Source organism: Thrips palmi, unplaced genomic scaffold, assembly GCF_012932325.1.
Source record: "Thrips palmi isolate BJ-2018 unplaced genomic scaffold, TpBJ-2018v1 HiC_scaffold_4, whole genome shotgun sequence".
NCBI lineage: Eukaryota > Metazoa > Arthropoda > Insecta > Thysanoptera > Thripidae > Thrips > Thrips palmi.
Genome location: NW_023144631.1, coordinates 2,523,947 through 2,661,188, shown reverse-complemented (window position 1 = coordinate 2,661,188; position 137,242 = coordinate 2,523,947). Strand labels below are relative to the sequence as shown.

At 57.2% G+C, this 137,242-nt stretch overlaps 8 protein-coding genes across 13 annotated transcripts; 4 read left to right on the top strand and 4 right to left on the bottom strand.

The window, feature by feature from the left end:
- Positions 1-22,615: 22,615 nt before the first annotated feature.
- LOC117649562 (5-hydroxytryptamine receptor 2A) lies at positions 22,616-85,119 on the top strand. The gene is made up of 4 exons (XM_034392448.1): positions 22,616-22,770; positions 78,589-78,806; positions 80,875-81,916; positions 81,989-85,119. Exons 1-4 carry the CDS (start codon positions 22,670-22,672, stop codon positions 83,445-83,447), a joined length of 2,820 nt encoding a protein of 939 aa, XP_034248339.1. The 5' UTR covers positions 22,616-22,669; the 3' UTR covers positions 83,448-85,119.
- Positions 85,120-98,212: 13,093 nt separating this feature from the next.
- Positions 98,213-99,456, bottom strand: LOC117649847 (nucleolar protein 12). Its single transcript, XM_034393003.1, has 4 exons — positions 99,244-99,456; positions 99,045-99,150; positions 98,797-98,958; positions 98,213-98,721 (listed from the first exon to the last, which is right to left on the bottom strand). The coding sequence occupies exons 1-4, from the start codon at positions 99,321-99,323 to the stop codon at positions 98,326-98,328; spliced, it is 744 nt and encodes a 247-aa protein (XP_034248894.1). The 5' UTR covers positions 99,324-99,456; the 3' UTR covers positions 98,213-98,325.
- A 265-nt stretch (positions 99,457-99,721) lies between these two features.
- Positions 99,722-111,421, top strand: LOC117649842 (TATA-binding protein-associated factor 172). Of its 5 annotated transcripts, none has more exons than XM_034392998.1 (30): positions 99,722-99,848; positions 101,211-101,328; positions 101,487-101,725; positions 101,798-101,941; positions 102,026-102,183; positions 102,262-102,507; positions 102,593-102,751; positions 102,833-102,968; positions 103,053-103,189; positions 103,265-103,533; positions 103,633-103,846; positions 103,934-104,074; positions 104,160-104,325; positions 104,414-104,802; positions 104,894-105,060; positions 105,149-105,786; positions 105,867-105,970; positions 106,059-106,326; positions 106,414-106,649; positions 106,727-106,864; positions 106,937-107,088; positions 107,171-107,312; positions 107,390-107,629; positions 107,710-107,922; positions 108,032-108,180; positions 108,254-108,400; positions 108,489-108,651; positions 108,734-108,870; positions 108,964-109,045; positions 109,128-111,421. In XM_034392998.1, the coding sequence occupies exons 2-30, from the start codon at positions 101,318-101,320 to the stop codon at positions 109,320-109,322; spliced, it is 5,580 nt and encodes a 1,859-aa protein (XP_034248889.1). In that variant the 5' UTR covers positions 99,722-99,848; positions 101,211-101,317; the 3' UTR covers positions 109,323-111,421. The 5 variants fall into 5 exon arrangements, with proteins under 5 accessions (XP_034248889.1, XP_034248888.1, XP_034248884.1 ...); XM_034392997.1 differs by lacking the exon at positions 99,722-99,848 and adding an exon at positions 99,968-100,074; XM_034392993.1 differs by lacking the exon at positions 99,722-99,848 and adding an exon at positions 100,203-100,387.
- Positions 111,422-111,581: 160 nt separating this feature from the next.
- On the top strand, positions 111,582-112,870 carry LOC117649848. The gene is made up of 2 exons (XM_034393004.1): positions 111,582-111,785; positions 111,876-112,870. Exons 1-2 carry the CDS (start codon positions 111,744-111,746, stop codon positions 112,314-112,316), a joined length of 483 nt encoding a protein of 160 aa, XP_034248895.1. The 5' UTR covers positions 111,582-111,743; the 3' UTR covers positions 112,317-112,870.
- Positions 112,778-115,325, bottom strand: LOC117649844 (galactokinase-like). The gene is made up of 8 exons (XM_034393001.1): positions 115,001-115,325; positions 114,448-114,637; positions 114,182-114,311; positions 113,984-114,109; positions 113,710-113,891; positions 113,329-113,479; positions 113,104-113,224; positions 112,778-113,024 (listed from the first exon to the last, which is right to left on the bottom strand). The coding sequence occupies exons 1-8, from the start codon at positions 115,172-115,174 to the stop codon at positions 112,890-112,892; spliced, it is 1,209 nt and encodes a 402-aa protein (XP_034248892.1). The 5' UTR covers positions 115,175-115,325; the 3' UTR covers positions 112,778-112,889.
- Positions 115,326-116,140: 815 nt separating this feature from the next.
- On the bottom strand, positions 116,141-118,023 carry LOC117649845 (translation initiation factor eIF-2B subunit alpha). The gene is made up of 8 exons (XM_034393002.1): positions 117,859-118,023; positions 117,547-117,645; positions 117,325-117,461; positions 117,127-117,243; positions 116,922-117,034; positions 116,677-116,821; positions 116,473-116,598; positions 116,141-116,387 (listed from the first exon to the last, which is right to left on the bottom strand). Exons 1-8 carry the CDS (start codon positions 117,875-117,877, stop codon positions 116,238-116,240), a joined length of 906 nt encoding a protein of 301 aa, XP_034248893.1. The 5' UTR covers positions 117,878-118,023; the 3' UTR covers positions 116,141-116,237.
- A 91-nt stretch (positions 118,024-118,114) lies between these two features.
- LOC117649843 (DNA excision repair protein ERCC-6-like) lies at positions 118,115-125,254 on the top strand. 2 transcript variants are annotated; one of them, XM_034392999.1, is made up of 18 exons: positions 118,115-118,272; positions 118,409-119,249; positions 119,334-119,677; positions 119,758-120,021; positions 120,096-120,255; positions 120,330-120,482; positions 120,557-120,684; positions 120,773-120,930; positions 121,011-121,208; positions 121,288-121,581; positions 121,681-121,818; positions 121,906-122,016; positions 122,096-122,299; positions 122,395-122,562; positions 122,648-123,752; positions 123,857-124,079; positions 124,160-124,320; positions 124,399-125,254. In XM_034392999.1, exons 2-18 carry the CDS (start codon positions 118,414-118,416, stop codon positions 124,638-124,640), a joined length of 4,887 nt encoding a protein of 1,628 aa, XP_034248890.1. In that variant the 5' UTR covers positions 118,115-118,272; positions 118,409-118,413; the 3' UTR covers positions 124,641-125,254. The 2 variants fall into 2 exon arrangements, with proteins under 2 accessions (XP_034248890.1, XP_034248891.1); XM_034393000.1 differs by having other exon boundaries at positions 118,130-118,326.
- Positions 125,255-125,367: 113 nt separating this feature from the next.
- On the bottom strand, positions 125,368-129,130 carry LOC117649471 (uncharacterized protein DDB_G0271670-like). The gene is made up of 4 exons (XM_034392311.1): positions 128,930-129,130; positions 128,262-128,845; positions 127,666-128,168; positions 125,368-127,566 (listed from the first exon to the last, which is right to left on the bottom strand). The coding sequence occupies exons 1-4, from the start codon at positions 129,057-129,059 to the stop codon at positions 127,059-127,061; spliced, it is 1,725 nt and encodes a 574-aa protein (XP_034248202.1). The 5' UTR covers positions 129,060-129,130; the 3' UTR covers positions 125,368-127,058.
- Positions 129,131-137,242: the final 8,112 nt, after the last annotated feature.

Below are 137,242 nucleotides of genomic sequence, written 5' to 3'. Positions count from 1 at the left end.
ACGACCTTCCCGGCGGAGGCCAGCGGCAGGCCGCTTCGCTCTGTCTCCCCCACCCCCCGCAGGACGCGCCATGAGTGCGAGAGGGACAGAGCGGGACGCTCCTGGGAGTCATCGCCAGGCCTGCCCGTCCAGCCGCCTCATTCCGAAGGGGTCGCTCCGTCTCTCTCGCGCTCCTGCGGCCTGCCGGCACGCCCCATGGGTGCGACAGAGACAGAGGCAGCGCGACGAAGCGATCCTTTGGAACGGAGCGCGGAGCGGAGCGCGGAGCGGAGCGCCCCATCGCCGATTACGCCAACTTCATCAAGAGCAGCGCGTCGCACCCAGGCGGGCATTGTTGCCGCCTTTGTTGTTGTTGAGGAGGGCATCTGTCAGCGGCAGCCTGGCCCAGGCCCGGCCGCCGCAGTGGAGGTGTACTCCAGTGTACGCCGGGCGGGCCGGGCGGCCGAGGCGGAACGGCTGCAAGTTGAAGTACAGGGAGGGGGTTTCCGATACATCAAGGGCCGGGTTCGCCTTGCTTCGCCCTGCCTCCCCTCCCCCCTTTCCCCCATTCCGGAGTCCGCTCGACACCAACTTGTTTTGTGAGAGGAAAGTTTAGCTGAATAAATTGGAAAGTATCACCTGGAGGAAAAGTAAAGGTTGTCCCCCGCGAGAGGGAACCGAACCGGTTCAGTGGCGCGCGGAGGCGGGGCGGTGCACCGCGGGGCGGGGCTGGGTGGGGTGGGGTGGGGCGGGGTGGGGTGGGGTGGGGCGGGGTGGGGCGGGGTGGGCACGAGGCGGAGGAGGAGGAAGAGGAGCCGTGGCGTGTAGGTACACTGTACGCACGTGGCCCCCCGGGAAATAGAATGGAAGAAAGCAAATGGCTTTGCTTCCGAGTCGCTCCCCGAGGACGCCGAGGACGCCGAGGACGCCGAGGGCCGGCAGCAGACGCTCCGACCGGCCAGACAGAACGGCGCGTGCTGCGCGTGCCGCCTTCAACCTCCCAGCGGGCGGCGCCGCGGCGGGCGCAGGCGGGCGTTTTACGATGCCATGCCGGGGGGCTTTGACCTTGACCTTGACCTTCGCGGCCCCGCCAGCTGGGCCACACTCGCCACACTACACCAGACTCAACCGCGAGGAAAGCCCTGCCTTATAGGGCCACACTTTCAGGGCACACCATCGGGCACACTCTCGGGCCACACATTTGGGTCACACCTAATTTGGGCCACACCTGGGTCACACCTTCGGGTCACACATTTAAGTCACCTTTTGGTCATACCTTCGGGTCACACACACCATCGGTCGAAGGTGTGACCCGGGTCACACTTTCGGCTCACACTTTTGGGTTACACTTTTTGGTCACACCTTCGGATCACATCCCCAGGTCGTACCCCGCGCAGATTGCATCCAATAACTTCCAGAGGTGGCGCCGGGGGCAACGCGAGGGCAGAAACGTGCCGCCGAGGGGGATAAAACCACTCGACCGACGTGGCCGTGACGTTTAAGCTTCGAAACTCGGCGCGCGTAAAACACTCGACAACAGTCGTAGCCTCGCTCCAGCCCGCCGCCAGCCCGCCGCCAGCCCGCCGCCAGCCCCGCGAGCTTTGTTTTGTTTGTGTTGGGCGCGATGCTTGTTTGACCAAGTATTCCAGAGCGTTCCCGCGACCGCGGCATGGCTTTCGTCGCTCCGTCTCTCCCGAGCTCATGGCCCGTTTCGTAGGGGAGTGAGAGAGACGGAGAGACCAAGGCAAAGTCTTCGAAATGCGCCCTCTGCGGCCCTGTCGCCACCAGTGTCGCGGTCCCGGCAGCAAGTGGCGCGAACGGCGAGGAGGCGGTGCGGTACACTCGCTTCACTCCAGCCTGGCGCGACTGGAGACGCGAGTGTACTGCAGCAGCACACGGGGACGGCCGAGACGGTGGTCACGGAGGAGGGCGGACCTCGCCAAGAGCACCGAGAGCGCCGATAGCGTGCGGAGCGCGGAGCCAGCCGGGGGAAAGAGAAACCAAACTGCAAACCGAGGAGTTGTTTTCGTCTGACGACAGGGCAGACTCGGGAATATAAGACGACAGTTACTTCCCGGCTGGCGAGTCCTTTATTAAAAAGTCCTCGAGAGGAGAGGGAGGGAAGGGGGAGCGTCTCATCGGTCTAATTAGGAGCCGCATTACCTGACGAGGTCCGCCCCCTCCCCCTCCCCCCCTTCGTGACGTTTTTAGCCCCCGCCGCCTCGCGGGATGTGGCATGCGCGTCACATCCACTGACCGACGACAGCGCGCGGAATTCCTAAGGGAAGTCGCATGCAGGCCTTGCAGGCTTGGAGACGGGCGCACTGCATGGCCTCGCCGCCAAGGACGGACGGACGGACGGACGGACGGACGGACGGACAGGTGGTGTTGCCAGGCCCTTGGCCAGGCCGGGTCCGTATGGTGTAGACCGCGCTTCTTCGTCACTTCTTGGCACTATCCCGTCCGCGCGTCCGCGTCCCCGACGCGTCCAAATGCGTCCTGCGAACACTGCGAACCCCTCGCCTCGCCTCGCCGTCCCTTTGCCCGCCTGGCTGCTGGCTGCCGGGGTCTCCGAGGATTTGACCTGCATGGCAAGCGGACGTAGTGCTCACACACGCGCGCGCCCCCTCCCCCAACACACACACACACACACACACACACACACACACACACACACACACACACACACACACACACACACACACACACACGCACGCACGCACGCACGGCTAGGACCTCGCACCTACACATAGTCGCGCTGCGCGGCACGGTGAAAATGACATGCAGATTCCTCTTCTTCTCAATCTCGCTAAAGCCGCGGGAATGCGGAGGCGGTGCCGGGCCTGCCGGGCCCCGCCCTGCGTCGGGCATATTTTGAGCGGCGACCTCCCCGCCGCCGACCCGCTATACCGTTCCAGGAAAAGGAAATAATGGAAAGAAATAGGGTGGCGGTACCACGTGGATTTGCGGCTCGTTTTCTGGCGTGCGCGACGCTGGGCGGGACTTACGGAGGAAATGTGCAGAATCATATCGCGAACGTAAGGGATATTTACAGCGGCGACACGCGGACCCCGGTAGTAGTGCGTCATGTGTGTCGCCGGCGTAATTCTTGCAGTGCGGGGCCGCGGGGTGGGGCCTCCACCGTGCGCGTCTTTTCCGCCTCTTCCGGCGCGTCCACGCGTCCGCGGCGCGAGCCCAGCCTCGGACTGTTTGCAGGCCGACTTACTTCGGCAGCCCTTGACCTTCCCTCCCTTCCCCTTCCAGCGGGCCGATTCCTGCAGAGTCGCAGCGTCTCCGTCGCACTCACGTGGCGGCCCGGAAGGGGTGCGAGAGAGACGACTCCTCGCAGTCCCCGGCAGCGAGGCCCCCGCCGTGCTCGGACACCCGCGCTGGCTCCCCTCCAAACGGCACCTTTTCTTCGCGACCTCCGCCGCGCCTCGCCCCGCCACGCCCCACCACGCCGCGCCCCAGGGGAGGCCGCCGTCTTCCCGTTTGATAGGGCACCGCCCGCCGAAGTGCCCGCGGCATGGAGGCCATGGAGGCCATGGAGACTATGGAGGCCGTGGAGGCCATGGAGGCCGTGGAGGCCATGGAGGCCGTGGGGGCCATGGAGGCCGTCGAGGCCATGGAGGTCGTGGAGGCCGTGGAGGCCGTGGAGGCCGTGGAGGCCGTGGAGGCCGTGGAGACCATGGAGGCCATGGAGGCCGTGGAGGCCATGGAGGCCGTGGAGACCAAAGGCCGAATCCCGAATCCCAAGCGCCCTGATGACGCCCGTGATGAAACCGCCGCCGGAGTGTGCCTGCAGGTGTGCCCGCCCGGCTGTGTGTTCGACGGGCTGGGGGTGGCGGCGTGGCGCGGCGTGGCGCGGCGTGGCGTGGCGCAGCGGGCGTGCATCAGCAGCCCCATGTACCCCCTGCTGCTGCCTAGATATGGCCAGTAAAACCTGAGCCCGCCGTGCGCTTGCCTCGGCTTCCACTTGCTGGCTTGCTTTGCCTGCTAGAGACCCTGCCTGCCGATTCCGCGCCGAGATATGCCTCTCTCGAACGCGCTGTACATCCCCCCGCCCCCCGCCACCCCAGCGGCGCACAGCAGGTTGTCGGCACACCTGCTGTCCGGGCACGGCGTCGCGGCGGCACGGTGGATCGCAAAAGGCTTGGCTGACCCGATTTCGCGGAGGAAATCTCTGGAGGCGACGGTGCCGGGCGTTGCGGGGGGAGAGGGACGGGGAGTTGCCGCTGAGGCTCCTGTTCACTCCTGCTGGATATTCTCGCCCCCAGACGAGATCCGCGCGGCAAACACCTGAGCTGATCCAGTGTCAGCTAGAGCGAGCTAAAGCACTCCCGCTGAGATGGCTCTCCGCGACAACCAGTGCGTTGCCGAGGCGACACGACGCGGTCCATCAGTTCCAGTGTCGAAGCGGGAGGCTCAGTGCGAGGGAAAACGATGCGCAGTTCGGCGGCGGAGGGTCGAGGCGTGGCGGGGCCCGGGGCGCGCCGCCTGGGATCCATTGGGCAACCCAGCCGCCGCCACGGCAAACACGGCAAACACGGCACTCGCGGAGCGGCCGCGCTATCATCGCAGTGCCCAAAATATCGGCCTTGTTGGAGGGTCGTTCCGCGGCCAGGGCGGCCAGGGCGGCCAGGGCGGCCGCGCATCCGGATGTATCGGGGGCGGACGCGGCGAACGCGACGCCGGCAGGACGACAACTTTGCCAATTAATGGCACAGTTGTTACGTGCGTCGGCCAGCCGGCCGGTTTGACTTGGCACGTCCAAGTGGTCCTGCAAACAGCGGCCGCCCCGCCCCGCCCCGCCCCGCCCCGCCCCGCCCCGATCCCGATTTATTTGAAGTTCCGCTCCAGGGGTGTGTGCTCAGTGCTGCGGGGAAGTTGGGCGCGCGTCCTCTGCAAACCGAACGGCCGGCCCGGCAGGCCCGGCAGCCGTGGCCGCGACACTGGGGGCGGGGCGGGGCGGGGACGCCACCGCGGACGGCGCGGCACCGTGTCCGTGTTACGTCACCACAATTTGGGCTTGACCCCGCCGGGCCGGGCCGGCCTGTGTCGGCAACACCGGCTCGCGGCCGCTGGCTGCGAGTGGCAGTGTGGCAGCGCCTAGCAGCGCCCCGATGCGCACCTCGACTTTGCCGTGGTGGTCAACTTTGTTCGATAGGCACAATTCGATGAAGCTGCATCGGAAATCGTAATCCGAGCTACAAGGTTGTACATGGTACTTCTTCAATGGTGACAAAGGAGCCCTAGAGGGGTGGAGAAACTCAGCAGCCCGCCGTAACATCCTCGCCGACTGCCTGCTGCTGCTGGCCCTGCAGGCCGTGCTCGCGGTCGCGGTTGTCGCCGTAATGCGCTTACGGCTGTGTGTGGCGGTGCGGGGCGGTGCGGTCGCCAGCCTGGGCCCGCCTGGTCGGCCTGGCCGACATGCGAGTTTGGCACAACGGCGACTTGGAGCGGCATTAGCGTTGCCTAGTCTAACGCATTGTTTTTTTGGTTTGCTTGTTCCAGGTACGACACTTTCGTTGAGAGGAGAAATGGATGGTGGGAGTCCGAAGTTTCCGGAGCAGGGCAGTGCGGCGCGGCGCCAGTTCGGTGCAGCCCCAGCCCCGCCATGGGGCGCCAGAGCCCTGCGACACTCGTGATCGTCGGCAGCCGTCAACAACTTGGAGACAAAGTTTTGGAAAATCAATTAATTATTCGACTCGGCGTCATGCCGGCGGCCCGCATCGCTCCAGCTGTCAAAATCCCCTCCACGCCGGTGTTCGATCCGCGGCCCGCGGAACCCCCTGCAAGGAGCTTAGGGCCTCGCGGCTGGCGGCCGGGGCGGGTACGCATCAGTCAGGCTGCCTCACGGAGGCGCACTCCCTAAGCGCGTGGGTAGTCTTAAGACCTTTCCTTTTTGAAGCCCTGCCACGAGTAGGCGATTTCCCCCTTAGTTCGGCAGCAGTATTGCCGCGCAAAGGTGGCCAAAGCTAGGACGGCGTGCTTGTCCGGCCTCCGGCCACGACACTGGGGACGACTGCGCGGCGGACGAAAACGGTCCTGGATTTCGAATAGCGCGTGAGGGACAAATAGCCGGCAATCCATCGCACCCGTGATCGCACCCACTGGCAGCCCCCTGGCCGCATACGGTGTGGTGCCCGAGGTGGCGACCGCTTCGGTCCACGGCCGCGGTTTGTCTGCCGTCACGTTCTCCGCGGCTCCTTCCTGACCCCCAAGGTTCCGCAAGGTTCATCCTTCCCTCTTCCGTCTCCGCCCCCTCTGCCTTTTCGGTTCCCCACAATCGTCCGCCCGTTTTTCCCGCCGCCGCGGTTCGGCGGCTGCATGGCTCGGCACGGCACTGTGTGCCACGGCACGGCGGGGGTTTGACGGTGTGGCCGATCAATCTGCCATCAGTTGGGGACGGGGCGCAGGGCCGCGCAGGGCGCAGGGACTCCGGGAGCGCTTCGTCGCTTTATCAAGCCAGGTGCCGCGTGCCGCACTGATGCCTTCCCGCCGCCCCGCGCAGCCCCGCGCCTTACGGGCAGAAAGGCAGCGCGCACAGTGGGCCGGAAGACCGGTGGAGGCGACGTCGAAACTCTAGACGCGTTTTGAGCTCCAGAGTCGCTAAAATGTGACTCGTGCTGAGCGTGTGACCCCACCAATGGATTGCTCTCCGAACGAGGTGGGGTCACACGTTCGGTTTGAGTCCTGTTAAGCATGATGCAAATGGGCCAAATTGTAGCGCCGAATTGATCTTGCCGAGAATGGACGAAAGGGAATGAGCTTTCCCGCGTCTTTCTCTGCTGTCCCCGGGCGATCCGCTCCCCATTGCTTCCTGTGTGCCGCCAGGCCGTGGCCAGACCGTCAGCCCCTCCCCTTCCTCGGGCCACCGGACACCGTGAACACCCACGCACCGATGTTCATTACGGGCACAGCGCGGAGCGCAAAAATACAACAAGAACAAAACAACAAGAAGCAAAAGGGAAACAAAGTGTGTAGATCATAAAAAAAAAAAAAAGAAATTTTTTAAAAAAAATGGGGGGCAGAAAGCGTGAAAAGCGCGGATAGCAGAAAAAAATTGTCTCTCCTAGCAACACTTGAAAGCTGCGGCCTTGCGAGGACTGCCGGGGCTGGAGCGGGAAGCTGGAGCGGGCTGGAGCGGGCTGGAGTCTGCTGGAGGGAATAAAACACAGAGCGCCAACCGCTAAACAATGGCTGCATGACGTCCCAGACCGAACCCATTCAGAGGGAGGAATTTATAGCCAGCGAGGGGGAGGGGGGGGGGGAGGGGGAAGGGTGGCGGCCCTGCACGCCCTGGTCAACAGCACGTAAAATGACTCAACAAATTACATTCTGCTCAATGAAGAGCACGTGGGTAGCGACAAAAAACGCGCCGCCACCGCCTCCCCTCCCCCCTCCCCCCTCTCTCTCCACAGTGTAGGGCCAGGCAGGTCCGCGCGCGCCGTTCCGCCCGAATAAGTGTGTGTCGTGTTGTCGAGGGTTCAAATACCAGCGGCGGCGCGGCAGCCTCGAGAAAGTTTCTTTTCGGCCCTTGCTTTGAAACCGGGCCGCCGTAGGCAAGGGCTTTTAGTTAGTTCGGTGCTTATTGTGATTCCTGGCCGGGGAGGGGCAGGCGGGCGGGCGGGCGGAGGTAATGCCCTTCTTGTCGACGGCCTGGCCTGACGGCCTGGCGGGCTTCCCCGAGAGTAGTTTGGCGGGGGCGTCGTACTGAGATCCGTGTCGGTCCACCGCGCCGCTCCTCCAGTCCTTCCCCCGCGCACCCCGTGAGCCACGTGAACCACGTGAGCGGGCCGCGCCATGCCCCGGACGAGAGGAACACGAACACGTTCTTTAAAACATTCCCGGGAAACAAAAGACCGCAGCAACCGCCCTGCCGTCCTTCGCTCTTTCAGCGCCTGATGGATTCTATTATCGCGCAGTGAAAGAAACTGGTGTGGCGTAAAAGCATGTGGTGGACGGGGCGCTGCAGAGCGAGAGCGAGAGCGTGAGAGAGAGAGAGAGAGAGAGAGGAGAGAGAGAGAGAGAGAGAGAGAGAGAGAGAGAGAGAGAGAGAGAGAGAGAGAGAGAGAGAGAGAGAGAGAGAGAGAGAGAGAGAGAGAGAGAGAGAGAGAGAGAGAGAGGGCGGACAGAAGGGGACGGATTAGCGTCGTGGCTGCGCTGCAGGCTGATTCGAACAGTGTGCCGCTGTCTCTCTCGCACACATGGGGCGTCCCGGGCGGTGCGAGAGAGACAGCGAGACCAAGCCTGCGGTGCCGGGGTGGCGCAGGAGGCAGAGGCCAGGCCGGCCAGGCGGCGGTTGGGCGCGCTGCCTCAATCAGAGGCCGCCCGGTCCGTCGCCCAGCGGGGCCATGGGGGCCGCGCGGGCCCCAGTCCACCTCGTAATCGCTCTCTTTCTCCCTCTTTTATTTCGTCCTTGTCCCCCTCGGCCCCCAGGCCCCTTGTCCTCGCCCTGTCCTGCCCGCCACGGTCCAGCGACTCTTTTGCCGGGGGCCTGGTGCGCGGGGGCCTGGTGCCCCAAGACCCGCCAGCCCAGAGGTGCGACGCTCGTCTTTTAATTCCCCGATTATTTGCTCCGGGGCTCCGGAAGAAGTTAACGAAGCTTCAAGGACGCAGCCAAGGCCGCCGCCAAGCCGCCGGTGTAGGAGGCGAACTGTACCCGTCGGCGCAGAGTACCCCCGGGTGCACAACGCCTAGGGCCATATTACCCTGGGGTACATGACGACTAGGTTCAATGTACCCAGGGGTACAAAGCGCCTAGTTGCTAGGCGAATTGTACCCCGGGTACAATGCGGCTAGGCGAAATGTACCCCGGGGTACATTTTGCCTAGGCTTATTGTATCCCCCGCCGGTCGGAGGAGGATGCACGTCGCCTAGGCGCAATGCATCCCCCCCGGATACAAAGAGCCTAGGCGAGGAGTATCCCCTCGGCCGGCCGGAGGGGGATACAAAAAGCCTAGGCGCAATGCATCCCCCCCCCCGGATACAAAAATCGAAAAAAAAGAAGAAAAAAGGGGGGCCCTTCTCCCACCTCCGAGATCGGAGGGCCGCCTGCAACTTCGGTGGATCGGGGGAACCGGTGCTTTACAGGCGGCGACCCCAGGGGTTCTCGTCTGTATATGGGCCGGGCTTGAAGGGCGGGTTTGACAGTCTCTCTCTGCCTTGAGAGCCTTTGCTTTTCGCGGGGTGGTCTGTACCAAATGTACACCCGCTGTCCGGCGCTCTCTACCAAACATACAGCTTGTTTAAGGGCCAGCTTCAAAGGACTTATCATCTCCTCCCGACGAATCAGGAGGACCCACCCGCGACCAATTACGGGTGGCTGGATTGACGGATCAAATACTCCGTCGCTCCAGTGCCGAGGCCAACCCGCCGAAGCGCAGCTGCTTTTTAGACACCCCAGCGGAGTGGCCAGGTGAATGTGACTCTGACCACTACGCTATCAAGCTTGTACGTCTGGCGTCGTGTTGGACAACGGGTTTGAGTTGCAGTGGAAGGAAGCCAGTCGAAAAATGTAATGAAATGATGGGAGTCGATCCCAGGACCCTACTGCCGGGACCGCACGACTTTTGCCGCTCGCCCACCACAGCCCATGACGAATGGAGCGGCGTGAGGCGGGCTCTTGACGCGACAGGAATGGACCGACCCGGTCAAAATTTCACAAGAAGTTTGGGGAGTCGAACCGCCGACCTCAGCACGGAGAAGCGACGCCTCTACTCCCTAGACCATCAGGGCACATGGAGTTCGTTGGCTGAAGTCACGGTTTTCAACCACACTGGGCGAGGCAGTAAAATTAAATGTTAATGTTTGTTAGGAATCGAACCCCCGACGTGTGGGACTGTTCTACACGGCTCCGCTCTGGTGGCCTCGAACCGTTCCACAAAAGAAAGGAAATCGAAAAAAAATTGAGATGCCGGTATTCGAACACCGCACTGTGCAAATGCGATCGAACGTCTGTAACATTTGCACAGTGCGGTGTTCGAATACCGGCATCTCAATTTTTTTTCGATTTCCTTTCTTTTGTGGAACGGTTTGAGGCCACCAGAGCGGAGCCGTGTAGAACAGTCCCACACGTCGGGGGTTCGATTCCTAACAAACATTAACATTTAATTTTACTGCCTCGCCCAGTGTGGTTGAAAACCGTGACTTCAGCCAACGAACTGCATGTGCCCTGATGGTCTAGGGAGTAGAGGCGTCGCTTCTCCGTGCTGAGGTCGGCGGTTCGACTCCCCAAACTTCTTGTGAAATTTTGACCGGGTCGGTCCATTCCTGTCGCGTCAAGAGCCCGCCTCACGCCGCTCCATTCGTCATGGGCTGTGGTGGGCGAGCGGCAAAAGTCGTGCGGTCCCGGCAGTAGGGTCCCGGGATCGACTCCCATCATTTCATTACATTTTTCGACTGGCTTCCTTCCACTGCAACTCAAACCCGTTGTCCAACACGACGCCAGACGTACAAGCTTGATAGCGTAGTGGTCAGAGTCACATTCACCTGGCCACTCCGCTGGGGTGTCTAAAAAGCAGCTGCGCTTCGGCGGGTTGGCCTCGGCACTGGAGCGACGGAGTATTTGATCCGTCAATCCAGCCACCCGTAATTGGTCGCGGGTGGGTCCTCCTGATTCGTCGGGAGGAGATGATAAGTCCTTTGAAGCTGGCCCTTAAACAAGCTGTATGTTTGGTAGAGAGCGCCGGACAGCGGGTGTACATTTGGTACAGACCACCCCGCGAAAAGCAAAGGCTCTCAAGGCAGAGAGAGACTGTCAAACCCGCCCTTCAAGCCCGGCCCATATACAGACGAGAACCCCTGGGGTCGCCGCCTGTAAAGCACCGGTTCCCCCGATCCACCGAAGTTGCAGGCGGCCCTCCGATCTCGGAGGTGGGAGAAGGGCCCCCCTTTTTTCTTCTTTTTTTTCGATTTTTGTATCCGGGGGGGGGGGGATGCATTGCGCCTAGGCTTTTTGTATCCCCCTCCGGCCGGCCGAGGGGATACTCCTCGCCTAGGCTCTTTGTATCCGGGGGGGATGCATTGCGCCTAGGCGACGTGCATCCTCCTCCGGCCGGCGGGGGATACAATAAGCCTAGGCAAAATGTACCCCGGGGTACATTTCGCCTAGCCGCATTGTACCCGGGGTACAATTCGCCTAGCAACTAGGCGATTTGTACCCCTGGGTACATTGAACCTAGTCGTCATGTACCCCAGGGTACTTTGGCCCTAGGCGTTGTGCACCCGGGGGTACTCTGGGTCGGGGGGGTACACTTACACGCCGACGCACCTGCGTCCCGTCGCTGATTGCGGCCCGTTGGCCGGCCGGGCCGGGCTGGCGGCCATCTCGGACTCGGACCGCGACGCACGGAGCGCACGGAGACGTCCACCCCGCCCCGCCCCGCCCCGCCCCGCCCCGCCGGATGCTGACATTGTGCAGTCCGGACCGGATGTGGGTCCCTCGGGTCCCTTCCGCGGCGTCCTCGCCTTCGCCGAGCTCAAGGAAGCCCTCCCCCTCGCCGCCAGCCGCACCGCGCCTCGCCTCGGCCCTGAGGCTCGCCGCTGCACCTGCACCCCCGCCAGTCGGTCCCCGGCAGACGGATTCCGCGCACGCCGTTCATCGCTCTCTCTCGCGCGCCGCTGCGGAGCGCCCCATGAGTGTGAGAGGGAGTTCGGCATCGCTCCGCGCGGCCTCGCTAAGACCCCGACCCTCTCCGTCGCGGTCGTCGAGGACCTGGCCGCCGTGGGAAAGTTGGAACTGTTCTTGCTACTTACCGACAGCCCGGCCTGCTGACAAGGCCCGCCAGGCCCGCCCCGGGCCCTTTTGGACGGCGTGCTGACGCTGAGTCGTCAAGTCCGCCCTCCGTTGCCCCCCCCCCTCCCCCCGCCCCTCACTCGCCGCACCGCGCCGCACTCCTCGCCACCAATCGCTTTCCGTCTTGTGGTCACTCTATCTCCCCGTACCCTTGACCGAGCTGGTCTCCGCGGGGCGGGGCGGCCGGGGCGGCCGGGAGAGGCTCAGTTCCGTCAGGCGGGCAGGGCGGCCGAATGTCCATGGCAATCCGTCTGCTCGCCTGACTAGTTGAGGGCGGCCGGCGCGACAAGGTCGTATCTGCCCCGCCGTCCCCCGCAGTTGGCCGCTTGTTCGCGAGGCCGGGCCGGGCGGCAGGGCGGGGCAGGGCGAGGCATCGATTCCAACGTCTCGACCTATTTCTCGGCTCTGCCTTCCCGCCACCAATAAGGCCGTCATCTGTCTGCTCAGACTCACTTTCCCTTTCAGGCCGAGCATGATCGTCGGAGACGGCGGGGCGGGGCGGGGCGGAGCGGGGCGGGGCGGGTGTGGCGCTGCGTATAAGGGAATGCAAAGTTTGTCCGCGCCGCGCCGCCCGATTCAGAGCGATCGGGGAACAATGCCCGGAGGAAGGGGACCTAGAAAGAGGCTTCACTCGGCCGGCCCGGCTGCCCGCCGCCGCCACGCTCCAGTCGAGGCGAGCAGAGGCTCTGGGGGCGGCAAGTTTGAAAACGACCGTACGTCAAGGGAGGAATGCAGGCGGCGAGGCAGACGGTGAGGCAGGCGGTGAGGCAGGCCGTAAGGCAGGCGGTGAGGCAGGTGGTGAGGCAGGCGGTGAGGCAGGCGGTGAGGCAGGCCTTAAGGCAGGCGGTGAGGCAGGTCTTAAGGCAGGCGGTGAGGCAGGCGGCGAGGCAGGCGGTGAGGCAGGCGGTGAGGCAGGCGGTGAGGCAGGCCTTAAGGCAGGCGGTGAGGCAGGCGGCGAGGCAGGCGGTGAGGCAGGCGGTGAGGCAGGCGGTGAGGCAGGCCTTAAGGCAGGCGGCGAGGCAGGCGGTGAGGCAGGCGGTGAGGCAGGCCTTAAGGCAGGCGGTGAGGCAGGCGGTGAGGCAGGCCTTAAGGCAGGCGGTGAGGCAGGCGGTAAGGCAGGCCTTAAGGCAGGCGGTGAGGCAGGCGGTGAGGCAGGCGATGAGGCAGGCCTTAAGGCAGGAGGTGAGGCAGGAGGGCCTAGCGCTCCACTCCCTATTAGGACACGGCTTGGACTCGCTGCTGCGGTCCTTAAGTCCAAAGAGAAAACAACGAAAAAGCGGGAATAAAAACAAAATTAACGTCGTTGTCCCCTGTCTTTGGCTACCTTCATCCTTCTCCCATTCCCACCACAAACAGCCCCTCTTTTCGTTCGCAATTCCCCCCTCCCCCTCCTTTCCCTGAGAACCCACGGTGGCGGCACCGGGCCATCCATTCCTATAATCCCATCTCTCTCTCTCTCTCTCTCTCTCTCTCTCTCTCTCTCTCTCTCTCTCTCTCTCTCTCTCTCTCTCTCTCTCTCTCTCTCTCTCGCTTTCTCTCTCTCCCGTACCTCCCAGAGCCGCGTGGCAAAGATGAAAGATCTTTTTAAGAGCGGAACGCCGAGCCGAGGCCCGCCGCTCGCGCAGTGTCTCGCGCATCGAACCAGCGGTAATGCAGTTAACGCCACCATAAAGAGTACATCCCACAAAATTTCTGTCAATTACTGTGACGGGACGGCTATCGGCCTTTCTGTGTTTCACAAACTGGAGGCTGACCAAGAGGCCAACCTTTCCTCAACTCCGGGATAAGGAACGGCTGCTGCCGGAGCAAAGGATCAGTAAAAATTATCAATGAAAAAGTGATCGTTGATTTTTTTGTCAATAATATTTTTCTCTTGTGCGGGCACACGCCGATGCGACGCGCCTCTTGAATGGTGGCTCGACGGCCCGCTTGTACCGGCGGATGGCTGATGGATACAATGCCCCGTAATTTATGTTTTTCCGCCGTACTGCCGCGCCTTGCCGCGCCCCGCCGCGCCCCGCCGCGCCCCGGAGCGCGTACGCGGCGTACGCGCCGTGACGAATTCCAGAGGGCGTGCCGAGTCGTTCTCCGTCCCAGCGCACTTCAAGTCGTCCTCCAGGAAAAAAGGAGGGAAAAGATGAAACACGGCGTCGCCGCTTCGCCGACAGCAAAAGGGATACACTGCGGTAAAAAAAAATGGCGTGGGGGTAAAAAAAGGGCGAAAAGTGAAAAGAAAAAAAGAAAAGTGTAATCCTTTCGTTTCCGTTTTGTTTCTCCGCCTTTGTTGTTGTTTTTGTCCGTGCCCCGCGAACCGCCACACATCCCGGAGGAGTCGCGAGCCCCCGCAGCGCGGCCTATCGCCCCGGGCCTCCGGGCCTCCGGGCCTCCGGGTTGCCGCTCCCAGCCGCTCCAGGGCCCGGAGCTCCCTTCGTTTCCGGCGTGTGGGTCGCTACGGCGCAGATAGCGTGGGGCCGCGGCGTCGCGTGGCGTGGCGGGTGGGGTGGGGCGGGGCGGGGCGCGCCGCCATCAAAACGCCATTTTCTGACTGACAACACGCCGGGGGAAAAATAAATAGAGCCGAAAAGAAATGAGGGGATAACCTGCCGGCGATACTCCGCCTATCGGTGACGACATGCGGCGACGGTGGGGGCAGGAACGGGTTTCAGCTTGTTGTGGTTTTAGTTTGGCCGATGACGAGCCGATGCTTTTTCACGACTGGAGAGTGCGCCGTGTCATCGCGCAGCGCGCCGCGCCGCCTCGCCGCCTCGCACTATCGCGGACGTCACGAGGAATGGGCCGCGCACGGCCGAGCACGCAACTTGACGGCCTGTCCGGCCTGCCTGGCCATCCCCAATACGGAATAATTGGCCTACAAATCGACGACAGCGTACTGCCACAAACAGGGAGCAATTGGCTGGCTGGCTGGCTGGCTGGCTGGCGGGCTGGCGGGCTGGCTGGCTGGCTGGCTGGCTGGCTGGCTGGCTGGCTGCCTGGCTGGCTGGCTGGCTGGCTGGCTGGCGGCGGCGCGGCGGCGGCTCCGATCGCTCAAGGCCTCGCCGGCCTTGCTGATAGGCAGCCATCATACCGCTCAATTTTTTGGGTTATTTTCACTTGTGTTTTCAACGGGCGTATTCATGCTGCTCGAATCGGAACACGGAAAGCCTTCCAGTCCATTGCCGGCGTGCCTGGGCGAGCCGAGCCTGCCCTGCCACGGGGCCAGATGGACGATGATAGGTGGGGAGTGCCTTTCCACGTCCCTGTGTCGCACCTCACCCACACAAACACACAAAATAATAGACACGCACACTAACTCAGGCGCGCGCGGGTCGCGGGACCGTTTTGTATATGCAGACACCGCAATAACATTCCCTCGATTTGCGGTGCTTTGGGGTGCTGCCGTCGGGGGGGGGGGGGGGGGGGGGCACCACTCCACTACACTGCCACTACACCACCACTACACTGGTGGCCGGCCGGGCGCGCCGTGTCGGTGCATGTACAACTAAACGGCTACACGTTACACGAGTGCGAACCGATTTGGTGGCGGAGGTTCGTGCTGGTTCCCCGGGGACGTGGCCGATGTTGTTCGAGGAGTGCCGGCCCGCGGCGAGCCGCGCCAGGTCACGTGGTGTCGGCCAGTGTTCCCGGCCGGCCCTAGAGCACCCTGGAGGCGCCCCGCGCCCCACCAGGCCAGGCAGGCCAAGCTGGCCGAGGCGGCCGAGGCGATAGATACTTGTTGCTTGCGCGGCGCGGGGGATCGCTGCAGCCTGCTGGATTTGCGGGCCCGGCTTGTGACAGTGCCTGCTGCAGCAGCGACGGGACGGCGAGGAGGCGGAGCAGGGCGTCGAGTCGAGGGGGAGGCACAGGGGGGCAGGGAGGTGACAGGAGGTCGTCTGGAAAAGTACGGGGGGCGCGGGGTGGCAGCGGGGAGCCTGGAGGCAAGCCTGAGGGGGCTGCAGCCTGCTGGCCGCGTCCAAGTGCTTTACCGGAAACCGATATCGCTCTTCACGCCTTCGCGACTCGCTGCCGCCCGCACCGCCCGCAGCACCACACCGATTCCGAAAGTCGTCGTCCTCGCTCTGTCTCTCTCGCACCTGCTACAGGGACGCCCCACGAGTGCGAGCGAGACAGAGCGATGACTCTCGAAATCAGTCAGCAGCCACGCCGTCGAGCGCGGGGAATCCCAGAGTCCAGCGTCCGGCCGATGGCGGGCGGGAGCGAGCAGAAGGTCGCCGTCAGAGCGTCGAACTGACACTCGCCGTACTCGCCGTCTCCACTGCCCGAGCGGCTTCATGGCTGGGCAGCCCACTCATTCCGAACGGTGCTCGTCCTCTCGCTCGCTCTCACTGAGCGTCGCGCAGGGGAGAGAGAGAGGCGGAGGTTGTTTCGGGGTGGGCGGTGGCCGGCGGTGGCCCCGTATCGCGATTGGGCGCTGGCGGACTGTCGGCCGGCCGTGGTTTCTGGTTTCGGCCTTTCGGGTGTCGGTGTCATGTCGGCGTCGTCGCGTGACCGCCGCCACTCCTGCGCCAAGGCCCGGCTCGCGCCCGCCCGCGGCCGCCCAGTGCACCTGCACTACCGCGATGAGCGCTCCATCCACTCCACGCCGGCCAAGTACAAGGTCGCCCCAAGGTCACCTCAAGGCGCCTCAAGGCCACTTCGAGTCCAGCTCGGGACCCTTGCCGCCTGTAAGACTCCGCGTAGGCAATCCGCTGCACACGAGAGCAAGCGCGTTGCCTGCCTCGCAGGCTGTCGGCAGAGTGCCATCATCGTCGTCGGCTTTTAGTCCTCGCATTTCGAATAAACTGCGAACCGCAACCGCGGGCAGTGTCTTGTTCACGGCAGTCGCCCTTTACAGTGGGGCGGCGTGGAGTCAATATTTCCGCAGAGTACGAATGAACCACGCATCCGGTTTGTCGAAAGCGGAGCCAAACAAATTATCCGAAGGGTCTTTTTATTTGTGCAGCAGGTGCACGAGGAAACAGCACACCCCGCACCACCGCGCCGCGCCGCACCGCGCCCCGCCCAGTCGAGTGGGGTTCAGACACGCCGAATACCGAGTCGAGGGGGTACAAAAAAACACGCGGGAATGCGAGCGATACAATAATAATGCGATTTGAGCAGTGGCGGCGCGGAACGCAGAGCGCGCGGACCGGCTAATGACGCAGTGATTTAAAATTCCTACTGCACTGGGAAACGCAACTCAGTCCACGCCACTGCTCCCACAACGCGCATAGCTGGCTGCGTGCAGCGGAGCCGAGCGGAGCGCTACCACGGCCAAACAACGCACGCGCGCCGACTGCTTTCATTCCAATCTTAGAGAGAATGAAACAAAGAAACGCCAAAAAAAAAGGAGAGTCAGAAGGAAGCGGTGCGACAGAACACGACGGCGGCGGCGTGTATGAGCGTACAGTAATACGGTGACGCTCGAACTGTCCGGGGCGACAAGGGGGAGGAGGGGGGCGCACGGCGGCGCGGAAGTGAGATAAAACAAGGGACCGTCGGCGCCCTCCTATTGATAGAAACTTTGCGCCGCGCGCAAGGCAAGCCAGGCAAGCCAGGCAACGACGAGAGGAGAGGCAGGGCCTCATTTTGAGCGACGTTAAACACGATTACTGGCCGTGATGCGAGTGGCTTGTTTGTAGCCCTCGGCAGGGCTGGAGCGCCGCCAAGGCCCACCGAGCGCCACTGCCACGGCACGGCCACGCGCCCAGCAGCCAGCACCCCTCCACGCGCCGATGCCGGGCAGGGCGTCGTTGGAGGCGCGCGTCGACAAAGTTAAGCCGCCGCCTCCAACGCCGCCGACGGTGTGCTTCTTCTCGCCGAGAAGGAGGTTCTCTCCCTCCCACAGTGGCGTAACCGTGTCGTCCCGTGCGAGGAGAAGCAGGGTGTTGTGTTGTAAGTGGGCGCGGAGTTCTCACGATGCGTGTGTGAGTGTGTGTTGACCTGTTGGCCGATGCAGGCAATAAGCGCCCCCCCGGCACGCCCTCGCTACACGCTGCTCGAGTGTCCGTCGGCGTGCCAAGGCCGTGCTGGACGGCGGCGTGGTGTTGGCGGCGTGGTGGCGGCGTGGTGCCGCGGCACCACCATTACCGTTCCGCGCACGTGCCGCCAGCGTGCCGCATCGCCGCGTCTTGGCGCCGAACGGCAACACACCTCGCGCGGCCGCGCCATTAGCAGCAGCAGCAGGCCGTCAGGAACAACAACCTTCGTTCTGATTTAACGACGCACGCGTCCTGGCTGTGTGCCGTGGGCAGGCCGACGGCAACCTGCAGACAGGCCAGCCACGCACTTCTCTCTCGCACCTCTCCGGCACGCCCCATGAATGCGAGAGAGACAGAGCGACGATTTCGTTTTTTTTGGAATCCAAGCACCCCGAGAAGCAGGGAGCGGCCTGGACGCGCGGCCTGGAAGCACTGGAGGCGCGGCCCTTTGCGCCTATCTCTCAACGAGTTTGGGAAAGAACTGCCGTCGCCGTGCATCTTCCGCTATAATTACCTCGGCGTTCCGTTCGCACTGTAAATCTAGAGGCCGTTCAATTAACGACGGGGCGCCGTTTGCAAAGCATCGCAAAGCGTCGCGAAGCATTGCGAAGCATCAGCGATTACGACAAGGCGGTGCTATCGGGGAAGGGAGGAAATAGGCGCTGAAATGGGCCGCCACACAGTGGGCCAGAAGGCCGATGGAGGCGGTCAAAATCCCGGACACGTTTTGAGCTTCAGAGTCGCTTAATGGGACTCGAACTGAACGGGTGATCCTACCAATGGATTCCTCGTTCGGAGAGCAATCCATTGGTGGGGTCACACGCTTGGTTCCCGTCCCGAGTCGAACAGGTTTGCCGACCTCAGCTCGCCTGCCTGGCAACCCCCTGGGCTTTGCTCTCTTGCAGTCTTGTCGTCGGAGGCTGAGGTTGGCAACCCTTTCGACAATGGTGCGCACCGAGGTAATTTCAGCCTTCTTGCGTTGGCAACACCGCCTCCGCAAATGGCTCTCCACTACACTGTGGGTTCCTCGCTGGTCCGGTGCTGCCAGGCGCTGCCGAGGCTCTGCCAGGCTCTGCCTGCCGCGGTCGCCGCTCGCCGCCACCTCACTGGAATGCCTCGGCGCGGCGGCAGCGCAGCGGCAGCGCGACTTTGTGCCCCACACCGGAATCCCAACAACCCCCGCAAGAACTCGGCCCTTGTTTTTACCCCGAGACCCTACCCGCCGCTTTAAATAAGCGCCGCGCGCTCCGGGCGTGGCGTGGCATGGCATGGCGTGGCGGGGCGGGGCGGGGCGCGGCGTGGCGTGGCGTGGCGGGGCGGGGCAGGGCGGGGCGCGGCGGGGCCGGGCGGGGCGGGGCGGGGCGGGGTGGGGCGGGGCGGAGCGGGGCGGGAAGCGCCGTACCGCGCAGCACAGCGCGCGGAGGTGGGCAATAAATATGCCTTGTTCGCCTTGTTACCGCCCCTGACGGCGACGCAGCCAGCAGCGCGGCGGGCCGCGACGCCCCGCGACGCCCTTGCCGCCTCGCTATACCAGCCGAGCGAGTCGTTTCGTCGCTCTGTCTCCCTCCCTCTCGCACCCGAGAGGACGAAACGACTCAGCGGCATCGGCCAGCGAGACCCGCAGGGCGCGCTGGGTCACCGCGTCGCAGGGACAGGCCCGGGAGCGACCAGGACACTGCAGTGGCGCCAGCAGTGCCACAGTGCCACAGTGCCACAGTGCCAGCAGGGACTCGGAGATAAGAAGTCTTCATTAGGCGCCGCACGCGAGCGAGGGACTGACTCCGCCCGGGCCGTGGCCGTGCCGTGGCCGTGGCCCTGGCCAGCAGTCACCCGGCCACTTCTATTTCTTCGCCCGCCCCGCCCCTCCCCGCCCCGCCCTGCCGACCCAAACCACTCAGGACGACCGAAAGAGAAAAACACTCGTTTCATTTTGCATTGGAACGGGCACTAAAAAGCCTTATACCCGTCGTTGAGTTGTTGAGCTGGCGTCCGGACTGCGAGCGGCGACATCTTTCCTCCAGCAAAACCGGGTTTCGGGGCACCATCGATGATTTTCCCTCCCATCGTCGTGAGAAAGAATAGAAAGTGTTTATTTTTAACCGTTTCGTAATAATAAGAGGGCGTCAAACGGCTTTGCCGCGACGCGCTGCGCCGCCGCCACCGCCTTCACCGCGACCACGTCTCGAGTCGCGGCGTCGCGGCCGGAATCTCCTCCACCGCCGCCTCGTTCCTCGGTCGCCTGCAATTTCGGCGATAGCGCCGCCGCCACCGCGGACCGCACGCTGCGCCGCGCAGGGCGGCGCCGAACCGCAACGGCTGGGGCGAGGGGCCATGGGGGCGTCGTCGGCGCCTCGGCCGCACGCGCACGAGGCCAGCCGAGGCCAGCCCGGCTAGCAGCCTCAGCCAAGCTTTGCCACCACCACCGGGACCCCGCTAGGATGACGGCGGTCTGCTCCGCGACGAGTTGACCGGCCTGGACGGCACGGCACGTGGCTCTCTCCTTGTTGGCGGCAAAGAGGAAGACTATGCCTTCCGGCCGGGCCTAAAGCTGGCCGAGTCCGAGCCTACGAACAGTGGAGCGGCATGCAAACATGGGAAGGGTGGAGCCTGGCGGAACAGCGAGGAGTCTATAGACACCTGATTCCACACACTGCTTCATCGCGAACCTCCAGGCTGCATGAGTGCGAGGGCGACGGAGCGACGGGAGCGCTGTTCAGCCTGTCGGCGGGTCTTGGCCGTCAAAGCCGCTCGCCGTCACCCCGAACGTGGTCTTGCTCCCCGGACGCAGCCCCCCTCCGCCCCCCTCCCCCTGCGGCCCCGCGCCCTGACCGCAGACATCCCCATCGCCTCCATCGACGTCTTCCTCCGCGCGGTCGCGGCGGTCGCGGCAAGCCAAGCGAAACACCAAAGGCCGTCGGCCCCCTCCCCTCATTTGGCGCACCGGTGCGTCGCTTCGTTCCGTTCGCCTGGAAACGACGATGCTTCAAAACCCGTCGCTGCACCGAAAGTTTGGCCGGGAAAAGGCGGTGCGAGCTGCGAGCGATCTCTCTTGATAATGAGCGGACGAGGAAAAGGCGAAGGCACGAGGAGAAAACGGGCTCTCGTCCTAATTACACCAAACAAACAGGATAACTTTGCGGCCGCGGGCGCCACTGTCGCCAGCCTGGCCTGGGGTGGCCTGGGGTGGTACAGCTGGCACAAGCTGGCGGCACAGCGCGGTGAGCGGGTTTTGTTCCCGCCAAAACGGGCAATAAGCCCAACAAGCGCACGATTGTGTACACGTCGGGCAGGCCCAGCCCGGCCAGCCGCGGCCAGACCCGCGAGTATGGTAAGCAATGGTAAGCCCGCGACCGCGCCCACCCCGCCCCCCCGCCCCGCCCCCCCGCCCCGCCCCGCCCCGCCCCGCCACGGCGGCGTCCTGCGCCCCGCGGCCTCCGGCACATTCCTGCGAGTCCCTCACGGGGAGTGAAGGATGCGCCGAGGAGCGGCGGGAGAGACTTTTGAGAGACTTTTTGAAGAAACCGCACACACTCCGCAAGATGAAAGTTCCTCTTTTTAACGGTGTGGGACACGTGCCTTGGCACGGGGAAACAATGGCCCGCGGCCCCGCGGCGGCAAGGAAAGGCGGGAAAAGAGGCGGAAGGAAAATGATGCGTCGTCGCCTCTCTCTCTCTCCTGCCGCCGAAATGACAACTGGTAATCCCCAAACGAGCCGCGCTTCAGTGCCCCCCCCCCCCCCCCGTGTCGCGCTCCTCACGCTCCGCGCTGCCGCCTGCCCTTCTTGCTCCTCGGAAGAATTTTCAGCGCTCAGCGGAAAATGGGATGCCAGAACGAAATGAAGTGAGAAATCCGTGGCTCTTGGATGGCTGGCTGGTTCGTTGCTTTCCGAGGGGGGGTCGCCGCACTAGGAAGGGGTGGGCCCGCCCGGGTGGCGATGGCGGTGCAATAGGGTGGCCTCGCGGTCGCGGGGTGGTCCCCATGGCCTAGACAACTAACAATTTTTAAATGGAAAATTTTCGTATGTATGAGAAATGGAATCACCGAGGGAACCTCATTGCCAGGATCGATTTCGTATTTCGTATGGCCTAAGTCTGGAGTCCGGCTAACTCGAGGATTCCCCCATGGCCCCGTAGCCCCGTAGCCCCGTAGCCCTGTGGCCCTGTGGCCCCTCGGTGAACCCGTGGCCCGGGCTGGAAGGGCCAGGGCCGCACTGCCGCACACAGCGAAAAGACCCTCACCATGTGAGGTTGGCGCGACCCCTCGCACTCGCTCTCTCTCTCTCTCTCTTTTTTCTCCCTCGCCGTTCGGTCGGTCGGGCGGTCGGTCTGCCGGTCGCTTCCGCTATCAGAGAGGAGAGAGTTTATCTTTGATGTCGGGAGGTCGGCCTGCAGGAGCGTGCCTTTCCGTTCCGCGTCGTGTTCCTGGAAGCACGGTGCCCCGGCCCGGCCCGGTCTGCCCCACCCCGCCAGCCCCGCCGGGGTGCATACCGGAGGGGGAGCCTTCACTCACGAGGCAGAGGCGGGGCGAGGCGAGGCGCCCCGATGCACTTCTTCCGGCAGAGGACAGGACGCAAACTGCTCGCAACGAGAATTCCAGCAGAGTCAGGAAAAGTGTGATTTTCGTTCTTTTTCAAATGGTGTTTTGAGTGTGTGATGTGTTCTGTTGCAGGCCCGGCCATGCCGCCCGTGCGACGCCCGGGGCGGCGGTCGCCGCTCAGCGGATCGGTGCTGCTGGCGCTGCGGGACGGACTCCACGGCCTCGGCCCGGCCCGCGCGGCCCGCGCCGAGCAGGCAGCGCGAGGCAGGCGGTCGCGACGGCCCCCGCGTGAGGCGTGAGGCGAGGCATGGGCTAGGGCTGGGTCAGGGTTGGGCAGGGCCAGGGCGTGCATGGGCTGGGCGAAGGCTGGGCCGCCATGGACAGCATCGCCAACACCACCGAGTCCGGACTCAACGTCACCGACTTCAACCGCTCTTCCAGCATCTTCTCCATTGGTCCGGGCTTCCTCAGCCAATGGTAAGTCGCAAGGCCTAGGCGCCAGGGACTGCGCCGCACTCAATCGACCACCGCTAGCGCTTGCTGTTCGGTCCCGCTTTCGAGCGGGTAGAAAGAAACTAAGTCGAACCCCTTATTTGAACTGCGAGGTCCACTTTGCGTGCGCAGAGTGCGGAGCCGAAACCAACATCGGGAAACGTGCTGAACGATTGTTCGGTCTTCTCCATCCCGTTCGTAGAAGCCGCTTCTCACAGTGTTGTTGGCACCAAGCGGCGCCGTGCCGCCGTGCCGCCGTGTCAGCTGGCGCGGCACCAACACAAATAAGGCATTGATTCGCTCGGACGCGTCATGTTTGGCCAGGCCCGCCAGGCCCGCCAGGCCGGCCGGCACTGCATGCAGTCCAATGCCCATGCCGCGTGCGGGGCAGTGCGGGGCAGTGCGGGGCAGTGCGGGGCAGTGCGGGGCAGTGCGGGGCAGTGCGGGGCAGTGCGGGGCAGTGCGGGGCAGTGCGGGGCAGTGCGGGGCAGTGCGGGGCAGTGCGGGGCAGTGAGGGGCAGTGCGCGGCGGGGCACCGCCAGTCTTTCGCAACAAGCACCCCTCCCCGTCACAGAAAGAAACTAGAGCGGACACGGGGTGGGGCGGGGCGGGGCGGGGGTGGGGCGGGGCGGGGCGGGGTGCCAATTGGCGGCGAGCTCGGCGACGTCCCACAGAAACAGACAAAGAGCGTTGAGGATAATCACTGAGTCATATTGTTACTTTTATCCCGGGCGCGTTAATCGCCATTGTGGCGACTGCGGTCGCGGCGGTCGACGGCGCGGTGCGGCCCGCGGCCTCGGAACTTTCTCTCCGCCGCCGACTTGGCCGTCTTGGCCTCCACGGCACGGCACACACCACCGCATTGTCCGCGAGCGGCGCGCGACTTCTCTTATTTTACTCAATTTTGCTTGGTTTTTATTTCGTGCATTTTCCACCGCCACCGCGCGTTTCCGGCGTTCCTCGTGCGGTGCGTTCTGTCCGCGGACACCCCCGAGGGTTCCGCAGCCAGTGCCGTGCCGCGCCGTGCCGCGCCGGCAAAATAGATTATCCGTGTTGGTCGCGCCGCACTCCGCCTGCCCCGCCAGCCCCGCCAGCCCCGCCACGTCCAAATCCAAACACGGCCGGGGCTCTGTACGTGCCGCCCCGTCAATCAAATGCCCCCTTCCCCTTCCCCCTCCCTTCGCCCAACACACACACACACACACACACACACACACACACACACACACACGCACACAAACACACACACGCGCACGCACACGCACACGTGCCCGTGGGCCCCCGCTACAGCATGCCGTCCCCCAGGTGACACAAGCAGTGGAGCTCGCACGCCGCGGTCGGCGCCACCAGTCACAAATAAGAGCGTTCCCATTCCTGATTTGTTTTTCAAACGCTTGCGCGGCGACATTCACCGCCACGGTTCGCGCAATTCGAACTGCGGCTCTCTTACAAGACGCCTCCACTCTGCAGACACCGTTAGTCCACTTGAGCAAAATCAACTAAGACGGACCACTTCTTCCGGTGACCCTCTCCGATTTGCCTGATTTTTTGTAGGCTTAAGAACTAACTAAAGGAGAGTCCAAAGCCAAAATATTAGGTCCGGCAAAAATTTATTGACCGAGATATGGCCAACTTAAGTTTAACTTTTGGAGGAAAAACACAAATTTGGGTATTTTGGACTAATTTTACACTTTTCATAGTAGAGGGCTAAAATTTGGTCACCTTATGTAAAATTGACCAAGGAACAAGAATATGACCTCAGATTTGACCTCCGACGAATATCTGCAGAGTAAACCCCCCAAAACACCTTAAAAACACCTAAAAAAACAGTTTTTCTTGGGGTTTCTGGGAAAATATGTGGACAAAAACTTCTGATGTTTTATCTTGTAGAAAATGACGCGATAATCGAATGAGACCACGCGCAGATTTTTATGTCAAACCGTTTAGGAGATATAGCAGATCAAAGTATGAAAATTTTTGCCTTTTATTTTTTAAAAAAATGGGGTTTTTGAGCATAGTTTGACGTTATCTGCCTTCTTGGTGGTGGGGGTGATCCTATCTTGTAGAAAAAGACGCGCTGAATCGATTGAGACCACGCACAGAGTTGTATCTCAAACCGTTTAGGAGATATAGCGGTTCAAAGTATGGGCACGGGAGAGCTCCTGTAAACCCCCAAAAGGCAGGCCCCCCAAAACACGCCTGTTGGGCGGGCGGACTACCGTGCCCATACTTTAACCGCTATATCTCCTAAACGGTTTGAGATACAACTCTGTGCGTGGTCTAAATCGATTCAGCGCGTCTTTTTCTACAAGATAGGATCACCCACACACACCAAGAAGGCAGATAACGTCAAACTATGCTCAAAAACCCCCATTTTTTAAAAAATAAATGGCAAAATTTGCATACTTTTATCGCTATATCTCCTAAACGGTTTGACATAAAAAACTGCGCGTGGTCTCATTCGATTAAACGCGTCATTTTCTACAAGATAAGATCATCAGAAATTTTGTCCACATATTTTTCCCAGAAACCCCAAGAAAAAACTGTTTTTTTAGGTGTTTTTAAGGTGTTTTGGGGGGTTTACTCTGCAGTATTCGTCGGAGGTCAAATCTGAGGTCATATTCTTGTTTCCCTTTGGGCAATTTTAAAAAGGTGACCAAATTTTAGCCCTCTACTATGAAAAGTGTAAAATTTGTCCAAAATACCCAATTTGTGTTTTTCCTCCAAAAATTAAACTTAAGTTGGCCATATCTCGGTCAATAAATTTTTGCCGGACCTAATATTTTGGCTTTGGACTCTCCTTTAGTTTGTTCTTAAGCCTACAAAAAATCAGGCAAATCGGAGAGGGTCACCGGAAGAAGTGGTCCGTCTTAGTTGATTTTGCTCCTTGTAACCCTGTGCCCTTCCCTGCCCCCCACCCCTTGGCCTTCGACAGCGCCCCTCCCCCTGCCTCCGTCACCTTGGAAATTACAGTGATTTTCCAAACGTAAACACGGAAGCTGCCGTGACCCGGAGGAGGGTGGTGACGGCGTCGGCCACGTGCTGTGCGTGGGGGGGGGGGGGGGGGGAATGCGGCGTGACGCGGCGTGGCGGGCTGTGGCGTTACGTCACACATCGAGCCACGCTCACCGCGGACGACTGTGCTTGCACTCGGCGAGAGAGAGAGAGAGAGAGAGAGAGAGAGAGAGAGAGAGAGAGAGAGAGAGAGGCGAAACTATTCTCTTTTCGGAATCAACCCGCAGACCATCATCACTCACTCACACACCTTGTCCGCCCGCCCGCGGCCGCCAGGAGCATGAAAGGGTGTGGGTCACGCCCACGCCTGGCTTCGGGCATCCCTGCCTTGCGCACAGCCCGTCGTCACGCTGTCACTCTCACACCCATGAGTGGGAGCGAGAGAGAGCGCCGTTCGGCCTGCAGCGTACGGACGGCCTTGACACGCCAAGCGCCCGGGGCGGCGGGGCGGCGGGGCGGCGCGTGAACCTGTCGCCAGGGCGTGTCGAACATTCGCCGCCCCGAAATGTGGCTTTCCAGCAGCGCGGCGCAGCCACCACCTCACGAAAGTGGAGCGCTCCGCTCCCACACCGGAATCAAGCGGCCGGTGGGAACACACGCACGCACCCGGTCTCGCTCGCTCACAGAAACCAAACGGCCGCTCTGTCATGCATGGACCCTCTCGCTCGCAGACGCCCGCGCAGGCTGCCCGCGTGCGCACCGCCAGGCTGTTCAATCCCGAATCTACTCCGAAAAGGAAATGGTCAGAAATGAGAAGTCCGATCGGCGTGCAGGTCCTCGGGCAGCCCAACCGGCCGACGGCCCAATGCATGCCGTGACTCCGGGCGAGGCGCGTGTCGCGTGCGACAGCGTGCGACAGAGACGGAGCGAGAGGCGCGCGCGCCGGCGTGCGCGTGCGACAGGGACGGAGCGAGTGGCGTGGCGTGCGCCGCGGGCGGCGTGCGATCTGGATCTCAAATGACTGCCTGACGGCCGCACAAGCGCTGCCGCACAAGCGCTGCCGAGCGCTGCCGCACGCTGCTGACCCATTGAAGGCTGAATGCGAATCCGCACGGCACTGATAAGTACGGCAGTCGACTGATTCCGAGGGCCGCCTTCGTCGCTCTGTCGCTCTCGCACTCGTGGGGCGTCTCGTTTAGGTGCGAGAGCGACAGAGCGACGAAGGGCACGAGCCCAGTGGAGCGGAGGCAGGGACGGAATCGACGTTCATTCGGGGTGCCGTTGAAGCCTCAATCAGGGACTTGAAGAGCTTTTGCAGCATTTGATGACGTGTTGACCGCATCAGACAAATTCAAAGAACGTGGCAACACGAAGTGGAGATCGGGCGAGAGGAACAGCTTGCAGGGTAACCGAGGGTAACTAACTGAACTAGGTCCAACGCGGTTGTGGGCGGTCGAACGGTTCGTGGACGACATCTCCAGGATGCGGGGCGACGCCAAGCCAAAGGCTGCTCGACGTGGTGGAGGCGGACCAGACAGGCCCTCGACGGGGCGGCTCGGGCAGAGCGGGGATGAGGATGGAGATGAGGGAGGCGAGGCTGAAACTGCTGCTGCTTGGTTCGTGGTGTTGGACTTACCACCAAGAGCAGGGTGGCGGGGCTGTGCGTGCTCCTGTAACCCCGAAACCCCGCCCCAGCCGGCCCCGCCCTGCCGGCGCGCCAAGCCCCGCGAAGCACCCCGCCACGCTGGATGGCAATGTACACACCGCCACGGGGGAATCGATGTGGTATAACGACGTGGCCCCGTTGTCGCCACCGGGGCCGGCGGGGGCCGGGGCCTTGACGCCGAGGGTCTCGGCCGCCTTGACGAGGCCGGGCTCGCCGGGCCGCGCGACGGCGGCGTCAAGAGCGGCGGTCGAATCCGAAGAGGAAAGTGGAAAACGGCATCAGTCGGCATCGATTGCAGGGGACGCGAGGCTCGCCGTCCACGTCGTGCAGGTCGCCGTCGACAAGGGAAGCGCTTCCGAGCCTGCCCTATGATGGCCCCGCTCACAAATGGATTGCAGCTGCAATATGCAGCCGCTTTCCCGGATTGCGATTGCCGTGCGCGCGTCCGCGGCTCTGATTGCCACACCGTTAATGGCCGCCACACCGGGGAAACTTTCGGCCGGCGGTGAACTGAAACTAAATAAAAGAGGGACGACGGGCCGGATGGATGGGGTCCCGGCCCAGGCCGCCCCCGACGCCCCGGTGGAGCGCGAACTCGATGATGACGCCGCGTCGCTCACGTGTCACATCAGGCGCGTCTTGGCCGCCACCGCCACCACCGCCGCCACCGCTACCGCACGTCGAGTCGTCTAGACGCCCACGCCACGTCGAGCACGCCATGACGGCTGTCGCCGCGACAGCGGCCCCTTGACACCTTGCGCCCCGGCAGCCCGCCAGGCCGCCAGGCCCCGCTCGTGGGGTGTAGGGCGTAGGGTCAGCCAGTGACAACAATCTCGGAGAAATCCCGGAGGACCCGATGAGGCAGGGCCCGGCAGGGCATCAAGGGTCTGTAACCTGCAACGAAACCCCCGGGGATTTGGCGGTGTCAGGACTCCGTCTTTTGCCGGTCGAAGCCGCTCGCTGAAGCTCTGACGGACTGGCCTCGCTGCCTTGGCCGTCTCAGTGCGGCTGCTCTGCCAGTACCGTACGCTGTCGGACCCTCTTCGGGCCGCACGCTCCACCGGGCACAGTCTTCCCCGCTGCAGCCCAGTGGTCTGCCTCGGAACATGGCTGTGCCGTCTCTCTCGCACCCCGACCGGAGGCCCCGTGAGTGCGACAGAGACGGCGGCGACTTGGCAGTCTCCTGGCTCCGCCGCTCCGGTTCACCTCTTATTCTCCGTGATGAGCCCCGTCGTGAGGCCCCGTCGTGAGGCCCCGTCATGCCCTGGCTGCTGGTCCGATAATATGCGCCCCATCTCGGCCAGCCACTCTGTCTCTCTCGCGCTACGGTGCGCTCAAAGAGTGCGAGAGAGAGAGAGAGAGAGAGCGAGGAAAGCCGAGTTCGGAATCTGCCTGCGGCGGCTCGCACCGGGGCGGCCATAAGCAGGTTTCCGTGGTCTCCAGGGAATGCAGAAGAGAGAAAAAATCCCTGCCTCCACCGGGAGTTGAACCGCCGATACTCGGCTTGAAGCTGCTTGGAGCGCGCCTCCATTCCGCCAACCTGTCCCACGAGACGTGCGCGGGGGGACTAACAACGCCCTGCGCCACCTGCACCAGCCAAGCCGCGGACTAACGACTTGAGACTATTATTCTGCAATTAGTAATCACGGAGTCGTTATCAGTTGCACTGTTATCGCCTCTCTCGCACTCCCTCCCCTTATCCGGCGGCGTGGAAGGCGAGGCCGAGGCAAGGCCGAGGCAGGCCGCGGGCCATCACACTTGGCTGCAATTTGAACCGTACGCGCGCGGTAACGGGGAGATGATTTCTCCCCAAAGGGCCCCTCAGCCTCCCCTCCGCTGTCCCCCGCCCCTCCCCCGCCGCGCGAAGCACCAAGTAAAATGGTTATGAGCAGCCGGGCCGCGCGCGGCAAGCGGTACCCCCTCCCCCCACTTTCCCCCGCGTGGACGCTCCACTTTCTACGCGTATAATAATGCCCGTGGGAGCTGCGGTGGTAGTGGTTGGGGGCGGTGGGAACCGGGGCACGCGCCGGCACCAGCAGCAGCACCAGCAGCTCCAGAACTGCAGTGCACTTCACTAGAACACAACCGCGTGAACTTGTCGCGCGGCAAAAACACAGGCGGAATCCGCAGACGTTGCCAGCCTGAAGCTCCTGGCGGGCTTTCTTTCTGTTGGCCCCGGTTCGGTGCCGGTGGTCCTGGCGGCGTCCTGGCGGCGTCGCGACGGGCCCGCGCATTGGCGGCGTCGCCGTGCGCGTCGCTATTCGATACATCAGATTGTCCTGCCTCACTGCCTCAGTGGGTTTGTGTGCGCGGGGCGGCGCGGGGCGGCGCGCCATCCGACGTAAGCCGGGCATATCTTTACGAGCGTTCGGCGTGGGTGGTGGGAGGGGGAGGAGGAGGACCCCGTCAAGCACTCGGGCTACACCGCCGCCCGGCGGGCCTTCCCCCCACCACCCCCCGGGGGCCCGCGGGGTCGCCCTTGGGGCCGCCCTTGAGGTACCTGCTGCCTTAAGGGCCGCGGTGTATCGCTCCAATCAGAACGCAGTAGCCTGTGAACAGGCCGGCGTAATAAAAGAGGGGACGCGCGGCAGCCCTGACGCACCCCCCCCCCCCCAGGAGAAAAGGGGGGGGTCGTAAAGCCCGCATTCGTTCCTCGGACATGTGGCGTAGGGTTTCCACACTCGGACTCGCCGGCCGGCAGCACGCCGCCATAAAGGGGAGTATAAGGTATGGGCCCCGACACGGACGCCAGAGATTCAGATCGATCTCGCCGAAAAGAACAGCAAGAGAAGGTCTATACTCCCAATTATTGTCCTTTTCCACGAGGACTTTCAAACTTTGTCCCGAGTGCTGAGTGCGCGGCCACGCGGCGGCACATGAGCACGTTTTCCACGAAGACGACGGCGTCCCCTTCCGCCGCGCCGGGCCGCTCCAGCTCCAGCCAGCTCCAGCACCAGGACACGTCACCGCCACTGTCAGCCACGCGTGGCGCGCTGACGGCTCTCTCACCGCCGCTCTATCTGGAGAGAGAGTGAGAGAGAGCGAGAGAACAGTGGGAGACGGGTAGAGAGAGAGAGACGTAAGCCCCGCCGAGTTTGGCGCGGTGGGACTAGCTCCTTAATTAAAGGTAAGAAATGACTCTGTTTCCCCGCAAAGCCGCTGCCGCCGCCTCCCTCCCCGCGGCCCTAATGCCAGCAGACTGATTCGCCCTCTCTCTCGCGCCATCGCGGAACGCCGCGGAAAAGTGCGAGAGAGAGGGCCCGTCGCGCTGCAGCCGGCATCTTGATGGAGGAGACGCGGACAAATAGCTGGCGCGGCGAGCGGGGCGACGGGGCGACGGAAGAGGGATTGGTCAGGCAGGAGGTGCCGGCCGCGTTAACCCATTTCGCAATCGCAATGATTGTTTTCCTCGGCCGAGGTCGCGGCCCTGGCTGGACCCTGCCGGCCTAGCCCTGCCAGGGGGCCTGGCGTGGCAGCAAGCCCGGCTGCCTGTGGCTGAAAGATTAACCAGGTACACACGCCCTCACAGGTTGCGAAAATAAGCGGGAGCTTGCCTGCCGTAGGCTCGCCGCGTACTCCGTGTCACACTGCCTCCCCCCACCCCTCCTCTCTGCGCGCGGCAAACTCCGTTACCACTTTTACAAAAGGCCCGTTGGGGGACGAGGGGGCGTGGAGGGGGCGGCAGGAGCGCGTTTGGCGGGAAAAACAAATATGCGGAGCCGGAATGACAGGGAGGGGCTTGCGGGTGAAACAGACCAAAGAGCCCCCCCCCCTTCCATCTTTCCACTCACACGCACACACAAACGACTGCCGCAAACGACACACACACACACACACGGGCACGAACGTTGTGTCAAAGTTGTTGGGATGTCGGCATAACCCATATTGAGATGAAGGTCAACAAGGCGGATCTTGCCGGTGTCCGGAAACACGAACACACGTTCTAAATCCGATAACGCGCGCGCCCTACCTCGCCAGCCGCTTCTATCTCTGTCTCTCTCTCCCTCCCCCTCCACCGCCTCGTCGCCGCAGAGCGCCTGTGAAGTCGGTGGTAGGCAACCCGCAGCCATGCGTGCGTCGCGGGACTGCCTATGCCTGCAGGCGCGCTAGCTCCCCTCGCCGCGCTCCGCTGCCTCGCGCGTCGCGTTGCTGTTGCTGTGGTTGTTGTTGTTGGTTTTGTTGTTGTTGTCGCCGTCGTCGCTGTCGGTCCGTTTGTTGCTCGCAGGAAAAGGGGGGAAGGGGGCTCCCCCGCTGTTCGCGCTCACGCCTGCTGCTGCCTGTCAAAATGAGATTGTCGCCTGGCAGACTAGGTACACTATGGAGGGCCCGGAGTGTCGCCGCCGCCGCGGCCCCGTCGTCGGCGTGGCGTGGCGGACTGCCGGCGCGAAGAATGTAATAAGCAGGCGCAGAGGCGTCATCCCTGTGGCGCGGCTGCTGGCCGTGCTGCTGGCCGTGCTGCTGGCCGTGCTGCTGGCCGTGCTGCTGGCCGTGCTGCTGGCCGTGCTGCTGGCCGTGCTGCTGGCCGTGCTGCTGGCCGTGCTGCTGGCCGTGCTGCTGGCCGTGCTGCTGGCCGTGCTGCTGGCCGTGCTGCTGGCCGTGCTGCTGGCCGTGCTGCTGGCCGTGCTGCTGGCCGTGCTGCTGGCCGTGCTGCTGGCCGTGCTGCTGGCCGTGCTGCTGGCCGGATCGCGTTAGCGGCAGGTTGGTGCCCCAAAATAACGGCCTTATTGTGTTACTCGCCGCCGTGGAAATAGATAGACCCCGGCCACGTAGAGAGAGAGAGAGAGAGAGAGAGAGAGAGAGAGAGAGAACGTCGGAGACAACAAGGCCGTTGGAAACAATAATCTGGTTAGTCCCACGTGTGCGAACGAAAAGATCACACTTTCTATTAGTTTTTTTTCGCAAGGAAACGAGGACCATGTTGCGAGGCTGTCAGGAGCCGTGCCTCATCCATTTTTATCCCGCCTGTTTCTGCGCGAGGAGCGGCCGCGCGGCCGGGGGCCTTGTAAATTGATTACCTTCAGGAGATCGTTTAGTGCATTATGGATACATTATGTGCCAGAAGATTGGCTATTTGCCCCGAGCAAATGCCCCTGCAAAACCGGTTAGCGCTCCCATCTCGAAAACGCGCCGGATAAGTGGCTTAGCGACGCAGGCCTGCCAGCCTCACTCACCTTGTGTCACCGTGGCGCGGGAATCGAAACAACACTGCCAAATTTTTTTTTTTTTCGTACAACCGACAGAAGAACGAATAAAAGAGGCCAAAGGCTTTGATTTTCAGCCGGTTGAATTGCAGACTGCACCACGCGTAAAACGCCGCCGTAAACACACAGTGTGCACACAGTGTGTGCAGACACTGCCGATGCAACTACTTGTGGCCGCGGCTCAGCCAGCGGGAACAGCGCCGCGGCCGCGTATACCCGTCTGCCAGGCTGAAGCACCCCCCCCCCCCCTCTTTCTCCCCCCATCCAGTCCAGCTAGCTCTATCGGGTCGGGTCCACTAGAGGGCGGGGCCCGCGGCAGACACAACACAAAACGAAGGCGCGCAAGGAAATAAAACAAGCCGAACAAGCCGCGAGCCTTTCACCAGCCGTGCGGACAGCCGAACACTCACAGCGGCAGTGACGCGAGCCGGACCGCCGTGCGGTGACCTGCCAAGAGACAGGCTCGCCGAGAGGACGTGCCAATTCTCATCGTGTTGTGTAATTGGACACGCGAGATCCATCGCCGTAATAATAACTTTCGATCGCCGAGGTTGAGCCGGAGGAGTGTGGCTGTGGCGTAATCGCCGGGGCGAGAAGCAGCAGTCCTCCAGCACACTCTCGGCGAGGAGTAGTAAAACGGAATGAGCGGCGCCACCTGCTGCGGGCCGACGGACAAATAGAGCAGTCGGGCAGACAGACAGACAGACATGCAGGACAGACAGCCTAACAGACAGACAGACAGACAGACAGACAGACAGACAGACAGACAGACAGGGCAGACAGACAGACAGACAGACAGACAGACAGACAGACAGACAGACAGGCAGACAGCCCGACAGACAGACAGACAGACAGACAGACAGACAACAGACAGACAGACAGACAGACAGACAGACAGACAGCGGGCAGACAGGCAGACAGACAGACAGACAGACAGACAGAAGACAGACAGCAGACAGACAGACAGACAGACAGGCAGACAGACAGACAGACAGACAGACAGACAGACAGACAGACAGACAGACAGACAGACAGACAGACAGACAGACAGGTGCGAAACAACGAGTCGGGACATCGTATGGGTCGCAGCAACACGTACAGAGGACGCCAGAGAATGAAAAGGAAACGGAAAACGGAGGAAGGAAATAGGAAAGAATGAAAAGGGGAAAAAAACGACAGAAAGGAAAGACACGACGGCAGGAACGAAAGAAGGAAGGAAGAAAGGCATGCACCGAATGGCGTCTCGTGTATTGTTTGCCTCCTCCGTCTCTATAAGCCATTCAGCCCGGGGCTGTGGCGGGAGAGAAAATCCTATAATAAGAGAGAGAGAGATGGCAGATGGATACCCTCTCTCGCCACGCCCAGCCAATTCAAGGCCCGCCGCCGCCGGCTGGGAACACTTACAGGAGGACCTGCCCCCGGGGACAGTGGAGAGAGAGAGAGAGAGAGAGACCCTCACAATAGCGAGCGTTCCGAAAACCCAGCCAAAGGGCTATTCCAAAGTTGTCCACCAGCCCCGGGCAGTTCCGCTTTCCCCAGGCCCGAATCGATCCGGGGCCCAATCGGAGTCCGGACCGGGCAGTTCCGTTTTTTGGTTTCAGAACCACTCATAGTCAAAGGGCTGTCCAAAGAGTCCTGCCTAGGTGCAGCTGTCCCGGACTGCAGCCCCTCGCTGGCCCAACCCCCCCAGGCCCCCCGAGGCTCGAGTCGACAGAGCCCAGCCGGCCCATGCACCTGAGCCAGCCGGGGGGCCCGGACGTCCCGGCAACTGGGTACCGGAAAAAGCCCCTCGCCGGCATACCGAAGAAAGCCGAAGGGGTTTCCGGGTTACCTGGCGCTTTTGGCGCACGCGGCCAGAGATGCATTTTTTGCCATTTACCCGGGGAGCTGTTGAGCGAGTCACATCCCCACGGCAGCGCATCTGTGATCAGTGAACAGAAAAACGCGCACAAGTCACATCTACTTTTCGCTCGATACTTTCTCGGAGCAATGTTCAGGCGATTCGCGACTGTTCTGGAAGTAATTTTTGGTGAGTGTCGTGTACGGCGTTTTCCTAAACATTGATCGAATTTGAGTGCGTTGCTGTACTAAGTGTCGCAAACAAACAACTATCCGCTGGCTGCTGGCTACCGCAAGTGTGTGTGTGTCTCTCAAACTTAAAGGACGGGCGGTGAGAGGGTGGGAGGTGTATTATTTTATTCGCCTCTCTTCTTTCACCCTCGTCCCCCAAATGTTTCCATCATTTGCAAACAACTTCAACGAGTTCGCTTGTGCAGGCATGTACTTGCACGTATGATACACTTAGTGCATGATCAAAATTTGTGTGTAATATTCCACTGGAGGCTAATCGCGTCCCTTGCCGTGTCTGACCGGCCAACATGCCCCCCGAGCCGAGCCGAGCTGAGCCGAGCCGATCGGAGCCGAGCCGCCTCGGCACAGTGGTGGCTGCCCAGCCGAGCCGGGTAGGGTGAGCCGAGCCGGCGCTAGGGCGCTGCTCCCGCGGAATACCCCCGGCCGGCCCGCCGAAGCAACCTGCGTCCGAAGGGAAAGGGGAAGGGGGAAAGGGAGGGGCGAGGGGCAGCAGGCTGGTGCATTTGTTCGGACTGTCCGTTTTTCGACTAGCGTTGGTACTCAGGACAAGTCCGGAATCTTTCTGACTTTGGTCTTTTTCAATGTTTTGGGAACTGTCCGAGGACGGATTTGGGAACTGTCCCCGTCCGACTTTCGGAGCCGTTTCGGACGGTCCGCAAACGGCTGTTTTTGGCTGCTTTTCGGACTCCATCATTTTCGTACGGGGAGAGAGAGAGAGAGAGTAATGATTGGTGAAGTGAGCGATTCGATATTATTGAGAGTGGATGGGCGTCGCGGCACTAGCCAGAACAGAGAGAGATAGCAGATAGACCGGTGCAAGCCGGCTGGAAAATGAGTGAGCCAAATAGAGGATAGAGTGCACCGGCGTGTTTGGGGCGCCGAGAACAACACGGGGCGCGCTGCCGCGCTGCCGCCACTGCCGCGCGGGTCGGAACGCACACCGAATCATCCGGACACGTCAATAGGACTGCGGCCACCCAGAATAGCCGCCTCCCCCTTCCACCCCCGTCCCCGCATTTGCGCCAGGTGGCTTTGCGACCCGAAATAAACCAAACGGCCCTTTTACCGCCCCTTTCCGAAAGCCTCCGCGTGGCCGCCGAAAAACCGACGCACGCGACTCGACCGGCCGCGGCACGGCGTGACACGGCAGCTCGGTCCGTCAGGCACTGCCGAGGGGAACGCAAAGCAAAATTAAAATACAAAAAAAAAAAATACGATTTCAAGAAATCCTAGGAGTCACGAAGTCAATTTGATTATTGTGTAAGAGTGTGGAGAAAGAAAAGAAGTGGTGTTGTGAAGTTGTGGCTCAGGGGACTACCAATGGCAGTGGTACCAATGTGGTCGATGTGCCATCCATCGAAATTTAAACTTGACAATAAATAGAAATCAAAAGGCTGGTAAATTCAAAAAAATTTCCCAAAGCTAATGTATTCCGCAGTGTTCTGACAATGGAACATCTTTGAAGTCCATCATTATTAAAATGTTCTTAGCAGAAAGAAGTCAGTAAATTAATTTTCTCGGGTTGGCAACTATTTTCTCGGCGTCTGCGCCCTTGCGAAAATCGCGAAGCTGAAAGCGCCAGCAGTCGCGCATTAAAACTGCCCCTCCATTGTTGTGGACGTTGAATTGTTTGGCTTGTTTCAAAAGGCTATGGTTCTCTAGTCATGTTTTCTTCAATTCTGTGTAATAGTTCTCCCTTACAACGTATCAACACCACGACGGTTGGTTTGACAAACTTCATAAACTCGGGAGGGATGGTTTCGAAACGCGGGTGAGTCTTGTTCGAGGAACATGAGCACTGCAAGTCGCGAGGTGGAGCGAAGTGGTCCTAGTGCTAACTGAATCACAACAACAACACTGCGCATGTCCAAAAACACTCCAATCAAGAAGTATTATTGGATAGTTCTACCCGAAAAACTGCGTTCGAACCGGCACCAATTCTATTGTTGCATCTTGTCTACCTGCAGTCAAAGAAATTTTTCATTTCGAACGTTGCTTTTTCAGCTTTTGGAGTAAGCTGTACAGACCCAAAAAGAAGCTCCGCTATTGGTCCCCCCCGGCTCGGCTCCCCCCACTCCCTTTTTTTTCCTTTGACGAGTCGAGTTTTGCCATGGAAACGGCGATTTTGACAGCAAATTTCTCAAAATTGGCCACCAAATTTTTGACCAGATTTCAACATCAGAATCAGCGTTCAAAGTTCTACTAGTCTGCAAAATCTCATTAAAATCGTATAGAAAACTTCCGAAATGCATAAAGGGCCACACAAATCAAATCTCGAGCCGGCTGAGTCCTGGGTATACTATAGGCTACTTCGTGCCTAAAAATTCAGGAATTCATTGATGCTTACCTTCATTAAATTTGGAGGAGTAAAATTTCAAAATTTCGTCCAAATTTACGTGATCGATCACTTGTAATTTTCTCGCGGACACTGCGGTGAGGAGGGCAGGGGCACCGCCGCGCCGCGCGCTGTCGACAAGGCCGAGCGTTCGCGGACCGGCGGGGCCGGGCACACCACTTGCACGGAGTGCTGGGGGCTGTTCCGTGCATATCAACTCTCTCCCTTTCTGTTCCTCACACACGCAGTCTCACCGCACACACACACACACACAGACGCAGACGCCTCGACAAATTCCCGGAGTAAAGCTGCACAATTTGCCCCGCCGCCCCGCACCCCACCTCGCGGCCGTCCCCCCGCCCCGCCCTCGCCCTGGCCCCGCCGCGCTGCCGCCCAGAGGGCCGCACACTCAACAAGTCCTCCAGGAACGCTGTCGGCTAAGTCTGTGCGCGCCCACGTTGCTGCCATCCGGTGTAGGGGACACGCCCACACACACCAGCACACACACACACAGACACGCCCACGCACACGGGCGCGCGCTCATTGTGTTCGGCGAAAGCACACCGCCACAGTCTCTCTTCCGATCCGATTGTGCTAACTGGGTCTCGGAAATTGCGGCTCATATAGCGGCCCGATACTCCAAATAAGCGGGGGGCGGGGCGCTTTGTGGCGGGGCGGGGTGGGGCGGTGACACCTGTCAACACCACGTGACTGACCCAGGGCCGGCCGCTTATTTCGTCGACGGCCAGCTGCCACGGCGGCGTCGTCCGGGATGAGAAGGGGCAGGAAGGCGTCGGGGAGCGCTGGCGGGCAGGCCCGGCCCGGCCTGGAGGAGGGACTGACTGCCAATAGAGCGGCGCGCTGTTATGGGCGGCAAGCCTCCAGCAGCCTCCAGCAGCCTCCAGTGCTGGCAGCAGGTGGCGCGCATAATGCAGAGCCTGCGAGACGCCGTGCCGCGCCGTGCCGCGCGTTGCCAGCCGTGGGGGCCGTCGCCGTCAGCCAATCTGGCCGAGTCCACTCGCGTCGGCACCGCTCCACTTTGCAACTCAAACAGTTTCCTTTAAATTTGCGACAAACCGGGGCCGGGGGCCGGGGCGGCTGCCCCGAGGAAAATGTTGGTGAGTAGTGTGGCCCGGGCCGCCTCCTTCTCCTCCCTCCTCTCGTTGGAAAATATACGAACCCGCTGGTGAATGGCAAGTAGTAGTACTCGAGAAACAATGCTTCGGCCGCGCTGCGCTGCGCCGCGCCGCGCTGCCTCGGCGCGTCTATCTCGGATAGGAAAAGGGATCGGGGATTCCTTGCCCGGCCCGGCCCGGCCTGACATGCGCTCCGCCGGGTGGCGTTCCGAGGCGTTTCGGGGCGTCCCTGGGTGTTCCAGCGCGCACCTCAAGAATAAATTTGACTGCGATTCTGCCCGAGAGGGAGGGAGAGAGAGCGACAGAGACAGAGAGAGAGGTGCCGTCGTGCCGGAGGAGGGCGCGGTCGCACGGCGGAGGAATGTAGCCTGCTGTTCCAGCGGCTCTGCGGCGTTCATTTCCGGACGGATCTGCCAGAACCTTCCACCTCCCCTCCCGTCCCTTCCCCTCCCCTCCCCTCCGTTCCCTCCCTCCCCTCCTTTCCTTTCGTTTCCGTGCCGAACCACTTACGAGCCGCTTTGCTGCGGCCAATATTATTCCCCCGGGATGATCCATTCATCAGGACGCGTGTGAGGTGGGAGGATGAGCGGCGTCTCCTGGGGGACCCCCCCCCCTTCCACCACCCCTTCCTGCTCCACGTGCTACAATTCCCTCACACACACTCTCTCTCACACACACACGCACAAACTACCCCCCACCACCAGCAGCGCCGCTCAATCCTGCGTGGCTGGCAAAAAGACGGTCTCCGCGCTCCGCGTGCACGGCGTGCACGGCCAGCACCTCGCGCACCTCGCCCGCCTTTCAGTGTGTCGCCCCGTGCGGCGCGCCATTTAGGGCAGCGGTGGAAGCAGCAGTAGCAAGGTGGCAGCGTGGCAGCGCCCCTCGGGACCTCGGCCTGCCTGCACACTCACACCGAATCCGACCTCATTTTCACCGCTTTGTCTCTCTCGCACTCATGGGGCGTCGCGTACGGATGCGAGAGAGACTGAGCGAAGGAAACGACTCTCGGAATCAGTCAGCTGGTGCTGCCTGGCTGTCGCGATGCAGGCGCTGCTCTGGATCCGCGGCGAGAGAGACAGAGCGACGTCGCGGTGGCGGAGTCGCTAGGCGGGTCACACCGCATCTCCATGCTGATTCTGAGGAGGGGGCCGTCTGCCCCCCTTTCTCTCTCTCTCTCTCTCATCCCCACGCCCCGGGAGTGCGAGGGAGAGGGAGAGGCCCCCGCCCCGGACTCGGCCTGCACGTGGAGCACGTCGTGCACGTCGTGGCGTCGCAGATCAGGTAGTTGGAGTATTGATTGTGCGCTGGCGTGGCGGCGTGTTTGCGCCGAGCCGACGAAGCCCGCGCCGCCCTCCAAGTCGGCGTGGCGGGGCGTGGCGGGGCGCATTCAAAAATTCAAAACGCCTCTCACTCGGCGAGGAGGCGGGCCGGTCGCCTCGCCCGATTATTTGCGATAAGAGAAAAAAAAGGCCGCCCTTAAACGGCCGCGGTGCGCCGCGTCGGGTCGATCGGAAAGTGGAGAAGTAATGCCTTGAAAAGTGAGAGCCGGTTGCCCTTTTTATCATTTCTCCTTCCTTTTGTTTTCCGAAGACGGCGACGCGGGGGAACTCCTTGTCCGTCCGCGGCAGTCCCCCTCTGCCTTTCGCACAGCGTGCCGTCGGGCCGTCGGCATGCCGTGGATTCCCCGCGGTTGCCAACAGGACAATCCGCGGCGCGCAGACGCGACACGTGACACGGCTGTCTCCCTCGCACTCGAGGGGCGCGGCGGAGGGGTGGGAGAGAGAAAGAAAGATCGCTTCGTTGCGAAGGGCGGCCAGCGGGGTCACTGTCAACAAAAACAAGACATGCCTTTCAATCTTCGGCGGGGCCGTTCGTCCGTTCTCCTCCTTGTCCCGCCAAATTCATTGCCAAGGCGCGGAGAGGCAATGTGGGGCGTAAACCAATGTCGGGGGGGGGGGGGGGGGGGCAGAGCGAAAAGAGATAGCGCAGAAAAGAAGTGGCTTCGGAAATAGAATATGCAGATCAGACCCTGGTTCTCTTCGCCCCTTGGCTGATGACGGCACGGGGGAGGGGTGCTTGCGACTTAGCGGCCAACTCCCCTCCCCCCCCCCTTCCCCCTCTCGACTCTATTTAATCCCCCTCCAGACCCGTGGCGCGCCGGGGCCGAACGGCCGGACAAAAACATGAATGAGAGAATTGTTTGTGTTGTGCGTTAGAAGGAGACCAAGGCCGCCTCCACCTTTCGTCCCGGCCGCGGCGGATTGATCCACTCCAGCGGACCTCAAACAGCCGCGCCGTGTCGTGCCGCGCCGTGTCGTGCCCCGATGGACCGGAAGGAGGAGCGGATTATTTGAATCTGAGTGGAACTCGGCCGATTCGCCGATTAGTCCGCGCTGCGGACTGATTCCAAGAGTCGTTTTCGTCGCTCTGACTCTCTCGCGCCTAAAGGGGACGGCCCGTGGGTAGGACAGAGACGGAACGACCCAACCGAACCTAACCTAACCTAACCTAATCCAACCTAACCTAACCTAACCTAACCCAACCTAACCCAACCTAGCCTAACCCAACCTAACCTAACCTAACCTTACCCAACCTAACCTAACCTTACCCAACCTAACCTAACCCAACCTAACCTAACACAGTGAAAGTGCCGCGTTGAAATCCAAGGGAATGTCTAGTTTAATTTCAAACGGGTTTGAGTGAATTTTTTAAAGTTGTCTTAATTAAGATCTGATCACAGAAACGGATTCATCTTGACGAAACAAACAAAAAATGTCAACCCATCTTATACGTTTGGATGAAAAATGGAGATGTTATTGAGCTTCAATACTACCAATGTGTCATTTTTCGACTACTTTTTGAATTTTGAAGGTGAATAGCGTTTTTACTTTCCATCCAAACCTATGACATGTGTTGACATTTTTTGTTTGATTTGTCAATACAAATCCATCTCTGTAAACAAATCTTAATTTAGTTCAGTTGAAAAATTTACTCCTAGCATCGACTTTATGAGGCCACAGTCACCGCCGTCGGCCATCGGCCAACGTGGTCGCCGCCGGTCACACAGACTACGGTCCTTTGTGGGCGATTGTGCGGCCGCTTAGCCGACAGGCCGACGGGCCGCGGCAAAGCAAGGCCAAGCCGTGCTGCCATCGGCCCATCGTGGCCAGTCAGGCAGCCAGTCAGGCAGCCAGTCAGGCAGACAGTCAGACAGACAGTCGCCCCGAGTGAGTCTGCCCGCGCCGTCATCGGCCGGTCCGCGGCTTATACTCGAGGTGGATTATCCCCTCCGCGGTAAGGCGCTTGGGAGAGAGCCGCAGCGAAGCAGGGGGCGTAATCGGCCAGCACGGTCAAGTTCTTCTCGCGAGGGCTCTCGCGTGCCGCCGGATTGGGGAGAAAGGGGGGCAAGTTGCCCACGCAGCGGTCTCACTCTCCCTTCGATAATTGGCCTAATGACTCCGCTCACGCACGCACGCTCACTTACTCATACGCAGTCACAGAGCAGGCGCTCACAGTTCGGAGTGCAAACCAGCCGTTCCTGGAAAACCATAGTCCATCCAGGCCGCCCGACTTGTAAACACTTCCACCAGGAAGCGCGCGGTGGCTGCTGGTTAGACGGCTATCCAGCGCTGCGAGTTTATCTTGCGTACTTGTGTGTGCAGCGCGTGCGTGTGTGTGTGTGTACCAGTGCGAAAGCGAGACCCTTCAAAGAAGTAGTGTAAACGGACAGTGCACTGTTCCGCTTGTGTTGGATGAAGGCCAGAGCGCGCCACCCCCTCTCCCCGACCCCACTCGCCCAAGAGAGAGAGACTCCAGGCAAGAATTGAGTTGGGGCGGGGCGGGCGGGGCGGGCGGGGCAACACGTGTCAGGGGTTGGCAACGAGGCTGGCTGCGTCCCGCCGGACGCCCCGTGCTCATCAAGTAGTGTACCGCCACCCAGGTGTGCCGACGGTGTGCCGACGGTGGCGCCCTGCTGCGGGCCGAGTCTTTGTCAAAACGAACGGCGTGGCTGGTGAAGTCGCGCCAACTCTTTCCCCTTCGAGCAACCGGGAGACTTATTCACGTATTTGCATCCGGAGGGTGCAGAGAGGGGCGGTATGATTGTCGAGTCGTTGGGCCGCTCGAGAAAGTCGCGATTCGTGGCGTGCTGTTTGGCAAGGCGGCGGCAAGGAGGCGGTAACTGGCGCATAATGAGGTTGGCAACACTGCCGCACGCGCCGCGTTGCGCCGCCCGACTGCCCCTAATCCGCCACCCTTTTCCCACGCTATTTCCTGGGCTGCACGCGGCGCGGACTGTCGCGCTCGGACTGGGGCTGCGACCAGCGGAGCCAGCGGAGCGGACTCTGGAGGGTGCCACTCCGACGCGCAGCCCGCCCCGCTCGGACGGGCCGGGCATCCTAGTCTGCATGCGTTGCGGCCGTGCGCAAACTTTGTCCGACCCTTTCCCCTGCGATCGGCTGGGCTGGCTGCTCGGGCTGGCCGGCTGGCCCGTTGCTCCGAGTTGGGACTTTAAAGGTGTTCGGTTTTTCTTTGAGATCGGACTTGCTTGTTTGGACTTGCCTGCGACTTGGGCCCTGCCAAGGGCGGAGCCAAGGGCGCGGCCCTGCGCTCGGAGATGTCGCTCTGGCCGCCTCGACTCCGGCCGCCCGGATGAAGTCCCTCTGCCGAGAGATTCCGACGAGTGGTCGCTCTGTCCCTCTCGCACCCCTGAGAGGAGCCCCACGAGTGTGACAGGGACAGCCAACGAAGCGACTTTGTGGACGGACTCCTGCGCCAATCCGAGGCTTGTCATTCTTTGCGAAGCTTGCACAGAAAACACGACGACAGGGGCTTTCGATGGTACGGGCCCTACAGGACCAGCAGGCCGGCCAACACGCGGATGGGGTGGACGGGGCTGAAGCAAAGCCTTCCTAGGAGCTGTCGCGTGATCGGAAAGCAGTGTTGCGACGTTAGAGGCCCCAATTCCCACGATGCACTAGTGTGGGAAGGGTTTGCCAGCCTCATCCTGCCTACTGGGCAATGTAAGGGCTTTGCTCTCGTCAAGCAGGTAGAGGGGTCTTTTGAACACTGGTACATCCGTAGGGTTTTTTTCTCCGCTGAGTCTCGTTTCGGCCCGCATACCTCGCACACACTCATCCAAAGGGGAGGCAGCCAGGCCCTTGGCCTGCCCCGCACGGCCACAAGGTGCGGCCCACAGAGGTCGAGAGGAAATTCGAGGCAGGGCGGGCGGGCCGAGCCCCGGGCCGCCACTTCCCATGCGGGTCCCAGGGCTGAGGCCGGGTCGGCCAGTCCGGCTGAGGCCTTGGCCGGGGCCAAAACTTGGTTAAAACGCGCGGGAGCGGCGAGTCCAACTCGTGAGCCGAGCGAGGCGACGCGATGGGCTGCGCAGGGCTGCGCAGGGCTGCCCAGGGCTGCCGTACACGGCGCGGAAAACTTGCCACATCCAACTTGCTGCGTCCGACATCCCCCGAGGATTATAATGACGAGTGACGCTGCTGGGGGCTGCCCCCGGGGCTGTCCGCGTCCAATCTGGGCCAGGCCATCTATCCGAAAAGCAAATTGACCACGCCACTGATGAAAGATTCATAGTGTCGAGCAGAGGAGGCGACCTTAGCGTTTTGGCGGGGGTCGTCTGCAGCTGCCCAAGGCGCAGGCTACTCGTTTGGGTCCCGTCGTCCTCGCGGGGGGTCGTTATAAGGACACGTCCTGGCAGTGATACGGGCCCGACGGGCTGGTGGACAGGCTGCTGGACAGGCTGGTGGACAGGCCGGACTGGAGAAGACAGCCGCTGGAGGGCCGCCGTGCTGGAGTGATGACGCCGTCTTGGAGACGTCCTTGGGGACGTCGTGGACGGCGTGCACGTCCTGGGGGTCGTCGCGGTGGCTTGCGTGCGGTGGTGGCGGCGAGGCACCGTATAAATGTTCTGCCCTGATTATGATGGCACCTGTTGGCCGGGCTTGGCACCCCGCCCGCCGCCCTGCCCCGGCCTGGCGCGCGGAGCGGGCGCCACCAGCTGGAGATTATTAATTTCCTGGCCAGCACGTGCGGGGGCTGGGACCGCCCCGCTGGAATATGAGGAGTGGAGGGGCCGCCCGGTGGAGCCATCGAAGCCGTTCAATACCTCATCGCTCTGCCGCGCCGCCAACGGAGAAAGAAGTGCTTCGCCCTGCTTCGAGCGAGAGTAATGTCATTTCGAAGAGGCGAAACAGAAGGCGCTGGCTGCCGGATGCTGGCCGGGCGACGGCAGCCGGGCGTGGTGCCCTGCCGGACCTACCCCTGATTGCCGCTCCATCATTCATTTCCTCATTACCGATTCCTGAAAAATTACTGCGGTGCCGCTCGAAAGGACGGGGAAGGTGGGGGACCTCGCAATCGGCGATTCGGCCGGATTCGGCCGACCGTGCTGCGCGGGTCCTCCACACTCCTCCGTACCCCTCCACCCGCAACGGCCGCGTGGAGCGAACTAAACGAGAAGAAGCCCGCTGCCAACGGTCATTCGAACGTCGGTTCCAGTGGTGTCCCGCTTGCACCGCAAAGAAACGCGATGGTGCAGTGGATAGGGGCACCGTCACAACTAGTTCGATCCAACGGCCCGTTCCGTCGGCAGAGAACGCTCCGAATAAAGTGATTGTGCTGGCATGGCCTCTGAGCTCCACCGGCTACCTTGCCATTATGCGGTGGAAGTGTCCAGTCCTTCCTTTCAAAACCGTCCTTGGCTTGACGGGCACACTGGAGATAGCCGGTAACGACGGCGTGGACGGCTTGGAGGGCGTGGACGGCTTCCTGGCGGCAATCGATGGCAGTGGAGTGCCTAAGCCAGGCCAGCCGCGCCTTTCTTTGTCAGTGCCGACTCCTCCGGCGCCTCTGGCCTCGCCAAAGGCACTGCCGTGGCACTGCCTTTGGGGCTGTCGATCATTATCTCGGGATGATTGCCATCTCCGGTCAGGCGTCCCCGTCGACGCCTCGTCCCCGCGGCGTCCCCGCGGCGTCCCCGCGGCGTCCCCGCGGCGTCCCCGCGGCGTCAGCCCGCCACGGCGTGAACGGGCGCCGCCGCTCTCGAACCGTACGAAGGGGGAATCTGGGAGCAAAGCCCGCGTCGCCCTGCTGTTTCGTCCAATTTCGCAAAGGGGGACGCGGAGGACAAAAAAGTGTTGGTTTGGCCGGAATGAAATCAACTTTTTTCAGCCTTTTTTCGCAGCGTCAAAGGTATACAAAATATTGGAATTCAATTTCCGAGCACGAGACGGGAAACAGTGCCACGACTCGAGCGGAGCGAGGCCTGGTTAGTGATTGGAAATTGCTATTCAGGCTGTACACTTGTGATCAGGTCGGAGGTGCTCGTGACTTGGAACGTAGGATTAGAAGAATTGGCAAAGCCTCGTTTTTGCAAGGGTTGAGGGGTGGGCTGGAGTATCAGGAACCAAGCTGTCAGCAGGCTCAACTTTACAACTCTCTTCAAGACACTTTTCCCCTTTTTACGTAACGCCCAGGAAAAGTTGAAGTATGATTCACTTCTCGTCCTGCTAGCTCTGCAAGAAAGAGATGAGGGCCGCAGAGGAATTTTCTGTTTTTAAGAAGTAAGAAAAAAAGATGCGCGAAGGAAAAGAATCCCGCGTCGAGGCTCCAGGCTTGATTGATAGAAGTAATTTAGCGCCGCCCTCTGATAAAGTTCAGGCTTTACTGTGCGGCCCAACAAGAAACAAGATTATTTAAAACGTTATCTCAATTGATAGATGGGCGAGCAGCCAGCGCCCTCGGCGAACTTGTGTGGGTGCCCAGAGGGCTGCCTGCCGACGATCAAAGCAAGGGTCATTTTTATCACCTGTGGGCGATAGCTTAGCGTCAGTGTCACGGCATCCTCGAACTCTCAATTAGCATGCCAAGGGGTCCGTGGCGAGAGGCGTGCCGCGAGTGGCTGCGCAGGACGACTGGTCAACACATCCCGAGCAAACAGACCGCTAGAACGTTGCCAAGGATTTGCTGTGCAAAGCAAAGAAGGAAGCTGCTGGACGCGAGCGAAGGAGTTTGTTTGCCCTCGCGAGGTGTTTTTTTTTGTGCTCCGAATGCTACAATGAGGATGGAAAATGCAGGCAGTAACGATGGGGCGTCCATTCTTATACCTAATCTGGGTAAGCGAGGCTTGTGGCTGTTGCGGATGATTCTTCGCTATAAGAAGCTCGGTCCTCCATGAGCTGCAGCCTCGCTCACGGCTTGTACACCACTCTACCAACGTCACACACAGGCTCACCCGCCAATAAAATCGCGTGTGCCGAGGCCTAGCAAAACCAGTGCGGGGAGAAACACCGCCTTGTGGCAGGGTGACACGGTGCCTTGCTTCTGTGTGTGAGAGGCACGCACACACCAGTGGCATTGTCAAGCGCATATTGATGTGTCTGCCCGTTCCTTCCACCCCCTTCACCTCGCCGACAACCCCCGCAGCAATAACAACTACTATTCTGAGGCCCACACAAACGCACGCGGCAACCGCACACACACTTGCACGGGCAGGCGCGGCGCGGCCCCAAGACGAAGCCCACCCATGCCGTGGCGGGCTGGTTCGGGCTGGCCACAAAGGCCCGTGGACTGGGGGCGGCAGCGGCGGGGGAAACCTGATGTGACCTTGGTTCATAAATCAACTTTCCGTCCTGCTGCGCTGCCAGCGGCCACCTGCTCGGACGTCGCTGAGGAGGACGACGAGGGCGTCATCGCCGTCCTCACCGTGACTGCGGACCTAGCAGGCTGATTCTAAACTGCGTCACTTTGGCTCTCTCGCATCCACAGAACGTCCCTTGGGGGGCGAGACTGACAGAGAGAGGGAGAGAGAGGGAGTTCCCAACCTACCCGCAGGCCCAGCCGCGCATTAAAATTATTGGGCTTTACAACATTAGGGATGTGGCGGAGTGGTGGCGGAGCGACGGCGGGGCGAAGGTCCCCCGGGGGGGTGGACTGGGTCGGGGTTCCCGAGGGAGACGCCGTGCTAGAACGCCGTGCCTGAACGCCGTGCCTGCGCCTGCAGGATGGGATGCCATATTGCACATCGTAACCGAATAACGGACAGGGGAGGGGACTGAAAGCCCGCAGCCCGCCCAGTGCACTCCGAGGGGCTCGGAACGCTCAGAATGGCATGCAGTGCTGGCAACGAGGCTAGCAGGTTGCAGAGCCGGCCAGCACCAACGGCTGCAGAGCGACGGTCTAAACCCTCAAAACCTGGAAAACTGGCTGCTTGTTGTGCTTTTGGGTGGGCCTCGGCGGCCTTTTGTTGCAAGGGCGGCCGTGTAGCCAGCCTTGGCTTTGTTGTCTGGAAGGGCGCCCCGTAGGCCTGTAGGCCCTGTTGCCGAGGCTGGGGTCTGGTCTTGCTGCTGGCTGGGCCTTGTCGAGGCCTTGGCGCTCAGCTTTTTGTCAGCTTCCTATAGGCCGAGGCCGTGCCTGCCGTGCCTGCAGTGCCTGCCTCCGTGCCCGCCTCACCGCCTGCTGCCAACAGCTGCTACCTCCCTCGCATGGGCCTCGGCGTCGGCCGCGTCGGCCGCGTCGGCCTCGATGAGACAGGCCGTCCCGTGTCTCCTATAATTGGGGGCGAGCCCGCCTCGTCCATTAGTGTGTGGTTCTCAGGTTTGTGGGCTGGTACACTGGTACTGGCCCCACACTCCGGCCAGTCCGCAGAAGACACTTCTTGGCCTCATCCTCGTCGTGGCTGAGGCCTCCGCCCATGAATAAATCGGTCACGTAGCTTTGTTGGGCACCCTCGACAAGTCCGGCGACGTACCCTTGTGTGTGAGGCGAGCTCACCTACCAGGTGCCTCACGAGCTAGTCTTCTTCAGTCTCCGATTTCAGTTCCGACTTCTCGAACTCAAAAGGCGATGCAAAATAATTGATGACGAGTGACAATGCATGAGAATAACGCTCAGTGTCGTAACCAATTTTAATTTTCGTATTTCGCGCAATACGTGGCGGGCGGGGGCAGCCCGCCTCGAAGACACGACGCTGAGCCCGACAACGCCCCAGTGCCACCCTTTGCTCGGCGGCATGGAAGAGTGCCTCGTGTGTGTGTGTGTGTGTGTGTGTGTTAGTGTTTTTGAGTGAGACTGTGTGTAGGATAGAGACAGACAGACCACGCACTCCGTGTGCACTCATTTGCGCACACGGAGCCGCGCGCTCTAGCCGTGTTTCCGGTTGTGTGATTTACCTGGTTTTTCTCATTGTGTGTTTCAGGTGAGCATGTCGCGCGTCCCACCTGAGTGTGTTGCCGAGCCGCGCGGAAGTAAGTGGAGCGTGAACACGTGTAACATTTGCGTATCTTTCTCGTTTTTGTCAGTTCCTGTTTTTTGGTCTATTTTGTTATTTTCAAAACAGTGGCACATTTCTGCCGCTCCGCGGGAAGTGTGGGAAAGGAAAAGGGGACTGCTGCTCACTAGGGTCGTGTGTACTGCTCTGTCTGTGTGTGAGCGAGCGACTGTTTTAGTGCACTCTTCAGCCATCACTACAGCCCCCCCCCCTTTCCCCCACTCACACACACAGTGATACACACACATACACACACACACACACACACACGAGGGGCGCGCATAAACGTGAGCAGCATGACGCCCCGTTGTTTGTTTTGCAGAGAAGGCGCTCTGATCGAATCGTCTCGTGCAAATAGTGCCCTGTTTGAACATACCACCGCAACACAAGATGTCTCTCTTCCTTTGTTTTCCGAGGGGCGGCTGGCTGTGTGCAGTGGGCCCGGTCGGCCACCATGTGGTGGGGCAGGGGCAGGGGCAGTGTGGGCCTCGAGTGAGCTTTGGCGTGGGCTGGCCGGCCAGTGAAGCAGCACGCAAATGTGCCGACATGACCCACTACGAGAGCAGCTCCGAGAGCAGAACACACCGAAAGTCCTCTGCTCAAGGGATCACGTCTTCTCCGGCCAGGTTGGTTCAGGGGCAGAAGGGTAAAACCGGGACCCTCCACCTGTCGTGTCCGATAAGGCTCAGGGTGAATGAGAGTGCGGGTATTGTCAAAATCATACTGACTGTTTATTGGCAGTATCCGTTTTATATAATGTAACAATCGTGTGCACTTCAGTCGCGCCAATATATAACACCACCCACTTGGCTTAAAGCTTCAAGATAACATAGCATATCCATCATTCGTCTAGCCGGGTTCCTGCCCGTCGATGGTGGTTCTCTTTTCCCCGTTGACTCGGAAGTGCAGCGAAGGCGGGAAAGAGTTTCTAATGACGAAGTGCCGCGCGGCATGGCCTGGCTGTCGACACAGTCTAGCCGCCGTGCCACGCCGTGCCACGCCCTGCACCCAGCCAGCCCGCCTCCTAATGTATTCCGCAAAGTTTAACTAATTCAAACCACTCCACCGACGCTAACCGCGTTTGCAGTACCGGACCAGCTCTCTCACCTCACTGAATCAATTTGCGATGCGGCACACTGCGGCGTGGCATGGCGTGGCACGGCGTGGCCACGGAACGGCGCGGCACGGCACAGCTCGCGGCCTGCAGGTCATAACAACCCAGGGTTTGGCGCGGCTGGCCTGGGCCTGCCTGCCGGAGACCCGCAGGCCGAAGGCAGTTACCGCTCGGACGGCACCGCGACCACGGCAACTCGACCATCAATTAGACGGCCAAATTGGATGGCATCGCATCGAGAGATGCTCTCCAGCTCATCTATTTCGAATCGGACCGCGCGCTGTGGCCGGGCTGGCTGGGCCGGTTGGCTGGGCCGGCGATGAGAGGAAATGGGAAGGGTTGGCCCGGAAAGGAAGAGGGTGGGGGAGGCTGAATGCTGGCGACCACGAAGCAGAATAGGGTTGGCTACACTGCTGCGGCGAACGGTAGCCTTCGACCTTCTCAGTAGTAAAGGTGCAACATTCCCCTTCCCCTTTTAGAAGAAGTATTAGTGCCCCCTTGTTACTTTCCATCGCAGTAGTAATAGGTGTTCCATTGGCACTTAGTAGCAAAGGTGCCCCACCGTTACTTCTCTCTCCAGTAGTATAGGTGCCCCACCGGTACTACTCCTCTCAGTAGGTGCCCCACCGTTACTACTCCTCTCAGTAGTATAGGTGCCCCACCGTTACTACTCTTCTCAGTAGTATAGGTGCCCCACCGTTACGTCTCCTCTCAGTAGTATAGGTGCCCCACCGTTACTACTCCTCTCAGTAGTAAAGGTGCCCCACCGTTACTACTCTTCTCAGTAGTATAGGTGCCCCACCGTTTCTTCTCCTCTCAGTAGTATAGGTGCCCCTCAGTAGTATAGGTGCCCCACCGTTACTTCTCGCAGTAGTATTGGTACCCCATTGCTACTGCTCCCCTCAGATAAGAGAATCCTTGAAAAGGGCAAAAAAGGGCGCGGTCCATTTACACGGAATCAGGTTGTCCCGGAGCACACACCTGGTGCTGTGGCGAGATGCGGCGTGGCGCGGCGTAGCGTGGGGCGATCTTGCCGCTTTCAAATCAATTAATCCCCGTCTCATGTTTTATTTATCAGCAAGGTGGGAGCGGCCCGCGATGCGACACCAGCGAGGCGATGAATCATGGATGGTCGCCGTTTTCCGCCTCCATTTTCGCTCTCTTTCTCTTCTTCTTCTCCTTTTTTATTATTGTGCGCTCTGCTCTGCCCTGCCGCACGACCTTCGGCCTGGCGCGACGCGCGCCCCGTGCCACACCAATTCTCTCATCTTCAGTTTTTTTTCTTCCCCTTTCCTTCTTTTTTTGCAGTGCCTTCTCCATTTGTTATTTCTATCTTCTTATTTCCCCGGTCGTTTCTTTTCCGCCGAGGCGCTGCCTGGCGCTGGCGATGACATAATTGCGCGTCGTGGCGACGGCGACGTCCTGATTGGCGCGATTTGTGCGCCCGTTTGTCACATCGACAACGGCAGCATCATTTTCCGCAGCAGCAACACACAAACAGCGGCAGCGATTTCGCCGAAGAGGTAAAATCGAGCCCGGCATGTGCACCGCCGCCGCCGCCGCCCCGGGGGAGGGGGAACCACTCAGGGCCGTGTTGGAGGCGACCACACACGCAACAGATAAGAGCAGGACCGAATCGGACGGGGATCGGCGTGGGGCCTCGACAACGGCCACCAGGCCGAGGCTCGGGCCGAGGCCAGTGAAATACGAGGCCGTTGGAGGCCAGTCGGGTGGGCCGCGGGGGATGCCCACCCACTCTCCAGCCCTCCAGCCCCGCGCTCCGCATCGCATCGCCTCGTCTCAGGTCGGGCACGGCGGGTCCGCCTGCCGCTGCCTGCCAACGCGGAGCGGCCTGGAATAGTAGTGTGTCCGCCGCTCCGCGGTCGGGCTGGGTGTTGTCAGCAACAGCCCCCAGCGTTCCCTCTTTCAATTTCCCTGCTCGACCAGGCCAGCCAGGCCGACAGACAGGATGTAGGCGGGCGGGCGGGAGGAGCGCCCGAGGCGAGGCGCGCTGCCGGGCCTGGCCCCGCCTGGCCCCGCCGACACCAGAACCAGATTTGCGGCGCCTTCGCCCCCTCCCCACCTTTCCCCCCACTTTCTGCTCAACTTTGCCAGCCTTCGTCTAGAGGCCGTGCTAGCCGAAGCGCGCGGTTTCCCGTAAGCTTCTAAGCGCATTGGTGCTGCGTTCGGCAGGCCCTGGGCAGGCCCTGGGCAGGCCCGCGCCCTTTGGCTTGTGGCCTCCCTGGCCTTCACCTAGGCCCTTCGCGGGGCGAGGCCTGGCCAGGGCCTGGCCGGCCCATCCGGTGGCAAGGGACGCCCCCCCGGGGGGCGAGGCCACCGCCTGTCGACGTCTGCGCAGCTTGATTGGCTGCTGGACGCGGTCCGGAAGGCCCTGTCCCCGCGCCCCGCCAGTAGGGTCAAGCACGCCGAACCGCCTCGGGGAGCAGCCCCGTCACAATAATGCAAATCCAACTTGGCTTCGAAACGCTGAGCCGAAATGCTGCCGTTGTGTTCAGACACGCGCATGAGTTTCGGGTTAAACGCGTAAACCGGAGGTCCAAGTTTCTCCGCTCGACGCGCGGCGCTCCGGCGGTACCAGTTCTGCCACATCCCGTCCGTTCCCCCCGCTTAACACGGCGGCTTTGCGCTTTCCGGAATCCCGCTGGGACAACTTTGCATTTGCTGTGTTCGAAGCGGGGTGGCGCGGCGCGGGGTGGCGCGGAACGCGTGTGTCCCTGCGCAACAAGCGGCTTACGACAACTTGCCACGCTTCCGCGCACGCACGGCCCCGGCCGCGCCCCACGCCGCGCCCCAGGCCAAGTCAGCCGTCTGGGCTCATTCTTGCGCGAACTAACTTCCATGCGAGCGTCGCGCAGCCACGGCCCCAATCGAGAGCCCCTGTCGTTGCAGCCACCCCTGCCGCCCCTTGCGGGCGTTCTTTCGCCGACGCTGCGATCCAGCGCGGTCGCGCGGAGACGGCGTTTCGGGCAGATTGTCTCCAGGCCGAAATGAATACGCGCCGCCGCCAGCCCGTCAGCCTGCCGGGGTACTTAGCGACGGCCGTGGCCCCGCGCCGCCATTCTCTCCGCGAGGCCTCGGCCTGGTCCCGGCAGGGCCTCGGGCGGGGCCTCGGCCAGGGCCTTGGCCAGGGCCCCGCGAGGTGTCGAGGGAAATTGGACGAATTGTCTGGCCCAGCCAGCACGGCCTTGTTTGTGGCGCTGGCAATGTGGTTACAATCGTTGTCACCGCGTCCATTTATCATGCCGGCTTAGTCGCGGGCTGGGTCGGGTGGCGCTGCGCGGGGCGGGCACCGCGCCACGGCGGCGGCGCCTCTTAAGGCCGGCCTGGGGCCACGCGGGGGATAAAGACAGGCGTCGGCTCAAGCGGCCTAAGGGCCTACAGGGAGGCCGCCGCGCTGATGCCTGACTGGGAGCAGACCCACGCGAAGGCAGTGGAGGTGCGGCGCACGGCCAGCACCTGCGCGACGACGGCGAGGCCCCCAGTCAGCTGCAGCCAAAGCGTGTTAACTTAATCATGGCCTCATTGGCATGCCAATATTCATGGCGGGGCGCGTGGCGCGGCTGGCTGCCTGGCTGCCCGGCGTGCTGTTGATGATCCTCGCCACGCGGTGGGGCGGGGTGGGGCGTGGCGTTGTAATCGCTCATTTCCCGTCACTCCTCGGCCTATTAGCCCACCAGTGAATGAGCACCATCCACTCCACCATCCTCACTGCCATTCTCGCACTAGGCTGGCTCGTCGCTTTGTTTCTCTGTCTCTCGTTCTCCCATTGAACGCCCCGCGAGTGTGAGCGAGACAGAGTGACGAACCATACCACTGTCCGGAATCAGCCTGCACCGCGGTGGCGCCGTCTGCATTGAGGCGCGGCTATCGAGCCGCCCACACCGTAAAGAGTGCAGCGACGGCAAAAACTCGAAAACTTCCATTTGGCAAACAGCACAATCCTATTTGTGGATTTTATCTAAAAATAACTTTTAAAATTCAATGTTTTTTTTTTTTTAATTTTTTAAATTTTTTTTTTTTACGAGCAAACAGACCAGGCGTGCTCGCTCCGCCACTGCGTGGTCCAGTATATCCGTGGCCCCCGCGAAAATAATAATGCATGCTTCCCTGGACAATCTCCCGACAGGGGGAACCACCGCGGGTAAACAATTACACAACGTCAGGCCGTGCGAGCGCACTGCGGACGGCCTTGGCGAGTTTGGTGGACTCCCGGCAGAGGAGGGGAGGCGGCGCGGTGAAGGCGGTACCTGCGGGAGGCGAACCCCACCACGCTGCAGCCGAAGCAGCCAAAGGCAGGCAAGGGGGCCGTAACTGACTGAATGAAGGTGCAAGTCGATTGCGATCATGGAGATCATCGCTAAGCGACGTGACGTTAATTTCCACGACTGACTCGAAATTCGTGCTTTTTTTCGTGGGTTTTCTTTTTCTTTCACACCCTGCACTCGGCAATGATACCGGCCCTCCATTGATGCGATCACCGACGCGTCCTGGGTTCGAATCCCGCCGTGCCAGTGTTGTGGGGAAGCTCATTCCGCCGGCCTGGACGACGTGCCCGCAGTGCCTCCGGCTCGGCCTCCGGCTCGGCCTCCGGCGGGCCGCGAGCGGGCAAAAGGCACCTCCGTCCCGCTCGGTGTCTCGATATCTCGATTAGAGCGGCCGAGGTGGCCGAGGCCATCCGCTCCGCGATCCGCGCGCAGAAGCCGGCAGAATCTCATTTGGGGCGGCGGCAGGCTGGCGGCAGGCTGGCGGCACGGCCGTGTGCTTGTGGCGGAATTGTGAAACCTGCCGTTCCCAGTGCGGCTTCACGAGGAGGCCCTCCACGAGGAGGCCCTCCACGAGGCCCCACCGAACCGGACGTGAAACCCAACACGACTCATCTGCACAAGCGATCTCGGCCCGGCCCGCGCCATTTTGCTCAATTACTTGCAGAGGCAACTTGACTCCCCCACCCTAGGCGTGTGCGAACGGGGCCTCGTTCATGTTTGAGGCCTCGGGTCTCCCTCGGGGCCCGTCGCTGCGTTCGGATCTTTTCCACTTTACTCGGTAGAAAGCCCATGACACGGAGCCGGCGGTCTGTGCATCGATAGTGTCGACGAGCGTGGAGGGATGGATGATTGAACTCGTGTCCGACCGGCACCAATCTAGAAGGCGTCGCGTTGGTGGCGGCACGGTGCTGCCCACGATCCTCCTCTCCCTCCCTCTCAGGGGTAGCCGTCTCGGCTGCAGGGCGCGGGCGTCGCTCGTCGCCTTACAAACCCCCCGCAGGAGTTTACTACGCCAGCCAGAGAGAAGGGGAGAGAGAGGCGGGACTCCTCCTGGGACGGCACGGCCGGGATGGTGCGGATGGCGCGGAGGAGTAACGGAGTACTTCGGCGAGTTCCTCGAAAACGTCCAGGCGCCTCTTGCCGGCGGACGCGGTCGCCGCCTGTAAGCTCGTTGAACCGGGCGGCACCACCGCTACACTTGCCAGTGCCGTCTCAGAGCTAGGAACCTAGGCCCTCTCGATTCGGAGCTGGAAGTTGGAAACGAGGTTGGGAGGCCGGCAGCCACGTGCGGCGTGGAAACGCAAGGCCCGCCAAATTTAAGGCCCCCGCGCGCCGCGCGCTCCGCCGCACCGCCGCAGCACCGCAGCCCACCGAACTGCTATCCATTTGCATTTACCACTTCACCGGGGCGGCCCGGGCCAGACCCCGGCCAGGCCCCGGCCAGGCCCCGGCCAGGCGGAGGGAGTGAGGGAGCGGCGAGGAGAGGACGGGGAAAAAGGGAGGACGAAGCTGGCGGCAGTGTTGCGGCGTCATATCCGAGACAGGCCATGCGCCGGGGGTGTCTGTCTGCCGCTCGCCGCGCCTCGCCGCGCCTCCAGACACACCCCAGCGCTCCCTGCCCGCCGCGTCCACCGCGTCCGCAGCGCCCGGGGCGCCTGGAGGCCAACAGCAGCAGGCAGCAGCAGCCGCCGCCGCCGGCGAGACGAACGAAAGAAATTGTGGCGCCGCGCTACGTCGCGCACAGCAAGAGGCATGGCGACGACCGCCGTGCTGCAGGCTGCCTCCGAACGGTCGCCTTGTCTCTCTCGCGCCCCTACGGAACGCCCTTTGCGAGGGAGAAGCGATTCTGAACCGGCCCGCCGGGCGTGCTGCCACTGGCTGCCCAGGCTGCCACGTCCATTGGCCCTGCGTGCCGTCGGCCCGTCGGCCGATCAGTAGCTAAGCGAATTCAGATTGAGGCCGGGGAGCAGGGACGCGAGCATCCGCCTCGGCATCCGCCGCCACCGCGTCGCGTCGCGGGCGTTGCTTCTGCGCGGCAGATTTGAATACAAATTAGGAAAGGGGGAAAGGGTCGTGCGTCTTGGCGACGAAGCTATTTTGAATACTAAGCCAGAGTGGAATCGCTTATGCGCGGCGCGGCGGCGGCACGGCGGCACGGCGGCGCGAGCCAGACCGTGCACCGTCACCGAGACCGTCGCCGAGGCCGTCGTCAGGGCGTCGCGCTGTCTGTCGCCGCCGCGCGCTTGCAGACCTCCCCGGGGGTTTCGAGGGCATGCGTCCCCAGAGGCGGGCTGGGGTCGAGGGGCCGCCGGGGCATAGGGGGCCGTCTGACGGGGCGGCTTCGGGCGGTGGGGGGCCGCGGGGGCCTGGGGGTGCCCTTTCCGAGGATCATTTCGTCTGGCCAAGCATTCAAACGCGGCGCAGACACGGTCGCCCCTCTCTCCACCAGATCGGGCCCTCAGCTGCCCTCTGGCCTGCGGGCCTGTGAGCCTGCGGCCTCCGGGTTGGCCTCATGGCCAGGGGCTACTTTCCCCCGGACGGGGATGGCAGACGTCCAAGCCGACCCACCAGAGAAAAAAGCACGCACAAAAAACGAGGCAAACTGAGTGCGCGTTAATAAAGAGTTTAAAAAGTAATGTCGGCAGGTCATGTGTAACGCATACGGTTCCTCGGCCAGGCTGCCCGTTTCTCTCTTCTTTTTTCGGCAGTGCGTGGAATGGCGTGCTATTGTCCCTGATGGGCAGCCCGTTGTCGGGGCGGGAGTGGAAGGGGCACGGGGCAGTAAGAGGATCAACAACTAGTTTAGCCACATTAAGGACGCGGGTGCTGAGCCCCGCTGAGTAGGGCTTAGGCCCCCGGAGGTGGGGGTAGTTAGCACCTCATGCACCCGCGCCTTGTCTCCTGCAGCGGCACACCTTGGCCCCGGGTTCACGTTATCCCCCCCTCCTTCCACACATTCAAACAAAGCCCCGATCACCACGCGTCAGGGAAGACGGCAAAATGAGGGTGAAATGGCCTCAAAGAGAGCTTTCAAAGTCCAAATTTCGTCCCCGTTGCCGTAAAAGTGACATCATTTGATCCCATCGGGCTACTCTGTGTTCGCGGAGACGACACTCGAATACCGCGCATTGGTCTTTTTCTTGGCGGCCGCTGCCAGCGCCCCCTTCCCCTCCTCTCTCCCCCTCCTGGCCCTCTCCCCTTCTTGCAAATTCTCGGCGGAAACTCGTCTCAAGTTTGCAATCACATTTGTGAGTTTTGATTGAGTTGGCTTCGATACAGTGCGGCGGAGGCTCGGCGCGGCGTTACGTGCAGTGGGAACGAAGGGAAAGAAGGCGAGCTCCAGCTACACACGTGCCGCGCTGCCGCGCACGGCACTGCCAAGCAAAGTCTCTTTAATTCTGACAAAATTTCTGGTTCCAATTTTTTTGGAATAATTCTTTACGATTGAGAAGAGTGTGAGTGGGTGCTGCTGTTAAGGGTTCTTCTTTAATCACTGCTTGGTTTCCCTGTGGTTTGGGGTGAAGACAATATGCAAGGCCAGCGCGAACGTTGTTTGCAGACCGACCCCCTTGGGCGGACCCTTGCCCCGCACGCATTTTGCTTCGGACGGGCAAGTATTTCATGGCCCGTGGCGGGGCGGGGCGGGGTAGGGTGGGGTGGGGCGGGGCAGACACGTTGACACATGATCCAATGGGCTGCCAGCGAGGCTGCCAGCCAACCTCTAGCTGCTCGTCACTCCCAACCTCTTCCGTCGCATTCGGGTCGGGACTCCGGAGCTGGGATCGTGGCCCCCTGGAAAAGGGAAGGAAAAATACTAGATTTTATTTTTTTTTCTTTCTCTAGGTTGCAGTACAAAATTTAGGGAGGGGTGGCTGAGGAGTAGCTTCTCTCTGCACTGAAGAACTAGCCGCGCTCGGAGCCTTGCTCGCTGTGCTGGTGGTGCCGCAGTGGCGTGGATCTGGGGCATGGCAGGGCGTGAGGTGTGTTCTCCCCGTGAGGGGCATGCCGCCGTACCGCGCGCAGCCACGAGAACAAAGGAGTTTATTTCGTCTGTGAGATGTATGCGAGGGCCGCGCCAGCCGCGCTCCACCGCTGGCTAATCGTTGCCCCTGAATATGCATAATCTTGCAAAATCTTGACAGAAGCGCCGGCAAAAGTGGCTGTCGGCCGCACGGCCCGCGCGGTCGCGTTTCAATTTGCGCGCCCCTTCCCTATTTCCCGCTGCCAACTTTGAAAAACAAAATTTAGAGCGAGTGGGGGAGTGGCCTTCCAGGGCCCTCCCTGAGCCGAGACCGGGGCACTGGGGCAGCGTGGGGCGCCGCTGCCTTGCGGTGGCGCTGCTGGGGTTACGGTGGTCGCCACGCGCGCCGCGTGGCACACGCTAAATCTGCCCCGATGCCACGGCACCACAACAACCGCGAAAAAAGTAAAGAAAAAGCCAACAAAACCTCTTTTTCTCATTACACCGCCGCAGAGGAGCACTACCGCTTACCTCCGCCCGTCCTAAATCTGGCGCCTTTCTGCCCGGAGCACGCTCCAGAGGGTCGCTCTGACGCCAGGACATAAGTCTTACTTTGGCCGTATCAGAAAGCGAAGCGGTTTACAGCGGCGCCATCGGCGGCGGGGTGGCGCACTGTATGCCGCTACGTATCGACGACGAGGACAACGGGGACGTCGAGGGCCTCGGTGTGCACCGCGGGCACGCATGCCACCACTGCTGCACCTGCAGAGCATGCCTTTGCTGCCAGTCAGGCTGGGAGGAGAAAGGAAACGTGACTACGCATGGCGCAGCGTGGAAGAACACCGTGGGGCGTGGACCCGGCGAGCCTGGCCGTGGCGATGCGCTTCTTGCCGGTGGCTGATACGCAGACGTTCATCCCCGGGATCGTCTCATCTGATCAGCGAGTCCCCGGGTAAAATAAGCCACGGCGGTGCGGCGGTGCGGCGGGGCCACCCCCTTCATGCTCGCGCCCATTTATTTCAACGTATCTCGGGGTGCTACTGCCTCGTTGGCGGCGATGGAAAATCCCCGAAAACGATGCGCGCGGTGTGTGTGTGCCTGCGTGGTTCGTAGCTTATTCGACCTGCCCTTGGCTCGCCTGCTTAGCCCTTTGCCCTGGGCCCGTCGCTTCACCCCCTCCCCTTAGCGTGCCCTTCGGCATCACGATTAAAATCTCATCAGCACATGGCGCGACACGCCGCGTGCATCCCGGCGAAGCTCGTCGGGAATATCTCTTAGGCGCAAAAAAAATCTTATCGTGTATTTTTTTCCGCTGTCTCAAGGCGCTGCGAATATTTTGGCATGATCATTTTTTAGCTTCCCATTATTTGAATTATATTCATGACACCGAGAGGATGGGAGTGCCCTACCTTTTTTGTGGGACCGCCGTAGCAGTGGGCGAGAGCGGCAGTAGGCCAGACCACTCTTGCAGTGCACGGCAAACAAGTCGAGAGGAGTGCATTTTTTTTATTTTCACCAGCGTGACAGTGGGCTGACCGTTGCGGCGCAGCGTGTGTGGAGCCTGCCAGACAGTGTCACGTAACACCGCGAGGGCGTCGCGGGGCGTCGCGGGGCGCGGCGTCGCGTCCCCTGTTCTGGCAGCCGCTATGAAATATTCAACAACCCAATCGACCGTCCGACACTGCTCGGAACGGCTCGGCTCGGAACAAAAGGCCGCAGCCCGGCATGCCACTGCAAGCGGCACGCACAGCGCCGCCACGTTCTCGTCGTGCTACAATCAGAAGAACTAACCCGGCCCGGCCGGTCGCGCGCCAAAACTTTGTGGCGACCATTTTGCCCCGCTCTAGAGGCCGTCCGCCCCCGTTTAGAGAGAGAGCCGGGACGAAGAGACACTCCCTCACCTCAGCCGTCCGTGGCAAATCAAAGATGCCGGGGCGCGACTCGCTAGCGTGATATGGCATGAGAGGCATTCCTCCCCGAAGGCATCAACCACAACCACAAAAACAACCACAACGGCAAGGACGACCTCCTCCACCGCAACATTGGGGCGGTGCCTCGGACGTCGCATTGTCCGGCTAGGGCACCATTGTGCGGCATTGCCTGCAGAGCGATTCCTCGGCGTTCGGTCTCTCTGTCTCTGTCGCAGCCCGGTGGGTCACCGTGAGGGAGAGACGTGGCGACAAAACCTCTGTTCGGCCGGTGCGCACGCCCCGTCCGCAGCCTCGGGGCACGCGGTCGCGAATGACCGTCTGTGCGTCCCCGGAGCTCATCTCTTACATGGAGAGCTTATGGGTAGACACAGCGGTTTTGAAAAAAGAAACACAAAAAGGTACGCATCAGTTCAGGCAGAGAAACAAGTTTGAAAATTTGTGTTGTTGGTCCTGCCGGTCCTGCCTGCCCCGCCCTCCATAGTGTCAGTGACACTAGTGGACGGTCGTTACTGCGAGGCGGAGCGGCCGCTATTGTGGCCGCGCCTCAACGGACCCCGGGGGGCGTGGCCGAGCGTGGCCGAGCGGGGCCGAGCGGGGCCGAGCGGGGCCGCGAAGACGCGTACTGGGCGGCACTGGGCAGCCCCATTCGTTGCGACTGATAGCATCACTGGCGTGAGACAATCAGGCATTCATTCCGCCCCCCGCGGGGCCCCGCCGAGCCCCGCGTGCAGCCGGGCCTAGGCGCCCCCGCGAGCCCCCGCCGCCCGGCTCGTTTCGGACAGTGCCTTCGTCGCTCTCGCACTCATGGGAGGCCGCGTTGGGGTGCGATAGAAGCAGAGCGTCTAAGCCGTTTCGAGTACGTCTGCAAGACCCCAGGCCGTGCCCTAGGCCGTGCCCTAGGCCGTGCCCCAGGCCCAGAGACAGCCGCGGAAGTGTAACACGGCCTTCAAGGGCGCGGTGAGGACCTAGGACGGGGCCGCGTGGTGTGCGTGTCACCCCGTCCTCCCGTTCACCTGATTCCGTATTAAAGATATTCCTTTGACGAGCGCCGTGCTGCGCCCTCGACCTTCATCGACTTCCCGGGGATCACGAAGACGCGGGACGAAGACCCGCGTCGCCTGTAAGTCGTGCCGCCGGATCGCGAAGCACGACGGGATTAGCGCTGCCGCCTTCGCGACGTGGGACCGTGGGCGTGGGTGGCGATCACGAGGTAGGAGAAAGGAAAAGAAAAGAAAGAGGGAGGGGAAAGTGGAGTCGTTTAGAGTCCTCGTGGACACGGCGAAGGACGTAGTTAGGGACGCCTGCAGGTGCGCGCCGTGCGGCGCCGCCAGCCCGCCAAGGCGATAACGATCATGTCGAAGGCAAACGGCGCTGGGGCCTTGGAGCCCAGCAGGCCCACCCCAAGGCCCACCCGGCTCGCGACCTGCTCGAGGACACGCAGCCCACGCCGCCGCACTATGTCGTCTGCAACGATTCGCAATAAAACGGAATGTTTTTCCAGCGCCTTAGCGAGGTCCACAAATCGAGTGTTCACTTTTTTCACAGAGAGGTCCCCCTCCTTTCCCCTCCTTGCTTCGAGTGCTCGCCCTCGGGTAACTACCGTGCCCCGAGATGGATGGAGTCCCCTGATGATCTTCCCGCTGGAGCCTCCAGGCTGCAGGCCAGGCTCCGGCCCTCGGCGCTGCTGGAAGAGCGGGCACATTTTCCTCCTGAAAGCCTCGCTGAAAGGCGACCCCTATCACCCCCCCCCCCTTCTCGCCGCCTCTCGCTGGACTGACCTGCGCATGGAACACGACGCAAAACTAATCTAAAAGTGTTGACACAGTGCAGGCTGCGCCGGGCGTGGCAGACCGGAGCGCCTACTCGGCCTGCCTCGGCCGCTGCAGGCTGCATGCCCCCCCCCCTCACTCCCCCTCCGCTGCTCTGCCACGAATACAGTCGCAGCAACCCCGGTGTGGCCGACGTGCCCTGCAGCTGGTTATGCAATTGAATTTCAAGCCCGGGGTCTGGCGCACTGTCACATTGTCATTGTCGCAGCGCCCGGATCACGTTTTCCACGACACTCGGAAAAAGAGGGGGAAAGGCGACCCGAACAAAGCAACGGGCGTGAGGTCGGTTGCCTGTCCTCGACTTCACAGCAGGGCTGATTCCAAGCAGTCCTCTCGTCACACCGTTTCTCTCCCACAGGGGTGCGAGAGATCGCCGCTGTCTAGTATGAGCCTACTGGCGGCCCGCTCGTAAAAGCAGCGAGCAAGGACTGTCGTTGCCAAACGGCCAGGCAGCCAGAAAGATTGACGACGCTGCAGACAGACAGACACATACACACAGAAAACCAGACGTACAGGCGGATGGACGGAGGTCAAGGCAATGAAAGTGTTGCAGAGGGCGCCGCCGCGCTCCAGTCTGTGGGGCGAGAGGGCGACAAGGCGTTCCACAAAGTGACGGGCCGTGTGTGCTGCACTGTGTGCCACCCTGTGTGCCACACTGTGGGGCGCTGCGGCTCAGATTGTTCAATACTACCTGATTGGTGCTCCACTCCCCTCCCCTACTCGGGACGGTCCCCCTCCCCGGCACTATTTGTTGTGAGGCGCTCTCGTCCGGGCTCGGGGCAGCTCGGGGCAGCTCGGGGCAGCTCGGGGCCTCGGCCTGCAGACTGTGGGGACGTGATCGGCGTATAAGCCCCCACTGGCCGGACAGAGCCAGAGCCCCGCGCTTGCCCCGCCGCGCCAGCCCCACCGATAGCGGTTCCGATGCGTCGTTTCGTTGCTCTATCTCTCTTGCCTATGGAACGTCCAACGAGTGCGACAGGGACAGATCGACGAAGCGCGACTCCTCGGATTCAGTCTGCAGACCGCCCCAGGCAGGGCCTTTGGAAGGATGGCCCTCGCGCCGCCCCCAATACTGCTAGTGCTGGAATAAAAAAAAGTGTGGGGGAAAAGGGAAGAAATGAAAGCCGCACGTTGCGCAGTTGTTTTCGTTTTTGGGAAATCGATCACAAGATCATGAGTCAAACCCGAGCACTGCACGACGAGGAAGCCTCACGACAAAACTAGATGCAAAATGTTATTGAGATGTTACCCACTGCAGCAGTAGCCGCTGGGGTGCTGCGCGCTGGCCTTGCTGGGTGGTGGACGCCCTGGTGGACGCCGCGGCGCTACAAGTACGTCGTCGTGGTGGGGGCGTGGGTCGTCCTTGCCGCCAAGCCGCGCCGAAATAAGCTGCCAGACGGCACGGCGCCTCCGCGGCCAGACCGCCAGCGCGCCAGCCGGGCGGCCAACTTGCCAAACTCAACAAGTCGACGATAACTCAGCTGGCTGGACCAAGTGGTGGTCGTTCATGCCCAACGCGTTTTCTGGCCGCCGCGACACGGGCGCACACACTCAGACAACGCAGTCGTCTGACAATGTCGACACGGAGATGTTATGTGAAACAGTTTCAAGTTCGTGGCTTTGGAAGTCGAGAAAAAAGCACAGAGTCTGCGACAAAGCCTGTCCAATAGTCGCCGAGCAGGTGGTGGTTTTGGCGCGGGTCGCTTTTTCAGACGTCCACCAGCGTTTCTATCTGTATGTCACTCTGTCTGTCCGTCTGTCCGTCTGGCGGGCTCTAAGGGAGAGTGGGGCACATAGTGACACGGGGCTAGTAGTGACAGTTCGTGTTTCGTACTGTTCCCGCGCGATTTCTGCCCTCAAAATTTTTCATAAGCTTCGTTTCAAGTCCAAAACGATGTTTTGAGAAGGTGGTGAAAGAGAGAGAAGTGGGAAGGGCGTCATTAAATTGTGAAATTTGACCCTCCGGAAACGAGGCATAACCTAAATTTTCTTTCCATATTTGAAGTCCTGTAGCATGTCTTTAATGATATTTGAAAGCTTATCATATGTTTCTCCGTTTGCTCTACATGTCAATACGTCATATCGACCAAATATTTAATGTATCAGTCCATCTGGATGAAGGAGGTTAAGTTGCAAAGTTTACTTTGTCTCATGGGGTAAATAGTGACAAAAATTCGGGGGTAAATAGTGACACTCGTCTACTGGCATTTTTGAATTAATATGCCAAATTTTTGACTTTTGTTTATGTTTTTTATTAGGCTGTTAATTTTTTGGTCTTTATGTTAGGTTTGGACCATTTTAGGTTTGAGGTGAAGCGTTACAAATTTTTTTGAGGTCTGGTCTCAATTCTTGTCGAAGAAACTTTGCGCTCAATATGAAATTTTAGCTTTTCTTAATTAACTGGAAAAGTGACTGTTCCATGTCCTCCAGGATCATTCTACCAGTACAAAGAAGTATTTTAAGTAACAAAATATGAATGTTAATACTCAAAACATTAAATCTTCTTGTAAAAAGAAATTAAACGGGTGTTTTATAAAATGATCAACCTGACCTAACCTAAACTAGATGTAGGACCTTCAAGAATATTAGCCGTCAAACGTTGTGGAAGGGCTGTCTGTCAGTGAGAGTACACAAGAAGTGCAGCTGCTAACATATGGTAAACGGCAAAGCCGCTGCTCCTCACATTTGGAAACCCCTAAACATCTGTATCCTCTTTGATAGAAAAATATTGAGTTTTTCCTCTTAATTTAGATTTGGCACGGTTAACATTTCAGAAAACACTTAAAAACATTTTATAACTATTTTGTGATGTCAAGAAGGGAGGTTTATCAAAGGAAATTGATAGTGTCACTATGTACCCCCAAGCTGTCACTATTTACCCCAGGGTGGGGTAAATAGTGACAGTTGCAAGGTTTACCAGAAAAGCTTTTGGAAGGGATTTGTGTGACTCAGGCAACTCGAATGCTACCTTTTCTTACTCAAATAATACCATACTTCAGTTTTATTTTTAAAAAATGGGAAAATGTCCATTAAGACGCCTGTAGGACCGAAAAGAAATTATCTGTCACTATTTGCCCCCCTCTCCCTTACCTGCCGCACTCTGGGGGGAAGCGTACACAGCGTGGAGGGCATGCAAACAACCCACCAGCCACCCCGCCAGCCAGGCCAGTGCTGTTTTCAAAAGAGAAAGAACTTTTTTTTTCTAAAAGCATCACGGAGCGGAGCTGCACTCTGTTGGTAGTCTCTCGCCCCGCTCGTTCTCCCGAAAATTTCATGAGAAAATTAAATCCTGTTGCCTTTTCTATTTATTTTTTTACTAAACAGTCGTGGTTCCCGATCAGCACAGCACATGTACATTGTGTTACCGCGGTATGTGTACAGTGCGGCCCAAGCACGCTCACTCGGCACTCTAACAAGTGCGCCCTTGGTTGCTGCTGGCCGGGCATCTGTGACAAAGAGCGAGGTCCTCATCCATCTCGGCCGTCCAGGCCGTCCAGGCCGTCCAGGCCTTCATGGAGGAGGGGAGGAATGCCGTCCGGTGTGCCCCGGTGGTTAGTGGTCAGCCCGCCCACTATTCCACAGCGGGGCACGCGACGATTAATCCTCCGCCAGTGGAGGGGACGGAGGGCGGGCCATCCTCCACAGTGGCGGGGCGCAGGCACGGCGTTTCTCCTGCTCGTGAGGACCTCGGGACAGACGCGCCCAATAAAGTCACACACACAACACTCACACAGGCGCGCGCAGACACACAAGGGCACCGCTTTGTTGGATTGCCGCTGGCTGCGTCCCGCCCCGCCACGCCCCGCCACGCCCCGCCACGCCCCGCCACGCCCCGCCACGCCCCGCCACGCTCCACCACACTCCGCGGCGACACCCGGAATGCCGTTGGACGCGCCGCCCGAGCGCCCCGACGACACCGACCCGACGTCCACCCGCCGCCATCCCGCGCCACTCACGGACACTGGTTATGCAGTCCGCCACTCCTCGGTGCTCGACGCGGCTTGGCGCCACTCTGCCGGAATGGAGCCGCACCATTATGACCCTCGCCCTGTCACTCCCTCACGCGCGCCACTTACGAGTGCGAGAGAGACAGAGTTCGGAATCAGACTGCCATAGTGCTAGGTGCGCCCCGCGGCGCGTGGGACCCTCTGATGCCCATCCTGGAAACACATTTGATTTGAATTCGGGGAGACGGGAAGTGCTCCTCTACGGCAGTTTACCTCTACGGCAGTTTACCTCTACGGCATACACATCGGATTGCCAGCATCACTTCAAGAAAGGGGATAAGATCGAAGGCCCGACACACTGACATTCCTTTGGAAACCTGAGCCAGCAACCCCCCCCCCACACACACACACACACACACACGCCGCGTGACACAACAGCGCTACAAAGAACGGGCGCACGGCCGGACACGTGAGGACGGACAGCGCGTGCCGCCGTTGCGCTCCATTTCGCTCCAGCCCGCTCCAGCCTCTCCAGTGCTGCCCAGCCGCGGAAGCCGAGGCCCCAGCACGGGGCACCGCGTTTCCATGGAATGTGACGGGGACGGCGCGCTTGCCTTCAAGGGCCCGGTGGCAGCTCAGCCTACCTGCTGCAGCCCAATTCAAACGTGAATCCTTATCTTTTTTAAGAAAAGAAACGCACTAAAAATTTAGCACGTTGTTGCTTGTGTTCAGTGTAGTATGATACTGAATAGGTTTCGACGGAGAATTTTTTTCGATAGGCATTGGGTTTACACGCCTCCCCAAGCCTCAAAGACTTAAATAAAACACCGATTTTTTTTTGTAAGAGACCAGCCGATGCAGGGAGCTGGCCGTGGCGAGCCGGTCCATCGGCGGCGCCGCAGTGATGGGGCCAGCCCATAGGGCCAGCCCATAGGGCCAGCCCATGGGGCTTTGAAGGCACTGCTTGCCTGCTCACTATTCAATGGCGGTCCTGGACGTGGAATTAGCTTTCTGGGATTCTGGGAGGACGCGGCCGATGCGGCCGGCGGGTCGCCGCCAACCAGTTGCGCGTCCGCCGGCCAGTCAATCTGGCCATCGCGTCGCCCACACTGCCAGAAGGACAGGAAAGGAGCCTGTCCGGGGGTCGTCCGTACAACTGTTGAGGGCCGGTACCAATTTACGTGAGATGGTAGTGAGGACTAAGCAGAACCAGAGCGGAAGCTCCGTCCTACACCCGGACCCCATTTTCTGCATATATTCTGTACCAAGGAACGGATTTTTCTTGCAGTGCAGGCCCTGTTGATTGCTCCACGATTCGTCCTCCAGCGCCACAGGCCGGAGAAAAAGACGAAGAGCGGTCGTAATGACTGTCGTTGCGCCGCCATGGCCGAGCCCCGCCGTGCCACGCCCTGCCACGCCCTGCCGCCTCTGCTGACTTTCCCGTGGCCGGGGCGGTCTTTGTCGCACGCCGCACGCTGTCCGGTCGCAAACTCCTCCAATAACCAAGTGTATCTGCGCGGACACTCCCCGCCCCCTCCGTGCTCCACCCGGCTCCGACCCCCTCGAGCCCCTTGCAGGGGACGGGCTGTCCAAACAGAGCGCCCCGTCATCAGTGCGTGGCGTGCTCCCCGGCCGCCCCGCAGCGCCCCGCAGCGCCCCGCCCAGGCCAGGAAGCCGGCGGATACTCGGCCAGGGGAGAGTCCACCGCGAAAAAGGGAAAGGAAAACACAAACGAGGCAGCAGTCGATTAATAACAATGTCTTCCCCTCGATAAACTACAGAAGCAGCACGTTCGGGAGGCGGCCGTGCGCGGGGCGGAGGGGCCCCGCGGCGCCCCGCGGCCCCTCACGCCGTGATCCATGTGGGAACCGCCACAAGTGCGCAGCCTGGGCCGGCGAGGACCGCAGCATCAGCAGCAGCAACGGCAGCGAGGCCAAACAAGACCCGTGTCCAATCCTTTTTCATGAGCTGTCCCCGGCTGACATGACTTGGGCAAACAGGGGCGGTGGGACCTCCACCGCGAGGGGCTCCTTGATGTCTTCTTGAGCAGGCACGAAGTGCAGGGAGCGGGGAGCGGGAAGTCGAACTCTCAACAGTCATTCGTGGTCGTGTCCGCGCTGGAACGTCGTGTCAAATCGCCGTGTCCCTAAAATATTATTTTATCTATATTGACTCTTGTTTTTAGTCGGTATAACACTACGAAAGGAAATGTGCTAAATTTCAGTCGCTTTGACCTTTTTTCCTCGCTCCCCACGGTCGACGTCATTAGACGACGAGCCACAGTGCCTTGCTGCGCCACGGACACCGCGGACGGCGTGGACCACCTCAAGGTCCCCGTCGCGGTGCGTCCGGGACACTCCCTCACACGCCGAGCGGTCCGACCCCCAGGCCGCCAGGCCGCGGCGGCTAAAGACTAGAAGACAAACAGCAGTGGGCCGCCGCTTTAAGGGTCTGCTTGCACAGGCCCTGCGGGCTGATTCCGAAGTGTGCCTCCGTCCGCTCGCTCTCTCTCGCATTCCTGGGACGCGCCACGAGTGCGAGAGAGACGGCGATAGCGCCGCTGCTCGTGTTCAGCCTCCAGGCGAACGGGGAGCGCGTCGCCTTCCTGCCCGAGGCCCCCGAGGCCCCCGAGGCCGTCAGCGCGTTTCGGTCAACACGCGACGCGCCTCACTGGCTTGCGGCTTGCGGTTCGCGAAAGGCTTGGCCGAAGGCCGCAGGACACCACCGCCCCCGCGTGGCGTTGCGTCGCGTCGCCTCGCGTCGAGCGGCGAACGCCTGTCAACTCGGGGGTAGGCAATCCGCAGCACACGCCTGTCCGGCGGGACTGCCTATCCCCGAGTCGACAGGCGCTCGGACGAACCCTCCGCCGACACTGCAATCAGTGTTGCCGGAAGCAAGACTTGATGCACGCAAGGGTTGCCAACCGCATAGCCGGCCTACCAGGCAATCCAGACTTTGCTCCCGAAAAGTCGCTCGAAGGCAAGCTGTGGTTGGCGACCCACTTGAACAGTGGCGCATCGTGGGATTTTTCACCTAAGCATGTGTGGCAACACTGCCCCTGTGGGGTCGTTCTGGGGTCGCCTGCACTCAGGTCGCTGGACCGGACTGACGGGGGGAGGGGGGGACCGCGTGGGCACGCCCCTCGTTTGCCTCGTAATTTATGGACGAGCCCCGCGAAGGAAAAAGGAAGATGAAGAGAATGGAGTGGCTGTGCCGCACTGCCGCTGCGTGGACCCACTTGCATATCGCGCCTACACCCCCCCCCCCTCCCCGCTCTTAGCGGCTTTGTCTTGACGCGCTCCCTGGCAAATAGAGCAGCCCATGTTTATGCATGCACATTACACCGTGGCAGAGCGCGCGAACGTGCGGCCCATGGCATCTGTCTCTCTCTCTCCCTCCCTTTCTCCCCGTCTCTCTCTCGCTCTCCCCTACCCCCCCCCCCCCCCCGGCTCCGTCTCTCGCTCTGAACTCACACACACGCGCGCACATAGAAATTCATCAGAAAAGGTGATGGCAGAGGCAGCAGCCTGCGACACACTCACACGGACGAACATTGCACTCACACGCACACGCACACACACACACCTGCGCGCGCGCGTTAAAGAAAACAGCGACGTGCTTTATTTTTTGAGGCTGCCGCATGCATTGCGAGCGTCGTACCGTCCTAGCCCCTCGTGGTGAGTCGCCTTTGTCGCAAGGTTCGTCCAAAAAAAGAGCTCGCACGCATGCTCACACGAATCGAGTACACGGGCGCGTTCTTGGCGAAGCGGAGGAAGGTGGCAGGTTGTGCGCGTGCTGCAGGTGGCGGTGAGATGCAGGCAGGGTGCAACAAAGGGGCAGGCCTTCCTCCTCGAGCTGCACGCCGACCCCTTCACGCACCCAGGGAGCCTAGGGTGCCCAGGGTGCCCGGCCCAGGGTGTGGTACTTGCTCATCGTGGAGGGGAGGGGGATGGCCGTCCGCTGGTGTCCACTGCTGGCAGTGGCGGCCGCACGCTGTTGGTGCAGGACAACAGTGACGAGGTGATTAAGGGCGGTTGATGGGAACGTGCCCTGCCCGCCCCCCTTTCGCCCACCCCACCGACCTGGACCCGCCCCCGGCAGCCCCCGGCAGCCCCCGGCAGCCCCCGGCAGCCCGAGGCGGCGCGCTAAACATCTAGACGCGGCCGCGCCGCCACACGCCGCCGCGCCAGGCCTCCGGAACGCGCTCCTCGTTCACTCACTCGAAAGCGGCGCCGCCGTCTCTCTCGCTCTCGTGAAGGCGTCCCGCGGAGGGAGCGAGACAGAGCTGTGTTCGGAATGAGACTCTAGGCAGCGAGGCGGAACCTTGGCGGAGCAGAACGCGGGCCCCCCGCCTGCGTCTAATCTAAGTTGGGCCACATCTCAGCCGCCCCCTTCGCCTCCCCGCGCGGCCCGGTCGCGAGTCCATTGTTTTTCGCATGGTGCGTCGCCGTCGTCGTCCGCGGGGATCCAAAAGGGCAGGGCGGGTGGATGCTCTCGCTCGCACTCACGCGCTGCGCACTCTCGTCGTCTCTCTCCAGCCGGTCCTGGTGCGGCTCCTGCAGCAGGCCAAGCAGGGCGAGGGTGCCGTCGCGGCCAACAGGTCCGCTGGGCGAGCTGGGCGCGCTGAGCGGTCCGTCGAACGCAGCCCAGCCCGCGCTGCACCACTTTGCCCGCAATCTTGAAAATGAGTCACGGCGAAGCGCGGCCAAATGGCAGTGGGTGGCGGCAGTGGCGGCCGTGGTCGCCGAGGCCGAGGGGCTGAGGGCGAATCAGAGAACGCCATCCCCGCAGCAGTGTCTGCTCCGCCCCTACTCAAAGGCCGGCTCCTTCGAGTGCTTGAGTGGCGGTAGCAGCGGTAGGCACCCCACTGGCTGCCAGCACGCCGCCAGCACGCCGCCAGCACGCCGCCAGCACGCCGCCAGCCTCGTCAGGGATGAAAAATTCATACCGCCCGTCTGGCCGCTCCGACGTCCGTCTCGGCCTTCTTGTCTGATCATCTGTTCCCGTATAAAATACGCTTTTCTTTTTTAAAAACCAAAAGGGCCAAAAGGGCGGCTCGCCCTCTTTCACTGGCGCGCAAGTTATTCCCGGCAGTGCTGCGGGCTCTAATGCACACACCCATGCCCCACAGTGCGCTCTCGTCGCTCCGTCTCTCTCGCACCGCAGTGGCCCACCCCGTGAGTGCGAGAGAGACGGAGAGTCGGCCCCGCTGGCCCCAGACGGGCAGGGCCGTCCCGGGCCGACCCGGGCCCCGCGCAAACAGGGCGAGAGCTCTGCAGGCGCACTGATGCACTGGCTCTCCGCTCTCCGCACTCCGCCTGGCCGGCCCTGCGGCCCTCGCCGAGGCCCCGGCCCGTCCGGCCATCACCCGGCCGCACCATATTCAGCCCTTCCTCTTGTTCTCGCCTAAAAGAAGTACGTACGAGGGGCGCGGGGCGCTGGGACGGCGCGCTCGGCCCTCCGCACCACGAGGCGCACCGACGTGCAGCGGGCAGCCCTTACAGAAATGGATTTGTGGAAGGTGGTCGATAAGTGGTACTGCGGACCACTTTTTCGCCCCTTTTCATACCCCTTTTGACCAAAATCACCCACTGCGACCCTCTTCGTTCATTTGAACCCCTTCGTGACCCCGTTTTCTCCTCTCAAAGAGACGAGGGGCCCTTTTCAGTACCCCCTTTTTGCTGCTCAAGCTCAGGGGGTCCTCCAACGGACGTGGACCCCTTTTCTTCACGCGAAGGGGGTCCAAAAAGGGGTGCCTTTGACGCGATGCAGAACGGCGCAGGTGATGACTCTTCATGCACGCCACCAAGTTGCTATTCAGAGGAGTGACGGTCACGATGTCGCGGCTTTCCAAGTCCTGCAAAGTCCTGGTTTCTATGAGAGGATGGCGTTCTATAATTAGAATCTGGTTCTAGCCTCAGGTCTATCGTAAACTTTCATATTCGCGCGAATTATTGTTTATGTAACTGGAGAAACCGCGGACCTGGACCTGGGGAAAGGAAGAGGGGGGGGGGGAGCGATGTCGCAATACTCTTCTTTTTTCGTTTTCGGATACGCGCCCGGCAAGGAAAACAAGCCTGGCGTTCTAAGTCCAGACTTGTAGAAGCATATGGGCGGCGCGCGGACCTTCTGACAGGAGAAGCGCTATGGCTCAGGTGTAAAGTGGAGGTCTCCTAACAGAAAGGTCCGAGGATCGAATCCCGACTACAGCGTCGCTTCGCCTACGCGGAGCATGCCCCGCACACACTTTTGGCACTTTCTTTGGAACCCACCTCAGACCCCCTTTTGGACCCCTTTCTCGCGGTTAAAAGGGTGTGTGCGGCTAGACACCTTTTAGTGGTGCATCTAGGAGGTACCGTGAGAACCCCTTTTTTGACACACTTTATCACCCACTTTTAGCACCCAACAACGACGTGATCCATTTCTGTAAGGGAGGGGCACCGACAGACAGCCGGACGTTTAGACAGGCAGACAGACAGGCAGACAGACAGGCAGGCAGACAGACAGACAGGCAGACAGACAGACAGGCAGACAGACAGACAGGCAGGCAGACAGGCAGACAGACAGGCAGGCAGACAGACAGGCAGGCAGGCAGACAGACAGACAGACAGACAGACAGACAGACCGGACCCAAGCGGATAGGCAAGGTCATGAAGCAGGCTGCGTGATTTTCCAGTGAACAATAGTGAGGGCCATTCGCGGGCAAAAGACTGCGTGTGTGTGTGTGTGTGTGTGTGTGCGTGTGATGGTGTGCGGTCGCGCGGTCGTGTGTGTGACTGACTTTATGGAGGGGGTGGGTGGGTGGCGTGGCGTTGAGTGCTGCTCTGTACTCACACTCGCGTGCACCGCTCTGAAAGCCAAGCATTTGCAAATGGGTTGTGCCAGTTGCGCGCGCGGAGAGAAACCCCGAGAGGGGGAAGGGGGGGGGGCGCTCTGCGAAGTGTACCGGATCATTACGAGGAATTTACGAAATGAAGCGGATGAGGTCCGCGAGCTCAAGGATCGGGCAGGTCCGTGGTAAGGGGCGGGCAGGGGGCGGGGCCCGGCAGGCACACTTGACAGTAACTTTGGTGAGGAGAGACGTCGACGCTAGGCGCGGCACGGCGGCACGGCGCGGAGGTAGAAGAGATGATGAAAGACTGGAGCCCACTTCACCGACCCACTTCGTCCGAGGCGCTGCCCTCGGCTGCCTTCCACCACGGCCCCGGCGCGGATTGGTCTCCGGGACGGCGAGCTGCGGGGACACCTCGGAGGAGGCAGGGATCGGGCGGCGCGCGCCGTCGCCCCAGCGGTCGCCAAACCGGACGACTGCCGCCTTGTTGTTGGCAGAGAGCAGTGTCTGGATATTATCCCGTCACGCAATCCATCACGCGGCAGACGACGACGCCCCCCCCCCCTCCCCGTCCCGCCACGCTGAAGTTTGCCTTTCCAAGTAAACCGCCAATAAAAAGTTGCCCGGGTGAAAGTTGACAGAGGCCTGGCCGGGACGGGAAGGGAGTGGAAGGCAGGCGACGAGGACGGCGACGACGAGGCCGCGGTGGCGCAGCTTCCGGTGCCGCCGCGGCCAGACTTCAGAGAAAGGGGAGGCGGAAATGGCGCGAAATTGGCCAACGGCCGAATGACGCCACCAGTTTAAAAGGCAAGGTGGAGAGGAAGGGCCCGCCAGGCCCGCCTGCCTTGACGGCGTCCTCTCTCTCCTCCGCGTCGACACTGATCTCCACCGCACCGCCATCCCCGACCTGCAGGCCGCAGCCGGCCTTGCCACGCCAAACAGACGACGGCGGCCTCCGCGGCCTTGGCGGCCTTGGCCAGGGCGCCGGGACGGCAGGACGGCCGGCTCGTCGGACGCGATAATTGGCGTGAACTGGCCCTGATTTAATGTGCTGGTTTAAATGATTGTGAAGAGCGGCACTGCTGCTGCAAGGGGGAGGAGAGGGGGGCCTCCGTGTAGATTAATCTGCCCGGTTCCCTAATTCCGGTGGATTTGAGGCGGGCGATGTGGCCAGCCATGGCGCAGGCCGGTGCAGGGGGTGGGGGCGTGAACAGCGCGAGGGACAAATGGCGGTAGCCATGTCGGCAATGGCGCGACCGAGGGAAAAGGGGGGGAGGGGGGGCTGGTTTGGTGCCAGTGTAATGCAGCAGCAGTAATAAGTGCGGATGAATAGAACAATTATTTTGAAAATAAGAACGCGCCAACGGCCTGGGAAAACGACGCATGCTTTTTTTCCCTTCCACTCCGCTGGCTGATTTTTCGGTGTTCCGGCGCGCGGCCTCTGAGTGTTTTCGAGTAAAGTGAGACGGAAAACAGCCGCCGGAGCCCAGTCTGCCGAGCCGACCGGGCCGACCGGGGCTCAGCTCACGCTCAGCTGGTGGTTCGTGCCGCGGGACCGGTGTCGGCGTGTAAGTGTACCCCCCCGACCCAGAGTACCCCCGGGTACACAACGCCTAGGGCCAAAGTACCCTGGGGTACATGACGACTAGGTTCAATGTACCCAGGGGTACAAAGCGCCTAGTTGCTAGGCGAATTGTACCCCGGGTACAATGCGGCTAGGCGAAATGTACCCCGGGGTACATTTTGCCTAGGCTTATTGTATCCCCCGCCGGCCGGAGGAGGATGCACGTCGCCTAGGCGCAATGCATCCCCCCCGGATACAAAGAGCCTAGGCGAGGAGTATCCCCTCGGCCGGCCGGAGGGGGATACAAAAAGCCTAGGCGCAATGCATCCCCCCCCCCCGATACAAAAATCGAAAAAAAAAAAAAGAAGAAAAAAGGGGGGCCCTTCTCCCACCTCCGAGATCGGAGGGCCGCCTGCAACTTCGGTGGATCGGGGGAACCGGTGCTTTACAGGCGGCGACCCCAGGGGTTCTCGTCTGTATATGGGCCGGGCTTGAAGGGCGGGTTTGACAGTCTCTCTCTGCCTTGAGAGCCTTTGCTTTTCGCGGGGTGGTCTGTACTAAATGTACACCCGCTGTCCGGCGCTCTCTACCAAACATACAGCTTGTTTAAGGGCCAGCTTCAAAGGACTTATCATCTCCTCCCGACGAATCAGGAGGACCCACCCGCGACCAATTACGGGTGGCTGGATTGACGGATCAAATACTCCGTCGCTCCAGTGCCGAGGCCAACCCGCCGAAGCGCAGCTGCTTTTTAGACACCCCAGCGGAGTGGCCAGGTGAATGTGACTCTGACCACTACGCTATCAAGCTTGTACGTCTGGCGTCGTGTTGGACAACGGGTTTGAGTTGCAGTGGAGGGAAGCCAGTCGAAAAATGTAATGAAATGATGGGAGTCGATCCCAGGACCCTACTGCCGGGACCGCACGACTTTTGCCGCTCGCCCACCACAGCCCATGACGAATGGAGCGGCGTGAGGCGGGCTCTTGACGCGACAGGAATGGACCGACCCGGTCAAAATTTCACAAGAAGTTTGGGGAGTCGAACCGCCGACCTCAGCACGGAGAAGCGACGCCTCTACTCCCTAGACCATCACGGCACATGCAGTTCGTTGGCTGAAGTCACGGTTTTCAACCACACTGGGCGAGGCAGTAAAATTAAATGTTAATGTTTGTTAGGAATCGAACCCCCGACGTGTGGGACTGTTCTACACGGCTCCGCTCTGGTGGCCTCGAACCGTTCCACAAAAGAAAGGAAATCGAAAAAAAATTGAGATGCCGGTATTCGAACACCGCACTGTGCAAATGTTACAGACGTTCGATCGCATTTGCACAGTGCGGTGTTCGAATACCGGCATCTCAATTTTTTTTCGATTTCCTTTCTTTTGTGGAACGGTTCGAGGCCACCAGAGCGGAGCCGTGTAGAACAGTCCCACACGTCGGGGGTTCGATTCCTAACAAACATTAACATTTAATTTTACTGCCTCGCCCAGTGTGGTTGAAAACCGTGACTTCAGCCAACGAACTGCATGTGCCGTGATGGTCTAGGGAGTAGAGGCGTCGCTTCTCCGTGCTGAGGTCGGCGGTTCGACTCCCCAAACTTCTTGTGAAATTTTGACCGGGTCGGTCCATTCCTGTCGCGTCAAGAGCCCGCCTCACGCCGCTCCATTCGTCATGGGCTGTGGTGGGCGAGCGGCAAAAGTCGTGCGGTCCCGGCAGTAGGGTCCTGGGATCGACTCCCATCATTTCATTACATTTTTCGACTGGCTTCCCTCCACTGCAACTCAAACCCGTTGTCCAACACGACGCCAGACGTACAAGCTTGATAGCGTAGTGGTCAGAGTCACATTCACCTGGCCACTCCGCTGGGGTGTCTAAAAAGCAGCTGCGCTTCGGCGGGTTGGCCTCGGCACTGGAGCGACGGAGTATTTGATCCGTCAATCCAGCCACCCGTAATTGGTCGCGGGTGGGTCCTCCTGATTCGTCGGGAGGAGATGATAAGTCCTTTGAAGCTGGCCCTTAAACAAGCTGTATGTTTGGTAGAGAGCGCCGGACAGCGGGTGTACATTTGGTACAGACCACCCCGCGAAAAGCAAAGGCTCTCAAGGCAGAGAGAGACTGTCAAACCCGCCCTTCAAGCCCGGCCCATATACAGACGAGAACCCCTGGGGTCGCCGCCTGTAAAGCACCGGTTCCCCCGATCCACCGAAGTTGCAGGCGGCCCTCCGATCTCGGAGGTGGGAGAAGGGCCCCCCTTTTTTCTTCTTTTTTTTCGATTTTTGTATCCGGGGGGGGGGGGTGCATTGCGCCTAGGCTTTTTGTATCCCCCTCCGGCCGGCCGAGGGGATACTCCTCGCCTAGGCTCTTTGTATCCGGGGGGGATGCATTGCGCCTAGGCGACGTGCATCCTCCTCCGGCCGGCGGGGGATACAATAAGCCTAGGCAAAATGTACCCCGGGGTACATTTCGCCTAGCCGCATTGTACCCGGGGTACAATTCGCCTAGCAACTAGGCGCTTTGTACCCCTGGGTACATTGAACCTAGTCGTCATGTACCCCAGGGTAATATGGCCCTAGGCGTTGTGCACCCGGGGGTACTCTGCGCCGACGGGTACAGTTCGCCTCCTACACCGGAATGAGATGCTGGCGCCAAGCCGTGTCCGGAGACTTGCCCGGAGACTTACCCGGAGACTTGCCCGGAGACTTACCCTGAGACTGACCCTGAGACTACCCCGGAGACTTGCCCGAAGCCTTGCCCATACACTTGCCCCAAGATTTGCCCGGAGAAATACTCCGAGACTTGCCCGGAGACTTGCCCTGAGACTTATACCCCGAGTCTTCCCCGGAGGCCTACCGGTACGCGGTGGGCGGTGGCCGAGGGGGAAACGACTGAGAAATTTTGTGTACATCGGATAGGGATAACCCCGGATAACCCGCGGATTACCTCTGGATTACATCGAAAATTTTCCAGGATTACCATTGGATTGCGCCGGATTACCCCGGATTACCTCAGAATTTCCCCGGATTACCCTGGATTACCTCAGAATTTCCCCGGATTACTTCGAAATTTCTGGTTATCCGGATAGCGGATAACCAATTTGCTGTACATCGGATAACCGAAGTCGTTTCCCCCTCGGCGGTGGCCCTGCGGTGGCCCTGCGGTGGCCCTGCGGTGGCCCTGCGGTGGCCCTGCGGTGGCCCTGCGGTGGCCCTGCGGTGGCCCTGCGGTGGCCCTGCGATGGCCCTGCGGTGGCCCTGCGGTGGCCCTGCGGTGGCCCTGCGGTGGCCCTGGAGTGGCCCTGCGGTGGCCCTGCGGTGGCCCTGCAGTGGCCCTGGAGTGGCCCTGCGGTGGCCCTGCAGTGGCCCTGCGGTGGCCCTGCGGTGGCCCTGCGGTGGCCTTGCGGTGGCCCTGCGGTGGCCCTGCGGTGGCCTTGCGGTGGCCCTGCGGTGGCCCTGCGGTGGCCCTGCGGTGGCCCTGCGGTGGCCCTGCGGTGGCCCTGCGGTGGCCCTGCGGTGGCCCTGCGGTGGCCCTGCGGTGGCCCTGCGGTGGCCCTGCGGTGGCCCTGCGGTGGCCCTGGCGTGGCCCTGCGGTGGCCCTGCGGTGGCCCTGCGGTGGCCCTGCGGTGGCCCTGCGGTGGCCTTGCGGTGGCCCTGCGGTGGCCCTGCGGTGGCCCTGCGGTGGCCCTGCGGTGGCCCTGCGGTGGCCCTGCGGTGGCCCGACGGCGCTGACGGCGCGGCATGCTGTTGCAGGAAGCACCGGCGACAGCAGGAGCGCCTGTGTCGGTACGCGTACCAGAGGCTGCTGGGGGGGTGCGACCCTCTGAACGCGTCGGCGCCCTCGTCCAGGGCCCAGTGGGACCTGGGCGGCCTGGAGCAGGCATGGCCCGCGCCCACGGAGGACTACGCCAGCGTGGACTGGTACCGGTGAGCAGCGAGCGCAAAAAAAAAACGCCACCGCACCGCTCGCACCGCTCGCATGTGGATGTTCTAGGAACGGCGGTCGTGTTTCGAGTGTCGTGGAGTGAATCTCGCCAACTTGCGAATAGTGCGACTGACTGCATGAAAGAGACCGTGTGTGATTAGTGCACCCCTTCCTCTCCCCGTGTGTGCCCAAAGCCTCTTGCCCTGGTGTTTGAACCTTATAGCCTATAGTGTGCATACCTCTGTCATCATAGTGCTCACCTCCTCACCTGATGACGTGCACTGTACCTAGCCCAACCTGTAAAGTGTACATAATTTTACCATCATAGTTGACCACACCCTTACTCTTGATGACGTGCTCTGTCCCTGGCTCCATCCTGTATTGTGTACATACTTCTACCATCATAGTTACCGCCCCCTTACCCTGATGAAATGCACTGGTCCTAGCCCCAACCTGCATAGTGTAAATACTTCTATAATAGTGACCACCCCCTTACCCCTGATGACGTGCACTCTCCCCAGCCCAAACCTTCCAACTTTTTTCTTCTGTGTGACTTTAGTGTCGGTTTCACTCCGAGCATGCGACTTGTACAGGACATCCTGATGGCCTTTCTTGCACGCAGTGTACATACACACCTCACACGACCGTACGCAGTGAGACTGTTGCAATTGTACATAACCTCTCGAAGCACAGTGTACATGAATGTCGTGCCGGTGGAGGGAAGTGCTGGCGGTGATGCGGCGCCTCTGCTTGCAGGAACACGACCTACGCCAACGCCTCGGACACCATCACGCCGGTGCTGCCGCCCTTCCCGCCCTGGATGACGGTGCTGATCGCGATATGCCTGGGCGTGTGCATCCTGCTGACGGTGCTCGGCAACATACTGGTGCTCATGGCCTTCATCGTGGACCGCGCCATCCGCCAGCCCAGCAACTACTTCATCGCGTCGCTGGCCGCCACGGACATGCTCATCGGTAGGTGCACCGCCTGCGGTCGGCCTCGCCCCGCGTTCGCCCATCGCGACGGTCGACTATGTCGGAGGCGGCCAAAACTCAAGACGCGTTTTGAGCTCCAGAGTCTCTAAATATAACTCGAGCCGCACGTGTAACCCCACTAACGGATTGCTCACCGAACGACGAATCCATTGGTGGGGTCACAGGTTATGTTTGAGTCCCTCAGCGACTCTAGAGCTCGAAGCACGTCAAGAATTTTGGCTGCCACCCACCGGTCTTCTGGCCCGCTGTCAACCTGGCCAAGTATTTCGAGTAGAGTGAGTTAACGGGGTACTTCTTCAAGTGGCTCGTTCCGGTCATCGGGCTTTGCTTCCAATTGTGGCCTTGTCATCGGCTGATGAAAACGATCCCCCCCTCCTTTTCCCTTTTCTCCAGCCCGCACGCTGGTCAGGCAATCTTTCTAACTCACTCCCCCCCCCCTCCCCCTACCGCCCGCTCCGTCTGGAGATAAACGCACACATCTTCCGTCCCGGACTCGGCTTCGGTTCGAACGGGCCGTAATTGTTTACACGGCGGAGGATTCGACGCGGGGCGGGGCGGGGCGCGGTGGGGCGCGGTAGGCGAGATTAGGCGAAACTCCCAGAAGAAATGGAGCACGGAGGGGGTAGAGGCGGCTAGCGCACTGCAGGGGAAGAGGAAGTGGTCATGTAACGCGAGGCGAAGGCACGAGGAAAACGGGAGGATTTGGCAAAGGAGGGGGGGGGGAGGTCCTACCCTGCAGCGGCGGCGGCACGCAGTCAGTCTCTCTTTTGAAGTTTCGTTTGACTTTCTCCCGCCCTTTACTCCGGAGACGGGATATGCTTCTCGAGAGCGTGTCAATAGACGCGTTTGTGCCGCGAAGAAGGAGGAGGGGGCTTGCGTAGCTTGCGAAACGACCACAAATTCCACGGCGTGCCCGGGCGTGCCGCTCCTCCTCATTTTGTGCCAAATTGTCGACATGAATAGCGAGGGGCTCCTTCGCCCTTCAAAAGTTGTTTTTCGCCTGTTTGTTTTTTTATCATTTTTTCTTTTTTTTCGATGTTGTGGGGATTAATTACGCCGCGTTCCTACACTCTTTCTTCACGTCACAATGCCCCCTAACAAGGTTCGGACGTTCGCGCTTCGAGCGCGCGACGAGATGGACCAGGGCTGCCAACCCCGGCCGCGCCCCGCCCCGCCCCGCCCCGCCCCGCCCCACCGCGCACAAGGCACACGGGCGTCGCAAGCGGGAGGTCACACCGAGGAACACGGCCAACAACCTGAGCGGGGAGAAATTAATGAAATGTTAATGAGCTGAGAGGTCTCTGGTCCGCCTTCCGCTGGCCCGGCCGGCCCGTTTAGGCTGGCCCCGCCCCGCCCCGCCACGCCCCGCCCCGCCCCGCCACGCCCCGCCACGCCCCGCCACGCCACGCCCCGCCTGCCACGCCCTCCGATGTCCCGGGCCGTCCGGACCGTCCGGATGAGATTAGAGATGAGGGCTCCGCTGCCGGCGCCTTAATGAGAGACAGAGGCAGGTGCGTCATGGTGCTGGCGTGCTGGCGGTGCCGGGCCCCACGTCCACGACGTCGGATTGGACGTCACCAAGTCACCAAGTCACGCGAAAAGAGAAAAGAGGAAAGAAGTCAGAACGGAAGGTGACGGTGGCGGCGGGCAGCGCGCCGCCCCGCCGCCGCGTCTGGCTCTGCCGCTCTGCCGCTCTGCCACGGCACTGCTAATCGGATTGAATAAATTGAATGAGTCGCGACCCGGGCGGGCAGGGGCGGGGGAAGCGGGGAGGCTCGGTTGTTGAATTGCAAAGTAGGCGTGTGTGATGGATCCACTTTATCAGGCCGGGTGTCAGGTTGACGCGGCCGTCGAACGGCCCCTGTCATAATCGGGGAAAGAGTTGAGCCTGACGCGACAACGAGGAACAGTGTAGTGGGGGCGGGTTTTGTGCGCGGGCTATTGGCAGACAGTTGTTCTGTTTGCGATGATGTCGGATGATGGACTCGGTTCGGCCCCCGCCATGTTGTTTTCCTGGTTGTTGCCACGCTTGCTTGGTGTGTTGCAGGCACGGTGTCGATGCCGTTCTACACGGTGTACGTGCTGATGGGCTACTGGGACCTGGGCCCCATCCTGTGTGACCTGTGGCTGTCCGTGGACTACACCGTGTGCCTCGTGTCGCAGTACACCGTGCTGCTCATCACCATCGACCGCTTCTGCTCGGTCAAGATCGCGGCGCGCTACCGATCCTGGCGCACCAAGAACCGCGTCATCTGGATGGTGACGGTCACGTGGATCATCCCGGCGCTGCTGTTCTTCATCTCCATCTTCGGCTGGGAGCACTTCGTGGGCTACCGCGACCTGCTGCCCGGCCAGTGCGCGGTGCAGTTCCTCAAGGACCCTGTTTTCAACACGGCGCTCATCATCGCCTACTACTGGACCACGCTCATCGTGCTGTTCATCCTGTACGGCGGCATCTACAAGACGGCCTACGACATGCAGAAGAAGTCGGAGGCCAAGCAGCGCAAGATGCAGTCCATGGTGGCGCTGTCGGCGGGCGCCATGTCCGGGATGGCTGGCCGCGCGGCGGGCATCGGCGTGGGCAAGGGCCAGGGCGTGGCCGTGCTGGAGAACGCCAAGGGCGCCAAGGGCATGCTGGCGGTGCAGGCGCCGGCGCAGCCCGACGCGGCGGCCGCGCAGACCGCCAAGATGACCAAGCTGGCCGCCGTCAAGGCGGACGGCGCGCAGGACGGGCGCCGCGAGCTGAGCAGCAACACGGCGGGCGGCAGCGGCGAGAACGAGAAGAGTGAGCGCTCCTCCAGCCCGGCCTTCGAGAGCGACGAGGACAGCACCACTGTGGCGCAGCAGCCACCGCCCAAGAAGCAGCAGCAAAAGCCGGCACCGCAACAGCAGCCGCCGCAGCCACCGCAACAACCGCAGCAGCCCTCACAGCGGGAGCTGGCCAAGAAGAGGGCCTCCACGGCCGGCATGGTGGTGCACCCCAACACGCTGCAGGTGCTCGGGTACGGGCTGGCGCGCGTCAACGGCACGGTGCCGCTGCGGTCCCCGGAACCCCCGGACCCGTCGCCCACGCCGCAGCGTCTGACCGTGTCGGTGGCGACGTCACCCGCGCCCTCGCCGACGACGTCGCACAGCCCGGACGTGGCGGCCTTCCACCACAGCCCCGAGCCCACGGCCGATGCGGCGCCGCCCAGTCACCGGGGCTCGCTGCTGGACACGGACAACCCGTGCCTCTCGGCGATGAACGAGTCCACGGAGACGCTGACGCCGAACCCGTACACGCAGGGCACGCAGGGCACGCAGGCCGTGCAGGCCGCGGCCACGCTGGGAGCCTCGCCGGCGCCGCTGCGATCGCAGCGCGAGTCGTGGGACGCGGGCAGCGACCGCTCCATCTCGGAGAGCGCCCTGTACCGCGTGCCGCTGCGGCTGACGCAGTCGCAGACCATCATCCCGCCGCCATCCGGCTTCCAGAACAGCCCCGCGTCGGGGTCGTCGCCGTCCTCGGGCAGCGGCCGGCCGCGCAGCCTGCACATCCAGCCGCAGCACGGGCTGGCCACCACCTACGACGTGCTGGTCGGGCTGGACACGGCGGACCTGCGCTACATGGACGAGAGCTCCATCATTGTGCCCTCGCCCACCATCGAGAGCCCGCCCTCGTTCGCCGTGTCCCTGCCCAAGGACTCGACGGGGCCGCCGTCGCCGGGCTCGGCCGCGTCCACCTCGAGCGACCGCACCACGACGGCCTCGCCACAGCTGCTGGCGCAGCAGGCGCAGAACCAGGCCGCCAACACGTCGCTGCTGCAGGCGGCGCTGATCCGCGCGGCGGCGCAGCAGCACCACCAGGGCCAGACCGTCATCATGATCCAGCCGCCGCCGCGGCAGCAGCAGCAGGAGCCGCCCGCGGCCGCGACAGAGCCCCGCGCCCCGCAGGCCGCCCCCGCGAGCCCCGCCTTGTCCACCGCGGCCAGCGCGGCCAGCGCCGCCAGCGCACCGTCGCCGCAGTACGGCCACCCCGTCACCAAGGTGGACACGGAGGTGAGCCTGTCGCGCGCCGACGCGCGGCGCCCCGTGACGCAGACGCAGGTGGTGACGGAGCGCGAGCCGCTCCTGATGACGCCGCACGGCGCCAACTACTCCACCACCTCCAACTCGGTGGGGCCGTCCGGGTCGGGCTTCGCGTCGGGGCCCGCCTCGCAGCACGGCTCCCAAGTCGGCACGTCGTCGTCGCACGAGCACGAGTCGGCGCCCGACAGCAACACGACGCGCGGGTCGCGGCGCGACCTCGTCAAGAACCTCGGCAAGCGCCTCAAGGGCCGCCGGAAACGCAAGGACGGCGCGGCGCGGCAGAAGTCCAAGTCGGAGAACCGCGCGCGCAAGGCGTTCCGCACCATCTCCTTCATCCTGGGGGCCTTCGTGGCCTGCTGGACGCCCTACCACGTGCTCGCCCTGGTGGAGGGCTTCTGCGCCAACCCGCCCTGCACCAACGAGCACCTCTACATGTTCTCGTACTTCTTGTGCTACGCCAACAGCCCCATGAACCCGTTCTGTTACGCGCTGGCCAACCAGCAATTCAAAAAGACGTTCACCCGCCTGCTCAAGGGCGACTTCCACGTGACATAGTCAGGCCTAACTCGCTCACCACCGTGTCTAGTCATGCCTAGCCGTGTCGCCTAGCCGCCTGCCTAGCGCGTCTAGCTTAGTTCGCGACGACGGCGCGCGCCGAAGCCTTGCCGATTGTTACTGTGCGTCGCATACGTTTGTTTGTAATTATAATATTTAGGATATTTTGCATTTACCAAAAGTATAAAAAACACCTCTTGTAAATTTGGCAAATGAACAATATTTTTGTTAAGTGTTCTCTTTATTGTACATATGTTACGTGTATAAAAGGCTTTTTCCATTGATTTCAATTTAGAGAGAGCGTTATGGAGTGGGTGCCCCCGCGGCCCCAGGGCGATGCATGAATTGAGTACCGTAGTTTCGTTGCTAATCCTAGCGTAAGACATAGTGTACGATATTTTGAACGAGAAAAAAACTTGTCAGGGAAATCCATGACTTGGTAGACAATAATAATACTAATTACAATAATTCTTAATTATTATGTTTAGGCCCCGTGACTCGGTCCGCTTCTTGCGTAATCAGCCCACGTCGGTAGTACACCCTCAGCCAAAAGCATTATCTTCCCGCGTCTGTTTGCACCTTACCCAGAGCACAGACTTTTCCCTTTTTTGTCTCTTTTCGTTCATTTTTCTTCCGCGTTTATTCAAAGACTTTTTCACTAGGATTGAATCCTGTTTTCCTTTCACACCTTACCGTCTTAAGCGAAACACAGGAATGCCTGTACTAGTTGTTCCCTCCCTCCCCCCTCTTGTCCTTTCCCCTCCCCCTCCCCCTTTCCCCCAAGATGTGCGTTGACGCCTCGATTTCAGCGCGATCATCTAAATAGGAAAAGAAATCAAAATTTGTGGATATAATGATAATAAATTCTAGTCGAAATGCCAAAAAAGGACTAGGCGACTCTTGATTTAACATAAAGTTATTTGCAAACATAGCACGAATTATCGAAATCATTTTTTAAAAAATGTCAGTTTCTACTTATCGCGACTCAATAACGTAAAGACAATACGAATATGTTTTAAGAGCCTTAGGATGGTTATTCATACCCTGAGATGACGTACCAATTGCATGAACTGATGTAAAAAGAATAATATTTATGTGTTCGTTCACGTGATCCAGGTATATCCCCAGGATACTAACTTTATACTGTGCGTCTTTGGGGCGCGAGTGTGTGAGTGTGGCCGGTGTGTTTGTATGCTTGGTTGTGTGAGAGATCTCTTTTCCTTTTCGTTCTAGAGGGACCTTATTGTTTCCTGTGCCTGTTGCCTTTGTCTAGTCCGCACCGACTTGGCGCGAGCGTACGATGTCCGATTCTGAGCCCAATCCGCATCCTACGGCCGCGCCGAAGGCTGTGCCTATCGAGTATTTTTACACAAGTGGCGTGTCCGTGTATGTATGTGTGTGTGTGAGTGCGTGTGTGTGTGTGGTGTCGTGAACTTTTCAATTTTGTGAGAGAAAACGAATGAATTTGCCTTCGAAGATTTAAAAAAAACAAGATTATATCGCTTCTCTGCCAGCCACAAAAAAAAAATTATCAACAACAAACTCGCTCGTTGTATGCCCTTGGTTTGCATGTCAGGTGTCTCCAAACCCAAACCAAATGTTGTATATAACGGTTGAAACTTTCGTCATGAATGTGAATTGACGACGAATAAAGGTTGTTGTACCAGTGACAGCTCACGTGCCCACTCCTATCCGCCCTCGCTCCAAAACGCCTGTCTCACCCATTCATTCTGGAAGCAATCAGAAGTGCATAGCCCAGCCCGACACTAGCCTTCCGTCTATGCCCGCCGCACTATCAGACATCACAGCGCACGTCTTCGCACGCATTCGCACACATTCACACACACATTCACACACACACACACACACACACACACACACAAACGCACCGGGGTGGTGCGCTTCCAGCGCTTCCAGACATGCCGAACGGAGCGCCGTGCCTCGCAGAGGCGTGACCGCAATTTTAATTAAGGAGCGCGAGCGCGGCGCGGCGCCGCCACAACGCAAGCAGTGCAGGCCCCGCCCCGCCCCGCCCCGCCCCGCCCGCCCCGCCCCGCCCCGCCCCGCCGAGCAGCGCGTCGTGCATCCGGAGACGGTAAAGCAGTGCGCGCGCACGTTGCGGCGACACGGATCCGCGCCAAAAGAAATCCCCAAATCCCCGCTCCACGCTCCGCGCTCCACAAGGACACCGTCCGTCTGTCTGCCGGTCCACCTGTCTGTCTGTCTGTCTGTCTGTCTGTCTGTCTGTCTGTCTGTCTGTCTGTCTGTCTGCCTGTCTGCCGATCCGTCACGTCCGTCCCCAGCGAGTTTGCAAACTACACCGCCTGAGCGCTTTAGTACTTAGTCGGTCTGACATTACTTACCCACCGGGGGGTGCCGGTGCCGCGTGTCCTGTTCGTGTCTCCATGGTCCTTCCCCGCGGTTCCCTCAAGGTCGCACGCCGCGCCGGTTCCGGTTCCGCGTCCGAGGCGTGGAAACGTGAAGCCTTTTTGTGACTCGTTAATGATTCGCCTCGGATTACCGACTGGCGCGGCTGGTGCACAAATCACGTGACACCAGTCTGACACCCATTGGCCCCCGATGCAGTGCTGGACCGGCCGTCGTCCCTGCCGCTTCCTGAAAATATTTCGACAATGAATTTTTGAGTCGGCCTGTGTAGGCCAGAGCTCTCTCTCCTCATCGTGCATTCCTTGGCCCGGCTTTGGTCTAAGTAGATTTTCCCAGAGACATGCGTCCCACGTACGATGCGCTGCGTTGTGTGCATGTGTGTGTGTGTGTGTGCCTGTATGTGTTTTTCTTCTTTCTACACTCACAAAGGAACGAAAGAAGAAGAAAAATTTCCCTCTGCGCATCGACAAGGTGAACAACTTCTTGATTCAACTGCAAAGTTCTCTGCAATCACAGATTTTTTTACGTTTGCTGTAAACTGGGGATGCTTTGTTGGCGCAGCACAGTGGTCCAGAAGAACGGCGGAGGCGGTCTAAATCTCGGACGCGTTTGGAGCTCCAGAGTCGCTGAATGATACTCAAACCGAACGAGTGACCCCACCATTGAATTGCTCTCCGAACGAGGAATCCATTGGCGGGGTCACAGGCTCGGTTCGAGTCCTGCTTCAGCGAATCGCCGCCGGCCCGCATGGAGACCGTCGTGGTGGTGCACGAGGCCGCGGAGGTAGTCAAGGAGGTCACCTCGCAGGACGGCTTTGTCGCTGTCCTTCCCCCACAGTGCAGTGGGCCGCCCGGCGAGACGCTCCGCCCCGCCACCTCTGTACACACACCCTTTCAATTTGCATTTTGTTTGTGGAGGCTAAGTTTTAATTATGAAAGTTTGTAATATCGGATGTTGAAAAACAGACTGTATAGACGCGGCGGGCGGGGGGTTGCGGTGCGGCGCGCGGTTGTCAACGGGGCGTCATCGTCACCAAGGACGGCGAGAACGCCAAGGAGAGCACCGGGCCGCCGAAAAGGTGGCGGCGGGAAGGGACACCGGGGACACCGGCACTGCTGCACACCTATCGCTCAACAACTTGGACGTGCGGGCCCCGTGCGGGCGCTGCAATGCTCCCCGCGTCAGTGTGTGTGTGTGTGTGTGTGTGTGTCCCCTCGCCGCAAAGTTCCACGAGAGGCATTCTGTGTGTGGTAACCTGCATCTGAGGCTGACGTAACATCGATCACACAGACGTCATACCGAACCCTGAACCCGAACCCCGAACCCGAACCGAGCGCGACGAACGATGAGAGTTTGACGGCGAGTCGAATCCACTCTCCAGTTTCCCCTCACAGCTGCTTCTCACGGTGAACCATATCAAAAATGCCGCAGTGACACGATGGCACGCTAGGGTACATCGCAAACGCAACGTCGGCTCGTTGGGGAAAGGGGAAACCTTCATTTGGCGGCCGAAGGTGTATTTTGGCGCGCAAAAAGCAAAGCGACGGTGGCGGAGGCGGCGGCGCCTACAGCGACACGTCGGGGAGGTGTGCGTGGAGCAGCGCGGCGCCGCACTCATCGCCCCCTTTCTTACGCCGTTTCCTTTGCCTCTATATTGCCGCCAAGCCCTCCCCCTCCCCCCCTCTCTCACTCTCTGCCGCTCGTGTGTGTGTGTGTGTGTGTGTGTGTGTGTGTGTGTGTGTGTGTGTGTGGCCTGGGACGCTTCGTGGCGGCGATAGCTGCGGGCACCGAAAGTTGCCGCGGCCGCAAACGCAGCAGAGGCACACCCCGCCCCGCTCCGCCCCGCTCCGCCCCGCCACGCGGCCAACGTCGTCAAGTTCAAGGAGAGTGTGACCCCGGCGTGCAAACCTCACAGCCGGCGAAAGTAGTTGGCGCGGGCGAAGTAGCTGCGGCTGCTGCGCTGCAGGCTGGTTTCGACTGACAGGACCGAGGACAGGACGCCCCGTGGGTGCGAGAGAGACAGAGCGAAAGAGCTACAAGTATAGGCGAACGCGGTTTGCAGCGTCGCGACGTTGGCTAAACACTTTGTCCGGGTAGGTAGCAGGAGTCCCGCCGCCTCAGAGAGCCGCTGGGCCCGGACCCCCCGGGCCCTCCGCTCCGCTCCAAGCACCCGCCCATTGATCATCTCACAGCCACCCTTGAAGCAAGCAGATGAAAGTGTCCCGGGCGCGGCGTGGCGGTGGCGTGGCGGTGCCGTCCCAGAGCCCTTGCCCGCCGAGCAAGGGGAGTCCTCACCCAAGGCGATGCGATACTCATTTCCCATACCGAGGGCCCCAACGCCGCAGCGCTTGCGAGACACTGTCGGGGCTGGGGGTGGGGGTGTCGTGTTGCCTGGGGGCTGGGGCTGCTGGGGCTGCTGGGGCTGCTGGGGCTGCTGGGGCTGCCGAGGCGCACAACGGCAATGTGCGCTTCCTCCGCCACTGTTGATACGGAGCTGCGGGTTTAGGGTTCGGGGTTAGTCCGGGTTTGGTTGGCTTTGCCAAAGGGTTGGGGCAGGGATTGCGAGACGCCAAACCAGGGCGGCGGCGAAGGAAGCGATTTTGTGCTCAGCGGGCGACTACTTGAGGCCCATAGCGCCGGCGGCGACCTCCACGGCAACCCCCACCAAGCTGCCGCACTGTGGGACGGCGAGGGCGAGGGCGAGGGCGAGGGCGAGGGCGAGGGCGAGGGCGAGGGCGAGGGCGAGGGCGAGGGCGCATAGAGCGCGGCGACGGCGGCGGGACAGGACCGCCAGGACTGCACTGTGCGGTTCAAGAGCTTGAAAGCCTGCTTCCGCCCGCCTTCCGTCCCTACTGCAAGACTCGTTGGAGGGCTCCACGGCACCACAGCCCCCGCAGCCACCACAGCCCCGCGGCCTCCACGACAACCTCCACGGGCCCTGAGTCCCCACTCCGTCCTCCACGCTCCCCACAACCCCAACAGGCTCCAGGGCGCCTCGGTGACGGCGGTGCGAATGAGAGCGCTCCGCCCGCGGCGCCGCGGCCAGCACGCGCGACTGACGCCACAGCAGACCGACTCGTAAACGGAGCGTCGTCGCCCCGTCTCTCTCGCGCAGCCTCACGACACGCTCCTTGAGAGCGAGAGAGACGGAGCGACCGTTCCGGAACGAGCCTGCCGCAGCCCTTGCAGCCCAAGGCCGTGTGCACCGCGGACGGCTCGGACCGCCTTCACGGCGAGGCCGAGGGGCTTGCCGAGGGGCCGAGGCTGCCGCTCGAGTGGACTGCACGGCCCGTGGGACGCACGCCGCCCGCCGCACGCGCGACCCGGGGGTGGCCTTGAGCGACCTTGAGCCGGCAGAAGTGATTTGGGGAAAAAATGTGCGGGTATATGTCGACCCCATGATGCTTAGGAGGCGTATACTCCGTGTGCGGCGGGCCGCGGGATGGAGGTCGCTTAGCGGAGATGCCATCAGTCGGATCGGGCGGAACGGAGAGCGGGGTGAGGCGGCCCCGCCCCGCCGCCATCCCCTCCACGCCAAGATGGTCCAGCCTGAGGCCAGGCCGCGGGGCCCCGGGCCGTGGCGTGACTGCGAAGGCCGCCAAGGCCTACACTACAATGGACTTGCAGGAAGTTGCACAGTGGCCCCGGGCATTCCCCGCCTCACCACCGCGCCGCACGCCGCGCCGTGCTGCCGAACTTGAACCGTGTGGCTGGCTTCGGCTTCCAACTCTGCAGCGGTGCTTGCCCTTGGACGCGAACCAGTCCGTCCCTGCCACTTTCATTGTCTTGGCGGTCGGGAGAACGATGGCTCCAAACGCCCAATGCCTGCCTCGGCCTCGGCCTCGCCATCGCCGTGCCGCCGTCCGCGCAGCCTGGCGCAGCCCGCACCCAGCCTGACGGCCTGGCGGAGACACCGCGGCGCTGCGTGCAAAAGATACACCCTACCCCCTGCCCCGCCTGCTCCGACCCCAGCCCAGCCCGGCCCGCGCGACGTCGTCGAGCCACTCGACCTCCTTGACGGGGATCTTGATGCGGCAGGCGGGCCGCGGCGGGGCGCGGCGGGGCGGGGCCCTCCAAAGTGAAAAATGGGAATGGGCGATCGACGCGTAGGGTGGTGTGGCGTGGCGCCATCATGGAGGCATTCAAAAACTCGCAACAAAACTGAGTCTTTGATTTGCCTTGCAACGCCGCACTTTTTGCAGTGCGCGTGCTGCGCGTCGAGGATCGCCGGGGTCGCTTCTTCGACTCCGGTTGGCAGTGTGGTCGCCAGGGCAGGCGGGGACCATGGCGGGGACGACGGCGACCCTCGGCGGTGGCCTTCGAGCTGCCTCCGCTTCCATTGGGCGCGCGGTGCCATGGCGGTGCGCATCCAAGGAGGAGGCCGGCCGTGCTCTCGGGTCCATGAGGCTCCAGGCTTGTCCATGATACATGGCAGAGATATTAACCCAAACGAGGGACGAGGCAGAAGGAAACGGCTCCATCTCGGGTAGGCGAGGCGGGCGAGGCGGGCGAGGCGGGCAACGCAGTAACGGGGCCCGAAAGACCTGGCGGACCTGGCGGACCTGGCGGACCGGGTGAATCATGCCGAGGCCCGCACGGCCGGCACGGGGCGACGGTGGACCTGCACGTGGACGCCGCACGCCCCGCCCCACCCCGCCCCGCCACGCCACACCCCACCACGCCCCAACCCTCCCAAGGCTGAGAACAAACACGCTGTGCAGAAAGCAGCGCTCTGTGACGTGCTCCAAGACCAGTACCGGAAACTGGGTGGACAAGTGGCGGCGTTCCCTGCCCTGCCCTGCCCCTGCCCAGTGAGGCGGGCTAGAAAAGGGGCGAGCACGTTGTTCGGAAAGCGCCCTCGATGCGGTGTACGGTGCCACAACCTTTGTGCGGCTTTTTTCGGGCAAAATTGAAAGGTCGAACTTTGGTGCAGAAAAAGACGTCAAATTTCAGGGAACTGCGTGAGGCGCTGCTCCCACCGTGCCTCTCCCTTTTTCCTCCTCTCCACGCTCCGCCAGTTCGCTATCTTTCGGCAGACTGCGGTTTCCCAGTGGAGCCGCGCCCTCCGCTATCTAAAGGTAAGGCCCTATTTTGTGCGTTTAATTTTCGCACGCCGTTTGGGTCCCGCGTCGTCGTTTCCCACGCCTCTCTCGGCACCCTCGCCTTCGCCTCCGCCGCGCCGGTGTCGCCGAGGAAGGACTCTGTACAGCACGCAGGTTTTGCAGCGGGACGCCTCCGGACTACGCTGCGGGCGCCGTCCCGGAGCGCCTGCGGAGTCCAGGGTAGGCAACGCGCGAGCACGGGCGTGAGGCGGGACAGGCTACGCTGTATTACCATTACCATTACGGGCTAGACCACAACTGGCGCTTAGAGGCTCGAAAAGTTGCCACCGGCAGGTTGAAAGCAGCGGTGTTTGCTGGTTTTCAGCGACCACGGTCACGGGGGCGTTGGAACGCACACGACACGATCGCGGCCTGCCTGACGGCCTGCTCGGCGGCGCGTAGCGCGGCCGCCCCCTACTCGGTTCCCCCGGTTCCCCTGGTTCCCCTGGTTTCCCCGGTTCCCGGTCTGGGCAGCGCCGCAGCGGCCCGCGCCCGACTCCGCAAAGCCATTATCACATCAGCCGCCCTGATCCCGGCCGGCCGGCCCGCCGGCCCGTCCTCGTCCTGAACAACCAGAACCCACCTTGTGTCCACGCCAAAGTTATGACATCGGCGGTGACGTCGGCGTGCTGCACCCGCCGCCAGCAGCACGGCGAGCACGGCGACGGCCAATGTAATTACCATCCGATTCCGCCGCCATCCCCCCCCCTCCCCTTCCTGCATCTTCATTCGGGACCTCGTTTCCGCCTCGGTCGGACGGAAATTGTGCATTCGGCGGCGCTAGTCCGCCGGGTCGGGGCGGTGCAGCGACAATGCTGCCGCCGGACGGCCAGCCGAGCGAATCAGAAGAGCTCTGTCTCTCTCGCACCCTTACGGAGAGCTCCCTGAGTGCGACAGAGACAGAGCGACGACTGAGACAGAGCGGAATCGGGCAGCAAAGGAAGCGCCTCGTCGTCGGACGGCCGCTCGGCCAGGACGACCAGGACGACGGGACGGTCGAGCGGAATAATTAGCAGCTAAAAACAGGGAACGCCAAACGGTCGAGGCTTTTCCATTTTCGCCTTGCGATTCGGCCCGGCAGCCTGATGGACTGCGGTGCGCTGCGGCACTGCGAGACTGCGGTCCAAAGCGCCCCCTTTCCCCGCTGCCCGCCCGGTGCCCGGCGTGGCGGTGAAAGGCACGCCGCTCTCTAAATAAAACAATGGGAGATTGATCACTCGAACGTAATCCGCGATCCGTAATCCCCGCGGCTTGTAAGCGCGCGGTGCACAGCCGGTCTGTCTGGCTTAGCGAACGGGATGTGTTCTGATTCGCTGCATTCCCCTCCCACCGCCACTCCGTCACTCCGTCACGGCGTCGCTGTCGCGCCCGCTCCATGTCAGCGACGTGTTTAATGGAGTACGTGAGGGAGCCGCGGCGGCTCTTGGAGCGAAACGGCGCGGTGCGGCGGCGCGGCGCTCGTCGGCCGGGCCGAGGTAAGGCCGAGGGGCGCCTCGGCGGTGAGGATGAGGCCCCCGGCGGCCAGGACGGCCCGACCCGGGGTCAACAGCACGCTATCATTTGGGTCACCCCGCGGGACAAGGCCTGGCAGCTTGGCACGGCCTGCTCGGCCTGCTCGGCCTGCTCGGCCACGAGGAGCGAAGCAAAGTGTGACGCAGGCGGGCCGAAGGGGAGCGGGGCGGGGCGGGGCGGGGTGCCACCACTTCCCCGCGGAGGGCACCCCGTGGACCCCGTCGTGGCCCCCGTGGCCGCGGTGTGGGTCCTACGGATGGCCAGCGGCGCCCACCACGCCGTCAGCGCTGCCAGCACTGCCAGCACCCAGGGTCAATATTTGCAGCCTGAGCGTACACTTTAGTCTTTCAATGCGATGACGAGGACGAGGGCCAAGAGCAAGGCGGGGCGGGGCGGGGCGGGGCGGGCGCGCTGGGTCCATGGCGTCCTCGTGTGTCCTGCTCGGTGCCATCAGTCCATGACACACGTGCAGATAGGGGAGGGGACTTTCTCATCAGCAGACACACACACACACACACACACAGACACACACCCATACATGCACAAACACACCTACACTGACACATACACGCGCGCGCCTGAAGAGCAGTCTGGCCGGGCCCAAGTTCCCCTCTGTGGCCGCCGTGGCCCTTGCCGTGGCCCTTGCCGTGGCCGGCACGCCGTGCGCACGCCGTGCTCCTCAAGGGGCTCAGGGGGCCGCTTTGCACAGCTGCACTGTGTTCGTGTACAGCAGTGGGCCCGTGGCGACCGTGTCGAGGCGGCACCGCACCGCGGCGCAACCGCTGCCACCGTGCGCACGCAAAGCACAGCAGCACAGCACAGCGAAGCACGGCGAGGCGCGATAGCGAGGCACACCGAGGCACGGCCACTTTGTCCGCCTGCCCTTCTTCTTGCCGCCCCCGAATTTGCATCATCACCATCACGGCCGCCAGGGCCGGGCAGGGCGTTCTCTACACTGGAATAACGGCGGAGCCCGCAAAACCTGCAGGCGTGCGATGACGTCACGCCGTCACGTGACGAGGCCATCCAGCGCAGACGTCGCCGTCGTCGCCGTCGTCTCGGAGGCTTGGGGCGGCCTGGGCCACCTGGAGCAGCGCCCTCCTGAGATTGATACGGCCCGGCCAGGTGCGAGGCCGCGAGGCCGCGAGGAACGCGAGGGCGGAGGAGAGGCGAGGGGTCTCTTGTTCTTCCGCAGCGTTCCGCAGCGCACAGCGAACAGCGCACAGCCCCTCGGAACCCTCGGAACCCTCATTAATGCCTGCCCGAATAATGCATGGAACCATGGAACAGACTTACAGACTGCCACTCTTCGGCAGTGCGCGCCAGCCTCCGCCGCGTGTGTGTGAAGGTCCGCCGCCGCCGCCGGCTTGTCTTTCAGTCAGCCCGTCTGTCCGTGTGCCTCATCCCTAACATTAATAATTTCAAGTTCCCTCCAATAAAAACATTTTATGAACTAAACTGTCTGTGTGTCGGTCTGCCTGCCTGTCCGTCCCTCCGTCTGCGTTTCCCGCTCGTTTGTGTCCTGTTGCTTCAGCTTGTTGGTCCCACGCCATTAGCATCCAAGGCAGGCCAGGCGGACCAGGCCAGGCGTGCCCTGCCGAGCTCGCTCCGCCGCCAAGGGCCTGGTCTTGGAGGAGGCCCAGGCCGAGGCCCAGGTCGCACAAGAAACGACACGGCAACTTTGATACATTTTTTGCGCTTCGCGGCACTATGGCAATGGCGGGGCGCCCTTTGTGTTTGAAATTTCATAACGGGATGGACTTTATTCAGTGTCGCGGCGTGTTTCTTTTCTTGTTAGTCACGCCAGTCGGTACTTACTAGACTCCTCGACTCCCATTCGGTACTTCATTTGCTGACGTCTAAACGGACCATCCAAAATACGACCCCACCCCCTTTTTTTTTTTCGTTCACAGCGCTAGCGTTGGAATTCCCCCTCCTTCGCCGCCCTACGCTCCGCCTTCCCCCATGGGCGCCAGTTTTAATCCTTTCAAACTGCCCCGCAAACTTTTGCTTTCTTATTTGTTTATTCCCCGTCAACTCCATCGACAATTTGAAACATCCCCTCCGGCGGCGGCGTTCCGTTAAAACAAGCGGGGGAGGGGGGCGGGGGAGGCTCCACGCTGGCGGCGGGCGTGCCTGGGCTGCCTGGGCTGCCTGGGCTGCCTGGGCTGCCTAGGCGTGCCTGGGCGTGCCGGGACAGCAATCACTGCCGGCCGGACCCGCCTCTCGGCTCCCCATTGTCTGCCGCTTCATGCACTCACGCCTTATATGGTTGCATCCCCCTCCCCCTGTCGCGCCCCTGCTATTCTAAACCCTCTAGCGGGGGGGGCGACTTTGCGCCGCGGGGCATGCCAGGGTGTATAACGCCCTCACAACATGAGCCCAGAGTACATACAACAAGAGAAAAATAGAGACTCCGTGGAGAACGTAAAGATAGCGGCGGCATCTGGAGAGGGGCGGTGGCCATTAGTGGGGGAGGGGGAGGGGGGGTGTAACACGTGTCGACATGCACGCGATTCCCCTTGACGACTCGGCTGGGCTGGGCTGGGCTCGCCAAATCGCGGGCCAAGGGTCTAAAAAGAGCTCTAAAAGGGGCGGAAGGGGCCGGGCGCCGCATCATTCGCATCACAGCATCATGAAGTCGGCCGCGCAATTTCTCATCCGGCCGGGGAGGTCTCTCTCTCTCTGTCGCTCTCATGGCGCGTCCCGTATAGGTGTGAGAGAGACGGACCGACGAGACCTCCCCCTCGGAATCGGGCTGCTGCACCGTCTCCACTCACTCAGAGCAGACGACGCGGCGTGGCGGCCGAATATTTTGAAGCGGGCTCTCCGTCCGGGCGATGGCGATATCCTCGATATCCTCGATAGCGATCGCTTGACATTCGATTATGCTCCGCGCTGCCGCCTAGGATTGCCCAATCCGCGCCAATCGCAATCCGGATCGACGAGGAATGGAGAAATTCCCTGGCCGTCCGTCCATTTTTTCCCTCCTTTCTCCCCAAAGCACTACCAGACATAAATAAAAAGGCCCATATTATATACACGCAGCGTGTACGCAACAATGGAAAAATTTATTTAAACGCCGCGGGGAATAATATATACTTTAGAAAAACACCCAGCGTGTCTAAAATCACAAAAGTTATTACCGGGAAGGGCCCCCGCCGGAAAGGTTTTTCCAGCGTGTCCAAATGCACTGTTTCCATCACGCAGCGTGTCTGAAAGCGCTTTTAAAATTATTTCACGCTGGAAAATTTTTTCCAAAGCGGAAAAGCTTTTCCGGGGTGTCAATAAAAAAGGGAGGGTTTTAAATTTTACGCAGCGTGTTTGCAACTCCCTATATTATTAGCACTTTTTTTTGGGCCAGCCGGGGAGATAGAGATGCCTAGGAGGAAGCCGACCGGGTGTGTCGCCTCGGGGCTAGTGGATACGTCCTGCATGCCCCCTTTTTTGGAAAGGGTTCGAAACTTGGGAATTTTTTCAAAAGATGTTTGCAAAAATTTTTGGCATTCAAGGGACACGCGGCGTTAATAATAGATCTTTGGTTGTGCAGACCTGCGGTCGCGTGTCGCCAAAAATTATGTGCACGCATCCTTTAAAAAAATTTCCCCAAGTTTCAAACCCGGGGCCAAAAAAAGTGGCATGGGCACCACCCACTCAAACCACGGGGCGACACCCCCGGGTGGCTTCCTCCTAGGCATCTCTATCTCCTAGCTGGCCTAAAAAAGAGTGCTAAAAAAAGGGAGTTGCAAACACGCTGCGAAAAAATAACCCCTCCTTTATTATCACACCCCGGGAAAAAGTTTTTCCAGCGTGAAAATTTTTGGGGGCTTGAAACCACGCTGCGTGAAAAGAAAGGCTGTTTTTATTATTACACCCCGGGAAAAGTTTTTCCTGCGTGTATTAATGAAAAAGCGTTATTTGCACGCCGCGTGTTTTTGGGATTTTTATTTATAAACGCGCTGCTTAACACTTCGAAAAAAAACCGGGGGATCGGCCGGCGAGGGCGCGGGCAGGCGGGGCGTGGCGGGGCGTGGCGGGGCGTGGCGGGGCGAGGCAGAGCGGCCTCTGACTCCAAGTCGAGAGTTTGGCAGAATGATGGAGGGGTGGGGGTGCAGGCCGCGCCTGGCTACGCCTGGCCACGCCGCCGTGCAGGCAGGGACAAGAATGATGCCTGGGTGGAGTTCTTGATTCCCAATCCTCCCGAGGGGTGGAGTCCTGGAATCGCTGACTAGCAGGCCGGCTCCGAACAGCGTTATTGTGACACTCTGTCTTTCTCGCACCCATTGGGGCAGCCCCATGAGTGCAACGGAGACGGAGCGACCAAGTCGTCGAGAGTCGTTTTCGTTCTCAGCCTCTCTTGCATAGGGCCACCCTAGGGGTGCGAGCGGGACAGAGAATCAGCCTGGGCTCACGCCAGCCCCAGAACCTCGTCCACCTCATCGCACTCCTTGGGGCGTCCAACCCCGACACAGGCCGAAAGAAAATCACTTTCCAAAGGGGATTTGAACTCGCGACGGACCGATCGGCTCGGATATGGAGGCCTCGCCTCTCCTCTCGCTGCACGGCAACCTGGCTCTCCCTCGCTACTCCGCCGATGACGTCACGCAAAACTCAATTCCCGCCAAAACCAAAGTGACTTCCGGTGGCATTTGCCTGGCGGCCTGGCGCGCTCTCTGCAAACAGACGACGGGACGCGGGCTGCGCGGGACAGGGTCGAGGAGGGGCCGGGGAGGGGGCGGGCCGGCGGGCCCAGAAAGGTGCGAACGGAGGAGGGCCGAGAATTTGCTTTAAATATGCATTACAGTCATAGACAAATACCATCAGAGAAGCGGTAAAATGACGTTCCCCGTCGAGGGTTAGAGTCGGAGGGAGAAGTCGAAGGCGGCCTCGAATAAGTAGGAATAAAAATGAATTGGAAATGAAATCGAACCGCAAAAACTGTTGGTTCCAAAGTTCCGCACTGCTGCGACTCAACTGGCTCCCGAGGTTCCACGTCCAGCATCCAGTGCAGTGTACGAACAAGCGAGGGGGGAGGGGCGCACTGTGGCGGTGCGGCGGTACGGCAGCCGATAGGACTCTCTCGGCGGCGCCCCGCCCTCCCCCTCCCCGGTCAACAGCATTCATGACTCGGCTGCATTAGACTTCGGTCAGCCTGCACTGTAAAATCTAGTGTCGTATTCGTGCTTTATCCGCAGGCGATCCAGTCTCATTGGCTCCCGGCTTGCAACGGCTTCCAGTGCACCCACCGTGCGGACCGTACGGTCCCCTCCTGAGAACCCGGGGCATCGAGTCAAGTTAGTCAACCCGGGACAATCAGGTCAGAGGCACGGCACAGGCGCAGCCTCTGACGGTGCCGCCAGCATGGCAATGCACTGCCGATCCAGGCACCCAACGATCCCACCCAACTGCCTTTGGCTTGGCTTTGGTGCCGACGACAAGCAAACAGAGGGAAGGCCAAAGGCGGGGGCGGAACGGCGAAGCCGAAGGCAGGCAGAGGTGTGCCAGTACCAGTCCGCATTTGCATTTGATTGCCGTGCCCCGATCTCGGTACAGGTCGGTGGCTGGCTGTTGGGCTGTCGTCACCACTGCCCTTCCCCCTGCCTCTCGTTTCGTGCTAATTAGCATCTGCTTGCATAAAAACAGACAGTTTCTGCAGACAGCCAGAATCGTCCAGATCTGTGTGCCCTCATGACACTTTATCATGGATGCGCGGATTGGGACAGACAGGGTCTTTAGAACTGGAAAAATAGGTAAACTTCATACTGGCATTTTCTTTGTCAAGTTTATTTTTAAATGGTTTCAATTTATTTTACATTACATACATAATTCTATACAAATTTAAACAAAAGTTGGTACCTATAATTTTGAAAAAATGTCTAATTCCTGCCCATTGCCTGCTTTGAACCTCTGATAGCATTGGCCCGCTTGATTCGTTTACCCTTTTTCCCACCCTCTTTGATCTTTGATATTCTTTTGTTCTTTGTTTGTGACTTTTTCCTGCTTTTGATTTTGTCCAGTTTGTTTTTCATTTGATAAACCTTGCTTTTTTTAACGCTTCTTGTTGCTTCTTTCTTAATTACCTTTTTAAGCTCTTTAGCTGAATTAAAAACAGGTCCCTTATCTTCTTCTTCTTCTTCATCTTCCGATTTTGACTCTTGTTTGATTTTCTTCTTGACTTTTCTCTTGAGACCCATTCCAGGGACCAACTCCACTTCAGACTCAGCGCCATCATTTTCTTCCTTGCTGGGCTCCTCTTTTACAGCATACGATGACTGAAACAAGCCAAGGTGCAGTAGATCTTGGAATGTCAACACAATTGTTACAAAATGTGAAACAGTTCAACTTACATTATTAGCACCAATCCAATTATTTTCCTTTGCTAGGGCTTGAGAGGATAGCTCTACAATTTCAACAGAGTGAGTACCGAGATCATGTTCTTCTTTAAGAAGATGTTCTATTTCAGGAATTGTTGAATGGGATTTTACCATGGTCTTGTACGATTCTTTGGCCTGAGGAAAACAACAAAAGAAATTCATAAAAATCAAATAGGAATAGAATTTTTAAAAAATACTATAATTATATGTTGCAGTAGTACCGCTTCTCTTATCCGTTTCCGTTCTTCTTTCAACTTTTTCTGCAGCTCCTCTTGAAACTTGGCCTTCCTCTCCAGCTTTCTTTTTCGAAAGCCCGTCAAAAATTCTCTGAGGACCAAAATTTGAGATAAGAAAATGGGGTAAAATAATGGCATAAGGTTACTAGGATGAAAGTGTAAATTAATTTTATTCGAATATTACCGTCTTGCTTCTGGGTCAAAAACCAGCTCAACTTTCTTCTTCTTTTGACCCCGTTTGTTTTTACGTTGTTTTCCTTCCATTCTAAATTCAGCAGATAAAACGTCAGACACTGTCGATGACTTAACCAACGTTAAGCACGTTTGTTTGGACTAACAACACAGGACGACTTAACCTCGAAACTGCATTTGGGGATCACCGCCTGCTGTTAACGATGCATAACTGACGCAAGATTGCACCGTGGTGTCCAACGTAGAAAAAAATATTAATTGAAATTCATTTGATTTCCTCAATATACCAAGATTAACAAGAGTCGTATTAGAAATTTCGAATAAAATAGCACAATGGCGTATCCATATATAACTAACTTGTTCTCCACAGTAACAAATGGCTTTGCAAAATAGGGTGATAGGATGTTGGCAACATCTGCCTTCAAAATCGTCAAAAGCAGACGACGCCGCAGCACACGAGCGACACGACTGCACTCCTGCTCAAATATTTTCTGTTTTGACGCAAATAATCGCGATAGACATTACAAATTTTTTGAGTATGTTTTACTTCTACCCAAAACCAGTGTTTAATACCAAGATAGCCGACTGACAACCAGGGTATGTCTTTGTAAGAACCTAGTACTCTACTCTTTGCCATTTTCAGTTTGAACGTTCCCAGTAAAAGCAACTCCATGTAAACATTTGAAGCTGGTCATAATTAGATCTCGTTAGATACGATTGAAAATTTGTGGTAATCCGATTCGTTGCACTCGCGCAACAGCTCCCAGCCATTGTCTGATGGAAAGAGGCGGTACCCGTTTCCAGTCGCGGGTTTGATGCAAAGGTACGTGGTTATGCCCCTAAAGGGTATCTGTCGTCTAGCGTAGTAGGCAATGCAAATGGAAATTTCGGATTGGTCCAACACCAAACCAATGGGAGGGGAGGTGCGTGAGTTGCGTGCCAGACCTGGGATAAAGTGGGACTCATCAGCAACATGGCTGACAGTATAAATTTGAGAGCGTCAGGATGTCTTTCTCTCGGAAGAATTTTTTGCACTCCGTCACTTTCTTTATCAAAATTATTACATTTCAACTTCTCTTTTGCGGACTTATATGTTCGCCGTGGACCTCTTTGACTTGAGAACGGGAAATGCAGCTGTAAGAACATAGTAGTGCTCTTGTAGGTTAAGTGATTTTTCCTCATCCTAAATCCTATCTGCAGATTAAACGCATGGTCGCATTGCCCTATTTTGCCCAATTCATAATGCGCCAGATTCCCTTAAGGGCTGGCTCACTATGTGAACCACCTCATACGTGGGGGCCGTTTTCTAAAAACCGTTACATGAACTGGGGTTGTTAAGTCGTCCTTCTAGTGGACCTAGAAAGCTTCCCTTTTGATTAAATTCGAAATGTGCATTCTGACGCTCTCTTTTTATATAACTCGGAAGTTGACACGTCGCCATATGCACAGACCTCCCTGAGTCTGTGGTTGATGCGCTAATAAATCAAATTGAAATTTTTTGAGGAAACCTCATCTGATGTTTATTTGTGACATAACCTTCTTTCTCTCTTCTCTAACAGATGGTCGTATATGTGGAGGAAAATGAAGTCCAGTTTCCTTCAACAATTGTTGCCTTTTCTTTCACTTTAAAAATGGTCAACGGCCTGATAATGGAGTTTCCTCCGGCCCTAGTCCCTCTCAAATTTCTTTCTCGGAGGTTGTCAAGACTATCCTGTTCTCTTTCACATTTATTTTATTCTCTTTAAAATTTTAATGAAAGGGCTTTTTTATACCTTATGAGACAGAATGAATTTTTCTTGGTTTCATTTCAAACACTAGCCAGTACACTCATTTAAAAAATATCGCTTGTCTCTTGTCAATTTTTTTTTTTAATCTAAAATTTTGGGAACAAATTTGTCAAATGGTTTTGGTTACTAGTAAAGATGGAATGTTGACAGGGGACATCACTCACTGTTTCAGGTCAACATCTGGTAATGCAGTCTCAGTTGCTGCTAATATCCAGTTAAAACACTACCCTGTGATTTCTATGTGAAAACATCTGTGATATAGAAAATAAGGCCTTAATCATGACATCCCGGTAAGTTACAATGGTCATCCAAAGCGGTCTGTCAAACTCCACCTCTAAAAAAGACCCTAATTTATCAGAGGGAAGATCAATGAAACAATACTTATTATTTGGTATCATATCTACTCCTTGATGTCAAACTTAACAATGGATACATAATTAACTTCCAGGCTGGATCGATTATTTGTCCTGCTTGAAAATGGGTCCTCTGCTGTTACCCGCAAAGCTGCTGCTTGCCAGTTGGGTGAAGTTCAAAGACTGCATCCACATGAACTCCACAACTTGTTGGGTCGAATCCACACTTATTTACACAGTCCAAACTGGGAAACAAGAGTAGCAGCAGGACAGGCTGTTCAAGCAATACTTAGCAATGTGCCAGAGTGGGACCCACCTGGATGTTTCAAAAGTGGTAAGGATATAACCAATGATCGTAAATGTTTTGAGTAAAAGATACTTTTAACCACATGTATGGTTTTTGTAGAAGAGGGTTCTTCTGCTTCTCATTCGCTCTTTCAAATGGGTCGTCTCACGTTCAAGAAATTTGACGTGGACCAAGTGATGGCCAACAGTGCTCATCTTCTTGGTTCAGAAGGTAGAGAGTACAACACAGATGAGTCATTAGCTGGTAAGGGGCTGAGAAAGAAAGTTTTAGTTTTCATTGAATCTTTTTATTTATTTGGTCTTGTTTAACAATGGGATTTTTTTAAAGGTTTAGATACCAAAGAACGTCTTGCTAGACAACGGCAACAAGTAAATGCTCAGCTAGGTTTGGATACTATGGCAGTTCTTGGGGTGGATACATCAGATATTGTGTCAGAAGAAGATATAGCATGCGCCTCCGTTCTATTACCAAAGGCTGAGTCAAAGGTAAGCTACGAGTTATTGTTTTTGATCTAAACATTAAGGTGTAGAAATATAAAAAGACCTTTTACCTCTCCATTATAGAAATCTATATCTGAAATGCTTGGACAAGGACCATGTGGAACTGAAAATTTTAAACTTCGCCGTCTATCACGTGCAAATTCTAAACTAAATGCACTTGGCGACTTGGATAATACTGGTGAACCTGACTGCAAGCGTATAAAACTAGAAGATAGTAATGAAATTAATTTCAAGTCAGAAGACTTAGCACAACTTGCTATGCCTGGTAATGGTGAAAGTGTACCTGATGGTACAGGCAGTTGGGGAGATGTAAGTTTTATTTTGACTCAATAAATAGAATTTCATAAACCAGGTCGTATCTGCTCGGTTTTAACTCCTATTTCTTTCATTTCAGACCATAGATTGGCCATTTGAATTCTTCTGTGATCAATTATGTCGAGATCTGTTTAGCTCTAAATGGGAGGTTCGCCATGGTGCAGCCACAGCTTTAAGAGAGTTTGTTAAAATTCATGGTCCTGGTGCAGGGAAACAAGCAAATGTCTCCCAAACAGAGGTAAAAATATTAAAAATTGTCTCTAGCATTATTTAATTAGCCTATCTTACACTTTCTCAGCATGATTTGTATTTTGCTTAGATGGAAGCCTTACATCAGCAATGTCTTGAAGACATTGCACTTCGTCTTCTGTGTGTCTTGGGCTTAGATAGATTTGGTGACTTTGTGTCAGACCAAGTTACAGCTCCTGTCAGGGAAACTTGTGCTCAAGCTTTGGGTGAGATCATTGTCAACTCTTACTTTTCAAACTATCATTCTTGGAAAATATATTGTTTTACAAAATTCTTTGTTAAATTTTCAGGCATGGTTCTGCAATTGTTACCACCTGAAGGTGTCCAATGTACGCTGAAGGTTTTGCTCCAGCTCTTAAAACATGAAGAGTGGCAAGCCAGGCATGGAGGACTGCTTGGTTTAAAATATGTTTTGGCAGTACGAGAGGTTTGTATTTTTTTTTGTTTTTGTTTTTTTGACCAATTTTGTAGACCTTTGTCAAGACATCCCATTTTCCTGCAGGATTTACTCGGAGAGCTTCTTCCCCTGGCGTACCCCCACATTATGGAAGGCCTTGCTGACCCCGTTGATGACGTTGGTGCAGTCGCGGCCTCTGCTCTGATTCCTGTCGCCGAAACAGTGATAAATCTCATGGGAAATCAAGTGGATGGAACTATTCAACAATTATGGGACTTGCTTGAAGAACAGGATGAGTTAGCTGCAGCATGTAACAGTTTCATGGGCTTGTTGGCTGCTCTTCTTAGTGTTCCCAAATGTCAGACTTTATTAAGGTACGATATTGAAAAACTTTACCCAACTGTACTGTTTTTAATGTTACATACATATGCTCCTAAAGTATTGAACTATATTCTTAATTGACTCCTTTGTAGTCCACTACCATTGTCTGTCGTTGTTCCTCGTTTGTGGCCATTTCTGAGCCATAACACATCATCTGTTCGGCGAGCAACTCTTCAAACACTCTTTACCCTTACTGGGTCCCAAAATATTGATTGGACCCTGGAAGTATTGCAGGCTGCGCTGCGACATGTGTTTCAGATGGTTTTATTGGAGCCAATCAGAGAGATACAACTATTGGCTGAAAAGGTAGATATTTATTTTGATAAAAAAACAGTTTGTTAAAAAATTGTGTTAATAAAAAAAATGATTCTTAATCTTTTTATGTATTTACAGGTGTGGATCAATCTATTACAAAATTCACCTTTATCCCAACTGTTACTGGCAGCTTGCCCATATGTTACAACATGGCTTTGCCTAACTATGCAACCAGCTAAAGTATCCTTTGACAACAGTGTTTTAATTCATTGTGTCAGAGTAAGTTAATTAAGTAGTTCATTAGGTACATCAAGATTTGCGTTTGTTGTTCCATATTTTACCCTGCATCAATAACTTTTCACAGGAAAGCTCAGAAAAGAGCACCAGGAGGACAAAAGCTTTTTCATCTCTTGAATCAAATTGTGGAGGAACAGTGCCAAAGCTTTACATTGGTGGGGGCCAGACAGTTCCTGCATCAAGTCACGATCCAAATGTTGTTCAAGCAAGAGTTATTGCATGTAGGATGCTTGGTAAGAGGCTAATACTTTGTTTTGAACTTCTTCTTTTTTTTCAGTGCATTTTGAATCATAAAAACCCTGTGTGTTTTTACATTTTCAGGTGCACTTTCATGCTATTTAGTCCAAAAAGCACCTGGCGTTATCTACACACCTGATGTGGAGTCCCCAGTTGAGTGCTACACAAGAGTCATGCTTGTTCACCTTAATTCCAAATCGGCCCTACAGAGGATGGTTGCTGCTCTAGTTCTTATGGAATGGGGAAAACGACACAACCAAGTGAAGCTCAATACAGAAGGCTTGGCTGTAAACAATGAAGCGATGCCGTGTCCAGTAAATTTATCATCATGTCTTCATTCATGTTTGAATGAAAGTATTTACTATGATGAAATAGCTCACGCCTACACAAAACTTTTGCAAGATGCATGGGACTTTGTAGCACTTTTAAAGCATTACAAGCTCTCTGTTCCTGGATATGATGGCAACAAACAGGTATGTTGTTAAATGGGAGGTGGAACAGTGTTGTACCATCTCTAAGTTTAGTAGTTGTTCAAATTCTGTTTCTGTTACCCCCTGTCTGTAGGTTTTGACTCTGGAGCAGATTCAGCAGTTAGTAGGAACTGTTTCGGAAGAACTACTTTCTCAGCAAAAATTAAAGCCAAAAGTGATGGACACTTTGGAGCAAAGTCGCAAAAACATACAGAAAGCTGTTGCTCAAACTATGTCTGATCAATCTGTTCTTCATATCATGTAGGTCACGCCTCTTATTACCAGTATTATTTGGTTAACAACATTTGTTTCTTTTTGAACCTAAATGTTTTTTTTTCTTATGCCTCAGGACTCAAGCTGCTATTGCAAATGCAGTAATTATGTTAAACTGCTTACCTGAGAAATTGCATCCTGTGTGCAAGTCGGTGATGGAATCAATCAAAAGAGAAGAAAATGACATGTTGCAATCACTGTCTGCTGAATGCCTAGCTTCTTTGATTGATATGGCCACTTCACGAACCCCATGTCCTGTTGACAAAATCATCACTAACCTATGTATTTTCCTTCGCTCTGACCCTGAATTCACCCCACAAATAAAGCCCTCTTTAGACAATAATGCTCACAATAGTGCTCAAAACTCAGCAAGGACTGTTGTAGCAGGAGCAGCTGCTAGCCACAAATTAAACAATTTTAATGGTATTCCTACGCTAGTTAATCAACAGAAGTCGGCCGAGAGAGCCATTTATCGTCGGTCCAATTCTACTGGGCGCGGTCCTGGTAGACCTCCCATTCATGACCTTCCTCCTGAAGATCTTTTTCCTGCTGATGAAGAGGCTCACAAAAGAAATCAGATTATGAGGAGAGGTGCCACATTTGCCTTGAAGTCTGTGACTGCCCATTTTGGCAATGCTTTACCCACTAAACTCCCAAAGCTGTGGGAAATCATAACAGGGCAGATTCAACCTAAACCTGACACTGTTCCACTAGGTGTGTGTTGAAAAAGTATAAATTAGCGGGTACGTAGAATGAATTATTATCTATTTTCTTATGTTAATATTTACTTTTAGATCTTTCAAAAGTTGCTGGTGATCAAGCTGCAAAGGAATTAATAGCTGATTTGCAAGTGCTTGAAGTCACAAGTGATGCTCTTCAAAGGGATTTATTACCAGAGGTAAAATAAACAGTGCATCACTTTTACATTTGTACTCTTGTGTTTTTTAGTTTACTGCATAAGAGATATTGTTTGTTTTCTTTTACAGATTATCAGCTATTTGCCCCAACTTTGCCAACTTTTGACCCACACATACTCTGCTGTTAGGCATATGGCTGCGCGTTGCATCGGTGTTTTAGCTTCCCTTTCCTCAGCTCCTGTCATGGAACAGGTGGTGACTCGAGTTTTACCACTTTTGGGAGTTGTTCATAATGACACATATCGTCAAGGAGCCATGGAAGCTATCATGTGCATCATTGAAAAATTGCAAACTAACATCATACCATTTGTTGTTGTGTTGATAGTACCTCTCCTAGGTATGTAAACTGAATTATATTTGCCATCATATTTCCTACTTGTGCTGCTGTGATTCTTTTTTTTTCTTTTTTTTTTCAATTATTCAGGCCGTATGAGTGACCACGATCAATCTGTTCGCATGTGTGCAACTCATAGCTTTGCCACACTTATTCAGCTCATGCCTTTAGATGGCGGTGTTCCTGATTCACCAGATGTTTCTAGTGAATTTGCAAAGCACAAACAGGCTGAGAAACAATTTTTAGGACAATTGTTTAATCCTAAAAGTATATCAGATTTCAAAATTCCTGTACCTATTAATGCTCAACTGCGTTCATATCAGCAGGTACTATTGGTGTCTATGAGGATCTAGTTGTATTTATTTTATGCCCTGTTTTTGCTATCTTACTTAATCTTTTCCAGAGTGGTGTAAATTGGTTAGCTTTCTTAAATCAGTATAAATTACATGGAATTCTGTGTGATGATATGGGCCTTGGAAAGACTTTGCAATCTATCTGCATACTAGCCAGTGATCATTATAACCGTGCTGTTAATTATAAGGTAAATTAATTAGCAGGAAATTGATCCAATGCTTTAAGTGTTTGCTTATTTTTACCAAAAATCCCTTTTCAGAAAACTAGGAATGCTGATAGTGCACCATTGCAATCCTTGGTCATATGTCCCCCAACTTTAACAGGACATTGGGTTTATGAGGTGGAAAAGTTTTTACCAAAGAAATACCTGAATCCTCTTCAGTATGCTGGGCCTCCGGTTGAAAGAGAAAAGTGGGTTTTGCTATGTTTTTGGTGTAACACTTGTTTTGCACTCTTTACTATTAAATTCACACTATTTTGTTTTGGTGCACAGATTGAGGAGCACATTTAAATCCTACAACCTAATAGTGGCATCTTATGATATTGTTCGCAAGGATATAGACTTCTTTAGTGCTATCAGATGGAATTATTGCATTCTTGACGAAGGGCAATACATCAAAAATGGAAAGACCAAGGTAAATGATGTTTTGATTTATTTACTTGCCGGATGCTATTGTCATTTTCTCTTATGCTATCTTTATGTCCACAACAGGCTTCTAAGGCAATCAAACAACTAGTTGCAAATCATAGGCTTATATTATCTGGAACACCAATTCAAAATAATGTTTTGGAGCTGTGGTCTTTGTTTGACTTCCTAATGCCTGGTTTCCTTGGCACTGAGAAGCAATTCAATGCTCGTTACAGTCGACCTATTTTGGCCAGCCGAGAAGCGAAGAGCTCTGCCAAGGAACAGGAGGCAAGTGTTTTGGCTATGGAAGCTTTGCATCGGCAGGTATGTCACTTTTAAGGAACAATGTTATTTGCTTTTTGTAGAAAACCTTGCACTTCCTCATATCTGTTTCTGTTGTACAGGTACTTCCATTCCTGCTGCGAAGAGTGAAGGAAGATGTCCTTCATGATTTACCACCAAAGATAACACAGGACTATTATTGTGAGTTGAGTCCACTGCAACAGAGGCTGTATGAAGACTTTGCTCGTACACCAGCTCACCAGTCCTTAGCTGAGACCATTGCACACTCTGATGCAGCAGCAAATGCTTTGCAGGCAAACACTCACATATTTCAGGTGAAATTTTCTTTTAGAGTAAAGTTATTTATTAGAATAAAATTATAGAAATAATAATTGAGTTCTGGGAGTGTTGTTTAACTGTGTGGTTCTTCTGTCTCATTTGAAGGCTTTGCGGTACCTTCAGAAGGTGTGCAACCACCCAAGGCTTGTTTTGGGACCCTCGCATCCAGAGTATGACAAAATTGCTGCAGAGCTTCATTTACAAAAAAGTGACCTACAAGATATCCAGCATGCAGCTAAACTGCCAGCTCTCAGGTAGTGCCTTAAAGATTAACCCATTTTCTTTTTCATCTTTTGAATTTTTTTGTAATCTGTCTGTGATCTGCAGGCAATTGCTTTTGGATTGTGGCATTGGTGCTGAACCATCCTCAGTCACATCTGGACAGCCAGGCGATATTGCCATCAACCAGCACAGAGCCCTTATTTTCTGTCAACTTCAAGTCATGCTTGACATAGTGGAGGATGACTTGTTGAAGTATGTAAAGCCTTCTAAATGCAGTATGTCTTTCATCAAATGTCCTCTTAGCACCACTCATTTTCCTTAATCCCTCATATACTCTCAGGAAGCATATGCCAGGAGTTTCATACCTACGTTTGGATGGAAGTGTACCGGCTACCCAAAGACAGGCAGTTGTACAACGCTTTAATAAGGATCCATCCATAGATGTTTTGCTTCTTACAACACAAGTTGGTGGGCTAGGTCTCAACCTCACTGGTGCTGATACGGTGAGTTCGCACATCAAGCTCCTTTAATAATGTTTATCTCTCAGTTAATGTTTCTTTCTGATGCTAACTTGCTGATTTTCAGGTAATATTTGTGGAACATGATTGGAATCCAATGAAAGACTTGCAAGCAATGGACCGTGCTCACAGAATAGGCCAGAAGAAGGTTGTAAATGTTTACCGCCTCATAACTAGGTCTACTTTAGAAGAGAAGATTATGGGGTAAACCTTGATTTTAATTTTAAATGTTCAGTTTATTATTTTGCCTTGTTCTGTATACCGGTATTAAAAATGGGAACTGTTTTAAAATTTCAGGTTGCAGAAGTTTAAAATGCTTACTGCTAACACTGTAATCAGCAGTGAAAATGCAAGCATGGAAACAATGGGGACTGACCAGGTAAACATCTGTAAAAGATATGTGTCTTGAATCACTTCCTGTTTTTCTAATTTTACTTTATTTTATGTCATTCCATTCACAGCTGCTCGACTTATTCTCACTTGATGGCAAGGCTAAGACTCCTAATGGTTCATCAAATTCCATTGCAAATGTGGGAGGCCTAACGGGTGGCAGTGTTCAGAGCATGCTCAACACCCTACCGGACCTGTGGGACGCCAAGGAATATGAAGAAGAATATGATATGAAGACATTTATGAGCACGTTGAGGAAGAACTAAAGTAGTTTGGGATTTTTTTTTAAAGATACACGTTTTATTATGTCATGTGGTCACTCTGCACTGTAATGCCCAAAGACACTTTTGAATTAAAATATTTATGTGCTTTAAGTGTCCAAATCAATTTTCTTTTTCTCTGAATAAATTGGCCCATTGACCAAATATCAGTATTATGTATATTGTGTTCTAGCCAATCAAATTTTGATGCAATGTAGCCAATGTTTCTGCTTTTGTATTTGTGTGTTTGTTTGTTTTTTCTTTTTTTTTCCCTTTTTGCTTTCCTTGAGCAGATTTTCAATATATTTTTCTTTAATTCAAAATTGTTTCAGTCCTTTCTGCTGACTGAAGTTTTGCATTATGTTTGTATCTGCATTTGTGACTACAGAGCTCAACCCATTTTCAATTGGGAAGCCAATCTTTAAAAAATTGTGAAAGGGTATATTCAGCTTGACTGTAAAGTGAAGAATATTTCATAATACACATGACTGGCAAGTTGGTCGCTTTCTTTGACTGTAAACAATTTTGTTTGCCACCAACTGCTATGTAAATTCCTCCCTTCAGAATGGTTCTTTCTTTTCTTTGGCATTCAAATTTGGTATACCCTTGGCATAGTACTTTCTGGTTTCTCTGTTTATTTTAAATCTCTGTAGTTTGACTATACTTGGGTTGGAGTAACTGAATGACTGAACAATAATTTCTTTAAGTTTCAATCCAGTGTGCGCATACCATTGTTTCTGTTCTTTTCAAATGTTTATTGTTTTAATTAAGAGGTTTTGCCGGTAGTTGAACTTCTTCAGCACATCCAATCAAGCAAAATTTTTTTTGTATGGATTCTTTACTTTTGACACACAATTCATGTTAATGGTGGTTCACTAATTTAGGTATTTATTTTTAAATAGAAGGGAAAATAGTTGAGACTAATGCGATCAAACTTATCATGCTTTCACTGTGATGCCAGCTTGGAGTCAAAGTGTCCAACTGAAATGAGAGTATGATGACTAGTCAAAGTTCTGTGGTAAAGGCCATATTTGTCTTGTGTGTCTGAAATTAGAAGAGAAGTGAAGACTCGATCCCAGCACTTCAGTTTTCATTTTGTCAGCACATGACTGATCATGAGATTTGTAGAGAATCTGTAGGCTTCTGTAAATTCATCCCGGCTGTAACTTTATGATGATGATCCACATAGCTATGTTAATTTGTTATGGTAATTTAACATCAGCGGCATCCTGGAGCTAGTCAAGTGGTCATCTGAACGTAATTTACGATCTGCTTCATTTTTTGTTTCAGTTTTTTAGTTCTTATTACTTTTCCAAGATACAAAGGGAAGGAATTGACCTTTTTTTAAATCTACTGCCCGTCTTTGAGCTTGGCAGTACAAAATGTATCATCATATTTTTTTAACCTAATCTCTAGGGTACCTGATAGTGAGTGCTGAAGCCAGCACCTAGTTCACTGTGATAAACCTTATTTTAAAAAAAGTGAATTTTATCACTTTTGCTCACTGCAGTTGTAACTGAAGTATGACTATTATGTCTATAGGTGTATCCTATTTTGTGTGTTGGTTTATAATGTGTGGCAATTCACTCAACAGTTTGCATGATATGTAAATTTAGTCAAAATCTGAATGATTAGTTTGTATTGAATACTATTGTCTATTTTTAAGATGGTCTGCTGAATCAACTCAAATGGATATTGTACAACATATCGTAAATTACAATCCCATTTGTAATTTGGCATACTTTGCTCACAAAACGAGCTACTGTTAGACTTGATTTTTACTGCCTGTATTTATGTCAGCTAGTCTAACTGATCACATCTATGTGAAGCATTTGTTTGCAAAGACTGACTATCATCATCCTGCAAACTCAAAAATGTTGCATCGGTGATGACCAAACCGGAGTACTGAAATTATTTCTCTTTTGTTTTTGGCAGAGGGGCAAAATTATTCCGTTCAAAAGGCTACTGTAAGTTTTGCATTTGTTTGTATTTTCTGATGATAAAATAATTCTTACAGTGTTGGTCCATTTTCTGTTTTCTCTGAGCGTGTGAAAATGTTGTGTACAGTTCATCCAAGCTCTCAATAAAGAATACTATTGAAGGTTCTCGTTTCCTTTATTCGGCCAATGAAAGAATTCAGGAAGCGCAAGAAAACCAAAACAGATAACAGAACTTTTCAAATGGTCCGGAAGTGGAAGACATCCGAATTGCAATAGTGATGAGCTCTTCGTGCTCCGCTGCGCTCTTCCCCCCCCCCCCCCCCCCCCCCCCGCTCTTGTTGTGGCAGTGGCAAAGGCAAAGGACACAGGGGAGGGGGTGAAGGGTCGGAAGGGTGAGAGGTTTCAAAACAAATTGAAATTCGCTCGTACAGTAACGTCTGGTTTCCTTTAAGAAAATTCGCCGTCCGTCCCTCATCCTTTACCAGAAATGAATTCAAGTAACATAATCACCACAACTCTGATTAAACAGGTAAGAAAACCAATGTCACTGTGAGGGTTAGTGTCCTACTGCTGTCATTTGTATTTTCTGATTCCCTATATTGTTTTACTCTTGTTACAGGCATCTTGCATTCAGACCTTGTCTTCGGTATGCATTAAACGCCAATGTCTCTTGCCTTCTTCTGATGCTGCTTTATACGGCAAACGCTTTGTTTCAAGTAACAACGACAGTGGTTCAGGTCCTTCTTTCCAAGACTCTACTAATGTGAACCGAAGAGTCAATTCAAGTCCCGGAAGTGATGCTAAACGTTTGAAAAGTGAGAGTGAAAATGAGCTTCCAGAAGAGCCTACAGATTGTTGTATGTCAGGTTGTGCTAATTGTGTTTGGATTCAATATGCCGAAGAACTGAAAAACAAGTTCTTCTCGAGTGATGAAGAGCTTCGCACCATAATTATGGACAAAATCTCTGATCCTAGTATGAAAATGTTTCTCTCGCTTGAATTAGATAATTTATCTGATGAAAGTAAGTGGAGGCCTGATGATAAGGTTAAAAAGGAATAACTGACTCAGAGATCACCTTGTAGTTCATTTAAATGTAATGTGTGATATTTATTAATCTTTCTCTTCATCGTAAGGGCCTTCTTTTTTAGAAATATTGACTGCTTTTGTTGTGATGTATTTAATTTCCTAAGAAAGTATTGTAATTATTGGAACTTGCTGAAACTTTTGAATCTGTGAAAGTTAATATGAAAATATCAGTTCCTTGTGGATATTGAGTTAAAGCTTGTTTTGTTTGGTGTAATCACATTAAGAAACTATGTTTTTAATTAGGTTCGTAACTAGTTTACTTAATAGTTAGGGTGATACTTGTGTTTGTAAGTCACTATTCAGGATCCATTTTTGTCTTCTCTTCCTCTGATGTGTGTTAAAAGATGTCTTAAGCCTTATTATTTTGTAGATGTTAAGTGAGAAGACTGAACATTTTGATGATATGGTGGACACGCTGTGAGCAATCCCATATGTTATCTTGTGAAAAATATATTTATTTTTGTAAACAGAATAACTATACACAATTGTAAAATATATATAATGAGATGGTGCAGCTCTGGAATGTAGTTTGTATTATTTTACTTATTACTCAACCGTGGCGAATTTCCTTACGTCATGTATTCTTGCTCCAGCAGACGGAGTGCAAATGTAGAACATGGGGTTGCCCTTGTACTTTGACTTGATGTTTTGCATCACTTTTTGCACGGCATTCTTATAGACCTGTGAGACAGTTGATAAAATAAACGCTTGTCAAGAGAATCGAAGTGCACCTTCATTGAAAACTTGGAAGAAACCTTACAAATGTAACGGTGCAGCCGCCGAAGCCGCCACCCGTCATCCGTGAGCCCAGGACTCCCTCTACCTCGACCGCAGCGTTCACGAGCTGGTCGAGCTCCGGGCAAGACACTTCATAGTCCGTCCTGAAAGGTACAAGTTTTTCTCATTCAAGTTGAACGTTCAGCAGTTGTTGGATGTGAACACCGCGTCACGGAATGGGCCAAGGGACGGGCGCTGACGCACTGACCTGAGCGATGCGTGGCTCTCCACCATGAGGGTGCCGAACCTGCTGTAGTCCCTGGCCTTGAGCGCCTCCGCCGCCTCCTGGGTGCGCCGGATCTCCGTCACCACGTGCCTGGCGCGCTGCAGCACCACGGCGGGCACGCGGCCCTGGAGGGCTGTGGGCAGGACCAGGGCGGCGGTGCAGTGTGCAGTCGCAGTGCAGTCGCAGGGAAGGCCAAACCCCACACCCACCTGCGGCCTGCGGCCTGCGGCTACCCCGGCCTAGCGCCGTGGCGGGTAGGCAACCACGCGCTTGCAGCACACCGCCGCGCGCTGGTTGCCTACCCCGAGCCTCGCAGGCGCGCTCGCCTGTCACTGTCACTGCCATACTTGCAACTGCACTCACTCTGGAGGTCGGCGACGGTGGCGTCGCGGAGGGACTTCTTGCCCAGGGCCTCGGCGGCCTGCTGGCACTGCCGGCGCCGCGTGGGGTACTCGCTGCCAGACAGCTCGTGCTTGATGTTGGAGTTGGTGACCAGCACCACCAGCTCGGGGTCGTCCAGCGGCACCAGGCGGGACTCGAGGGACCTGGAAAGAAGGTCGCGACGCGAGGCAGTGTTAGCGTGTTTGGCGAGCGGCCGGCGTGGAGTCTCGGGCCGCAGCCCTGCAGCCCTTCTTACCGACAGTCGATGAGCAGCGCGTTGCCCTGCTTGCCCATCACGGAGATGAACTGGTCCATGATGCCGCACGGCATGCCGGCGAACTCATGCTCCGCCTTCTGGCACACCAGGGCCTTCTCCGAGAGCCTGTCGGCAGCGGGAGGGTGAGTGAGAGGTGTTGGGACCCGCAGCCCGCCGCCATACCCCAGCCAAACTCACTTCTGGCACTTGCGGCCGGTGATGGCCTCCAGGAAGGTGTAGGTGGCGACCTCCAGCGACGCGCTGCTCGACAGCCCGCCGCCCAGTGGCACGCTGGACACGACCACCGCGTCGAAGCCGGGGCAGCCGCCTGGGGGATGGGGGTGCACCGTCAGTGTCAGCGAATCTCAGTCTGCCTCCATTCCGAACATTGTTTCGTCGCACTGTCTCTCTCGCACTCATGTGGCTTTGTATCGGTGCGAGAGAGACAGCGTCATCGCGCCTACCTGGGAAGTGGGCGACGACGCCCTTGACGTAGTTGGCCCACTTGGGCGTCCCCGGCTTGAGCGGCTTCTCCAGGGAGGGCACCGCGAACTGGGTGCGCTTCGGGGCGTCCGCGTCGGGGCTGTTGGTGCACAGCGTCACCACGTCCGACCCGTTGCAGCGCCCCAGCACCACCGTCACCATGGGCAGCGCCTGCGACACGCCACCCAGTCCCACCCCCTCTCAGCTGCATACTTGTGCATTTGCATTTGCGTGACCTTAGCGGACGGGATGGTGCGGGACCACAGTGTGCTGCTGACGTCCGCGGCCATCGGGGTGTTGTCAAGATACGCGGGATCTCGATTGGTGCGGAGGGAACATGGTGGTGACTTTATCTGTGGACCCCGCTTGAAAGATAACGCGGACGCTGGGACGCAGAAGTGACTTTTCAATTTCGCCAAGTCGTGGCGCCAAGATTACGCCCATCGCCAGCGAGTACTACAAACAGCTTGGCCGCGGGAATGGACTTTGCCGGCTGTGAATGCTTTGAATGAGGCGAGACCCTCCAGCTCTCACCATGGGCAGCACGAAGCCGTCGTTGTAGTCCGTGTGCTCGCCGATGAGGTTGACGCGGCCCGGGCCGCAGCCGGCCTGGCAGCCCGCCGCCTCGGGGTCCACGCCGAAGCTCTCCTTGAAGAGGGCGCACGCCTCGCGGACCACTTCCGCCTCGACCCGGATGTGCTGCTCCATGCTGGGTGGCTGGGGTGGACTAGGCCGGCGCCGGTCTGCCTGGGTCTGTGCGTGGGTTTAGGCCTGGGTCCGACCGCTGCGCCAACCTCAAGTGCACTGCCACGGCGGCCGAGAGCGGGCAGGGGCAGCGACGCAAACGCGGAGAGTGCCTCTCTGGTGGCTGGTGCCGGCCGGCCACTGTACACAGAAGCGAAGCGGCGCGATGGATCAGACTAGATTGCCCCCCTCCCCTCTGTCCCCTCTCACTCCACCGACCACCGACCCGCCCCCTCAGGCGCAGCGCGCAGCTGTTCCCCGGAGCTGTCGTCAAACTCGCATTCAACCTGATTGATCAGTGCCAACCGGCGAATGAAAGTGTGGCGGCGAAGGGAAAGGGCCGCCCCGAAATGGAAAACAATATGCATCGGCAGTAGCGGCGTATCTTATCGCCCCAAGGCTCGTCTTGTCCACGTCGCCACTAGAGTAGTCGTCACCTGCGAGCCTGGCGAGGCTGGGCTGGGTTGCTCTAGAGTCCAGGACTCGCCATACACGTGCTTCAGCTTACAGATGTTAGAGTCAATGCCCTGTGGTCTCGGCACTCCCGAATAAATCTGTCACTAGGTACGCTTCAAGCGTCTAACCTCCATTCTGCTCTTCCCTCCAGTAAGCTGGTGGTGGGTACCGTGGGTACTGGGTGTCTTCAGTACACACGTCTCCAAAAGGAGCGGCCCCGGCATCACGTCTCTGTGCTCGTCAACTTCTGTGGCGTTTTCGCGGGATATATCTTGCAGGGGGGTGCATTATACCCGGAAATGAAGAACAATGAAATAGTTAAAATTTGTGTAAGTGCGATTGTCTAGAATGTGGCTGGTACCGGTAGCCTTCCCTGCGCAGACTATACCACGGCCCCGCAGATCCTGCACAGAATCCCCTCTTTTGAAGAGTAGGTATGAAAAATAGGTAGTGAGGTAAAACAATTTAAAAGAGTTTAGCTTGGCGTTTTGTTTTTAATAAAGAAAAAGAAAACAAAGCAGTATATGTTATTGCATTGCACCAAAACTGCTAGACCTACAAAATACTAATCTCATAAATATAGCTTAATCAATTCGTCGCTGACTGCTGATGGCGTTAAAATTCCCAGATCTGTGAATAGAAGAGTGATGTACGCAGGAGGAGTGTAGTCTACCATGGGATGCTCTTTGGATAAATCTTTCTGAAGTTTGCTTGCAGAGTACTGAAATAAAAATTTGAATTGACTTATTAGTAAGATAAAAACAGTAATGAGAATAAAGCTACAGACTGTAGAGGAACCACCATACCTTGAATTCCTTTGGCAGGTTTTGTTGATTGAGGGGATATATTCGGACAAATTTGAAACTTTCCGTCAAAACATAAAATGGCTTTTTCAGTTCTTTTGAGCACATAGCCATTGTGTAACTGCCAATCTAGTAAAATTAATATAAAAATTATTTGATACATGCTCATGAAAAAATCATCCTTTGTTGGTCCCAGTCCATTCTTACCTTATTAATTATTCCACCACTTTCAACTACTCCTTCAGCTCCAACCATTACCATGTCAACTTGTTCCATAACATATCCCATTGCTGAGTCCAGAATCAAAGTGCAAGGTATATGTGCAGCTTCCAACTCTTTACACATGATCTCACTAAAATTGATTAAAACACAAAAAATGGAAGAAATTGTCAGTGCAGAAATAATTGAGATGGCTTAGAACATTCAATGATATAACGAGGCATAAAACTTACCCGCTTTTATCGGGTGATGACTGTGTGACAAACACAGTGAATCTTTTATTAGCTTTTGCAGCTTCTTTCATTGTTTGAAGAACAACCCTTGATTTGGAATGAGTCAAGATTTTCTAGAGAGTAGAAACAGATAACAGACAGGTACAATGTAGATCTAGTAAAAGTAGACATTAATTAAAAAAGACATTAATTAAATAATACTTACAGATCCATCTACAATAAAAGGGGCTGCTGTTTTAGCCACCTTGTCCCGGGACTCTGTTAACTTGTTCAGAAAGTGCTTGCCTCGCTCCAACATACTTGCCTTACATTGATCAAAACTCTAGAAAGGCAACAAAATGTGAGCATACACACCGAGTTTTACAAAAAGTGTCAAAGCTCTAATGACTTACTCAAATATTACCATATCTAGTGGTGTTAAAGTAATAAATCTTTGGAACAGCTCCGTTCCAGATGCAACAGATGTCACTGGGTGATCAGTTTTACGCATAGCTGCAATAGCTTTTGATAACTTATTATCCAGTTCCTGCATGGTGTTAGCTAGAAAGAATAAAAAGTATAAACATCGACTTTTCAATCATTTCAGAAAGATATGAACAAAATAGTCATGAACTTGACTTCATACAATTATCCTTTTCTAAGAAATGAAGGAGAGTCCGAATAGCTGCAATACCAGCAGAAACATCATTGTCCTTTCGTAGGATGGCGCTGAAGTAGTCCGCAACTGAAAAATAGATGAACACAACTCCACTTCACGAAAAAATCACAGATATGGTCAGTGGGATAGCTGAGAAAAAATCTTGACAAGGAAATGCCACAAGTCAACGCGGTCAAAACCGTCGTTATTTCTTCTGCAAGGTAGAGAGATGTCAAGACATGGACAGCATAACCTACAACATTGCGTCAGAACATCAGAAACGTAGTCATAGTCACTCACCCTCGCCCTGTGCGTCCATCCTGGTTGAGGGTGTTTGCTTTTGTGTCTGCGCTTGAATGGTGCAATACGTTTAACACTAACGAAAACAGGAAAAATATTGGGAAAAACAGTCCAATATGTTATGGCTGAGTATGTAAACATAAACCATGGAAGACATAGGCGGGGGGGAATGGGAATGCTCGACACCATGAGAAATTGCGTTGGCGGCAGCTTTAGCTGGGAAAGGAGAAGTGGGGGATTCGATAAAAATTAATTCCCATCCTTGTGATAATCTCTGTGATGATGCTCGACAGTGAGAGAACGAACGATTGTGCAAAGTGAGGCAACTGTGTTTGTAGAAGGTGTTTGTATCTATATAGACAGTCAGCAGCATTTTGTAGAACTCATGAGTAAAGAACGTCCCATTCTCCATTTGTAAGTGACTTTTTATTGAAAAATGTTTATGGTAGATCCAGTAACACTGAAAAGGTTGATATTTGAAACACTTTGTTACTGTTGTTACCCACTGGTGACAGTTGGGATTTGATTTTTATAATTTTCCACTTTCCAGGAAAAATGGAGAAAATCATCAATGAAAATGACAACTCTATGGATACGATGGATACATCACTACTAACTGACACCCGAAGAGAAAGTTTATCACTCGAGGAAAGTGAAATGCAAATGTCAATCAAAATGGAAGGCAGCCAATCAGATGAAGAAACAGGTGAAATCAAGGGTGTCATCAATGAAAACAAGGATCCTATTTGTACCTCGTTACTGATTGACACTCCGAAGGAAAGTTTGCTTGAAGAGGAAAAAGAAACACAAACTTCGATTAAGACAGAAGGGGACCAATCGGGCGATTACTTACCCAGTGATCTTAACATTCAATCTGAGGCCACACCTCAGCAAAGACAGTCAAGATTTGAGGTAGATGTCAATCAAATAGAATCTGTCACAGTAGAAGATCAGGATGCTGACATCCAGTCTTTAGGCCTTACTGTTTACAACCAAAGTGCTTTAGAACGTGGGATTTGGGACCAAGTGGAAAGAGAAACTAGGAAACGAGAAGCTCAACAAGAACTAGTTTACGTCTCTACAAAGTTAAAACTGGCAGAGGAGCAGCTCAAACGAGTTGAGGCAGCCAAAGGTGTTAAGAGGTCAATTCTTCAGTCAGCTTTGGAGGAACCAGCCAGAAAAAAGCTAAACATCACTGCATTGAAGAAACACAAAGATGCAACGCAAGAGACGGTAGAGCAGCTTCGTTTGAAGCAGGCCAAATTACAAGCACAGTTGAACAGCAAAGTTCAGACAAAGAACAATGAAAATGCGCAGGAATCAGAAAGAGATCGTAAGATACGAATGGGTGAAATGACTCCCTTTGGTACTACTGCTAATGCTGCATCTAGGTATGTATCCATGAATTGTGGTTTCTCTTATGTTTTTAATTTTTAACCCATGTATTACTTTAGCCTTGTTTTTATATTATTTAGCGACTTAAGCAGTTTTGAAAAATATCTGAAAAGTCAACAAGAGCTTCACAAAAAAATGATGAGTACTTGTACAACAAAAAGCAAATCAAGTTCCAAATCAACTAAAAGGCAAGGCTCAGAGAAACACTCACAACCCTCAGCAAAACAGAAAACACCTCCAAGCAAAACAATTTTAAAGAAAAACATCCTTTTTCCTAAGAAAAAAATACCTAAGGAAAGACTAGGAACTACCACTAGTGAGCTTGAGGAAGACCAAAGACGACGTCCTGGGGATGCACCTGCTGAAATCAGTGTTGTTGATCTCGAGGAATCGGGAAGTGAATATGTGCCTTCTGGAACAGATGGTAAGTGCTAGAAATTTAAAATATTGCTGGATATTTAAAATCACTGACCCCTTGCGAACCCTTACTATTTTTCACCATAGATGAGGACTACCAAGTTGAAAGTCCTGTAAAGAAACAACCTGTTAGTCATCCTTCCAAGAAAGGGAAACCATTTGCCGCTCCCAGAAAAGGTCCCCTATCTGATAAGTGGGCAGGAGGTTCCCTCAAGCGCCGCAGGAAGTGTAGTAAAGCATTGCCAGATGGAGATCAAGAAGAATGGAGAAGTGATGACTCCGATTGGATATGCACTGATGATGAAGAATTCAGTAGTGACAATGATTCTGGAGGAAATTCTAAGAGAAAATGTAAGTGAATGTTATGCATTAAAAGCAATAACCATAAGATAAAGCATTAATTTTTTTGTTCAACTTGTGCACAGCCAGAAGAGCCAAAGATGATGGTAATAGTGAAGACTTTTTTAGAAGAGTTAAAGTGTGGGAAAGACAAAATGAGGGATTGCGTGATCAGATGGAAGTAGATGTTCATGAGTTTGATAACGGGTTTAAAGTGCCCAACTCTATTTGGGACAAGCTTTACACGTAAGTACATTTTTAATAAAAATTAGTTAGTGGTTAAACTGAAACAATTTTTTAATCTGAAGTTTTGATTTAAGATATCAACAAGTTGGAGTGAGGTGGATGTGGGAACTGAATCAGCAGAAGTGTGGTGGTATTTTGGGAGATGAAATGGGCCTCGGGAAGACAATTCAAATCATATCTTTCTTAGCTGGTCTCTTCATCAGTAAATTGAAATGTCGGACCACTGGGTAAGATAATGAAGTCCAGCTTATATGGGAAAAAAGTTATGGTTGTATAATAACAATATTTATCGACCCTGCAGATACCGTGGTCTTGGACCAACTCTCATAGTTTGTCCCACAACAGTCATGCATCAGTGGGTGCGTGAGTTTCACTTGTGGTGTCCTCCATTGAGAGTTTCTATTCTTCATGAATCGGGCTCCTACACTGGTATGTTTCTTCATTATTTAATGTAGGTATGTGAAAGTCTGTATGTGTTTTGTGCAGCTAATACATATTGTAATACTCATCTTTTCAGGAAAACGTTCTCAATTGATCAGAGAAATGCTCCATGAAAAGGGTGTGATGATAACATCATATACTGCTGTTGTGCGTCTTCAAAACCATTTGCTTCACCAACGCTGGCATTATGTTATTCTAGATGAAGGTCACAAAATACGCAACCCTGATGCTCAGGTTAGTCCTCTATTTGTTTAAAATTAATTTTTATTGAATGTGATCAGAATAAAACTTGGGTTTATATCTTTGTTTGATAGGTGACAATAGCTCTGAAGCAGCTGAGAACACCACATCGCATTATTTTGTCAGGGTCACCTTTACAAAATCATCTCCGTGAGTTATGGTCATTAATGGATTTTGTTTTTCCTGGAAAACTGGGCACTCTGCCTGTTTTCATGTCTGAGTTTGCTGTGCCCATTAGTCAAGGAGGATACACAAATGCCTCAGAAGTTATGGTAAGCTTTAAGACTTCTTGGAACTACCAAAAAATCAATAACGTAAAAGTTAATATATATTTTGATCTCTTTATCTAAGGTTGCTACAGCATTTAAGTGTGCTTCTGTTCTCCGAGACACTATTGCTCCCTACCTGTTGAGGCGTATGAAAGCAGATGTGAGTGACCACATAAAACTTCCCTCCAAAAATGAGCAAGTTTTATTTTGTCGTCTTACTGAGGAACAACGAGACCTTTACAAGGAATACTTGCAGTGTGGTGAAGTTGGGAGAATTTTGGACGGTCGTTGTCAAATTTTTGTTGGTTTGATTAATCTACGTAAAATTTGCAACCACCCTCATCTTTATTCGGGTGGACCGAAATTACTTTCCCATGTAGGTATATTCTATGACTAAAGCCTATTTCAATATCTTTCTACCAATTTGTGGGTTATGTTTTGAGAACATGTGTTATGTTTTAAAATGAATTTTCAGGAGAAAGAAGAAAATTTGTCGGTAGAAGAGCGGTTTGGTCACTGGGAAAAGGCAGGTAAAATGGTTGTAATAGAAGCACTCCTCAAAATGTGGCACAAACAAGAGCATAGAGTTCTTATATTCACACAAAGCAGACAGGTGAAATATTATTTTGAGACTTCAAACTTAAAATATTGTTTTCTTAAGTTCAAATCTATTAAACTCAAGTTTATATTTTTTTCGCAGATGCTGCTTATTATGGAAAAATTAGTCAGTGATAAGGGTTACAAGTATTTGAAACTGGATGGTGGCACTTCTATTGCTGCACGTCAACCTCTGATTAATAAATTTAATGAGGTACACTTTTCAATTCCTCAGGTTTCTTGCATTTAATGTTGTTCAAAGTTATTTTTTTACTGGTCTTCCTTCATTGCAGGATAAATCCTTCTTTCTTATGCTTTTGACTACGAGAGTCGGTGGGCTGGGAGTGAATCTCACAGGTGCTAATCGTGTAGTCATTTATGACCCTGATTGGAACCCAGCAACTGACACCCAGGCTCGGGAACGGGCGTGGAGAATTGGTCAGCAAAATGCTGTTACTGTGTATCGGTTAATAACAGCTGGCACCATAGAGGAAAAGGTGAATCATATGTTAAATATCACTCACATTTGTTTAAAAAACTGAATGTACTTTTTTTCCGTCAATTAACATATGAATTATTGTATCGTTTCCAGATGTATCATCGTCAAATCTTCAAACAGTTTTTGTGCAATAAGGTTCTAAAAGATCCACGCCAGCGAAGATTTTTTCAGTCAAGTGACCTTTTAGACTTGTTTACATTGAAAGAAACTGATGATGCTACAACAGAAACATCTGCAATATTTGCTGGAACCAATTCCCAGGTAAAAGAAAGGTGTTTTGAGGAAGTATCTTTACTCACTTAGATGTGCAAATGTAGAAACTACATTAAGAGTGATTCATTTACAGGTTCATGTCAAACCCAAGCAAGAAAATAAGAAAAGTCCCAGGGATAAAAGAATTTCTCATGGTTCATCACATCACTCTCATAATCACCTTCAGGATTCATCACCTCATCCCCATAAATCCAAACATGAAAAGTCCAAAGCTCACTCAGACGGTAGGACTAAGTCTAGCAGACTGGAACAAACTGCCAAAATTAGTTTTTCACAAGATAAGCTCGAGCATATGAAAAAGCTTGCTCACGAACTCAGTTTGAAACTTTCGAGTAAAGTTTCTGCCAAAGAAAATGCTGTTGTGGATAAGGAACCCCCACAAGTACCAAATAGTGCTGAAAATATTGATAAAGTTGATAAAATTGGAGTGTGTGAATTAGATGAAGCAAAAGTACAACCAGATTCTAGTGACAAAGATGGGTCTGATGATCCAGCGGCCTATAAAAATGAAAATGGAGTTGAGAAAGAATGTGGAGAGCACCAATCAGAAAGTGTTTTGCCTGAAGTAGGCCCTCTTGAAGAAGTAATTATGGCAGATGATTCTGATGATGATCTTGAAGGTATGAAACAGTTTGCTCAGGAACTAAGTAAAGAACTACTGAAGAAAGTGAAAACTGCTGCAGCAGTTAACATACCAAAGATTTGTGAATCGGATGGTGTTGCAAGATCCAACTCTCAAACAGATGGGGTCCTTAAAGTTAGGGATTCTGTTGAGAATCTTGCCACTGATGCCTCTGCTTTAGATGGCAGTATTAGGAAAAGTACTCAGGTGTCAACAGAAATACCTCAAAAAGTGCCAGAAATTGATGGTCGAATTGCCAAAGAAACAACATTGTCTGGTAGACCAGATACTTCCTCTCAGTTGGTCTTTATAGGCCACAATAATCATAATTCCAAACCGAAAGAGTCTAGAGAAAGTTCTACATCATCAAGACACAGAAAAAGCAAGAAGCATAAAAAAAGTAGGCACAGAGATGCTGTTTTTGAGGGAGAAAGAGTGAAAGGCCTGGTTAAGGCATCTGTTTTGGAAGAGAAATCCAAAGAAGAAATTGAGGAGCGGGCTTCTCACAATGCGAAACAAGATGATTATGTTTTGAGGAAACTCTTTGCTAAAACTGGTAAGATGGCTCCAAGAGTCTCTTTTTTTTCTGTGTGTTTTTCTTTTCTTTTTTTTGCCACTTTGGATTGTTTTTATGCACTTATTCCTTTTATTTTGTGGCAGGAATTAAAACGGCCATGCAGCATGAGAGAGTGATGCAGTCTGGCGACGCAGATTATGCTTTGGTCGAAGGTGAAGCACGCAGAGTGGCCCAGGAAGCTGTGAAGGCAATGAAAGCGTCACGGCAACAATGTTGGAATCCGATGTCAGGTCAAGCCACATGGACAGGTTCAAGTGGTGCTATCAGAATACCACAGGGAGGAGAAAATAGACCCCAGCCGTCAAGGTAATGTTTTCAGTCACACCATTTGTTTGTTTTTTTCTTCTGATTGTTGTTTGAAGTTTGTGTTTTGATTTCCACTACAGGCCCAAATTTGGAAAGAAAAAGACTCTTCAGAAGAAGAGCAGCACTCAGACATCAAATGATGCAGAGGCTGAAGATGAGGCTGGGTCCAGTTCTCTTCTGGCGCGTATTCGTGCACGAAACTTGCTTTTGAATGAGGATGATGATGATGCCAACGCAACAGGTACGTGCACTTTCTTCGTGACCACCGACTTGGAATCTGCTTGTGTTTTACTAGTAACACTTACACCTTTAACCTCAGGTCCACCACCTAGTGTGCCGGACAGCAATAAAGAACTGTTGGATGACATAAGAACGTTCGTTTCATTTGGAGCCAGTGTTGATGGCCGCGCAACCACGGAAGAAGTGATCACTCAATTCCGGGACCGTCTTCCCCCTCAGTCATCAGCTTTGTTCAAGCAAATGCTCATGCAAATTTGTGAATTTCATCGGCTGCCCAGTGGGCAGGGAGTTTGGAAACTCATTCCTGATTTTAGGTGGTAGATATCCATTGTCTATCATTTGTTGATATTGTGATAAAATTTGATTCATATCAAAGTACTAAAAGAAAGTGAGATCTGAATAGATTGTGTGCTGTATTGCTAAACAGAAAGACAGATAAATTTTAAAATTGAAATACATTAATTGGACTTTTTAAAGTTATTGAAATGTTTAATTGTTTTGGTAGCTCATGTCTGTCAGCACTAATTGAATGTGCTTAAGTTTCTCATGGATTTTAAAATTTTATTTGAGTCAGTTTTCTACTTTTAATCTTATCAGTACATCAATGAAAGGCTGATTTCCACATTCTGATGAGAAGAGCCTCTTTTTAACTGCATTCTTGTCTCACTTTTTCTGTTCCAAGTACCTGTTCTGTACAAGTATTAATGTTTTTGTTGTTAGGCAGTTTTTGTGTTTTTGTTATACAGAGTGGCCCATGGACCCCATAACGTGGGAATAAATGCTGTGCTTGGCAGCTGGTCCATGAGACACCCTGTATGTTGTTTGAAGTATTTTTTACTTTGGAGGCTTTGCTCTGTTAATTTTGGTTTTGAAGTCTGTTGTTTTGATACTAATGTTTTTTTATGTGCCCTGTAAATAAAGGAGTAAAAACTAAATGATACTTTTCTTTACATGCATTCCTCTCCTCTTCTGTTTTGAAAAAAAAAAACAACTCATAACCACCTGAGGTCTGAGGGTGAAAGTAGTGGGGATGTAGTAAGAAAAATAGTTACGGTTTGTTTAAAATTATTTACTTGTCGATTTTGGATCAATCCTTCTTTTTACAGTTTATTTACATCTGTACAACATAAGCAATAACATTGATTTTGCTTTTTTTACATTTAAATGGTTTTTAACTAACAACTTACCTTGTAACTACAGTTGTATTTAAATCACATTTCATCACATATCAAGTATGTACGCATTTCATGTAAATAAGCAGTCGCGCGTTAGAAAAAGCATGGATGGTCCCACCCCAGCCCGTTCCTTCCCTTCTTTTTAAAGAAAATATTTCCCATGCAATTTCCATTACAGTATTGAGCTCATTTACACAAAACCCATCTCAAGTTCGCCTGTTACAATTCATTCCTGAAAGAATGAATGTATGGCTTGAATGATTAAATATGCCAAGAACTGAGAGGTATGAGTGACCATACCATGTGTTTTAGCAGAGTAATAACGATTATTAATAAATATCTATTCTTGGGGCTGTAATTTTATACATTAACATGTGAATACAATATATACTATTTACAAATATTAACAATGTTTACAAAAGAGAAGCCTCAGAATTTTTACTCTGCATGGGCAAATTATAACATATGGTCAGTCGGCATGAGTTAATACATCAGTTAGCTGACAAAAGAGTTATGCTGTTAAAACATTATGACTCCTAAGGTCAAGATTAAGTGAGACGTCTCTGCAGTCATTATAGTCCCACAGTAAATAATAGTTTCCAAAAGAAAAATCATTTTAAATTTGATCATATCACGTTTACTTAAAAATCTTGATTGAGTCAATTAATAATGAGAATTGCGATTTAGTAGAATAAACATGAAAAAAAATCATTATGAAACTGAGATGATTCTAATAACGCAGATTATACTGATATGGTTCTAGTAAGAAACTCCAAAGAGTGAATAAATGAAGTGAGGATGCACAAATTCTTTTTTGTGAACAATCAATAAACTTTGAATAAAATATTTCATAAATACTTCTCACACTTGACACAGTACTTTTTACACATATACATACAAACAGAATGCAGAGGCATAATGTAGTTTGGAACATCAAAGGCTACAACATAAAGTGTCCCCTCTCGTTACAACAAAAATACAAGGCTAAAATGTGATGTTCACACAGGTTACTATATTAAAAACATGCAAGAGTACTAATCACAGGATTAAAGGAGAAATTCATGAGATCTTTGGCCACAAAGTATAGGCTTGGTTGTGATGTGATGAAGAATTGTAGAACATAGCATTTGGTGGTTGGTAGGTCTTCAGTTCTGCGAGGTCAATGCCCATACACTTTATAATTAATTGGCTAACAATAAATATATTTAACTACAAACAACACACACACATATTTTGGCAACATTCACTAGTGGATGAGGAGAAGTCACATGTGCGGCCTTCCCCGAACAGATATTTTCACAAGAACTATCACTAAAACAAACAACAAAAAATAAAGCTTGTGTTCCTTTCTCCCCACCCAACCACATTCACACTTACGCACGCAAACAAGCACACATAGACAGTCTTGATACATACAGGTGCTATCAATACAGGACTCGGGTTGGCGAGGCGGCGAGGCGAGGGTGGTTGGCAGCCTCGGCCCTCGACCTCGCCGTCAGTACGGCAGGAACTTTGGCGTCTCTTCCTCCTCCTCTCCCAGGATTCCAGGTCCAGGGCCACCTCGTCACCAGTCTCTCCCCCGGCGATGCGAAGTGCCCCTGTGCGAGTGGGAGGACCCCGAGGACCCAGAGAACCCAGAGGACCCTCGAGACAGCGTTCTCCTGAGAGCCTGGCTGGTCTCCTGGGAGGCTGACGACGATGACAATGACGACGATGACGAGGATGAGGACGAGGACGAGGAGGGCGAGGACAGCCCGCCGAGGGCGTTGCCCCCGAGGCTCAGGTGGTGGCTGAAGCGCGAGGGCGACCGCGACCAGTAGCGGTAGTTCTGCGGCCGGTTGCGGGTCTGCTCCAGGCCCCAGTTGCTGATGAAGGCGGGGGCGGGCGGCAGCGGTGGCCACCACGGGCTGGGCTTCTCCACAGTGTCCTTGGGGAACACGACGGGCTTGTCCAGGAGCAGGCGGTTGGCGTCGCCGCCGCCGGGGCTGGTGCCGGGGCTGGTGGGGAACGTCACGTCGATGGACGGGAAGCGCACGTGGCCGGCGGGCCGTTCGGCGGGCCGTTCGGCGGGCCTGTTGGCGGCGGGGACAGACGCCGAGGCCGCGGCAGGCGCGGGGAAGCGCAGCGGCGCGCCGCCCACCGCCTCGGGGGCGATCACGGGGATGCGCGACGACAGCGGCGACAGCGGCGAGTGGGGCCGCAGCAGGTTGCTGCTCGACGGCCGGCTCTCGTCGCTCGCGGTTGAGGAGGTTGAGGCAGCCGCAGTCGTGGGCAGTGGAGTGGTCGTCGTCGTCGAGGAGGACGGGGAGGCCGTCGTCGTCTCCACGCTGACGCTGGGCGAAGCTGAAGACGAGGCGGCCGTGGAGGACGGCACAACGTCCTCGTCGGGGCCTCTGCTGGGGGAAGACGCAGCCACAGTCTCTGTCGAGGACGGAGACGATGCGGCCGAGGGCGTCTCCGGCGAGGACTCCGTCGAGGCGGTGGGGGTTGACGACGGCGTCCCGGAGACAGCGGAGGCCTCCAACGGGCGCGTGGTCGTGGTGGCCGTCAGCCCCAGAGCCGCGGCCAGCAACTGCTGAAGCTGGTGCGACGACGCGTCCGCCACCGCCTGGCTGGGGTTGGCGGGCACCTCCTGCACCAGTGAGTCGCCCGTCACCAGCGGGGAGTTGTTCACCTGGAGAGAGAAGACGGCGTCCGTTAGCAAAGGCCAGGCATTTCCCTGGGGCTCGGGGTAGTCGGTCACCAGGACACTCTAGGCGGGACTCACCGTGTTGATGATGGGGTCCACTGCATCCGGGCGGGCGGCGGGGGCGCTCACTGGCGAGACCGAGGGCACCTCGTTGCTGGGGGCGGCGGCGGGGTTGGGGGCGGCCACTGCGGCGGCGCCGTTGACTAGATAAGCACCGCTCTGCACCGGGGGGATGGGGGCGGGGGCGGGGGCGGGCACATAGGGCTGCTCCTCGGACGTGAGCATCACCACCTCCGGGACGAGGGAGCCGTGGGCGTCCTCCGTGGACGGCGTCGGCACGGGCGTGTCTGTCTCCTCGAGCGCGGGTGTCGTGCTCACGGCCTCCGTCGCGGTCTCCGTGGCCTCCTCCGGGGCGGGACTGGGGGCAGGCGACGGCGAGACGTCGGGGCTGGGGGCGGGTTCAACCACCCCGGCGATGGGAATGTTGAGCTGGAACGGCCCCGGGGGCGGGCCGGGGGGCGGCGTGGGTTCAGCCTGCTCCGGTAGAGACAGTGGCACGTCGGAGAACTGGCTGGTCAACTTGTCCAACAAGAGGTCCCAGGACTTCTCCGCGTCCACCTTCACCACCTTGACGCAGCGCCCCATGTCGTCTTGCTGGTAGCCTGCGAGCAGAAACAGACAGCAGTCAGCACCGCGGAAACACTTGACTGCGAGGGGAGTTGACGAGGAACCTGACGGGCACTCACCCTCGGCGCACTGGTCACGCTCGCCGTTGAACGACGGCGCGATGAACACGGACTTGGGCGTGATGCGGCGCGTCACTGCGCCGGTGGGCACGTTGTCGCCGCCCAGGCCAGAGGCCGCGGGGTCCAGCATGAGGAAGGCGTAGCGCTCCAGCTCGGACTCGGCCAGCTCGCCCAGGGTGCGGCCGCCGAGGCCCGCGCCAAGCCCGCCGCCCAGCGCCGCGCCCAGCGACGTCGCGCTGCTGCCGTGGCCGCTGCCTCCACCGCGGGGCGTCGGCGAGCCGCTCGGCCAGGCGGGGGCGGCGCCGACGCTCGTGGGGGCGGCCGAGCTGGCAGTCAGCGCGGCGAGGATCAGCAGAAGCGGCAGCAGCAAAGTCATAGCAGCAGTCAGGTCGGGGAGGCCCGGTGTGCCCGGTGTGCCCTCAGTCGACCGGCACGGCATGTGTGTGTGCGTGTGCAGCCAGGGCCCAATGCCCAACGCGCCAAACGCCATACGAACCGCACGTCGCCACCTGGAACAAGGAAGAGAAAACGCTCGTCAGCACATTGGAGCAGCCATAGTGGAAGCGAGCCTCGATCGCCTGCGCGGCGGCCAACCTATCCGGCCAACCGACTGCAGGCTGCAGTACGCGTACACCGTGTGCTAGGCGGCTAGGCTGGTCAGATAAACGGGTCCCGGGTCGCGGGGGTCGCCGTGGGGCGGCATCTCGGCGGCGCGGCGGTGCGGCGGCACGCGGCCAGCAAGAGCAGTGAGGAGCCTTCCTGCACTTTGTGCGGAGAAAGGGCGACTGAAAGGAACAAAAAGCAGCGCGCCGATTAGCCGCAATCATCAACAACAATACAACCAATCGGCCGTGAAGATAAAGGGCGGCAAAAAAGGGGACTTGCTCTCCCGAGGCGTGGGAGAAGGAACGGGAACGGGCCATGTAATTGTGGGAGAGAGAGAGAAAGAGGCACTCCCCGCGCTTCCCGGAGGACGGAGACGGAGGACCCCTCCTTGATTCGCCAAAGTCGAAAAGAGCGGGACCGTTTCCCCAGTGCCACCAACGTTTCCTCCGGTAGTCCGCCCAGTCCGCGGACCTTGCTTTTGCACTGCTTGCACTCCGACGGCGCCGCACCGCCACGCCACTGCAGTCGCGGCTCCACCCACGCCACGGCCACGGCCCACCCACGCACAACGCGTTGACAGCAGTGTATGCGCAGCTCGCGACACTCGCCCGAATCAACAAAAACAATAGCAACAAAAAAGATAAACGCGTAACCCTCTCGCCGTGTAACAGTGTCACGCACTTGGCAATCAGCCGCCCGCACTCCCCCTCCAGGTCCCAATTCAAGCGCGGGCTGTGGGCCCATATTGGCTTTTATCGGTCAGTGGACTCGTCACTCGACGGCCCCTCGACGGGCCGCCCCTCGCCGCCGCGCCCCCGCACGCTTCCCACAGGTACCGCGTACAGTCGCCACCAAAAGTCGGCGGGTGTGGTGCAGTGCTGCGGCTCGTTGGGCCCGTTGACCACCTGCATGCCGAGCATGTCTGCACCCGAAACAAACACCCTGCCGCATTCCTGCCCTGACGCCTCCGCATCCTGCAGCAGTCGCTCGCACCCCTTGCGGTAAGCGCCGTGAGTGCGAGAGAGACGACAGCCGTCTCAGGCTCCTCGACCCTTCCCTTTCATCTTCCACACCATTTTCCTCCTAATTTATGGACACGGCCTCTGCGCGTCTAAGCCGGATAGACAGACGGGCGGGCGGGCGGACGGACGGACGGACGGACGGACGGACGGACGGACGGACGCGACGCCTCGCCGGCGTCCTGACACCTCGGGGTGACAGGTGCAGCGGGTGCAGACCGTTCCCACGGTGGCCGTCGCTCTGTCTCTCTCGCACCCAGGGACGCATTGTCCGGCCAAAAGCCAATCGGCTCATCACCTTGTCCGGGCGACACCAGCGCAGAGCGCACACACGTCAATGGTACCTACTGAGGGTAGAAGGTGCCCAACGGGTTGCCGGCCTCCTCGGCGAAGGCGCAGCCACGACACACACGCGACAGTCACAAACAAGAGTCGCTGGCAACAGAGAGACGCGCACAAACAAATATAGCCGCCACGTTTATCGGCCTCTAATTAGACTGAGAGCCGAAATCCTCCGGACGCACGCCGCATGGCTGCCGCTTCGCCGCGTTTCGCCGAGTTTCGCTGCCCGCGGCGCAATTTTATCTACCGAAGCCGCTGATGTAGTTGGCGCCAGACGAGTACAGCCCGTCTGGGGCAAAGCGAAACACTCGGCCCACGCGCCGGGCAGCGGGGCAGCCCGCCGCCACCGCGCCGCCGAACGGTGCCGAACGGCCAAACCCGCCGCGACGGCGGATTGCATGGGTTGCACGCGGGGATCGGCTGCCGCCAGGGTGAGTATGCGCTGGGGAACCGCCACACCGCAAAGCCAGATTCGCGAACCCCCTCCCCTCCCTCATCTGCATCGGTCCTACCCCACCTCGGGTCTCCGAGTTTGCTGACGGGTTTGGCCGGCTAGCCCGTCCCATTCATCTGGCGCCATCGGACCCATCGGGCTTATCCCGCCAATCTGGCTGCCCGGTTCGTCTTCGACGGGCTGCTCCTCGAACGCCGCCCCGCCACGCCCCGCCACTGTCACTTGGGCGGCCGCAGTTTCAAAACAAAGCGCGAGTACGTCCCGCTGCGGCCGCCTTGCCCGTGAAAGCCAAACCCGCGCTCAAGGCCGCGGAGCCGCGGACATGCGCGTCGTCGTCGGCGTGCCGTCCGTCGCGCAACCTCGCGCCACGTAACCAAGAGCCAGAACTTTCGAACGGCTGGCCAGGACGGCGAGACGGCGCTATCATCGGGGTGCTGGCCTGCCTTGCCCTCGGCGTGCTCTCAGTGCACTCCTATCAGCTGGGCCTGGCCTAGGCCTGGCCCGGCCTCCACGTTCGACGAATTCACCATGCGCCAATCCGTCACAACATCCCTTTCATGCCTGACAAGCAGCAGCGCAGCGTGGCAGCACACTGCGTCCTGGCCGCTGCGCCACGCCGCTCGCTTTCCACCGGGGTTCGCCGAAGCCGGAGAATGCACTTGCAGCTCTGCAGCTATGCAGCGGCCAAAAATCATAAAATTTGGCGCGCGGCCTCGCCGTCTTTCCCCTTTTGTCCCGCCATCATGCAACCACAAAGACGAGGAGAGACGTTCGAGGCGGCCGAGGCGGGAGGATGGCCCGGAAGGGGCCTGGCGCAGCCTGGCGCTGTCATCGCCGAATAAATAACAAGCCTGTCCCCTTTTTCTGCCGTTCCTGCGTCTCTGCTGCCGCTGCTGCCGCTGCTGCCGCCGTGACCCGGGCCGACCCCCGGCACGGCGCGCGGCGCGGCGCATCTCGACTTCACGCGACCCGGTCGGGCGGCGGGGCGGGCGGCCTGCGGGTCCCAAACGGTGGCACGCGCGCCTGCTTCGCGCCGCCACCGCCAGGCCGCGCCACGGCCGCGCCCCACCCCCCGCACCGCGACAACGGCGTGATCCCCGGGCCGATGAAATTGCTTCACATTTACGACTGGCCGCGCGCACCGCGCGCACCGCGGGGTGGACCGGCAGCGCAGCAGCGCGACACTTTCGCCCTGACCGTCCTCACTGCGCTGTGGCGCGGGTCGCGGGGCACCCAGCGGCACCGCGCTCCGTGTTTGCCGGTTCCCATTTCACTTTCCAATGTTTGCCTCCACGGTTTGGCCCGGCTCTTGCCTCCGCCGCTGCCGGGGCGCTACGCCCCGACCGCCAAACGCGCCGAACGCGGCGCGCAAAGTTCGCCAAGATAAGCAAGGCGCAGGAAAGTGTTCTGCAGACCTGGCCGGGCTGCCCGTCGGCCCGTCCCGCCGCCCCGTCCGCCGGCCGGCATGGCATGTTGTGTAACGCGCAGACGGGTCCGGCTCGTCTCCATCTCTCCCTCCGGATGGGTGGCGGCCAGGCGGGGCGGTGGCGGGGCGGGGGCCTCCGGCTCGCCTCTATGGCCGGGGCGCGGCGGCGCGGGCTGCGCGGCCGGACGGGTTACCCGGAACTTTGACCTTGAGGAGCCCCGCCATGACCCGGCCGGAGGGGCGGCCGGAGGGGCGGCCATCCGCCTGCGGTGTGCCGTGCATCAGCATGGCAGCACTGCAGCGCGCGCGCCGCGGCCGTTGCGTCGTCGTCGTGGTGCAACAGCGGCGGCGGCCCCCCAGGTGCTCGCACTCCAGGAGCTGGCCGGGGCGGCGACGGCGGCGACCTCCCTCTTCCCTTCCATCCGTCTCTGCTTATCGCGGAGCTCGGTTCGCCTGTCCTCGGAACTGCCTCTCGGTGCGCGTTGACGCGCGCCTCGGTGAATGGCGCGCCGCCGCCAAACCAGCCAAACTTTCCCAAATATCGGCCGAATTTCCCCCACCGCGCCAGCCGCGCCGCGTTGCCCACAGAGTAGCAGCAGCAGCTGCAGCAGCAGCCGGGGAGGCATTCCACGGGGAAGCTGGGCCCCTTCTTTACTCAGCGCAGTGCTCAGTGGGGCGCGCGCCGCCACACTCTCAAAATACAAATGTAAACCGTGGCCGCTTTTGCTGTGTCAAATGAAAATGAAGCTGGACTGCCGTGTCGCCGCCACTGCAATGGTTGGCTCAATTTTCGAATGAAGCCCTTCTCGGAAAAGAAGCAAGAGTGGCAGAGATCTCAACGCACGAAGGCTGGGCAAGCCGTGGGCAAGCCGAGGGGAAGCAAATGCACACTGCAGGCACACTGCACACTCGTACAGTCCCGGCAACAAGTGTGTCAAGGGGCGCGGCCGCGCGGCCCTAAGCAGAGAAGTAAGCGCGCGTTCCCAATCGCCTCAGATGCTAGAAAAGACACACGCGGGACGAGAAGAAACCGCAAAAAAAAGTCACCTTGCTATTTTTATTGTTTTTTCTTTTTTGTTTGCCGGCGGCACTTTGGCCTGTCCACCGCTACACCAACACGTCCCCCGGAGGCGTTGGCGTGGCCGTCGTGGGGCTGTCGTGCGCGCTGCAGCAGTACAGGGAGTGCGGCCAGCTGACTGCCGCCCCGCGCGCCCCGCGCGCCCCGCCGCGAAACAACTTAGTTGCAGCCTCACAAAAACTGTCATTACCAGGTAGGCGATCCGCCATGACAACACGGCCCGGCCCGAGCCCCGCACAGCGTTCGCGACGTTCGCGCAGCAGCGAAGCGCCCCCGTGTGTGCGTGCTGTCTCACTCCGCCTCATTACAGGGATGAGCGCGTGCGACAGAGACAGGCAGTCCCGGACGCGTCTAAGCCCGAGGTACACAGCTAAGGCGTGCCGGTGATGTGACAGAGGCCGACCAGTGGCCGGCCGGTGGCCACCACACCTACGCATCGGCACGCCGCCACGCCGCGGCAGGGGCAGGTTCAGACCGGTCCAGCCCCGCGCCAAAACGCCCGTCCAGTTTTATACACCGCAATTTCACTCTCATTCTTTTTCGCCTCTTTTCACGCAGTCTGGAACCTGCAGGACCCCCAAGAGATTCAGTATAATCCATGCAGATTAGAGACAAAGGTCTCGCAGATTTGTATCGGGCACGAAAAAAAACAAACTTAAAATAAAGTCTCGGAGCTGTGACATGCCCAGGTGGATCTTGTCGCCGGTGTGGGCTTGGCTGCTGGAGCCGCTGGCTGGAGGCAGCTGGAGTGGCCGGCCGAATAAGTCTCTCCGCCGTAATGACCAAAACATTGCATTTTAATCTGGCCGGATCAGCGGCCGAGCGTGCCCCGCCCCGCCCCGCCCCGCCCCAGGCCCGCCACCCACCACTGGTCGTTGTCCACTAGTACATCCCTTTTGTTGACACTTAGCGGGAAGAGAGAAAGGGGGTGGCCTTTCCGTCCGGTCAGTGGCGGTCAGCCGGCCGGGCCTGATAACAGGTCCAGCGCAGTCCAGCAGCCTCAGAGCTGCCCGGCGCCCAGTTCAATGCTCTGCTCCTGGCCGCCCCGCCCCGCCCCGCCTCCAGTGGAGTGCTTCCAGCAAGCGGCGCCTAGCGCCGCGCCGCACTGCGGCAGGTGGCCGAAGACGAGGACGCGCTCGCGCCGCCCCGTGAACGTCATCGCGCACGTCGTCCACTGAGCGTCGTCCAGGACGCCGGCCGGCACCGCGACCACGGCGACGGGCCGCCAAGCCCTTGATGATGATGAGGCGGCAGCAAATTGCGCTCGAGGCGTGGAAAACGGTGCACACAAAAAGGCGAAGGGCCGAGCAATCAGGCCTCGCCTTGCCAAGCAGACGACGCGCACCACGACACCATCACGTCGAGCCCGGCCAGTCCACCGTCCACCTGGAGGCGGCATCATAGCAACGGTGCACTCGCACAAGGCCCGTCGCCTCGAGTCCCCGCGGCACTCCGGCCGTCGACAACGACAAAGCACTTGACTGCCGGGCAGAGGATGGCCTCCGCAACACCAGCCGGTGTCACCGGGGCCGCGGGGGTGGCCGGGGGGTTGTAGGCTGCAGCAGGGGCAGACGCCGCGGAGGGGTGTTGCACAGTCACTCGAACCACCACCCACTGGGGGTGGGTGGAGTCGCCCGGCGGTGGGGGTGCGACCGAAGACACTGCACCGCGACACTCACACATGAAAGGACTGCACACTGGTGAAGGGTTAATCCAGGTAGGCGTTGTCTGTTGCTAGCACACTGCACTGCGATACTCATAGTCGGCACACGTCAACACGGAGGCGCTGCGCGGCGCTGCGAGACCGGCACGTCGAACGGCGCGACGATGCGGCTCGGTCCCGTGCCCATACGGAACTGAACCGAACCGAACCGAAGCAACCGACTCGACACTCGAGTCGACTCGAGCCAAGCAGCCCCGCCCCGCTCCTCCCCGCCCCCGCCCGCGCGCCGCTCCGCGCTCCGCCAGGCCGCCAGCAGAAGGCACAGCCCAGCCCAGCCTGGCCCAGCCCGACTCGGCCCAGCGGCCCAGCCCATCACGGGCGTGGCGGCGAGTAGCACTGCGTAGCACCCGCAAAGGTACACGTACCCGAACGCAGCGCCCGCCAACAACAAAAACTACACCACGAATAGGAATTTCATTCAAATCAAAGCAAGAAAAACAAAGGCCCGCGCGTGGATACCATTTCACAGTCTAAGGAAAAGGGAAAAATTTTGAAAAGAGAAAAATCTTTGCGGAGCTGTACTTGAACCCGCGTTCATGATGCCCGCAGGCGACCGCGCCGACCACTGAGCCATCGGGGAGGAGATGGCAAGCACGGCGCTTCAAACGGCGGCAGCGGAGAAGAAGCGCTGTTTCGCCACACCTCTGCTATACGGCACGGCCAGGCACGGCACGGCACGGCACACGCGCGGTCGGCGTCCCAACGGCGTCCCGACGCCGCTCTGACGCCGTTCTGACGCAATCATGCAGACATTCGCACCTGATCACACATCGAGGCAAGGGCAGAGTGAATCAACCCTGAACCCACCGACCAGACCAGGCGCGCCGCGGCCGAAGAAATGCCAGTGCAATGCGGGAAACACAAAACGACGACGGCGACTTTTTTTGAAAAAGGATTGACGCGGTGACGACATGTGTCCGTAGCGTGACGATGTGGTGACGTGCGAGTGGCGGAGCGTCCGTGTAGGCCGCCAGGGCAGGGGCAGAGGGCAGTGCCGGGCCAGGGCCGTGGCGTTGTTGGGGAGGGTCAAGAGCTGCTGCCGGCCCACACGGGCAGTCCAGTGCGGCTCAAAATTCACTCGCCGACCAAAATTCAGCCCGAGTTGGCCACGCCACTGTGGCTGGAGCCGTGGCTGGAGAGTGCTGGAGCCGATCAGCGAGGTTCGGCCGTTCGGCCGTTCGGCCCGGCAACAAACTGGAGCGGAGCGACAAGTCCGGCGGCCTTGGCAACGAACCGACCAGACTGCGAGACCGCGAGAGCGATGCCCAGGCCATTGATGCTGGAGTCACTCCAGTCGCTCCAGTCACTCCAGCGGACTGGGCGTAAGTCCAGCCAGGTCCAGCCAGCCGGCAGTACACTGGACGGCATCCGCTTCCCACTCCAGGCCGGCCTCTGCTGCTGGACGGGCTGGACGGGCTGGACATGTGGGAAGAATCGAAGCTTCTTTATGGACAGGGAAGGCTTCCACTATACGACTCCCGTTTTTTTTTTTTTTTTTTTTTTTTTTTTTTTGCGCGCGCGCGGGATGATGATGATGGAAGCTGAAGGTCCAAGGAAAACTTTTCACAATGTTCAAAAACCATCCGCGAAAAGCGCGTGGTTGTCGATTTTGTATGCCACCTTTTGTGTTTAGCAGGGTGTGGCGGCCCCCAGATTTTGCCGCCT

Coding starts and splice junctions, on each gene's coding strand:
- LOC117649848 (XM_034393004.1), top strand. CDS start 111,744: ATGAATTCAAGTAACATAATCACCACAACTCTGATTAAACAG. Junction 111,786..111,875: donor CCACAACTCTGATTAAACAG/GTAAGAAAACCA, acceptor CTCTTGTTACAG/GCATCTTGCATTCAGACCTT.
- LOC117649844 (XM_034393001.1), bottom strand. CDS start 115,174: ATGGAGCAGCACATCCGGGTCGAGGCGGAAGTGGTCCGCGAGGCGTGC. Junction 113,892..113,983: donor GCGCTGCTCATCGACTGTCG/GTAAGAAGGGCT, acceptor CCTTCTTTCCAG/GTCCCTCGAGTCCCGCCTGG. Junction 113,025..113,103: donor GCGGCTGCACCGTTACATTT/GTAAGGTTTCTT, acceptor ACTGTCTCACAG/GTCTATAAGAATGCCGTGCA.
- LOC117649562 (XM_034392448.1), top strand. CDS start 22,670: ATGGACAGCATCGCCAACACCACCGAGTCCGGACTCAACGTCACCGAC. Junction 22,771..78,588: donor CCGGGCTTCCTCAGCCAATG/GTAAGTCGCAAG, acceptor CTCTGCTTGCAG/GAACACGACCTACGCCAACG. Junction 78,807..80,874: donor CGCCACGGACATGCTCATCG/GTAGGTGCACCG, acceptor GGTGTGTTGCAG/GCACGGTGTCGATGCCGTTC.
- LOC117649842 (XM_034392998.1), top strand. Junction 101,942..102,025: donor CACAGATGAGTCATTAGCTG/GTAAGGGGCTGA, acceptor ATTTTTTTAAAG/GTTTAGATACCAAAGAACGT. Junction 108,401..108,488: donor GTGGAGGATGACTTGTTGAA/GTATGTAAAGCC, acceptor ATATACTCTCAG/GAAGCATATGCCAGGAGTTT.
- LOC117649845 (XM_034393002.1), bottom strand. Junction 117,462..117,546: donor TTTCTTAGAAAAGGATAATT/GTATGAAGTCAA, acceptor TATTCTTTCTAG/CTAACACCATGCAGGAACTG. Junction 116,599..116,676: donor GTGGTGGAATAATTAATAAG/GTAAGAATGGAC, acceptor TAATTTTACTAG/ATTGGCAGTTACACAATGGC.
- LOC117649843 (XM_034392999.1), top strand. CDS start 118,414: ATGGAGAAAATCATCAATGAAAATGACAACTCTATGGATACGATGGAT. Junction 120,256..120,329: donor ATTTGGGACAAGCTTTACAC/GTAAGTACATTT, acceptor TTTTGATTTAAG/ATATCAACAAGTTGGAGTGA. Junction 121,582..121,680: donor GACCGAAATTACTTTCCCAT/GTAGGTATATTC, acceptor ATGAATTTTCAG/GAGAAAGAAGAAAATTTGTC.
- LOC117649847 (XM_034393003.1), bottom strand. CDS start 99,323: ATGGAAGGAAAACAACGTAAAAACAAACGGGGTCAAAAGAAGAAGAAA. Junction 99,151..99,243: donor TTTGACCCAGAAGCAAGACG/GTAATATTCGAA, acceptor TTTGGTCCTCAG/AGAATTTTTGACGGGCTTTC. Junction 98,722..98,796: donor ATTGGATTGGTGCTAATAAT/GTAAGTTGAACT, acceptor GGCTTGTTTCAG/TCATCGTATGCTGTAAAAGA.
- LOC117649471 (XM_034392311.1), bottom strand. CDS start 129,059: ATGCTGGACCCCGCGGCCTCTGGCCTGGGCGGCGACAACGTGCCCACC. Junction 128,846..128,929: donor GCGTGACCAGTGCGCCGAGG/GTGAGTGCCCGT, acceptor TTCTGCTCGCAG/GCTACCAGCAAGACGACATG. Junction 127,567..127,665: donor TCGCCGCTGTCGCCGCTGTC/GTCGCGCATCCC, acceptor CGCCGCCAACAG/GCCCGCCGAACGGCCCGCCG.